Source organism: Megalobrama amblycephala, linkage group LG17, assembly GCF_018812025.1.
Source record: "Megalobrama amblycephala isolate DHTTF-2021 linkage group LG17, ASM1881202v1, whole genome shotgun sequence".
Lineage (NCBI taxonomy): Eukaryota > Metazoa > Chordata > Actinopteri > Cypriniformes > Xenocyprididae > Megalobrama > Megalobrama amblycephala.
Window position 1 is genome coordinate 46,272,781 of NC_063060.1, and position 144,179 is coordinate 46,416,959.

Sequence of the window (144,179 nt, forward strand, 5' to 3'; positions counted from 1 at the left end):
AAACATTTAATATTTGTCGACTGTTTTATGATTGAAATTTTCAGCAACCGACAGCAATTTCAAGTGATGCAAACTACTCAACATTTTTATGAAATTTCACCGTTTTGAATTGGAAACATGCTATTATTTGATTTATATGATATGATTAATGTAATTTATATCTGAATGTGATGAGACAAGAAACGTTTTGCGTTTTTGACATATCAGACATACAAATGATGCATATATATATTTTAATTTTTTTATTTGTAAATAGCTTAAATTGATTACTTAATAATTACAAAAGACCTGGAACTTTTATCGTTCTTATTTCTTTTTTCGTTATTCCCTTAAATGTCATTTATTTAATTACTTTTAATAAAAAACACCCCCCCACCCCGAAAAAAAACATGGTTCCCCCCATACTATAGTAAACTATAGTAAATTTTAGTATACTGTATATATTATAGTATGTACAACACTATAATATGAATATCAAGAAATGAGTGAAAAATTACATTAAAAATTACAGTATTGTAAATATCACACCGAGTTACTTATGATTGGCATCTGTCAAGGTCATTTGGATTTGTAGTCCATGACTGAAGATATGTCAAGCCATCAACTAAAAATACACATTGATAAGGACTTAAATGTAATATTATTAAATGTAAAAGGTTTTATGACAATCTAAAAATGATGTATTGGGCTCCGGCCATATGAGACTTTGAACAGGACTGATGCATGTTTTCTCTGGTGGTTTTCCCACATCAGGACACTGAGAAACCAGCAAACCAGTCATTGAAAGCAAAGCATCCTAGCGCCTCCTATGTGTGAAAGTGAAGATTAACACATTACTGGACACTACACCTTTAGCACAGGTAAACTGATGCATTTTATACTTTGTGTTGCATCTTTCACATTGACTGCAGGCACCTTCCTCTGCTTCGACCAGTCAGTATAATCACATGTCGAGCGATGCGGTCTCAAGTACCTTACACACTGAAGGCAGCTGCGTGTCACTCCAGATCACTCAGGCAGTGTGTGTGTGTGTACTGGAGAGTGTGTCATACTTTGCCATGTGAGTCATCAGATATATTGTTAGGCTCAGGGAAGAGACAGCTCCGGCTCATCATCCAATCAGAGTCCAGGAGGAGCCAAAACAAGGCCTTGGGTCCGTACTCACACTCTGATGTGTCTCTCAGCATGTGTTTGTGTGTGACAGATCCACTGCCCGCTGATCACACGTCTCACGGCGAGGATCTCGCCCAAGGACTGGAATCAGCCAGTGTTGACATGGCACCTCATGATTTGATACGGATAAAGCCAGGAACCTGCGGAAAAGAAGTGGAGCCCCTGTGTTTGTGGATTAAACAGTTATGAGTAGGTAAACAAACCATCGAGTCTCACCGTGGAAATATAACGAGACTCTCTGTGTAAACTATAACATGGAGACAGTGAGTATTAAAGGTAGGGTAGGCAATTTTTGTAATACTGGTTGAAACTTTCTTTACATCCTGATAGCAATCAATAATAGAAGTGGTCTAGATATTAAAAAATATATATATCTAAACATATATCATATAATCATAAATCTTCTGTGGAAGTCTTAGGACTAAAAAATGTTTGTCCAATCAGTCAACGTGTATTTCCATACATCCGCGCACCCTGCGCACGCGGACATCACACGTCCCCAGCACGTTTCCCGTAAGTCTTTCTATGTCAACGCTGTCAAAAGCGAAATTAATCTGCAGCAGTCAGGTAAGTTGTTTACGTTCATCGTGTTAATGTTATGTGTTTTGAGACATGAGGCAATTTAACGCCGTTTCTTCCTGGATCTCTGGCTGTGCACGACCTGCGCGGTCATGTGTTTTGAAGGAGGCGTGGCTTTGGAGAGCGCTCTGAAGGGAGGGTGGGATCTCATGCCTTCAAAGCTAGCTTGCTCCGAAATTACTTACAAAATGCTTGCTTTAACACAACAACAAACCTACATCTTGACCGATTCATAACAATGTTCACAGTTTCTTATTTTCTTTGAATGGGGAAATTCTGAAATCTCATAAACTGCTTGGCGAACTCACAATTAAAAAAACTATTTCAAAACAGCAATAAAAACTGTCCCATAAATGTTGTTTCTTATGCTCAAATAGCGTAAAAAAGCAGATTTTCAGGCTAGCTGAGCCAATGCGCATGTGCAGTCCTGAGCGCGAGTCTCAACTAAGAGGAGTGAACCGTCTTTATATATCTATAATCTTTGACTGAAGCATATGGAAGCTTGTTTCCGCCATGAAATAAAAAAATAAAAAGGTAATTGCGACTTTTTATCTCACAATTTTGACTTTTTTTCTCAGAATTAGTTATAAAGTCAGAATTGTGTGATATAAAGACAGAATTGAGTTACAAAGTCAGAATTGTGTGATATAAACTCCAGTTGTGAGGAGAAAAAGTCAGAGTTGCATGATTTAAAAACTCACAATTGCAAGAAAAAAAGTAAATTGCGACTTTACATCTCACAATTCTAACTTTATAACTCACTTTATAACAATTATTTTTTCTCAAAATTACGAATTTATATCTCGCAATTCTGACTATATAAGATGCGATTGAGTTTATATCTCGCAATTCTGAGAAAAAAGTCAGAATTGTGAGTTATAAAGTTAGAATTGTGAGATGTAAAGTCGCAATTTACTTTTTTCTTGCGATTGTGAGTTTTTAAATCACGCAATTCTGACTTTATAACTCACAAAGGCCAGTTTCTATAAAGAAGCCTATGACACATGATGGATGATTGTGACATAACAAAAGTAATTGTCTTTATTAGTGAAAAAAAAAGCACACAAACTGCCTTGCAGAAAATAACTATCCAAAATGTGAAATTTCTTTAATTAATCTGTGAAAGATTTAGTCAACTTAAATGTGTTTTTTGAATTATTAATTTGCTTATATCAATGAATAGTTTGTAATTTTAATAAAGTAACTTTGAAAAAGTTGATATTGGACGCTTGCACAGTAATGCCAAGCTCAGTGCCCTTATTGAACACTAAATCCACACATTTCTATTAGTCTGCTGCTTCAGATCCCATCATTCATCATCTTCATGTTTAAATCACCACATTTCCAAAACATTCCAATGCAAGTTAATTAGATGTTACATATAATTTGGCAGTAAAATGTGTTGCACATTTTATTGGTGCAAAGATGAGTATGTGTGTATTATATAAAATGTTTGCAACTGCTTTTCACCACTTAATTAGAAGCACCACCTTGTTGTGGTGTCGTGTTATATAATTTATTTTAAAGTGCAAAGTGATGAAAGTCAAAATGTGTAAATAAAGCTCTTGCACCGTGATGTAAGTGTGTCCCATTGGGTGATCAGAAGTTCTTACACACACTAGTGGTCTTCACACCCACTTAAACACCAGGCTAAATACAGGAGATACATCATGTCCGCTGACGAGTGGTCATGCACCAGTATTGAGACAGGCTCTAAGTGTGTCTGGAAGTAGAAGTCCTCCACCTAGTGGTAAAAAGCAAACACGACACATTTTATGAAGCCTGTTGCCTATAAAGAAGATATTTCTAATGCATTATAGAAACCACAAATAGAAACCGTTTCTAAAATAGTATCATCGCGTGTCGCCATCACGGCTAGTTAATGGACTCCTGGAAAAGATTCCTTTTATCGCATCAGTTTAGGACGGTGTTTCCCAACCCTGTTCCAGGCACACCAACAGTACGTCTCCCTTATCTGAACCATATATTTCTGGTCTTGGAGTTTCTACTAACGAACTGATGAGTTGAATCAGGTGTGTTTGATTAGGAAGATTTGGAAAATGTGTACTGTTAGTGTGCCTCCAGGAACAGGGTTGGGAAACACTGGTTTAGGACGGTGCATTATAAGACATTATTTTAAGAACTGTAAGAATATCCTTTTAATGCATTATATATATCCTGGCTTCAAAGAAAGTGTTACTGCACCAGACAAACAGTCGTGAGAAAATCAAAGCAAACATTGATCAGATTTCAGTGTTTTATCAGGTATTTACAGACATGAGAAGCAAGCTCACAAAATTACATGTTCAGCAGTTCGACAAAAAGATTGTGCGTGTCTCAGATATTCATTCAGTCCTGATACAGTGACCGGAGGTTCATTAGTCCAGTGGTTAGCTCTCTAAATCACACACACACTTTGTAGTGGATTTATCAAATTATACTTAATTAACCTAAATTACATAGGAATGTCCTTATTGGCATCACATGCAGGAAGATGTTCGAAGGAATGTGCGGTCTTCAACATGGCACATGTTCAAAGTTCACAGGTCAAACTTCCACATTACATCTCTTCCTCCTCCTCATCCTCTTCCTCCGGCAGGATTCCAGGACACGGTTCCATGGTTACGGCGACACCCATTCCACTGCGCCCGACAGGCATATCCGTTAAATACGTCCATACATCACTGCCCGGACAGTAGTACTCCACACTGGACAAGAAACCGCCTTGATTGAATCCACCTGACATGGAATAATATTACAGATTATTTACATTTATGCATTAAATCCAAAGCAACTTCCACTGTGTTCAAGGTATACATTTGATCAATGCATGCATTCCCTTCCACCCGTCCAGCTCACCTAACACATAGATCTTGCACTGGTAGACTGTGACTCCGTGTGCGCTGCGGCAGTGGTTCATAGAGGCCATGGGCTCCCACACGTCTCGAGACACGTTATATCTCTCCATCGTTTTGAGTTGGGTTTGACCATCGTAGCCGCCAACTGCATAGAGGTAGTTATCCATACACACCACCCCTACAGACAGAGCAATAAGAGTTCACTTCATTATTTGAAGTATGACGCTTACAGCCATACAATGAAAGGCAAAGCAAAACTTGAAATAGATGTATGCATTACTTTTATGACGCTTTTTGAAGCTTGGCAGTTCCCGGTCCCTATCTGCATTCATTCTTTATGTCGACCGCACCGGTATTTCTTCAACTCTTCTGATATGAATTATTGATGACTATGCCACAGCTTTATCAGTTACAGTACATGCTGTATTGTTGCGTAAGGCTGCAGGGTCAAGCAACTCTGGGAAGTGTGAATTCCTAGAAGTCTAGTCACCTTCAAGGACTTTTTAAAAATAGGTTTATCTTTTTTTTATTTATTAACTTGTGAACGAAACCATAGTGTATTAATTATTTACTTCGAAAGCTTTATGTTATTTAGTAGAGGTAGATCAATCAGGTCGATTACCGATAGTTTTTCCTGTCATTACACTGTACGAGAGCGACCTCTAGAGGTGAAATAAAAACTATAATTGACACCTCGTGGAGTTTGTTTTGACACGTGAGACCGAGCGCTGCATTGAGCCGGACACTTCAGATGCAGATTTAAAACAGACGGTATGTAACAGTACATGTTTTATATCATTATTAAGTCATAATTTGTTGACTGGATGCTGCATTAGTGGAAAACAGAAGTTTGTTTGCCGTGAGGCTGAGAGGACGCTAACATTAGCAATACCTCAAGTGGGTAAAACAATGTGACAAAAAAATGCATCACAATTATTATCATGTATTTGCATTCGTTTAAATCCAGCTGCTCAGTTAAATGCATTCGATATGCAGCGAAGTTTGTGACGTTAGAAAGCAAATTGATGCGGTTAATGCAGCTGACAAAAACATATAAATGCATTCGATTTCAGTTCTTTTTTTATCGTGATTGTAATACATTTCGTTTTTTATTAGATAATCACATACTCTTCTAAAATAGAAGCTAATAAAGCATGAGAGTATACATACAATATACATAGATGTGTAATTTCAATGCTATGTTTAAAGATGGACATTTTTAGGTCTGTTTGGCTTTAAAAGAAATGTAACTTTAACTCTTTACAGTAAGAGCCCATCCTTAACATTAACTAAGGTTAAACAAAGGATTGTTAATTTTTAACTTGAACATTTAGTCATTTTTTCTTCTCATATCTCTTAACATTAGTTAATGTACTATGAACTAATATGAATGATCAAGGTATAGGTACGGAAGAGGATTAGGGCCAAGCAATAATAAAAAAATAAAACCATCTCGAGATGGTTAAATTACGAATTTTATTCTCATAATTTAACAACTTTTTTCTCGTAATTTAATGACTTTATTCTCATAATTTAATGTTTATTCTCAACATTTTATCTTGACTTTTTTCTCGTAATTTAATGACTTTTTTCTCATAATTTAATGACTTCATTCTCAACATTTTATTTGTACTTTTTTCTCAAAATTTTACGAGTTTTTTCTCGTAATTTAATGAGTTTATTCTCAACATTTTACTTCTTTTTTCTCATAATTTAACGAGTTTATTCTCAACATTTTATTTCTATTTTTTTTCTCGAAATTTAACGAGTTTTTTCTTGTAATTTAATGAGTTTATTCTCAACATTTTATCTCAACTTTTTTCTCATAATTTAACAAGTTTTTCTCGTGATTTAACGAGTTTATTCTCAACATTTTATTTTTTACTTTTTTCTCGAAATTTAACGAGTTTATTCTCAACATTTTATTTCGACTTTTTTCTCGAAATTTAACAAGTTTTTTCTCGAAATTGAATGTTTATTCTCAACATTTTACTTCTACTTTTTTCTCGTAATTTAACGAGTTTATTCTCAACATTTTATTTCTATTTTTTTCTCGTAATTTAATGACTTTATTCTCAACATTTTATCTTGACTTTTTTCTCGAAATTTAACGACATTTTTCTCATAATTTAACAAATTTGTTCTCGTAATTTAACGACTTTTTTCTCGTAATTTAATGACTTCATTCTCAACATTTTATCTTGACTTTTTTCTCGAAATTTAACGACATTTTTCTCATAATTTAACAAATTTGTTCTCGTAATTTAACGACTTTTTTCTCGTAATTTAATGACTTCATTCTCAACATTTTATTTCTACTTTTTTCTCGAAATTTAACGAGTTTTTTCTTGAAATTTAATAAGTTTATTCTCAACATTTTAATGAGTTTATTCTCAAATAAACTCATCTACTTTTTTCTCGAAATTTAATGACTTTATTCTCAAGTCGACCTCTATTATCTAGTTTATGTTTGATCCAGGTTTATTATTACATTTATTCATTTAGCAGATCTTACAAAAAGCGATTCATCTTAAGGAGGAAATAACATGACAAGAGCTAATAATACAAAGTTTCAAACACTGAATAGTACAGAATTATGTTTTCTTATGTGGTTTTGATTAGATTTGATGTAGTCGTTTGTTCTCTTCTGTTCATATTGTTGCCTTTAATCACTTTTATATAATGGCAGGATTCATGCACTACATCACATGACTGTGGTTAACATGTCAAGTAAAAGAAAGCAGTTCCAATTCATTAATTTGATAAATGGTGCAGAATATTTACCGAGGCCGCTCCGAACTGTGTTCATAGGTGCCACGTGCTGCCAGGTGTTGGTGTCAGGTTGAAAGCGCTCGACTGTGTTCCACCGGTTGTCCCCGTCGAACCCCCCCACCACATACAGACTCCCCCCACACATGACCACGCCGGCCCCCAGTCGCGCCACTGACATCGGGGCCACAAACGTCCAGCGGTTTGTCTCTGGATCATACCTGTGAAAACAAAAAAGCCAGAAATCCTTACAAAACCAATTTAGATAATGTAATGAATATGATTTCCTTACACATAGTTGAAGAAGTCAATGCAAATATCTCAGGCTCATCACAGTGATATCCAGAGCCAAATACCAATCATAACTGCAAGCAATTCGCATGAGCTGTTATATCACCTTCAGCAAGAAGAGGTTGTATTTAACCTGCCAACAATGCAGCGTCTCCATTTAACAGCTACTGTTACGGACCCAGGAGTTTCTGTCTCCCAGCACATACTGAGTCTTGAATTTCACACATCTTTGAAACTGTAGATGATCTATCGACATTCATTGTTTGAATTTGTGTCTAGCTGTAATTCCTGAATAGAATACACGCACATTCTCTCCCTGCATTCCTGGACAGATTAACTTTGTGCTCAGATTTAAATGATCCTCAATAGGACTCACATGCCACGGTTATGAATCTGTACTTGAGCTTTTTGAAAATTAAATAACAAATCCACAGTAAAAGGCGAAGTTAATGAGGTTTATGCCACTTACATATTCTGTTTGACTTTGTGGCATAATTTTTATTAACTGTACACACACTACCATCTAAAAGATTTTTTTTTAAAAGAAATGAATACTTCTATTCAGCAAGGATGCATCAAATTGATCAGAAAGTGTAGAGTGTATAATATTACCAAAAAAATGTAATCAGTTTCAAATGGATGCTTCAGGATTCATCAATGAATCCTGAAAAAGAAAATGTATCAGTTTGCACAAGAATATGAAGCAGCACAACCGTTTTCAACATTGATAATAATAATGAATATTTCTATGCAGCAAATCAGCATATTAGAATGATTTCTGAAGGATCATGTGACACTGAAGACTGGAGTAACAATTATAGTAATATTTCACATTATTACTGTTTTACTGTGCTTTTTATTAAATATATGCCGCCTTGGTGAGCATAAACGACTTTTTAAATTATTTTTGTACAAAACTTGCAAATAAACTATAATCGCCACATTGTTTTGTAACTGCTTGTTTCTAGTCAAAATATCTAAAAATTCTTAAATCAAAAAGCATTTACTAGACAATTTTAAAATTTCTTGTTTTGTGAAAAAAGTTAAAATTAACTTTTGCTTAAAGTGGACCTATAATGCATGACAACAACACTCTACTACAACAACTCTTCCTCTTCTCTAAAGCAGCCCGACATGGCCCCGCCCCCTTTGTTGTGTGTTCTCGGGGGCGGGGTTTATGTAAATTTTGGGGTTTGTGATGTCACTAACTGGGAAGGAGCTCGTTGTAGTCCCTACCAGCCGTTTGTTGTAGTCTTTAAAAAACGATTTCTGTAAAAGAAAATATCTCCCTTTGCATTGAACTTTGAGCGTCGTAACTTTACAGATGTTGTTTATGATCAAACAGCAACATTACACACTAATAAAAGTTAAAAAAGTCAAATCATAATCAACCACCCCTTTAAAACAAGCAAAATATTCTGATAATGGGATAAGCAAAGAAATCTTGTTTTCGGTTTTATTTAAAATTATTTTGCTTACCCCACTGGCAAATTATTTAGCTTGTTTCAAGCAAAAACTCACTTAATTTTAACTTATTTTTTCACAAAACAATACAATAATTTTTAATTTGTCTAGTAAATGTTGTTTGATTTAAGAATTTTTAGATATCTGAACTAGAAATAAGACAAAAATACTAAGTAAGAAAAGCATTTTTATAGAAAAGCTGCTCTTATTTAGACCGCTCACTCCCTTACAAACAAGACTAATTAAAGATAATTAATTCTAATTCATGCATTCATCATTAAAATGTAGTCAGTTCGAAGTACACACTTCCTACAAATGTTTTGACAGTCCCAATAACCAAAGTAATATAGCTACCACCTCAGTTCTCCTCAGTCCTTCCTTTCAGGTTTAGGGTTTATAAGTTCATGCAAGGTCTTCTCACCTGATCTGTCACCATTGGCTAATAAATATAATATATCATTACACATATTGTGGAGATGCGTTTCTCCTGAAAGACCTGACCTGACTCTGTGCCGTGGAATGTACGTTATGAAACAGATTTGCCTGAAGCTTGTTAGTCAAGAGTGACTGCTCTGAAAAGAACAGAGCAAACCGATGGAAGTTAAAACACTTTCTGCATGACAAGCGTAGCGTGTGTATCGTGCCCTGTCTGCTAATATTTCATCTGTGTGAATGTTCTTCCGTCGGACAGGTGCGCGACTCAGTCTTTGGTGTAATACGAGCTCCGTCAACCTATCTGTCACTCTGCACTGTGCTAATGTTTTGATTCCGCCAGCGTACGTATAATAGGAAGGAAATATAACATAAAGGGGAAAAACCCCACAGCATAAAACACAAAACCTTTTTGAATGGTTTTCTTCCTGTCCCAGCCTCACCTCTCGACACTGTTGTGATGTGTAGAGGCATGTGAACCCCCTACGGCGTAAATGCTTCCGTCAATGACCCCGACACCCACCCGGTTTCTGGGCGTGTTGAGCGGAGCCAGCTGGGTCCACTGGTTAGTCATGGGGTTGTAGCAGGACAAAGATCCAGACTCCGTGTTGTTCTGCAGAGAGAGATTGCGTCCCCCCACCGTATAAAGCAGCCCGAACAACACGCAAGCCCCCAGCCCGCTACACGGAGATCCCATGTCAGCCAGCTTCAGCCAGACGTTCTTCCTCGGGTCGAAGGCTTCCAGAGAGTCCAGAGAGTGTTGCTTGTACCCTCCTGCTATGTAGATGAGCTGCGTCCCACGATGAGGAGGGGGAGGCAAGGGTTTTCGAAGAGCCATGTCCTGAAAGATCTTGGACAGGAAGTCCTTGCAGGAGTTGGCCTTGCTGAGGATGGGGCAGGACTGCAGCTGCCTTTGGAGGAACGTCGGCGGCAGCGCGTAGATGTGGACCGCGTTGAGGAGGGCGTGGAAGTACTGTGCGCGGCCCTCCGAGTCCCAGCGCACCCAGTCGATACAGGCCTTGTAGACCTCGCTTTCGCAGAGCACCTTTAGACTGTCCTGACTGATCAGCTCCAGAAGCTGGCAATGGGACAAGCTGAAGAACTCCTCCTCTTTGGTCACCTATGACACAGGCATGGAGGATAGTTAGATCAGAAGAGTATACTGACTCTTTGTAAATAGGCATTTGCATTTGAGTATGTCAATTACATGTGAGGAATAATAAATTAAAATATAGCTGCGAGCAGCAATTATCGGTGTTCAAGCGCTTTTAAGGCCTTTAATGCGTAATAATATTTTTGGTTTTATTTAGCAAGCCTCTAACTTTTTTGATCATACATGGAAAAGACCATTTACAGACAATACAGGCAATTTACCTTAAGAAAAATATGTTTTTTTAAAGCTTTTTAACAGTTATCGAGGTTAAGCCAAAAACCTAGGACTAGTTTGCCAAAGTTGGCAAAGTTGGTTCTCCAATATCTCCAATATTTAATGAACGATTCGATAGAGGCAAAGCTGCTCAGAATGAGGAGTTCTACCATGTGCGAAAAATCACGCGATACGCGATCCATTATGCACTTGAAAAACGTGAAGGCGCCCCCCGGTGTCCAATTTTTTGCGAATTTCTCACAGGCCTCTAGGGCTGTGAGTCAAACAGGCCTAGAAAGTTTTGTTCCAATCGGCCTCCGTTAACCTTGTCTGATAGCTGCTCAAATTTCATTGGCCGATGGCAGACATGTTTATCAAGATACATCAATGTCCTCATAGGCAGTCGTGGCCACTTGGACGAAGACACTGCATGCCAATTTTCAAGTCGATGGAACTAACGGTGAAGTAGTTATAGCAGTTTTCCTATTTTTTTCCTGTTATAACGCCACCATGTGGCCAGTTTCCACGTTCTTTTTCTTACGACCACAGAATGAGCTCTTACACAGGTGTGCCAAGTTTGGTGAAAATATCTCATTCCGTTCATGAGTTATAGCCATTTTAGTAAAAGTGGCTCCGCCCACTTTGAAAGTTTTGGCGGCCCTTTAGGGATTAGGAATTGGAATTTCTGAACTTTTTTTTATTATTGACTATTGACAATGAGACTCCAGAGAATCTGGCTGCACTGGGACCTAGGACTAGTTCACAAAAGTAGGTTTTTCAAAAAAATTCAAATTCCTAAAAAATTGGGTCATGGCTTAATGGAGAACCAGTAGAGAACCACTGATATAGAGTCATGTGGACAACTTTTCTGGTACTTTTGTTATGGTAATTACATTTTTAAGTTTTAAGTTTAAGTTTTTTGAGTATAAATCACCATCCACTTTCAGCTCACACATTGTGCCTAACATCTCTTTTTGAGCTGAAGAAGGAAGAAATAAGGGTGAGTAAATTGGGTTTTGGGTTAACTATTGCTTTAATGCATGATTCTTCTGACGGCTGGATAATTTATACGAATCAATATCCATCTGTAAGACAGACCAGAGTTCCATCGACAGATCAATTAGCCGCACAGCGCCGTTCTCCACAGCCTTCATTCATTCACAGACTGTTAGAGGTCAATGGCTCAGTACAGTTACTTAAGAGAGCGCAGCGGGTAGCAACTATCGACCGCCGCTGACGGAGTCACGCACCTCATTGAAGTGAGTGTTGATGTACTCTCTCGTGCGCAGGTGCAGCTCGGTGCAGCCGATCTCCTCTGCGAATCTCGAGATACCTATGACATTAGACGGCTCTAGGTTCTTCGTCAGGAAATCGCAGCACGCCTTGGCCACTTCTTCCATCTGATAGCGCATCGCTGTCAAGAGGACGTGAAGAACGCACTTCTCGCCCACCGTGATGCGGGAGGTGTAGGCGAAGTCGATGAGGCGGCTGATGACCGCCGGACACACGTCCCGCAGCGTGACCTCCGAGGCGTGGCATTCCTTGAAGTTGCTGGTGAACATGGCTTTGAAGTAAGGACTGCAGGCAGCCAGCACCAGTTTATGCACCTGGAGAATGTAGAAAAAGCTGTCAGGACACATCTGAAACTAAATCATGAGAGCTGTACAGTATCTGCCATGTACTTGTAATTACAATTAAATGCCTTAACATGTACTGACATAATTCTTCGCTTGTAATGAGAACGATTTATCTTTGTACGCTGTAATTTGCAGTGCCAGGGCAATTTTGTACTCGCATTGCTCAAAATTTTAATATCGAATGGGAAAAGTCCTGTGATTTTGACATATAGCCCCAAATAAAATCCCCAAATACCCCAAACTACTGTATGCTAACATTGTTCTCCATCATGCAATTGTTAATTGTGAGAACTTCAACTCCATTAAAGCAAATAAATAAACAAAAACTCTGGTGAGAACAGACTGTGCTGGAACGGGAGATCTCACGACACTAAGTAGAATAAGGGTGCGTCTCAATCAGCTCGTCATTCAGTACATTGTGTACATGAATTCAGCACTGGTAAGGACAGTAATAGCTCACTGCACATTGAGACACTGATGACTATTCCTGTCGACATGACAACGACCTCATTGTACTGGTATTTATGAATAACAGCGGAGCTGATATCTTTATGACATTGTTTTAATGTTACTTAAAGTGCATTGTGATAAACACTTTGCTTGCTACATATACGTGCAGCATTTCAGCTGTGAATAAAGGATAAATGTTAGTTCATTAACTGTCTAGCGATAAAGCTGACATAATTAAATAATGGTTTGTATTCTAAAAAACATCTATCGTGTGTCATTATGTGTAGTGAGTTTCGCGCTTCAGAACTTCTGTTACGGGAGTATCGATGCTCCCTGGTTTTCACGGTGGACTTTTTAGGGAGCAAACGTTTGAATGCACTGCAATTGAGATAGCCCTTAAAGGATTAGTTCACTTCAGGATTACAATTTCCTGATAATTTACTCACACCATGTCATCCAAGATGTTTATGTCTTTCTTTCTTTCTTCAGTGAAAACAGAAATGAAGGTTTTTGAGGAAAATATTCCAGGATTTTTCTCCATATAGTGGACTTCACTGGGGTTCAACGGGTTGAAGGTCCAAATGTCAGTTTCAGTGCAGCTTCAAAGAGCTCTACATGATCTACATGAGCTCTACATGATTTATCCACTGAAGAAAGAAAGACATGAACATCTTGGATGACATGGGGGTGAGTAAATTATCAGGAAACTTTAATTCTGAAGTGAACTAATCCCCTCTGGGGGAAATTTTACGTTTAGAATTTTTTTAATGTTTTGCTTCATCAGAATGGGATGATACTTGGTGACTTTTGTCGAATTATCTATGTGAACACACACAAAGCTACCAAGTGTGCCCCAAAAATGAAGGGGATGGCCAACTCCCTGACCAGTGCCCTGACTATTGAACTGGAACACTGATTGAGATGCCCCCTAAGACAGCTTTTTCACCTGGTACACCTTGAAGGACTCTCACCTTAAAATCTACTATCTTATCCTTGTACATCACATGTAGAACCAGATCACAGAGCAGCTCGTGATGGCGGAACTCATCCATGACCTGCATGGCTCTAGAGGGATGACTCTCGACCGTGTAATCCAAGTAACCGTGACCCCTCATGGAGGGCACCACGATGGCGGAGAAATCCTCATCTTTAATGGGCCTCTTCTTTCTTGGACATATCATTCTCTGAGACCTAGAATGTCACTGATATACGTAGGAAATGGATGGCGACTGCAGCGAGAGAATGTCTAAATCCATCCGCGTGTCATGAAGAAATACAGGCACAACTGATGATCACTTAGGGATAGAGAGCCATGTTTCTTCTGCCGGGTTAGAAGTCCGCCATACCAAGATCCTGTATCAAGCCAAGTTGGCATTGTTGAAATATCCACAGTATATAACAAATAGATATTATAGCATTAAATCAGACAAATGCTGCTGTTTATCTTGTACAGAGGAGGTAAAAAGTCATTTTTATTAAAAATTATTTTAAGCAATATTCTTTTCTTCCAAATGGTTGTTGTCCTCTGAGATGGATTGTGCCCTTTTCACCCTGCAAAGAAAACAGATAAAACACTGAGAAATGTTTAGTTAATGCTTTCATTGTTTATCAAATGCATAATTGAATATAGCCACAGATGATTGAGGAAGATATCTTAGATGTAAAACTAAACAAACACTACAATATAAAAGGAATACAATGGAAGCATTACGTAAATCCTTCTAAAGAAACTGTCTTTAATTACAGACTATGTTGCACGGACTCGGCTGAATCAAGTTTCACTTCCCTATTCCTTGACAGATGTCAAGTACACTACCAAAAAATAAAAAAAATAAATAAACAGCAAAGCCACACCCTTGTTCACAGACGAAACATGTGATTTCCTGCATAATACAGATAATACTTCCAAAACCATGCTTGAAATAGTTGAGTATCAAAAGACCTTTGTGCACACTAACATGCTTTTCGAGTGAAGGCCAAAGTCTCTGTTGTTGTTGTTCATTAGTGATTCATTTTTTTTCATGGCTTATGCAACGTCGCACACTTGCATGTCATCTCTGCTGCTGTTATTGCACAATCCAGAGTCTCTTATTTGTCTTAAAGCACAGTTTATCACAAGACTTCTCTTCAGCCGTGGCCTCCATCCCTCATAAAGGCTCATTGTGTCATGCTCCCACATGCCATATTGCAAAGCTGGACTTTAACATGCTGTGCTGTGCATTCTGGTGGGATTAACCATTAACTCGCTGCTATTATAGAACAGAAAGTGAAAAGCACTGGAACTTTTTTGGTTGGTGCTGCCAAGTGAACTTTTGTCCTGGTTAACTACCACGATGTTGATTCAATTAAAGGAATAGTCATTATTTGCCTACCCTTGTGTCATTCGAAACCCATATGCTGTGTCTGTGGAATATTTATGAAGAGCCTTTACGCAGCACTTTCCATACAATGGCTAGGTTTACATGTGCACCAACTGTCAGAGTGAGGAATTACTCGGATTAGGATAAGTTTGCATGACATGGGCAAGCCTTTTCAGTCCTACTTTTATTACTCTCTAAGAAATGTTCTTTTATCTGCCACTTTGTACCTCAAGCTACAACACGAAATATTAAATTAAAATTCATTACGCCTGTTTGATGCTTCTTTTTAGTTTTGTCAAAAGTGTCAAATGTGATGCTTTGAGCGCTGATTGGCCATTGAGTTCACATGCTCAACAGATATGTCTCTGATTGGCCATTGAGGTCACACGCTCAACAGATATGTCTCTGATTGGCCATTGAGTTCACATGCTCAACAGATATGTCTCTGATTGGCCATTGAGGTCACACGCTCAACAGATATGTCTCTGATTGGCCATTGAGTTCACATGCTCAACAGATATGTCTCTGATTGGCCATTGAGGTCACACGCTCAACAGATATGTCTCTGATTGGCCATTGAGTTCACATGCTCAACAGATATGTCTCTGATTGGCCATTGAGTTCACACGCTCAACAGATATGTCTCTGATTGGCCATTGAGTTCACACGCTCAACAGATATGTCTCTGATTGGCCATTGAGTTCACACGCTCAACAGATATGTTTCTGATTGGCCACTGAGGTCACACGCTCAACAGATATGTTTCTGATTGGCCATTGAGGTCACACGCTCAACAGATATGTCTCTGATTGGCCATTGAGTTCACACGCTCAACAGATATGTTTCTGATTGGCCACTGAGGTCACACGCTCAACAGATATGTTTCTGATTGGCCATTGAGGTCACACGCTCAACAGATATGTCTCTGATTGGCCATTGAGTTCACATGCTCAACAGATATGTCTCTGATTGGCCATTGAGGTCACACGCTCAACAGATATGTTTCTGATTGGCCACTGAGGTCACACGCTCAACAGATATGTCTGTGATTGGCTACAATGATCAATCCTTCAAAAACATGTTGTAAATAGACATCTTTGACGCACTTCACCGAGCACCTAGATATACATGAACTTATTCCAACTTATTCACAATACTGCTCTAATTGTATTATAAGAATATGCTTTTCCATTGTTTTTCAATGTAAACTAGATATATTTCTGTGTAAAACAAAGAAAAGCCAGACTTTTGGAATGAGGGCAAGTAAATTCAGTTCAGTGTTGTCAATTTGGTTCAATAAAGTTCATCAGTTATGGAGGTAAGTGTAAATATAATGACAGAATTTTCTATTTGGGGTGAACTATCCCTTTAAAAGGTCATGAAACCCTTTCTATGGCTATTTTATTCTAAATAAAAAAAGCACCAAAAAAACAAACAAACAACAACAAAAAAAAAACTTTAAACCAGTGTCATGAAAAATGATAACAATACAATGAACGATAACTGTTTCAGCTTAAGTATTAAATGCGGTTAAATGTCAATATAATACACTTACTGTATTGTATTAAGTTTAGTTGTGTGGGGTGGGGGTAAATTAAGCGTGATCTGCTGTGACATCACAATCATGGTGCATTGTGGTCTATAGATCTGCCTGAAGTGTACAAGTTTGAGTAGACTCGTAAACTTGAACGCACATCAAAATGGCGGTGGGGATTCCCCCAAGGGGAAGTTTGAGTGGACACGCCCCCTACTGCTGATTGGCTACAAGTGTGTTGTGGTGCTCGGTCCGATCCACTTTCAACAGCATTTCTCAGAAATCACTTACTGCACCTTTAATATGTAACAACACATGTAGTGTGCATGAGAGCTGCTTCTGCACAGAGTTTAACAACATAAAGTGCTCAAAGAGAGAGAGAGAGAGAGAGAGAGAGAGAGAGAGAGAGAGAGAGAGAGGGAGAGCAAAGTTCCACCGTGTCACAGTTATATATCCGAGGTTATTGAGAGTACAAACACCTCATTGATAACTGCACCATGACACATCTCCTTTGCCCTGATAAAGAGCCAGTCAGTCTATGAGCAGTCTGGAACGTGTTCATGACCATGAGGAGAACTGTGCATCATAAAGTCATGGCAGGGTGGTGATCACTGACCTGGAATCAGGCTGATGGGAAAGCCTTTGTTCAGATAAAGTTTCTAAGTACACTGAACCTTTTGCATAATAATCTGTTTAACTTGGAAGAGTCAGACGTGCTCACACACTGTAGGAATGCACTGCAGTGTGATTCATCGAGATGACTAATAATGATAGTTTGATTAGCTCAGGGCTCCACAATTAGGATGGCCTGATGGCTCTGGGCCAGTGTGAGAGAGTTTCGGGATAGTCTTATGAGGTCCTGATCGCCCTGTCAGAGGTTTATTTCGCAATAATGACCAGTTAACTGTACTTTATCCCTTATCTTCTTTCAGACGAAAGTATCCTGGCTCTTCCAAACCTTATAATGGTTGTGAATGGGGGGGGCGTTTTGAAGCCAAAAGTAATGCATCCATCTATCATAAAAGTAATCAATACAACTCCAGGGGGTTAATAAAGGTCTTCTGAAGTGAAGCAAGGCGTTTTTTAAAGAAAAATATCCATATTTAAAACTTTATAAATTCAAATAACTAGCTTCCGGTGGATAACCGTATGCAGAATGAGTAAATGAGTAATCCTCTGACGCGATGTATAACGCAGGATCTTAAGCTTAGACGCCTCTCGCAGTTCAAACAAATAGGGCTGTGCAACAAATTCAAGCTCCTCTTCTCTTATATCGAAATCCTCCGTCATTTCTCTTTAATAATTATCGTTTTAGACTTGTAATCCGTGACCAGTGATTTGTTTTGCTGTATCCTCTGCGCCTCCGCATTTGTCAGGTCAAAGGATACTCTTCTGACGCAAATCGACTTGCGCATTCTCCATATGGTCGTCCCCCGGAAGCTAGTAATTTCAATTTATAAAGTTTTAAATATGGATATTTTTCTTGCAAAAATTGTATCACTTTGCTTCAGAAGGCCTTTATTAACCCTCTGGAGTCATATGGATTATTTTCATTTTTATGGATGGATGCATTATTTTTGGCTTCAAAACACGGCCCCCCCCCCCATTCACAACCATTATAATCCTTGGAGGACTATGGATATATATTTTTTTAATATATCTCTGATTGTGTTCATCTGAAAGAAAATAGTCATATACACCTAGGATTAAGTAAATCATGGGATCAATTCATTTTTGGGTGAACTATCCCTTTAAGAATTACCATAAAAAAAGTTTTATCAATGCTTTTAGCCAGATCCTGTTCACGTGGTTTCAGCTCCAGGTACACTGCTTCAATACTGTTGTTGTTTGTTTTGACACAATCATCGGAGTTTCGATGACACCACTACAGAGTTGTTGGATTTTACATAAAGAAAGGAGTGTTTTATAAGCATTTTTCGCTTGCTTCTGGAACGGGTTTCTCGTGCAAGGCGCATGAAATAGAAAACCCGGAGTGGACTCCAAACCCAGGGATCACAGAACGCTTTGGGCGTGGGAGGGGTCGATCCAGTCCGGCTTTTAGCATGTTCGTTGCTTGGTGAGACTCGAAGCTTGACGCTTCAGCTTGTTTCGGAACTAATCTCTTAGGCTGAGAAGAAATGTACGAAATAACTCACCAAACTTTGCGTGCAACGTAAGTTACTCGATATATTTAATATTGCACTAGCAATCATGCTGCTGTAGTTGTAAATATCAGTAACGCTGATGTTTACCTGCAATCTCGTGCCAAAAACAGCCGCCTCAGTACAATATTAAGAGCTCAACTACTCTGTCAGCACTTTTCTTTGGTGAAAAAAAGCAGTCATATAAGATTTTAACAATTGTGACACAATTTTGCACCCCTGATAAAATCATACCGATTCGCGTTTGAGAGGCAAAAATCACTTTTAGTTAGTTAGTTAGTTAGCACCGCGTCAAGCGCGCGCAGGTCTCCATCGACACCAGCGTAACGCAATCCTCCTTCTACACCCTCTAAAAACACTCACCTTGTATCAGGAACCGGCGACAGTTCTCCACTTACTTCCACTTGCCTACTGTCAGCACAGATGCTTTATCTAAAGAATGATGCTGATAAAATTATTAAATGAAGAAGGGAATGCTCTCCGCGCGCATTCACGAACAGAACCTTCCCGTAGTTGGCGCGTAAAAACGTCAAAGCAAAGCACACACACACACAAAAAAATCGAAAGTTTCTTGTGTCGTGAAGCTCCACCGCCTTCCAGCTGTCAACTGGCTCTGTGAGGGAAAACGCGCGTGCACTCTGTCTGTCACTCACGCGCGCAGCAGCCTTCCAAACATGAGCGATAAAGGAGGCTCGTGCACACACTCTCTCCAGCGCGCTCCCGCTGGCAGCGCTCCAAACACACAGAGTGCCATTGACATCAGCATGACTGTGCAACTCCTCTGTTTAGCTGAACCGAAAGCAAAGATACATCGAGGACTGTCAGTTGATCTCATTTGTCTTTTAAATGCATCCATCTCTGTCTGCTTCACAGTTCTTTGCCAAAAATTCTCAAGGTTGTTATGTAAAAAGCAAACAGACACCCACTGGGAAACCCTCTTCCTAATCCTAAATGAAGTTGTGTTTGCAGTGTATTTGTTTGGGCTTGTCGGGATTTTAATTTTTCCTGAGGCTTCAGTGAGTCAGAATATATGGAAACTGAGTGTCATTCCACAATAATGAACAAGCTAATCCACATTTTAACCTGGGAACTTCAGCCTCACGTCGCCCCCTCAAAAGTAGTGATTAACAATGCTGACAGGGAAACACCACTATTAAAACTGGTAAATGTTTAACAGAAATGACTGTTAATTAAACGTTTGCTTATAGATGCACAGTGACTTTATTATATTAGCTATGGATACTAATGGGAGATTGTATGTAGAATGTGATATTTTTTACATCCCTAAGAGTCCAGTCTCTGATGTATATATATACATACATACATATATAATACATATATAGGCCTATATCAGATTTTATGGATCTCTGACAGATAGCAGATTGTTTTACAGTAAGTAATTCCTCAAGGTTTCCTGAAGATCATATTCCTTGTTGGGTTACACCCAGGCCTTTGACCTCAGCAGAATTTGTGAGGTTTGTTTTACTGATTCTTGTCTTGTCATGGCCTTAAGGAAGTCATTGACGCATGAACGTTGTTTTCCATGCAAATTCCTCCAAGAGCAGGAGGTGCAAGAGCAAATACTGTTCCAACAAAACACAGCAAAGTTTACTGTTAGAAAGATCAGGTACGTATGCAAAGCGTTTTATTATGGCAGCGTTAGCATCGAATTCTTCTTCATCAGTTCCATCAAAGTATTTTTAAACATTTAGGATTTATTTACTATGATAATTATAATAAATAATAAACTCATCTTTAATATGCCACCTTTTAATGCTTGTCATGCAAGCTTTGGAAACACTGTCTAGAATCACAGTAAAAACATGCTGGGTTAAAAACAACCCAAGTTGGGTTGAAAATGGACAAACCAAGTGAATGGGTTGTTTTAAGCAAATGGCTTGTTTTAACCCAGAGATTGGGTTATTTTAAACCATGAGTTGTTTTAACCCAGCGATTGGGATATTTTAACCCATGAGGTGTTTTAACCCAGTGATTGGGTTATTTTAAACCATGAGTTGTTTTAACCCAGTGATTGGGTTATTTTAAACCATGAGTTGTTTTAACCCAGTGATTGGGATGTTTTAACCCATGAGTTGTTTTAACCCAGCGATTGGGTTATTTTAACCCATGAGTTGTTTTAAAACAGTGATTGGGTTATTTTAAACCATGAGTTGTTTTAACCCAGCGATTGGGATGTTTAAACCCATGGGTTGTTTTAACCTAGCGAATGGGTTGTTTTAACGCAGCGATTGGGTTATTTTTAACCCATGAGTTGTTTTAAAACAGTGATTGGGTTATTTTAAACCATGAGTTTTTTTAACCCAGCGATTGGGTTATTTTAACCCATGGGTTTTTTTTTAACCCAGCGATTGGGATGTTTTAACCCATGAGTTGTTTTAACCCAGCGATTGGGTTATTTTAACCCATGAGTTGTTTTAACCCAGCGATTGGGTTATTTTAACCCATGAGTTGTTTTAACCCAGCGATTGGGATGTTTAAACCCATGGGTTGTTTTAACCCAGCGATTGGGTTATTTTAACCCATGAGTTGTTTTAAAACAGTGATTGGGTTATTTTAAACCATGAGTTGTTTTAACCCAGCGATTGGGTTATTTTAACCCATGAGTTGTTTTAACCCAGCGATTGGGATGTTTTAACCCATGAGTTGTTTTAACCCAGCGATTGGGTTATTTTAACCCATGAGTTGTTTTAACCCAGCGATTGGGATGTTTTAACCCATGAGTTGTTTTAACCCAGCAATTGGGTTGTTTTAACCCAGCGATTGGATTATTTTAACCCATGAGTAGTTTTAACCCAGTGATTGGGTTATTTTAAATCATGAGTTGTTTTAACCCAGCGATTGGGATGTTTTAACCCATGAGTTGTTTTAACCCAGTGATTGGGTTATTTTAACCCATGAGCTGTTTTTGTCACGGTTCATGAATCCGCTGTCTCATTCTGGTGTCTGTGTGTTCTGTAGTGTGTCACCTGATTGTTTGTGTGGGCGTCGCCACTGATTATCTGATCAGCGGCAGCTGTTTGCAATTACACCTGCCTATATAACGCCTTGTCTTTCGTCTCATGTTTGTCAGATTGTTGTTTGGAGTCCTGGTGTTGTTGTCTCGTGTTTGCTCGTGTTGTTTGTTCCTTGGACTGGATTTCTCGTCATTGTTTCCTGTTTCCTGTTTCCTCGTTTGGATTGTTCTCTGGATTTCACCCACGGATTACACGGCACTGTTTCATGGACGCACTTCACCAGTCACCATTCATCTGGACTCTCATTGCCCATCGAGGTCCCTGCGTCACCACTCTCCTGCTGTGTTCGTTGTGTTATCTGTGACTGACCATCTGTGTGTGTGAAGCTCTTAATAAAAGAGATTAACTTGCTATTGCATCCGTCATTATTTACGTGACAGAACGATCTGACCAACTATGGATGCAGCAAGCTCAGCAGCTTTGACGGAGTTTATCAATCACAGCATTTCCCGCATGGACCAACAGCAGGAGAGTATCTCTTCCACCGGACGCGCTGTTCAAGCGCTGGTGACGCAGGTGTCTGAGCTCTCCCAGCAACTTCAACAGCTTCGAGCTCCCACTGCGCCACCCCCACCGCCGATTCCCCCCACGCCACTGGAGCGGTGGGATCAGCCAGAACCACGCCTTCCTGTTCCTCAGACTTATGCCGGTGAGCCGAACTTTTGTAGAGCGTTCTTGAACAAGTGTTCCTTGCATTTCTCGTTGCAGCCACGCACCTTCGAGAGGGAGGAATCCAAGTTGGCTTTTGTGATCACGCTCCTGACAGAGAAGGCAGCATTGTGGGGAACGGCGGTGTGGAAGAACCAGGATCCATGCTGCGCCTCGTTCCAGGCACTCGCCGCCGAGATGAGGAGAGTGTTCGACCGTGCGGTGGCTGGCAAGGACGCTGCCCGACAACTCACCGAACTTAAGCAGGGTAACCGCACGGTCGCAGAATATTCCATCGAGTTTCGCACTCTCGCGGCGGAGTGCCGCTGGAACGAGGAGGCGCAGTGGGATGTGTTCCTGCATGGGTTGGCCGACCGTGTCCATCGAGAAATCTATGTCTTGGATCTTCCTCAGACACTCAACGGACTCATCGATCTCGCGCTGCGAGTGGATGCTCGACTTCAGAGGCTGGAACGTCTAGAATCTGCTAACGCTAAGCCTCATGGAGCGGAGGGCCGGTTGGCCAATACAGCGGACACGGTCGGCTCCTCTTTAGATTCCGAACCCATGCAGGTAGGGAGAGCTCGGCTTTCCCGGGAGGAGAGAGAAAGGCGGAGATCCCAAGGCTTATGCCTCTACTGCGGAGCATCAGGTCACTTCCTCAGGTCTTGCCCAGTAAAAGATCAAGCCCGGTAGTAAATCTGAGGCTACTATCGGGTGGGATCTCCGCCGAGAAGTCCTCACCATCCACCCTCCTCCCGGTAAGACTGAGATGGGCGACTCACAACATCACCTGCCAGGCACTCATCGACTCCGGGGCTGAGGGGAACTTCATGGACACCAACTTTGCACAACTTAACAGTTTACCCATCATCCCACTCACCCGCCTGATCACTGTCGACGCACTCAATGGACAACGACTTCCCAGCATCTCTCACTCTACGGACTACGTTACTCTCATCTCCTCTGGCAATCACAATGAAGACATTCAGTTCCTCCTCATGGACTCACCTCAGGCACCTGTCGTTCTCGGACACCCCTGGCTCACCAAACACAACCCTCGGATTGACTGGCAGCAGCACACCGAGTGGAGCACTCTTTGTCACAGGTCTTGTCTGTTGTCTGCTTGTCCCACTGTGTCTGTTTCTGTGTTACAGGAGGAGGCGGTGGATTTGTCTAACGTGCCCGCAGAGTATCAAGACCTGAGGGAAGTGTTCAGTAAGTCCCGGGCTGCTTCTCTCCCTCTGCATCGTCCCTATGACTGTGCCATAGATTTAGTACCCGGTAAGTCTCCGCCTAAAGGCAAACTATACTCTATGTCTGCTCCCGAGAGGGAGGCCATGGAGAAATATATTTCTGATTCTCTGGCAGCGAAATTCATCCGCCCTTCCTCTTCTCCAGCGGGGGCGGGGTTCTTTTTTGTGGGGAAGAAGGATGGGTCTCTGCGACCTTGCATTGATTACCGAGGGCTGAACAACATCACGGTAAAGAATACTTATCCTTTGCCGTTGATGTCTTCAGCCTTTGAGAGGTTGCAGGGAGCATCCGTTTTCAATTAATTGGACTTAAGGAACGCTTATCATTTGGTTCGCATCAGGAAGGTGGATGAATGGAAGACCGCGTTTAACACCCCTAGAGGACACTTTGAATACTTGATCATGCCCTTCGGGCTGTCCAACAGTCCAGCGGTCTTCCAGGCACTCGTCAATGACATGTTGAGAGACATGGTCGATCAGTTCATTTATGTCTACCTGGATGACATATTGATATTTTCCTCGTCTCTCCAGGAACATGTTCAACACGTCAGACGAGTGCTTCAGCGTCTGTTAGAGAATGGGCTTTTTGTCAAGGCGGAGAAATGCGAGTTTCATGCACAGTCTGTTTCTTTTCTAGGGTACATCGTCTCGTCTGAGGGAGTTCGCATGGATCCTGACAAGGTTAAGGCTGTGGTGGATTGGCCAAGTCCAGATTCCCCTAAGGCCCTACAGAGGTTTCTGGGATTCGCCAATTTTTACCGGCGTTTTATTCGCAATTTCAGCCAACTAGCCGCACCTCTGACCGCCTTGACCTCCCCCAGAACGACCTTCAGGTGGTCAGATGCAGCGGAAGCTGCATTTGCCAAACTGAAGAGTCACTTCGTTTCGGCTCCCATTCTCATTGGCCCTGATCCTTTGCGTCAGTTCGTGGTGGAGGTCGACGCGTCAGAGGTGGGGGTAGGCACAGTACTATCCCAGCGTTCTCCCACGGACGATAAGATGCATCCTTGCGCGTATTTTTCCCATCGTTTATCTCCAGCCGAACGCAACTATGACATTGGTAATAGAGAGTTGTTGGCAGTCAAATTAGCGTTGGAAGAGTGGCGTCATTGGTTGGAGGGTTCGGGGGTACCCTTTATCGTATGGACAGATCATAAGAACCTTGAGTATATTCGATCGGCTAAAAGACTTAACTCCAGGCAGGCTCGGTGGGCACTTTTTTTCGGACTTTTTGATTTTTCTCTATCGTACCGCCCGGGCTCCAAAAACATCAAGCCCGATTCTTTATCTCGCATTTTTGATCCTTCCGAACGCCCGTCTACTCCCGAGTGTATTCTTCCCGAGACATTAGTGGTCTCCACTCTTACATGGGAGGTCGAATCGAAGGTCCTGTCGGCCTTAGAAGGGGTAACGCCTCCGCCCGGATGCCCACCGAACCGTTTGTTTGTGCCGGAGAAGTTAAGGTCCTGCGTTATCAAATGGGGTCATTGTTCCAACGTGGCTTGTCATCCAGGGGTTAATCGGACCAGGTTTTTGGTTAAGCAACGATTCTGGTGGCCAGCTATGGCTCGTGACATTCGCAGTTTTGTTTTAGCTTGCTCGGTTTGCGCCACTGGTAAGACTTCCAATCGACCTCCAGATGGGTTACTCCAACCGCTGTCTGTCCCTTCGAGACCTTGGTCCCACATTGCGCTAGATTTCGTTACCGCCCTCCCACCCTCCCAGGGGTACACGGTCGTTTTGACCGTGGTGGACCGGTTCTCGAAGGCGACTCATTTTGTTCCCTTAACCAAATTACCCTCTGCTAAGGAGACAGCGGTTACCGTCGTAGACCACATTTTTCGGTTACATGGCCTCCCGATAGATGTGGTGTCCGACAGGGGTCCCCAATTTGTGTCCAAATTTTGGCAAGAGTTTTGTAGACTGCTGGGGGCAACTGTCAGTCTTTCCTCTGGGTTCCATCCCCAGACCAATGGGCAGACCGAGAGAGCCAACCAGGATTTGGAGCGAATGTTGCGATGTTTGGCATCCAAGAATCCTTCCTCCTGGAGCCAACAACTCTCTATGATTGAGTACGCACATAATTCATTACCAGTGTCTTCTACGGGCCTCTCTCCGTTTGAATGTAGTATAGGTTACCAGCCACCTGTGTTTCCCAGTCTGGAATCTGAAGTCGCGGTCCCCTCCGCTCACGCCTTTGTCCAGAGGTGCCACCGCACTTGGAGCAGAGCCCGTGAGACTCTGCTGCAGGTGAGGGCGCGCACCAAGGCTAAGACTGATCGCCACCGGTCGAAGCCTCCCATATACGTCGTTGGTCAAAAAGTGTGGCTTTCTACTAAGAACATTCCGCTCCGCTCCGCTCCGTTGCGTTGCCAATAAATTAGCTCCTCGGCCCGTTCATCGGCCCGTTCCCTGTCACCAAAATCATTAGTCCGGTGGCAGTCTGACTCAAATTACCTCCAGCGTACAGGAGGATTCATCCCGCCTTTCATGTTTCCAAAATTAAACCCGTTTTTCACTCTCATCTTAATCCGCCTACTCCGGTTCCTCCACCGCCGCGACTCGTAGATGGGGAACCTACTTATTCGGTCAATCGCATTCTGGACTCTAGGCGGAGGGGACGCGGATTCCAGTACTTGGTGGACTGGGAAGGTTACGGTCCGGAGGAGAGAAGTTGGGTTCCTGCCAGGGACATCCTGGATCACTCCCTCATCGATGATTACAATCGACAGGTAAGGAGCTCTGGGAACGCCGTGAGGCGTTCCTAGGAGGGAGGGTACTGTCACGGTTCATGAATCCGCTGTCTCATTCTGGTGTCTGTGTGTTCTGTAGTGTGTCACCTGATTGTTCGTGTGGGCGTCGCCGCTGATTATCTGATCAGCGGCAGCTGTTTGCAATTACACCTGCCTATATAACGCCTTGTCTTTCGTCTCATGTTTGTCAGATCGTTGTTTGGAGTCCTGGTGTTGTTGTCTCGTGTTTGCTCGTGTTGTTTGTTCCTTGGACTGGATTTCTCGTCGTTGTTTCCTGTTTCCTGTTTCCTCGTTTGGATTGTTCTCTGGATTTCACCCACGGATTACACGGCACTGTTTCACGGACGCACTTCACCAGTCACCATTCATCTGGACTCTCATCGCCCATCGAGGTCCCTGCGTCACCACTCTCCTGCTGTGTTCGTTGTGTTATCTGTGACTGACCATCTGTGTGTGAAGCTCTTAATAAAAGAGATTAACTTGCTATTGCATCTGTCATTATTTACGTGACAGTTTTAACCCAGCAATTGGGATGTTTTAACCCATAAATTGGGTTGTTTTAACCCAGCGATTGGAATGTTTTAACCCATCAATTGGGTTGTTTTAACCCATCAATTGGGTTGTTTTAACCCAGCAATTGGGATGTTGTAATCCAGCAGTTGGGTTGTTTTAATCCAGCGATTGGGATGTTGTAATCCAGCAGTTGGGTTGTTTTAATCCAGCGATTGGGATGTTTTAACCCAGCGATTGGGATGTTTTAATCCAGCGATTGGGATGTTTTAAACCAGCGATTGGGATGTTTTAATCCAGCGAATGGGTTGTTTTAACCCAGCCTGCTGGGTAGTTTTTATTTAACCCAAGTATTGTTTAAAAATGACTGTATTTCTTAATTGACTGTATTTCTGTATTGCTTAAAATGAACCTAAAGTATGTTGGAAAGTAACATTTATTAATAAGTTTAATGAATAATAATTAAACAATAAACATGTATTAAATTGCTCATTAATAAATGTTCACCTTTTGATTATTATTGCTGCCTCTAGTAATTATGTGTCTGATGTTTAATTTCCAACCTATTTTGGGTTCAAGCCAGCCATATAGTAATTTTTAAACAATAGTTGGGTTAAATAAAACTGCCCAGCACGTTGGCCAAACGTTTAACCCGACCGCTGTGTTAAAACAACCCAGATGCTGCATGGGTTTGTCCATTTTTAACCCAACTTGGGTTGTTTTTAACCCAGCATTTTGAAAGATCAACATTTGGCATTGAGGACAGGTGCAGTTATTTTGTCTTCTTTTTTATTGCACACAAAGATAAAGGTCTTTGGCCAGTATAAAATGTAAACCACTTTCACACACTGCGTGCGAGACCTCAGGTGTGCTCTTTCACTGCTGAGAGAATAAAGGAAATGCCAAACAGCAGAATGACACAGCAGTTCAGAAGAACATGAGATTGACTGATGACCCTGCATGCACACCGCTTTCCACACAGCTTTATGCTATTATGTAACCCTCTGCACTTGTTTCTGACATTTATCGTTTATTATTATATCATTATATTAACCATATAAAACCCATTCCACTGTTTTCACAGACAAGGTCAAGTCTAGTCCCTGACTAAATGTTTCTTAAAATATGTCATTGCCATTGTTTTGTCTCAAGATGCACACCAGTTATGTGTTTTTCTAAGGCATGTTTATAAAAGATACTTAACTATCTGAATTAAACTAAGGCCTAATCCTGGCTTAATCTAAACCCAGTCTGTGAAACCAGGCCATTGTGTTTGATTGCTTCAGATTCATTGGTAATGTGTATTAAAGCAATTTGTAGATTGAATGGTCAACACAAAAAAACAATGAACTGAAAAGAAATGGATTTACATTTACATGTATATATTTTTGCAATTACAAATGAGCTAAATTACCCTTTTTTTTACGTGTTTTATGTGCTAGTTAAGATGATTTACATAGCCTTACAACTTAATTGCATTATTAATTTTGTATAATTCTCACTTTTATAATCCTCAATCCTGGATACAGTTATCAAAGTGAGTTAAATACACTGTGTTTGTGCTCCCTCTAATGGCTGCCTCTGAATGACACGCAGCTCTGCTTTATTTATGGAGTGTGACTTGTATGTTGTTATACTTCCAAATAACTCACCATAATCTTTAAGAAAATACAAAACAAAAGCATTGAGCAAAATATATTTGAACAGCATTTTTTGGCAGAACAATTCGAGCATGTAAATGATCACATAATGTGTTGACTTTAAAGCTCTACTTTCTTAATCATATGATCAGCCCTTAGGGCTTGAGTCATGTATTTGAAATGAACAACAATACATTCCCCAAATATTTTTCCTTTCACTAAGAGTACAGCAGCACAAATATATGGCAGAAATGCAGGAAATACTACAGGATTTGCATAACCCGTTTGAATAAGAGGATACGTGTGGAGTAAGTATGGTGGAATGAATAAAGAATTGGCAAAAGAAGAGAATGAAGGGTGAAATATACTATACATTCTCCACTCATTTCTTTTTTGATTGTCGATGCATTTCACCCAGCACATTGAATCCAGATGGAACAAGGAGAAAGAGCAACTTAACAACTCCGTGTCCCGTGGGATTTTTGGCTACACATTTGCTCAATCTTGCCATCACCGAGCGTATGGTTGATATACATCTGTCATGCATTATTCGAGGGGCTGCCAAAGGTGCTTCTCCGGCTTTAGAAACTATGTCAGGGGTATCTGTCAGAAATGATGATCTGATTTGTGTTTCTTTGTCTGTTCATTCCATGTTAATTCACATTTATCTGTTCTAAAAAGAAGTAATAATACATTATAACATGCATTACAATATAAACAAAGCTTAGCCGAGTCTGGGAAGGCTTTGACCCTACTTCAAACAAACGTTTTCTCCCAATCAGCCAGGATTGTACCGCTGGGGTCAGTGACTGTCTCTGTGTATTAAGAGGAAATTGCTTGATTTACAGTGATTTCAGCACATGTTTCGCAGAGCTGGAGCCTCTCCCCGCTTTCCAGACATTTTTAAGAGGGTTTCTGCGATTGGACATAAAGCGCTGAGGTGTGTTGGACTACGGTTTACCCCCTCTTGGGTAATCATCATTATATTGCCGCATGTCCAATTTGGGTTCCTCGGAGTGCTTCGAAACAAAGCGGCCAATGCTTTCACACTCGGCTTGAAGAGTCCAAGCCTCTGTCCCGAAGAGAATTCCCCCTGAAATCTTTATGGTGGGATAATTTGTTCCACATGCCAGAGCTCACCCACTAAATCACAGGGTCCCGCTAATCAATGCTTCCCTGTCTCATTATGGTGTGTTGTGCTGTCTCGGAGCAGGCTTCTGGAGGATGAATGTCCTCTTGGATACAGACAATTCCTTGAAGTCTAAGTCATGTTCTGGATAGGCATCACCTAGCTGGGTGTGTGTCCGATCGGAATTGGCCGAGAGATTTATGTTGTAACTCATTTGCTTGGAGGAAGTTCTTGTTTGCTTTTCTGTTTCTAACTATCTCTGTTGTTCTGTATCCAAAGCAGAACTCTTTTAACACATCAGTCAGATACTCTACTATTGGAGAAAATCTGCATAGCTAACGTTTTGGATTATTTTCCCATCTTTTACAATTTAGTGAAAAGTATAATCACTCTCGCCCTTCAAGTTGATCCAAAAGTCGTTTAATGGACTGGATTATATTCCTAAAGACTCAAAGATCTGGGACAGATGGTCGTAAGACACTTTCCTCTGAAATCTGGAGCCTATTTCTGGGTAAAATCACCACGTGCATGTCGAGTATTTCCCAGCTACAGCTACTTCATTATACCTTGTTAATCTGTTTAATTTATCTCAAACCTGCTGAGGTTGTTGTGATTACATCATCATGCTTTATTACATCACTGTGCTTGGTTAAATGCTGGGTTAAAAACAAAGTTGGGTTGAAAATGGACAAACCCAGCAATTAGGTTGTTTTAAAGGGGTCATGAACTGCATTGTTTTATTGTTTTATAATGTTTCCTGGGGTGCACTTATAATGTAATATGCTTTTTTACATCCAAAATTGTCATAATTTATAAATAAAAGGCATTTTTCCTACCCTGATTTTATCTCTCTAGTTTGAACGCTCTGTTTTAAGGGGCGTGTCTGCTGTGAGACTTCAGTGTAAACGCCCACTGCTGTGATTGGCTAACATCTTTGCATATGAAATATCCAAGTATTACTCTCTCTTTTAGCATGTTTTTACTAGTACAGCTCTCAAGGTTAACTAATCATGAAAAGTGTTGCATTATATTTAGATCGTGGCAGACAGTGATGAACACTGTAGTCGATCACAGACATGTTGTTGAGCGCATGAAAGCAGTGATCTCATCATTGTAACTCAATTTCTGTACACTAATGAATGCTTTCATCATAACTAAAAGTGCAAACACGATATAACTAAAAGATTCGTTGAATAAAACGGGAGTTTTGCGCGGCAGTCACTGATAAACTCGCGCTGTTTGATTGACAGCTTCAGCGCGCACTGCTCCAACGATTGCAAAGGGAGCTTTCTTTGATCGCTTTCTTTCATTTAATCACCGTTAAATAACAGATTATTTTCATCCTACTAAGAGAAACAAGGTGAAGTTGAGCGTTTAGTCACTGGTTTGATTTACTGACACACAGACAAAGATCATCTGACTGTACATGAATCATTTATATCAGATCAGGCATTAGAATCAACACAGTTACTGACATGTTGTTGCATTACTGTCGAGTTCAGGCACTGCACAATATTTTGTAATCCTCAACGGATTATTGCTTGGTAGCTCGATCTGGTTTAGCACCACATAGTCCTATGTTACTTAGGCTACCTATTCTATTGCATGTCATGCGCGAATCAGTGGGCGGGGCTAAACAGGCAGTGATGAAGTAGTTGTTGATCTTCCTCTGCAGAGGCGGTGCTTGCTGCCCTTTGACGTCATAGATCCTCATTTGGAAAATCCTGTTGTTCGCTGGTGTCAAATAAAGCTTTTATTGGACTAACAAGGAAGTGTTCAGCTCTAAAAACGTACAGGATATTCTTATAATATGATGACCTCTTATATGTCAAAAGCTCAAGGAAAATTTGATTTCTCAATTCATCACCCCTTTAACCCAACAATTAACCTAGCAACTGGATTGTTTTAACCCAGCGATTGGATTGTTTTAACCCAGCAAATGGGTTATTTTAACCCAGCGATTGGATTGTTTTAATCCAGCAAATGGGTTGTTTTAACTCAGCAATTAACCTAACAATTGGATTGTTTTAACCCAGCGATTGGATTGTTTTAACCCAGTGATTGGATTGTTTTAACCCAGCGATTGGATTGTTTTAACCCAGCAATTGGGTTGTTTTAACCCAGCAATTGGGTTGTTTTAACCCAGCAATTAACCTAGCAATTGGATTGTTTTAACCCAGCAAATGGATTGTTTTAACCCAGCAATTAACCCAGCGATTGGATTGTTTTAACCCAGCGATTGGATTGTTTTAACCCAGCGATTGGGTTGTTTTAACCCAGCAATTAACCTAGCAATTGGATTGTTTTAACCCACTAATTGGATTGTTTTAACCCAGCAAATGGATTGTTTTAACCCAGCAATTAACCCAGCGATTGGATTGTTTTAACCCAGCGATTGGATTGTTTTAACCCAGCGATTGGGTTGTTTTAACCCAGCAATTAACCTAGCAATTGGATTGTTTTAACCCACTAATTGGATTGTTTTAACCCAGCAAATGGGTTGTTTTAACCCAGCAATTAACCTAGCAATTGGATTGTTTTAACCCACTAATTGGATTGTTTTAACCCAGCAAATGGATTGTTTTAACCCAGCAATTAACCCAGCGATTGGATTGTTTTAACCCAGCAATTGGGTTGTTTTAACCCAGCGATTGGGTTAAATGTTTGCCCAACCTGCTGGGTAGTTTTATTTAACTCAACTATTGTTTAAATATTACTGTATTGCTTGCATAAAATGAACCCAAAGAATGTTGGAAATTATCATTTATTAATATGTTTAATGAATAATAATTAAACAATAAACATGTATTAAATTGCTTATTAATAAATGTTCACCTTTTGATTATTATTGTTGCCTCTAGTAATTATGTGTCTGATTTTTAATTTCCAACCTATTTTGGGTTAATTTTAAGCCAGACATACAGTCATTTTTAATCAATAGTTAAGTTAAATAAAACTGCCCCTCAGGTTGGGCAAACATTTAACCCAACCACTGGGTTAAAACAACCCAATCGCTGGGTTTGTCCATTTTCAACCCAACTTGGGTTGTTTTTAACCCAGCATTTTTTAGAGTGTGAGGTGACATAACAATCTTAAGCATGCACCGACTCTTGTGCGTTACTCATGAGTAAACTGTTTGGAAGTGTAGCTTATATTTAGGAACATGATGTTTAGAAGTGCAGATCTTTCAAATAACTGTTTAGAAGGCACATGCATGGAGTTACAGGATAAGTGCAGAATGAATGAATGTGGTGGGAGCTCTCCAGATGAATGGCCTTTGTCCCCATTTACAGACGTTGGATGACATCCCTCTTGTTAAAGCATTGTATGGTGATAACCGGAAAGGAAGTCCATTCACTCATTTACGAGACAGAACCGGCGTGGGACTAACGGTAAACCCGGCGCTTTTTCTACAGTAGAATAAAGCACCACTTTGTGGCTTGCTGACCCACGGGCGAACTTACTGTCATGGTTATTGTTTCAAAATATACATTGTCACCGAATGAGTGACTCAATGACTAGGACCAGATCTCCAGCCTCTCATAACCACCATTAGTCAAACATTAGTCATGACAACTCTGAGGCGTTGGTATTGAATTGACATGCATTTTCCATTGATTTAAACTTTGTACAGACAAAGAGAGAGGGAGAAATTCACTGTTTTATCACATTTTTTATTTTTTTGGAAACTTGTAATTCAGTTTATTACACATTTTCATAGCAGAACGATTGTCCAGATATTAATGAAATATTGCTTATTTTCTTTCAACGTACTGTTGTTATAATTCTTTCTCTATATAAATATGTTTAATTATAATTACATATATATACTGTATATAATTATATTTACAGATTTCTTTTTTTTTTTTGGCAGAACTGTATCAAATGTATTCAAGAACTGTTTTTCTTTTTATATTCCGTAGAACATTTGAGCATATAAAAGAATATTAGGCCTATGTCATTTTTTGGGTCATACACTAAAAAATGCTGGGTTAAAAATAACCCAAGTTGGGTTAAAAATGGTGAACATTTATTAATAAGCAGTTTAATAAATGTTTATTATTTATTAACTTACTCATTTATTAAACATATTAATAAATGTTAATTCCCAACCTATTCTGGGTTCATTTTAAGCTAGCCATATAGTCATTTTTAAACAATAGTTGAGTTAAATAAAACTGCCCAGCACATTGGGTAAACATTTAACCCAACTGCTGGGTTAAAGCGACCCAATCGCTGGGTTAAAATGCCTCAATTGCTCAATTGCTAAAACAACCCATTTGCTTGGTTAAAAATAACCCAATAGCTGGGTTATAACGACCCATTTGCTGGGTTAAAGCGACCCATTCCCTGGGTTAAAGCGACCCAATCTCTGGGTTAAGACAACCCATTCGCTCTGTTAAAATGACCCATTCCCTGGGTTAAAACGTCTCAATCGCTGGGTTAAAACTGCCCGTTCCCTGGGTTAAAACAACCCAATCACTGGGTTAAAAAATGACCCAATTGCTGGGTTAAAATGCCTCAATTGCTGGGTTAAAACAAACCATTCGCTGGGTTAAAAATGGCCCAATTGCTGGGTTAAAACTAACCATTCGCTGGGTTAAAAATGACCCAACCTCTGGGTTAAAACAACCCATTCACTGGGTTTGTCCATTTTCAACCCAGCTTGGGTTGTTTTTAACCCAGCATTTTTTAGAGTGTGTTATCAACCTTCATTTAGATTTTGTTAAAATTAAAATATAATATTCAAATTACAGATGTCAGACAGATATGTATGGTTTGAGACATGGGCTGAAGATGGCAAGTTCTTCCAGACCCAGTCAGTAAACACAGAATGTAATGATTCAGGTTTAAGTGACTATGCATAAAAAGGCTTAAGTCGAAAGACTTGTTCTGACCCACAGGTAGCTGAAGCTTCAGGAAACAAGAACTGCTGTAGATATTCAAGACCTGCTCGAGACAAGAGGAGGGCACAGACAGGAGGAAGGGAGGAATAAAACGAAAGAGGCAAAAATGACTTGGAACTGTGTGGGAAGACATGGGAGGAGCTTGCAAAGTATAAACTTGGATGTGTCCTAGCAGTGCCTCAGCACGATGCTAAAAGTAAAAGAAGAGGACGAATGCACCGTCGCATTAACAGAGCATTTGAAGGATATTCTTTAAAGTTCAGTCTTCTGGAACATCCGCGTGACCGACGCGAGCAGCGCCGCGCCTGACGCGGATCATCGGCTGCACTGGAGCTGGAGTCGCGGTGGCATGCGTGGATCAGATATTCCCGCACACTCCAACAACACTCTCGTGTCCTGAAAGAAAGAAAGCGAACTTTTCTCCTAAGATGATCTGGTTGTTGTTTTTGCTCCTCTGTGCTGCCGGCGTGTTGTCGACTTCCACCCGTGAGTCCATTAATGTGTGTGTGTGTGTGTGTGTGTGTGTGTGTGTGTGTGTGTGTGTGTGTGTGTGTGTTCTTACGTGCCTTCTTCATCAAATGGGATTAGTTTCGGAAACTGGCGCGTTCAGTATTAGTAAATATAAAAGTTTGGATAGAATAGTAACTTTAAAGTTACTTAAAATGATCATTAAAAAATAGCTATCCAGCATCTGTTAAGCATGATATAGATCAATAACAAATGAAACTGTGTATAGATCAATAACAAATTAAGATGTACCAGGTACTTTTTATTGTATTAATACATAAAAAAAACAAAAACAAAACAAAACAATAGTTCTTGTTCTACCTCAACAAATCATGGTTATCTTGTCACATCACAACAATATTGGCTTTTTAAATATTTGTTACGCCAATCTTGTGGGCATTTTTTCCCAGAAATGTTTTTGTATAGTCAACTTTAAGACATGAAGCACTACACTCTAAAAATGCTGGGTTAAAACAACCCAAGTTGGGTTGAAAATGGACAAACCCAGCGATTGGGTTGTTTTAACCCAGCAACTGGGGCATTTTTAACCCAGCGAATGGGTTGTTTTAAATGTTTGCCCAACCTGCTGGGTAGTTTTATTTAACTCAACTATTGACTAAAAATGACTGTATGTCTGGCTTAAAATGAACCCAAAATATGTTGAGGCAACATATAATTACTAGAGGCAACAATAATCAAAAGAACGAACATTTATTAATAAGCAATTTAATGTTTATTGTTTAATTATTATTCATTAAACATTAATAAATGTTAATTTCCAACATACTTTGGGTTCATTTTAAGCAAGCAATTAAAGTCATTTTTAAACAATAGTTGAGTTAAATAAAACTACCCAGCAGGTTGGGCAAACATTTAACCCAACCGCTGGGTTAAAACATTTCAATCGCTGGGTTTGTTCATTTTCAACCCAACTTTGGTTGTTTTGACTAATTTTGACATTTTTGTTCACTCTAAAAAATGCATTTTAGAGTGAACAAAAATGTCAAAATTAGTCATTTTTAACTCTGAAATTGGAAACACGTTTATTGTAGAAGAGGTGTAGTATTGCATTTTTTAAAAATATATATTTTTAATGTAAATCTTTTTGTAGAACAGCATTAAATTTTGTATTTACGTGTTTTAAAGTGCCTGGTTTATCAAATTGGTTTACTGTGCAAAATATTGCACTACATTATAAAAGTGTGCCAGGGGTTAAAATCTCAGAAGGTCAGAGCATGATTAACCCACAATAATACTCTGACATCATGTTTCTTACGCTTGTTTTTATAATGCATATGTGGCCGCAGGATAAAGTTCAGCTCAAATCAACACGAGATGATGGGCTCTGTTTCAGTATTGGTGAAATATAGGTGCTTGTGAAAGTTTAATTTGCTTTTAATGAACTGCAGAGAACAGTGTATCAGGATCAAAGGGCATAATTGTGTTGTAAATAACAAAGGGCTAAATTATTAATAGCTGTTGTGAAATACATTAACAATGTGAGCGATTAGCACATTCCCCTTACGTGATATTTGCAGGTGTTGTTGGAGGGGAAGATTAAGACTAATTACATCTAATGAAGTATTGCCTCATTCACACCTTCAGTGCCAGGCAGGGAATCGAGAAGTGAAGTGCATTACACTTCCCTCTCCTCTAGTTAACATTAACCGCACAAACGTCAGGCTGACTTTTTCTGGGCCTCAGTGAAATATAAACACAGTTAAAAGGAAGAAAGTGTGTAGACAGAAGTAACCTTTTAAGAGATCATTGCGGTTTGACAGCACGGTCAGGCAGGAATGTCCAAAGGCTGGTCCCGCTGTTCACCGTCTCTGCCGTAAGATGTGCATCCAAGAGTTTCCCTCGCTTACCTCATGAGACCTTGTGATCCGAGACCCAACTCATTTAGTATTCCGACACCTGTGATAAATACTTGTAATTGCTGCTGTCATTAAACGGTTTGAAATGTTTTCGAGGCTAGTCGAGAGTTCATTATACCATGATTTGTATCTTTCCCCTTTGATGCAGAGAGAAGATTTCACTCTCTTTCCTCTGAATATGTAATCTCTCTTTTAAGGTTATTCTATCTATCCATCTTGATGTAATTACATGTAATCTGTTCCCTCGTCACCTCCATTACCCAATTGTGCTGAATTAAGACTTGAGGGATTCCTCAGTGTCACATTACACGGGTGATAATGAACTCCAAACGGGTTTATGAAATTATAATTATGTGTGAGTTCCTGTTTGGGATCTTTCAGCGCAGTGAAAGTTATTGGTCAATCGCAGCTTTCTACACTCTGGGTTAAAAACAACCCAAGTTGGGTTGAAAATGGACAAACCCAGTGACTGGGTTGTTTTAACCCAGCAGTTGGGTTAAATGTTTGCCCAACCTGCTGGGCAGTTTTATTAAACTCAACTATTGTTTAAAAATGACTGTATGTCTGGCTTAATATGAACCCAAAATAGGTTGGAAATTAAAAATCAGACACATAATTACTAGAGGCAACAATAATAATCAAAAGGTGAACATTTATTAATAAGCAATTTAATGTTTATTGTTTAATTATTATTCATTAAACATATTAATACATGTTCATACTTTGGGTTCATTTTAAGCGAGCAATACAGTATTTTTTAAACAACAGTTGAGTTAAATAAAACTACCCAGCAGATGGGGTCAAACATTTAACCCAACCGCTGGGTTAAAACAACCCATTCACTGGGTTTGTCCATTTTCAACCCAACTTGGGTTGTTTTTAACCCAGCATTTTTTAGAGTGAAGGGTTTGGTTTAGGGTTAGTTACTTGTAATTATGCATACTGTTGTAGTAACGTGTAACTGCATCACCTTAAAATAAAGTGTTACGTAACCCAGTTATTGTAAGTGCTGTAATAATTGCTATAATAACAGTATGTACATGTGGAACAGGACCGTAAAATAAAGTGCTAATAAAGTGGGTTGAAAATGGACAAACCCAGCGATTGGGTTGTTTTTAACCTAGCATTTTTTAGAGTGAAGGGTTTGGTTTAGGGTTAGTTACTTGTAATTATGCATAATTTACTGTTAATACTATAGTAAGTACATGTAGTAATGTGTAACTACATCACCTTAAAATAAAGTGTTACCTAACCCAGTTATTGTAAGTGCTATAATAACAGTATGTACATGTGGAACAGGACCGTAAAATAAAGTGCTACCGAAAACAAGCACAGTGTAAAAAATACTGCTTGCAAGATTCAATGTTTAATATACAGTTTATAGATCATTAAAACATAATTTGACCATACAGTCTAGAAAAATGCTGGGTTAAGTTGGCTTTAAAATGGACAAACCCAGCGAATGGGTTGTTTTAACCCAACGGTTGGGTTAAACGTCTGCTGGGTAGTTTTAACTCAACTATTGTTTAAAAATGACTGTATGTCCGGCTTAAAATGAACCCAAAATAGGTTGGAAATTAAAAATCAGACACATAATTACTAGAGGCAACAATAATAATCAAAAAGTGAACATTTATTAATAAGCAATTATTATTCATTACACATTAATAAATGTTCATTTATTAAACAGGTTACAAATTAACATTTATTAATATATTTTGGGTTCATTTTAAGCAAGAAATACAGTCATTTTTAAACAATAGTTGGGTTAAATAAAACTACTCAGCAGGTTGGGCAAACATTTTACCCAACCACTGGGTTAAAACAACCCAATCGCTGGGTTTGTCCATTTTCAACCCACTTTATTAGCACTTTATTTTACGGTCCTGTTCCACATGTACATACTGTTATTATAGCACTTACAATAACTGGGTTAGGTAACACTTTATTTTAAGGTGATGTAGTTACACGTTACTACAACAGTAAATTATGCATAATTACAAGTAACTAACCCTAAACCAAACCCTTCACTCTAAAAAATGCTGGGTTAAAAACAACCCAAGTTGGGTTGAAAATGGACAAACCCAGTGAATGGGTTTTATTTAAATTACTGTATTGCTCACTTAAATGTTGGAAATGAACATTTATTAATAAGTGTAATGAATAATAATAAACAGTAAACAATTCTTAAATTGCTTATTAATAAATGTTCATATTTTGATTATTATTGTTTCCTCTAGTAATTATGTGTCTGATTTTTAATTTCCAACCTATTTTGGGTTCATTTTAAGCCAGACATATAGTCATTTTTAAATAATAGTTGAGTTTAATAAAACTACCCAGCACGTTGTGCAAACATTTAACCCAATCGCTGGGTTAAAACAACCCAATCTTTTGGGTTTGTCCATTTTCAACCCAACTAGGGTTGTTTTTAACCCAGCATTTTTTAGTGTATTATGGGTTAAAAAAAAACTTTGAGAAATAAAAGAAGTCATGAAAAGGTTTATATTCTTTTTATACTTATTTCACTCCACAAATAAGCAAAGACACGTTAAATTGATCAAAAGTGGCAGTAAATACTTTTACACGCTAAAAAAATGCTGGGTTAAAACCAACCCAAGTTGGGTTAAAAATGGACAAACCCAACGATTGGGTTGTTTTAACCCAGTGATTGGAAACATTTAACCCAACTGCTGTGTTAAAACAACCCAATCACTGGGTTTGTCCATTTTCAACCCAACTTGGGTTGTTTTTAACCCAGCATGTTTTAGCTGGGATAATGTACAGTCAGATATATGTTCCCTTTCATAGTAAATGGATATTATCTTCTTCTCTGATCTTCCAGCGTATCCCACATTGCTCTGATTTAGGCTGTCACTGTTTGATGTGTTAGTCATGAGGTCGGTCTGTCTCCTCCTGTAACATCATATAACATGAGCTCAGCCCATAATAACCTGCTCTATCTCGTCCTCCTCAGAGGTGGCCACCATCTTCCCTCAAGACCCTGCTCTTCCCATCGGCTCCAGCCTGACAGCCACATGCTCCGTCAACCCAGACCACGGCGTCCACGCGGGCTCGCTCTATTGGACGCTCAACGGGAAGCGTCTTCCCAGCAGCACCTACAGCGTCCTGAGCCCCAGCGTTCTCAGCGTCACCCTCCCGCGCCTCTCCGGCTCCCGCCAGCGCTCCGGAGACAACCTCGTGTGCCATAACAGTGGGGGTCATGTGCTGGCCGGCTCCTGCATCTATGTTGGCAGTGAGTCTCGTCTAACATATTGTTCGTATTTACTGCCGAGTGTGTTTAATTGGCGATTGTGAACGCCGTCCAACTTAAATGCAATGAAATGAGTTTTGTGGGTAAGCTCGGGGAATTCGGATCAGACCTGGAAGTATTAGACGGTCTTTATGATCTGACCCCTGCCACTGGGCCACAGTTGTTGCAGTATTTAATGTTTTCTGCCTGTCCACCAATGAACTGCAAAGTTGTTTAAGCCCCTTAAGATATTATCTGTTCCACTGTTATGCTTTTAGCACCTGTGTGGTCCATTATCGGCGCTTTCCTCGACTGACGCGTATGACAGAACAAATGTACCGCATTTGTCAAGTTACATGGAATGGTGGCAGTATGGAAAATTACACACACACAGAAAGGCGGAAATTGAGAGAGCGAGACAAAGTCGAGGAAGCGAGTGTCTGGTCATTTGGAAAAAAGATTGAAGAAATGTAGAGCCATGGTTAGGATAAGTGTGTGTGTGTGTGTGTGTGTTGACTCAAGCTCTCTGCGTCTCTGAGGTCTCCTCTCTAAGGTTCGGCTCATATAATCACAGTCTTACACTTAGACGCAGTGTCTTTTGTTCTCAGCTGAATGGAATCTTGGCCCCGTTCCTGAACTTAAATGAGGATGACAGCTGAAGACACTCATCCATTACTGAAAATATTTAAAGTCAACACAAAGTCAAAATTGACCCTGTTTACTTCTATAATGCACGTTTCTCGTCTTATTGTGAATGATTCATCTGTGAACGTTATTCCAAAAAAAAGGTAGAAAAACGTTTCTTTTCTTTTAAAACGACTTTTATTTTTTTAAGAGACATTTTAAATCTCTTCTGCTTACCAAGGCTGTGTTTATTTGATTAAAGGTGCCCTAGATTCAAAAATTTAATTTACCTTGGCATAGTTAAATAACAAGAGTTCAGTACATGGAAATGACATACAGTGAGTTTCAAACTCCATTGTTTCCTCCTCCTTATATAAATCTCATTTGTTTAAAAGACCTCAGAAGAACAGGCGAATCTCAACATAACACTGACTGTTACGTAACAGTCGGGATCATTAATATGTACGCCCCCAATATTTGCATATGCCAGCCCATGTTCAAGGCATTAGACAAGCCAGTATTAACGTCTGGATCTGTGCACAGCTGAATCATCAGACTAGATAAGCAAGCAAGAACAATAGCGAAAAATGGCAGATGGAGCAATAATAACTGACATGATCCATGATTACATGATATTTTTAGTGATATTTGTGAATTGTCTTTCTAAATGTTTTGTTAGCATGTTGCTAATGTACTGTTAAATGTGGTTAAAGTTACCATAGTTTCTTACTGTATTCACGGAGACAAGAGCCGTTGCTATTTTTATTTTTAAACACTTGCAGTCTGTATAATTCATAAACACAACTTCATTCTTTATAAATCTCTCCAACAGTGTAGCATTAGCCGTTAGTCACGGAGCACAGCCTCAACTCATTCAGAATCAATGTGAACATCCAAATAAACACTGTACTTACGCGATTAGACATGCTGCATGACGAACACTTTGTAAAGATCCATTTTGAGGGTTATATTAGCTGTGTGAACTTTGTTTATGTTGTTCAAGGCAAGCGCGAGCTCTTGGGGTGTGGAGCACGAGAATTAAAGGGCCACACACCCTGAATCGGCTCATTTCTAATGATGCCCCAAAATAGGCAGTTAAAAAAATGAATAAAAAAAATCTATGGGGTATTTTGAGCTGAAACTTCACAGACACATTCAGGGGACACCTTAGACTTATATTACATCTTTTTTAAAAAAAAGTTCTAGGGCACCTTTAAAAAAAACAATATTTTGAAACAAAATGTATTACAATTTACAATATTTGAATATATTTTTGAATGTAATTTATGCAAAGCAGAATTTTCAGCATCTTTAGTGTCACATGATCCTTCAGAAATCATTCTAATATGCTGATTTGCTGCTCCAGAAACATGTATTGCTTTCACAGTTGAAACCGGTTGTGCTGCTTCATATATTTGTAAAAAATGTGATCTAAAATGTCTGTATGTTATTTTAGACATACAGTACTGGTCAAAACATTACTATTTTTAATGTTTTTGAAAGAAGTCTCATCAAGCCTGCATTTATTTGATCAAAAATACAGAAAAATCAGTAATATTGTGAAATATTATTACAATTTAAAATAATGGTTTTCTGTTTTTAATATATTTTATAAAGTAATTTATTCCTGTGATCAAAGCTGAATTTTCAGCATCATTACTCCAGTCTTCAGTGTCACATGATCCTTCAGAAATCATTCTGATATGATGATTTGATGCTCAAGAAACATTTATGATTATTATTATCAATGTTGAAAGTCAGGATTATTTAATGAATATAAAGTTCAAAAAAAGCATTTATCTGAAATATAAAGTTTTGCAACATTATTAATGTCTTTACTGTCACTTTTGACCAATTTAATGCATCCTTGCTAAATAAAAGTATTAATTTCTTTAATTTCTTTCCAAAACTTACTGACCCCAAACTTTTGAACTGTAGTGATAATGTTACAAAATCTTTCTATTTCCATTTGTATTTCACTCAGAAATAATATATACAGAAGTAAAATGGGTTGCAAACACTGTTCATGTTGACTTTAAACCACAAAACCGACTATTTTCTGAAAGTCTGAACATCAAGCTTTCAGTGATTTTCCATTCTAGAAAATTGTGTGCTGTAAGTAGAGGAAATCATCAAGTTTTATAGCTTTAATGAGGTGTTATTAGAGGCATGCTGCTCAAGAAACATTTATTATTATTATCAATGCTGAAAACAGTTTTTTTTTCAGGATTATATGATGAATATAAAGTTCGAAAAAAGCATTTATCTGAAATATAAAGTTTTGCAACATGACAAATGTCTTTACTGTTACTTTTGATCAATTTAATGCATCTTTGCTAAATAAAAGTATTAATTTCTTTAATTTCTTTCCAAAACTTACTGACGCCCTAACTTTTGAACAGTAGTGATAATGTTACGAAATCTTTCTATTTCCATTTTTATTTCACTCAGAAATAATATTACAGAAGTAAAATGGGTTGCAAACACTGTTCATGTTGACTTTAAACCACCAAGCTTTAAGTGATTTTCCATACTAAAGAATTGTGTGTTGTAAGTAGTGGAAATCATCAAGTTTTATAGCTTTAATGAGGTGTTATGAGAGGCATGAGTCACTTTCCACTAACTCACTTTGACAGCTCAGTGAAATCTCATCATCCTCGTGTGTTTTCAGTGCCTCCTGAGAAGCCTGTGAACCTCACCTGCTGGTCCAGGAACACTAAAGACCTCACCTGTCGATGGGCCCCCGGGGGCCAGGGAGAGACCTTCATCAAGACCAAATACACACTCAAATATAAGCTCAGGTCAGTGCCACAGGTCATTCACACTCGTGTTAATGCCTCTTCCCAAATTCACGCCTTATCTTGTTTGTATAGTTCATGTTCCCACATGCCTGTTCACTGGAGGACAGTGGAAGGATGTTCAAGGATGTGCTAATCCCTCCTGATGGGCACATGCCTTATATTTATATATATTTTGTAATTAACATTGGCTTTCATGCCCAGTGAGCAGATGAAATGCAGATTCCAGACACAACAATTTTCATATCCTCATTCTAAGCCATAATTAAAGAACCATTCCCACATTGGCTCTTTCCATTAAAAAGTCTTCATATACGAATACATTGTGTCCAGACAGTTTCATTTCAGAGAACTAAACTTGTGTGCGCACCTGTAGGTGGTACGGACGAGAGAAGGAGTGTGAGGACTACAACGCGGGAGAGCCGTACACATGCTACATCCCCCGTGACCTCGCCCTCTTCACGCCCTACGAGATATGGGTGGAGGCCTCTAACCAACTCGGAACCGCAACATCTGACGTCATCTACTTGGATATCTTAGACGTGGGTGAGTGTGCGTGACCTTTGACCCCGTATCAGACACGAGCCCCAGGTGTTCTCCTCATGGGCAATATGAGAGGACCACTTGCAACGTGAGAGCGCCACTCCTTGTAAAACCAGGAGGAGGCATGACGAATTGCAGCGGTCCATCGCAGCGTCATTCAGGATCTGCCCACCTACTCGCAGCCCCCTCCTTTACAGACAGCGAATGGAATTTTTACGAAGTTTTTCGCTAATCCCAGTACCCGGCCCGGCCTGGGGCTACTGTTTAGCAATGTGACTTGTCTGTTTTGTTGAATCCTTTGAGTGGAGGCCAAGCTTGCACATAATCTCTTCAAACAGACATTTTAAACTACAAACATGTTAATAAAAATGGAATTAGTGTGGTTAGGACTTGAGTCGAGGGGCATTGCGTCTTGGCAAGACATTAGAAAGTATTTGAAATTAAATTGAAATAGCCTTAACACTGAGCTAAAGCCCCCACCCCCACGTGTCCTTAAGAAGGAGATGAGAAATCTTTGACATCCTGTGTGTGTAAATCAGTGTAACTGCACCTGAAGGGGGAGGCAGGGCCATTCTGAATGGAAAGTGCAGTAAAGGAAGGTGGGTGCTCCTCGAAACATGCCATAGTTATGACACAGCCACCACGCCTAGTGCCTCCACCGCCTTAGCAACAGAGACAATGCTCATCTGACTAATTAAACAACAGCTCTGAGATCCAGGAACACTACAATTACTTGGAATGTGAAGCATTTTCTGTGCTATGTGATTTTATAGCAGCTTCACCAAAATGCAAAGCGGAAAAATATAATATAATATAATATAATATAATATAATATAATATAATATAATATAATATAATATAATATAATATTTGATTGGTGATTGGCTTGCACGTTTTTGTTGTTATTGTTGTTGTTTTAAGATACCAATGCAATGAGCTCCATTTTTAGGACAAAGTAATCACAAGGCTTTTGTTTTTTGAGGCAGACTAGAGTTCTGGGAGAGCAGGATATCTACTATACTAAATACTGAAATAATCAGTAGTTGTGGACGGACTGAAATTGTGTGTTTCTGTTTTCTGTACATTTTAGACTGCCATGACACTAATTGAATCCAATTTTCTTTGCCAGTCTATTAGTGTGTTATTTATTTCATGCAGAGTTCATAATCAGGATGCAGAATTTAAATTTGAAGTAGGATTAAACTGAATTACAATACAAAGGATAGATAGACAAATAGATGGATGGATAGAGGATGGATGGGCAGATAGATGGATGGATGGATGGATGGATGGATGGACAGATAGTTGGATGGATGGATGGATGGATGGATGGATGGATGGATGGATGGGTAAATGGATGGATAGACAGGATGGATGGATGGATGGATGGATGATGGATGGATGGATAGATGGATGGATGGATGGATGGATGGATGGATGGATGGATGGACAATTAGAAGGATGGATAGTGGATGGATGGGTAAATGTATGGATAGACAGAAGATGGATGGTTAGATGGATGGATGGATGGATGGATGGATGGATGGACAAATAGATGGATGGATAGTGGATGGATGGGTAAATGTATGGATAGACAGAGGATGGATGGTTAGATAGATGGATGGATGGATGGATGGACAGATAGTTGGATGGATGGATGGATGGATGGGTAAATGGATGGATAGACAGTGGGTGGATTGATGGATGAAAGGATGGATGGATGGATGGATGGATGGATGGATGGGTAAATGGATGGATAGAGGATGGATGGGCAGATAGATGGATGGATGGATGGATGGATGGATGGATGGATGGATGGATGGATGGACAATTAGATGGATGGATAGTGGATGGATGGGTAAATGTATGGATAGACAGAGGATGGATGGTTAGATAGATGGATGGATGGATGGATAGAGGATGGATGGGCAGATAGATGGATGGATGGATGGATGGACAAATAGATGGATGGATAGTGGGTGGATGGATGGGTAAATGGATGGATAGACAGGATGGATGGTTAGATGGATGGATGGATGAATGGACAGATAGATGGATGGATAGTGGATGGATGGGTAAATGTATGGATAGACAGAGGATGGATGGTTAGATAGATGGATGGATGAATAGACAGATGGATGGATGGATAGAGGTTGGATGGATGGGCAGATGGATGGATGGATGGATGAATAGAGGTTGGATAGATGGATGGATGGATGGATGGATGGATGGATAGTGGATGGATGGGTGGATGGATGGGTAAATGGATGGATAGACAGAGGATGGCTGGTTGGATGGGCAGATAGTTGGATGGATGGATAGACAGAGGATGAATGGATGGATGGATGGATGGATGAAAGGATGAATGGATGGATGGATGGATGGGCAAAATCTTCTTCCTGTCATTCCATTCAAATTCCAGTTCAAGAACTCAAGAATAAGGTGTTTTTGTCGCAGTGTCTCAGTCTTATTCTGTTGTTTGTTTGTTTTCCTCTCCAGTGACGACAGATCCACCGACGGACGTGACGGTGAGTCGAGTGGGAGACCTGGAGGACCAGCTGACTGTGCGCTGGGGGACGCCGCCTGCTCTGAAAGACTTCCTCTTTCAGGCCAAATATCAGATCAGATACAGACTGGAGGAGAGCAGCGACTGGAAGGTACAGAATCTCTCCATCATACAATACCATCATCCTCATTACTGGCACCATCTTCCCACCGCCACACACTCTTGTTTTTGTAGTGCAGATTGTGAGCCAATGTCAGTATCTGAATTCGAAAGCATTTGCAGAGCGGAGCAATGATTAATTAGAGCGGTTCGAAAGATAACAGCCATGTTTCAGTAGAATTTGTGCTGTTTGTATTACTTGTCTGAAACGTCATTTCCAGCTGTAGCAGAACAGCACATGGTTTCCAGTCCTCCGGCCACGGAAGAGTCCGGCTAAACTTTAGGGCTTCAAATAAACTTAAGCTTTCTCTGTCCCCATTCCGCTCATATGGATCCAATCAGTTGGCAGGTTTCCTGAGGCTGGGCAGAGTTGGGTTACATAATCCCCCCCTTTACCCATCAGAGCAAAATCAAAACATGACAGTGACCATCAAAAGCACATCACAGCAACGATCCGTTGTTTTCAAAGTGCGTTAGAAAGCCGTATTATCACCCGGGCCGTTCTCAACTGCTTACATAGTCTGTACGACGGGAAATAATTACCCAGCGTGCCTGTTACACGCCAACCTGATGATGTTAACATTCTGCCACTCATCACGTTCCAATAGTAATGACGCTGCTCGGATTACGGAGCCGTGCATATTAACCATGTTTGTAGCTTTTGAAATGTGAGTCTGGAAATGGAGCGACTGATTCAGGGGAACCGGGATTGTAAATAATTACAGGGGCCCAGGCCGTTCCCACATTCCTGAATCCCGACTCTACCTCTGCTTTAGGAAGCAGGAGGAATCGAGCCTGGCATGGCCCCGTTGATGCTGTCTGCACCCGTGCAATTACTCAATCTGTAATAAGTAACAGATAACAGATTTCCTCTCGGGGTAGTGTTGATGCTCGTGTGTGTATGTAGAGCCAGAAGGCAGGACAATTATTGATGTGTGTGTCCCTGTCTTTGTCTCTGATATATGTTGGTGTATCCCGCAGGAGCACAAAAGGGGGGAAATTTCTTTGTTGTTCTTCTTTGTAGATGAGCTTGTGTGAACTTGCTTAAGGATTTTGAAAGTGAATGGCTTTTTTTCTTCTTATAGAGAACATTAAATATGCCCGTTAGGGTAACGGTGTGTGTGTTTGTGTGTGTGTGGCCGCTGTAGGTGTTTGATGTAACAGACTGTTTTGGGTGTCTTTCTCTGCAGGTGGTTGATGATGTTGGGAACCAGACTTCCTGCAGGCTGGCGGGGTTGCGGCCGGGCACAGTGTATTTTGTGCAGGTGCGCTGTAATCCAGTAGGGATTCTGGGATCTAGGAAAGCAGGGATTTGGAGTGACTGGAGTCACCCTACTGCAGCCTCAACACCACACAGCGGTGAGAGAAATATAATTTACGCTATCCTTGCAAACTTCTTTGGAAGTTTACCATGCTATTTCTTAAAAGTACCAGGTAAATATCAAAGTACAGTGGTTTCGCTTTGCTTTTTTTTGTTGCAGGGGACCTATAATGCCCCTTTCACAAGATGTAATATAAGTCTCTGGTGTCTCCAGAAAGTGTCTGTGAAGTTTCAGCTCAAAATACCCCACAGATCATTTATTATAGCTTGTCAAATTTGCCCCTATTTGGGTGTGAGCAAAAACACGCCGTTTTTGTGTGTCCCTTCAAATGCAAATGAGCTGCTGCTCCCGCCCCCTTTCCAGAATAGGGCGGAGCTTTAACAGCTCAACAACAACAAAGCTGGAGAATCTCCCACAGCAAAAATGAGGATTGTCAATAGCAATTATTGTGTTTGAATATCCATTCATGCAGATTATGAAATTATAATTGTTTTAATCTTGGACTGGCCTAGCAGTCTTGCAGTGCAATGGGAAAAATATGAGTTTGATTCAAGCTCGCCTTATTTATCAAATATTTCCTGCCTTATTTAACAGTTTTTGTTATCAAAAATAGCAGAAATCCCAAAACCAACATAGAAAAGAAATACATCTATCCAGGGTCTCTAGTTAAATGGTAGCAGCGAGAGTTGGATTGAGATGTTGCCTTCGCTGACCTTCATCGTATTTTCACATTTTGGAAGTGTCGTGCCGTCCATACGATAATCAGATACATATTTCGGAGACGATGCTCGGTCCAGCAGACACCAACTAGCACATGCAACGCATTACTTCAGTCATACATCTCCCCATTTTGTGGCTTGCCAGAGAGCAACGGGGGAGTGTTGGATGTATTTTTTCAGAGGATTGTTTCTGGAGATTAACAGATTAACTCCTCTGCACATTAACTCTTCTGGGGCGGCCCACATCTGGAGCTCAGAAACATGCTGTTTATTTAAAATGGAAAAGGATTTATTTTTATCCCAACTTGTGTTTGGTTGGCTGTGTAAACTGTGGCCTGTATCTGTGATAAGCTTGATGCACGATTGTCTCCCTGGACGGACGCGTGTTGATTTCTGTCTTTCGCCCTGCAGAGCGACTCCTGACGGGGTCATGTGACTCGAAGGCAGGGCAGCAGAACTCCACGCTGCGGCGGGACTTGAAGCAGTTCTTCGGCTGGGTGCGCAAACACGCCTACGGTTGCAGCGGTATGAGCATCAAACTTTATGATCAGTGGCGGGTCTGGCTGCAGAAATCCCACAAAACACGCAACCAGGTAGGTAAGGAGATTTTCCTTCACATTCTACATTTTTTTAACTCACACCCCATTAATCACGGTTTAAGAGTCTGGTTTTCTTCAGCTTTCGTTTCTTTGACCGTGTTATGCCAGGAATATTTGCTCTCATAACACTGTGAGACTGGATCCATTGCCCTGAGTTATTGGAGTTACCCGAGTTAATTGAATTAAAGTGCTTCTTGTGTTATTGTACTGAGTTTCCTGTGTTTTGCTCGGTAACCACAGAAGTAAATAACACCAGGCGACTCATATGATTTCAGGTAACTTTTCATAAACCATTGAAGTAAACTGGACTGTTTAAATAAACTTCAGTAATGACATTTCATTCAACATGTATTTTGTTCAGAGCTCACATCTGTCAGATTCCACAGTAATCTTGTTTTGGAAATGACAGGGATTGTCGTTCACTCCAAAATATTCCCAGCAGAGACCATTTGCGTGTGTTGTGATCTGTGTTATACAAAAAACTAGGGCTGTCAACGTTAACACATTAAAGGGATAGTCCATCCATCATAAAAGTAATCCATACGACTCCAGGAGGTTAATAAAGGCCTTCTGAATCAAAGCAATGGGTTTTTGTAAGAAAAATATCCATAACTATAACTTTGTAAACTGTAATCACTAGCTGTAATCACAATCGTTTTTCTATGGAAACACGTGGTAGACGGGCATGTATGACCGTTATTTATTCCTGTGTGTTTCGCTTTAAAACACAAGCTCTGTCATATTCTATGATTGTTTCTGAAGAGTGCGAGCCCTCATGCATCACGCTGAGTATAGCCAAACTATGCAAACTACGTTTCTCGGCTGGATAAAGCAAACCAGCGTCTCGCTAGTAAAGTTTTGATGGATGCGGATTGTAATCAATTGCAACTTGTCTAAAATGCAAACAAGATCTTTGCTGTTGCACTGTACACATACTGTACACCGTGAATTCTGAAAGTTTCTGTAATATTTGGTGCTTTGATATGCATACATTTATGAATTATGTGGACTCCTTATATCATTTGGTTATTTGGTGTACTTTTTGAATCTTCAAGTGTCCTTTTTGGGAAAGACACCTAAATGTACCTTGAAAAAAGCTTGCAGAAAATGCTTTTGTGTGAATCAGACTTCTTTGGTTTACTTTGCTGGTTATAGCAAATGTTGACAAAATGAACGTGTTAAACAAGACAAATGGTGTATGCTTAATTTGATCAAAAACTAGAGTCTGCATCATATCAGATGATCTGCCGCCACGTCGTGACATTACCAATAAGAGATAAGCCTGTGTAGAATATCTACACCACAAATATGGCTTTTTTAACTATCATTTTTTGCCATCGCAATCCGTGCAGGAACCCTGATCTCAGATTGTTTTTGAATGGCTATTTGAAGCCTTTCGTGTTCTGGGGCGTTTATCTGATTACTGTAATATTGTCTGCTTTCAGGTTCTTCAAGGAGATAAATCATAGCACGTCGCTCCTGGCAGGCAGAACATTTAACAACAACAGCACACTGTGGAAGAATTCATTTTCCAGACCGCTGCTTGGCTCAGTGCAAGAAAGTCAAAGTACAGCTGGACTCAAATGGGATGTTCAAACGACAAAAGGTGACGGGCATTTGGTCCCTGGGACACAGATTGAATTGTGCAGTTCTCTATAGTGCCTTATTATACAGGAAAACAAACTGAATCATGTCAAGTGGACTATATCCGTGGAGACAAGTTCTTGATCATGTCGGGGAGCGATTAATTACAGGTCATAATTTGCACATTTACTTAGATGACGGCTATGCACGAGCCAGACGTGACACATGGTCTGTACGTGGACCTGTAACGTTTTCAGATCTTGCTAACTTCAGCCAACCTGTATGTTAAAAAGGTTCCTCATGGACAAATGGAAAATGCCTGGATGTTTTTCAGCCAACGGTTTGTGTAACTTCAAGACTGGAAATGAATAGTCAGACCATCCAGTTTCACCAAAGGTACCTTTCATGAATGTTGGAGTGTGTCAGTTGTGACTATACTAAAGAATCTGACAGGTATACCTCACAGAACAACTTGCCACTTTTAGTCTCCTATTTCTAACCGGTCGTTGTTGCAATGCAATGCTGAACATATCAATACATAGAAACAGACCTATGAAACTGACATTCACTATATTCAGGATCTACATCACGACAAAGTTAACATGTTGGAAACATAGAGTGGACTCATAAAATGGCCATTTAATGAATGGAGAGGAAAGTTTTGGCCGACCGATGTTGCGGTTACAGAACTGTAACTGTGTTTGTAGCATTGAACTGTTTGAAAATAATTTTATGTATTGAGACATTTTACTGCTTTTATTTTTGTACTGAATTGTATCCGCATATTTAAATTTAAAGTTATGTTTTGTCTCTTTAAGTTAATTGTAGGTAGATTATATTATTATTGACTGAATTGTTAAACCCTAATATTGTTTATAAAATCCTTCTTTGAGATGAAACTTATGAACTTCTGAACTTTTTGACAGAAAATTAAGTCAGTATTTTTGTCTTATAAACATATCTAGGAATCATACAAAGCAGGATAATTCCACTTGTTGTCAAAAATACAGACTTCAATACCAAGTACTGAAATGTAAATATGTGACGCTTTGAGCGCTGTTGAGCAGATTCATAAACACCTCTGATTGGCCATTGTGTTCATCAGATATGTCTGTGATTGGGTACAATGATCAATGAATGGGAGCGTTTGAAAGCCCACGGGAATGTTTGAATTTGAAAGCGTTTTGAAAGTGGGAGTGTTTGAAAGCAGGCGTCTTTCAGTGGATATATTAGGGATATCAAACACTCCTGTGTGTAAGCACTCCATTAAGAGCAAAGATGCCTATTTACAACATGCTTTGAAGCGTTAATCATTGTAGGCAATCACAGATGTATCTGTTGAGCGTGTGAACCCAATAGCCAATCACAGACATATCTGTTGAGCGTGTGAACTCAATGGCCAATCAGAGACGTATCTGTTGAGCGTGTGAACCCAATGGTCAATCAGAGACTTATCTGTTAAGCGTGTGAACTCAATGGCCAATCAGAGACGTATCTGTTGAATACGTGAACTCAATGACCAATCAGAGACATATTTTATGCCGAAGTCGGTACTTTTGACAACACTTCTTCAGAATTATTTTTAAGATAGTAAGACTTGTTTTCAGAGACCACATGTTTATATTTCTTGTTTTAGGCTTTAAGATCAACTCATTTTGTTAGATGTATGCTTAAACAAGTAAAAGACAATTAGGGTAAAAAGAATTAGTTTTACATCTTTACTTTTTACAACTTACTCTGAAAACAAGGCTATTTTTCAAGTCAATTTTTTTCCTCTCAAGGTTATTTATGTTTATGAATGTTTAGATATTTTTACTTAGAAATCAAGACAACAATACTGGTTTTGAAACAAGTTTTTCACAACTGCACAAAGCAGAAGTGTTTTGCCAGAGTGTGATTCTCTACAGGGAAGAAGATGAATGTGTGTAGAGCAGTTGTCTGGTTAAATTAGCGCTCTTACACTGGCCTCTTCCACGGTCAGTATTTCACTTTTCCCTAAGTGACACCCACAAAGAACAAAAAATAAAACGCTTTAGGCCATTGGGTTTAGAGTCCTTAACATTTTAGCCGTGTGATTTCTTGACATTCAAATAAATACGGTTCATAAAATAAAATACAGTCTACGCTCTTCTAACTGTAACCATAATCCCGAGTATTATTTCACATATAAGTGTTTGTAAAGTGAGTCCTCAAGCACTTTCATGGTACAGAGATCAATAATATGCTCAGTATCAAGTTTCAGAATGACATTCCCTGCTTTTTATTTAAAACTTGTGAGGTATCAAACTCTTGGAGTGTATGTTGATGATGAGCAGCTATATGCAAACCAGGTGACGGATCTGTTTAGATGCTTAATTTTCTCAACTCAAAAGTAACTTGACCTACGGCTCTTTAGTCCTCTCCGGCTGCATGCCAGAGGTCAGCTGTAGTGTTACCCGCTTCTACATGAGTCTGAAGATACAGCAGGTTAATGTTTAATGTCCGCTCACTGGTCAGGGATGATGTCTCTGCTTTCACCAGACACACTTTCTTACATTTTACACAGTATTTCATCAGTTTAGAGCTGTTTTAAAGCAATGCATCACTAGTTTGAAGCAGCTTCCCACTGTTAAATCAGAGTAACGTGATACGGGACGTCCTACTGTAAAACTATGCCACAGAAACGAGAGCAGGTTCCAGACGTTTCATTTGTTTTGAATACTGGTTGAAAGGTGTCCATGGGAACAGCGAGTTTGACGGATTCTATCGATGTAATGTATCCATTTTATGCTTTCTTCATCAGGGTTCACCAACTAACCTTTTGAACTGCCATTCATTTTCAATAAACAATGGGTCACACTTTATTTAAGTGGTCCACATTATACTAACTATAAGTAACTTTGCAACTACATGACAACTAGCAGTCATTAGAGTATTAATAGACTGTCTGCTTAATATCTGCTAAGACTTTATTTTGATGCTCCCTAACAGACATTCTACTGACTATAACTATTACATGTAGTTGATTCTACTGACAACTACATGTAAACTTATTCTATTAACCCGAACCCTAACCTAACACTCTACTAATACTATAATGAGAGTTAGTTTACATGTAGGTGCAAAGTTACTTATAGTTAGTAGAATGTCTAAAGTGGACCCTAAAATAATATGGAAGCTTGTTTCTGCCACTAAATAAAAAAATAAAAAAGGTAATTGCGAATTTTTATCTTGCAACTCTGACTTTATATCTCATAATTCTGACTTTATAACTTGCAATTCTGACTTTATATCTCGCAATTCTGACTTTATATCTCATAATTCTGACTTTATATCTCATAATTCTGACTTTATATCTCATAATTCTGACTTTATAACTTGCAATTCTGACTTTATATCACGCAATTCTGACTTTATAACTCACAATTCTGACTTTAACTCTCAATTCTGACTTTATATCTCTCAATTCTGACTTTAACTCTCAATTCTGACTTTATAACTCACAATTCTGACTTTAACTCTCAATTCTGACTTTATATCTCACAATTCGGACTTTATATCTCACAATTCGGACTTTATAACCCACAATTCTGACTTTATATCTCGCGATTTTGACTTAATATCTCAAAATTCTGACTTTAACTCTCAATTCTGACTTTATATCTCATAATTCTGACTTTAACTCTCAATTCTGACTTTATATCTCACAATTCGGACTTTATATCTCACAATTCGGACTTTATAACCCACAATTCTGACTTTATATCTCGCGATTTTGACTTAATATCTCATAATTCTAACTTTAACTCTCAATTCTGACTTTATATCTCATAATTCTGACTTTAACTCTCAATTCTGACTTCATATCTCACAATTCTGACTTTATAACTCACAATTCTGACTTTATATCATGCAATTTTGAGCGGAAAACAAGCGTCCATAAAATAAAGTGTAAAAAAATGTCATTTTGATTGGCCTGGAAATCACACTTTTGAAAGTCCCTGATATTTCCTTTAAATTATGAATGTGGTGAAAATATTTCAGTAACACTTTACAATAAGATTTTATTAGTTAACTACATTAGTTTAACATGAACTAACAACAAACAATACCTTTACTTCATTTATTAATCTTAACTAATGTTAATCTCAACATTTACTAATACGGTTACATTTATTCATTTGGCAGACGTTTTTTATCCAAAGCGAAATTTAAAATCAAGCAAAAGTTGCATCTGTTAATAATGCACTCTGAACTCACATTTTTATTATCTAACATTAGTAAATGTTGTATTTCTAATTGTTAGTTAATGCTTTAACTAATGTTAACTAATCAGACCTTAATGTAAAGTGTTACCAATATTTTTATTTCACAAGTTGATGGAATAAAGTACATTCGAGGCAGATTTTAAAGAATAAAGTGGTTCTATTAGTAATTTCACACAGTTGTTGACTGTCTCACATTGTGTAATTAGTTCATTAGCTGTCGATTACACAGAAGTTGCCAAGGTGTAAGTGCAGGTGTTCTTTTGTACTCAGTGATGGATGTTTGGAAATCTGTTATGCGTAAAGATATTGAGATGGAAGTTCTTGTAGCCTGGACAAGGATAAGGTTTCTTGTGCTTGTACGATTCATTTATAATTCAGGCCGCAGTTGTATCTCTCCAGTGTGTCTAAACTGAAACTTCAACCTTTACTGGACCTCCTTGAACACTCTTGCTGCTGATTTTGCTGTGGGTTCTTTAAGCTAGCCAGAAAATATAATCGGCATGGGGGAAGTGGTGAGACGGCGGCCCATCATCGCCGGCAGGGAACGAGGTGAGTTTGTGACTGCTCATTTCAGGATATTCATTTGTGGAAACGATTGTGTCGAAAGAATTATTCAGCAAAGCGAGGAGATCTGACGATTTATTTTAGCGCAGGGCTTTGTAAGTAGTTCAGACATGCACCGCATGCTCCTCTTTGGCTCCTGAGAGTGGATTGGCAGTTTGATGAAAGAAACTGTCAGTTCGGTCTTTTATTGCAACACCTGCTTGTATCATTCTGAGAATAGAACTTCTTTTGTCTGTTTCAAAGCTTTGAAAAGGTGTGACATTTAACTGTGTAACAAAATTCAAACGATTTCAAATGAAAGTTTACAGCCAGGGTTCTCCTGGACTTTAGAAATGTGCGCAGCATGTGTGACCTTTTATGTCTCGCATGAATCACATTCCATAGTTTTATTTTAGATTTAATAAAAAAGGAAATGACTCTGAGGAATGTAGATAGCAGATGTATAACTCATATTGTCTGACAAAATTAATCAGCCATGTATATGTAATCAGTCATTACTGTACAATCATTTAAAAACAATGTTATTCTAGTATTATTTATATACTATTATAGTTTTTTTTTATTAAAATTTTGAATTAGTTTTCATTTTTATATTTTCGGTTTTCATTTTTAGTCATTTTATTATGTAATATAATATTATTTAGGCTTAATTTATTTTTATTTCAGTTTTTGTTTTTCCAGTTAGTAATTTTTTGTGCTTCAACTTAAACTTAATTCAGTTTTGATTTTTTTTTTCATTCAAGTTTTTCCATCTTTATTTCATTTAATAAAAATAATAGTTAATAGTTCTAGTCTAGTGATAATAACCCTGCTTATACAACCATAATTTATTTATTATTTACCTTTATTTTACCCATAAGTCCCATTGGTAATACAACAAGTTTTCTTTTCATTTTTTACCCCATGTAATGATTGATAACCAATACAGTATTTACTAATTGTTTTGCATGAATTACCCAACACAGTTCAGGTAATAAATGCTAAAAGGGGTAACACTTTATTTTAAGGTGACGTAGTTACACATTACTTGTCAATAGATTAAAAAAAATAACTAACTAAATCACTTTTTTTCTGTGATTAATCGCGATTAATCACATCTAACATTAAAGTTTTTAATTTATTTTTATATTGTAATAATTTCACGTTTAATCTCCAAATTAGTTAAAAACAACATAAAGACAGTATATTTTAAATATTTGATCTAACAGGTAGGAAATTGAATAAAGCTATCAAAAACTTAACAGTATTCACTGCATAAATTATAAATTAAATATCGAATAATCCTTATTAAATCTATCAAAGTTATTCAGTCGAGAGCAGAGAGTGATTTCTCTTTGTCTTTTGTTCTTTGATTATCATTAATGACACAGACAGCAGCAGGTTTATTAGGCTGCTGTCACTTTAAGAGCTGCCGCACATGTATTCCATTTCCTCACTTTTTACGTTAATTTAAGACTTTATTTAACTCATTTGAGACTGTGCTTACAAGGATACTCCACAAAACCAGCATTTTGGAATAATTTTGTGTGTTTTTGGCCATTCAAGCGTAAAAGAGAACATGCTGTTTTCATGCATGTATCTTTAAATGCAAATGAGCTGCTGCTCCCCGCCCTGCTTTCCAGAAGAGTAATAACAGTAAATTATGCATAACTAACTTAGTAACTTACACTAAGCATAACTCTATAGTAAGAACATGTAGTTAATTAATATTACTCAGTACTTATGTGAGTAACTGCATCACCTTAAAATAAAGTGTAACCCTAAAAGGCTCTGCACAGCTTGTTTTTGTGTGTTCCCGCAGGACCCGGTCCCGGGCGCTACGCTCTTCCGCCCACTATTGGTTACATAAACCACGACTACACCAAACCCAGCAGTCCAGCCTATTCCTTCCACAGCCGCATGAGCAGCAACAGTGAGTGACACGACATGAAATCAGACACTTCTCACGCTGACAGATGACATGATCCACTCAACTAATGCTAGGTTTAATCACTCGAGAATGCTTTTAACATGCTTGTTCATGCAGAAAGTACATATATATCAACACGACACTTGTATGGACTGATAATTTTATAGATTAATTAGTGTCTCCAGCGCCGTACTGAAATAGTAGGTGGATTTACACTCAGGCACACACTTACACGCCTAATTAGTGACATGTAACACTTGTTTGGAAGGAACTGGAGCGGGTTGAGAACACCCAGTTTGATCAAAGTATTAATACACATCTGGACTTTATATCACAAACAACGGCATGCAATAAAATGATAAATGTGATTTCTCTGGCGTATTAAGATAATAAAATCCATATGCTTGATTTAGATCCATTTTAATTAATGTTAAAAAGCATTTCGAACAGTAGAGCGCTGCAAGGAACGCTTGAGCCTAATTAAATTTATGTTGCTTTGCATGTCTACCAAATGTAAATGAGTAAATTCTGCTTGTTTTCCCATAATGCTGTTTTTGAATAGTGGTGTCAGTGGATTCCAGTCCAGGACCGCAGTACCATGTAGATGCCAAAATTACACGCTTTGGCAAAGACGGTACGCCATCGTACTCCATGCTGGGAAGAAAGAAGAAGACAGGTGGGTTTTCATCTGATCTGATCTTTTTTATTAAACATACCTGTCTATTACTGTATCAAGAACATTTTCATAACTCATAAAGTCCAGGTTGTTAATTTATGGTATATATGCTTTTTTTTTTTTTTTTTATATCCACCAGCCCACTTTAATTCAGCTTACTTTTTAAATAATCACTTTTAACAGCAGGTTACCCAGTGATTCTGCAAGGAAATTTCCACTAATCAGAATCGAAACTAGCAAATCATGCCAAATAAATTCTTTATCACCCTCTCACTGTGGTGTGAATGACGTAATAAACCACTTACTGTAAATATTGTATTATAATATATGTTGTTTCTATATACACTCTAAAAAATGCTGGGTTAAAATCAACCCAAGTTGGGTTGAAAAATGGACAAACCCAGTGGTTGGATTAAATGTTTGCCCATCCTGCTGGGTAATTTTATTAAACTCAACTATTGTTAAAAATGACTATATGTCTGGCTTAAAATGAACCCAAAACAGGTTGGAAATTAAAAATCAGACACATAATTACTAGAGGAAACAATAATAATCAAAAGGTGAACATTTATTAATAAGCAAATTAAAAATATTTATTGTTTAATTATTATTCATTAAACTTATTAATAAATGTGCATTTCCAACATCCATTAGGTTCATTTTAAGCGAGCAATACAGTTTTTTTTAAACAATAGTTGAGTTAAATAAAACTACCCAGCAGGTTGGGCAAACATTTAACCCAATCGCTGGGTTAAAACAATTTTTAATCCAACTTGTTTTGTTTTCAACCAAACATTTTTTAGTGTACATAATCAATATTTTTAAATCAATAGCTTTAAATGTATCTATTGATTTAAATTAGTTTATGTCATTCACATTTTTTATGGTTTTTGTATGATTTTATTATCTTACCTGAGAATTCAATTCATGAATATTTTCATAATAACATGAGCCGACTGGAATGAAGAAGAGTGTTTGTTTAAGGTTTGTATATCAGTTTGCAGTCCAAGTTTCAGTTTCCCAATTTGATTGACGAAAATAGACTATTCCCTAGTGAAAAAATATACTAAAATTTATTTGAAATACATTTATTTTGAGCTAAGTATACTACAAATACATTTATATATTTATGTGCTAAATAAAAATACCCTGCAATTGTACTTTTGGTATTCTAAACTGGTATACTTAAAGTCTGCTAAATTAAACTAATTTTGTACTTAATGCACTTTACTTATGTGGAAGTAGTGCTGAGGTCTAATTGAAGATATACTGAAGTATATAAAGTGGTGTGTTGAAGCGCAGTTTTTTGTGTCCCGGGCTTAAACATGCACTGATGAATCTTGGTAATGTGTATTTAGAAAGTACTGCTAAATAGCATAATTTTTCTGTCATCATATTAAGCTGTTGATTCTCTGTTCCTGACCAGCTGGATCATTCCAGACTCCTGGACCGGGAGCCTACAGTCCTGAGAAAGCTCCACCTTTGAACTTTCACCACAGACCTCCGTCTTACACCATGGCCTTCCGGACGCGTTACCGCAGTGTGGATCCCGTACCCGCGCCCAACCGCTACACCTTACCCAACCTCTTCGGCTCCCACGTCCCAAACAAATCCTCCAGCGCCAGCTTCAGCATGTCAGCGCGCAGGACAGCCGGCGGTCCGGCGGAGGACCTGTCCATGACCCCGGGGCCCGGCCGCTACAACAGCACCGACCCCAGTGTTTACTTGAACAGACAGCCTTCTTTCTCCATGCAAAGCCGTCACAATATTCCCATCGATGCCATGCGGAAGCCTGGCCCAGGCACGCACAGCCCGGAGAAGGTGACGGCGCACCTGCCTCGCGCTCCGTCATTCTCCCTGGGTGTCCGTCATTCCGAGTTTGTGACGCCACTGATTGTTGACGTATTAGACTGAATTCATGCGATGCTAAAAACAGGATTTGGCTGTTTAGATGTTGAGGAAGAAAATTAAGTCGAGTATCAGGAACAGTCACAGTTGGCGATAAAACGGTGTCGTATTAATCAACGGTATCGATAGCGATAGAAAAAATGTTCGATATAGACCTTCTGTAGCTCCGCCCCTGTTCAGCGCTGCGTTTATTGTGTGAAGATAAGATATGATTATGAATGAGCCGCTCATTTGAAAAGACATCTGCTTCAAACATTACAATGCTATTCATCAAGTTGCTGCTGTGAGGTTCGGTTGCGCCGTCGCCTTGTGACATCAGAACACACACACACGTGAAAATGAGGCGATGAGGGGATTATGTATATTTAAGGACATGGTTTAATCTAACAGCCAATCACACAGCAGAAATAAACTCAACAACAGCCAGTCATGTTCTGTGTCTCAGTGTGATTGAGTGCCGTAGTTTCATCTGCTACACAAACTCAAACAAGCGTGACGCTCACTGTGTTTCTCTGTATATGAAGAAATGAGCCGCTTTGATTTCACAAGCTTTTTACCATTTCATTTGAGAAAAACTGCCATCAAATACATGCTGAAAAAACTGAGACTAAAAGATCTTCACGACAAACCGTCAAAATAAAAGTTCGGTTTAACTTGAAGAAATAACGACAGAAATATATTACAATTGTGTACTAAAATGTAATTCTTAAAGTTATGGTAATAATATTAGTATTTTTTTTAAAAATACTTACAGTTGTGCAGTATCTTATCTGATCAAAAATAAAAATGCAATGTTTTGTTGTAAATTAATTGTTATATTTTCATTTGATTACATTTTAAAAGATTGATTGAACTGTTATCGTTTTATTAATTTATTTAATTAGACACCATTTTTGATGATAAATTGTAATAAATCATAAAACTTTATGTAATTCAGAAAAAAAAAAAAATGGGAAATAGAATTTAGGGAAAATAAAATGGATTTCATGGGGCCCTAAATTAAACTGTAGCTACTCTGTGGAGTTTAATTGTAAACAAACAAGTTATGTTTCATTCATTCTCTAGCTCTAACAAATGGAAGCTTGTTTCTGCCATGAAATAAAAAATTAAAAAGGTAATTGCTACTTTTTTTCACAATTGCAAGTTATAAAGCCAGAATTGCATGATAAAAACACGCAATTGCAAGAAAAATGTTTGAATGACTCGACTTTATAACTTGCAATTACGAGTTTAAATCTCGCAGTAATCTCGCAGTTTGAGAAATATAAGATAAAAAGTCAAAATTACCTTTTTTATTTCTTTATTTAGTGGCAGAAACATGCTTCCATACTATCAAATATGTGGAAAACATTTCCTTCCTAATTAATGCTAAATGAATATTGCAGTAAATATCGATACGGACTGATATGGGAAAAAAAAAAAAATTGTTATAATATTTTTGGCCATATCACCCAGCCCTGATTTTATACAAAGAGATTTATTTTATTTAAAGGTCTAGCCACAAAAAATGTCACATCCTTCACTCACTCTCATTCAAAACCTTCTTTCTCTCTAACATGAAAAGTTTTGAACTGATCAAACCAGTCGTTTTTCCCCATGCAATTTCAATTCATGTGGATTGTTTAATTTTTGTGTGAACTATTCTTTTAATTATTTTCTGAATGGGCTCATAATAATTGTTATTGTTAACGAAAACTAAAACAATTAAAAATGTATTTTTAAATTGAAATAAAGCTGAAATAAATAACAATCTAATAAATAAAATATAAATATTAGATGAAACACCATAACCTTAACAGACTTAAATGAAAATAGAAAATGTTGCCTTTGCAACTAACTGAAATAAGTTTAAGTCAAAGTGCTAAAATGACTAAAGCTAAAACTTGAATAAAAAATTAAAGCTAAATATAAATATAAAAAAAAAAAAAATGACAAGTACATAGCAAACTTAGACCAACAAAAATCTAAGCTTAAATGAAAATATAAAAATTAAACCTAATTGAAAATATTACTAAATACTATAATAGTGTATAAATAATACAACAAAACACCACTTATAATAGAAGATTTGATTAGTAAAACACCAATACGCTTAAATTCTTTTAAAAGCATTATTTTATTAAAAACAATCAAGTGATTTTCAAATGAAACTTTTTCTAAATCAGAACTGTCATTCATTTTTGTCTTTCTTTTGCTGCTTGATAAAGTGTGATTTTATTGTTTCACAAACCAGTAATAAAGTTTAGATAAGAACTCTTGAAATGCTTTCAAGCTTTGTGATTATTTGCAGGTGGAGCTTCTGTATTTTTCAGATTAATAACATTCTGCACATTGAGCTCGCATGTTGGTTATCATTGCCGTTATAAACGGTTACCCTTCTGGTACCAATAATAAACATCTAAACACAACCGATGAAGTGATTGATGTAGTGATTTGTGGTGTCAGTTGATGGGTATAGTGGCTCGTATCGGTGCACTCCAGTCACTGCTCCGCCCGTCATCCAGGAAGTCCTTCGCAGATATTTGGATGTAATAAGTCCTTCCCGCCACCAGTCCACTCAGAACCATTTTGTTAGACTCATATGGGCCAAGCTAGAAAACAGAGAATGAAAGATGTATAAATACTGCTTTGATGGTGCTCCACAGCTATGATTGCAGACTGTCTACAGGAGTCTCACAGTTCTGGCCATCTCAGGTTTGCCCCAGTGGAATCTGACTGTGTATTTCAGGAGAAAGTTGACGGGGTCCGGCCAGGTGGGTGGAGGAGCCCACTGAACTGACAGCTTCCTGCCCGGCATTACCATTACGCTCACATTCACCGGAGGATCGGGTTTCACTACAACACAACCACAGACGAGAATTAAAACACTCATTCATGGCAGAGGCATCCAGATGTGAACACTGATAAGCAGCAAAAGTATTTTCTGTAGTGACATAGATTAAAGTACAGTAGCTTGTGAAAGTGTTCAAACCCCTTCATTTTTTCACATTTTGTTGTTTCTGCCTTACGTTAAACTACTTTAAATGATTTTTTCACATCAATCTACACTTCATACACCATAATGACAACAAGAAACAGATCTGTGATGACTTTGCAAATTTATTACAAAATGTGAAAAAAAAAAAAAATACATTTGAAAACTTTCACAAGCCACTGTAAATATTTATGTGCATGAATATTTTTTCAGATTTTCCCCCCATATTGATTATGTGATTGATTAGCCTATATAATATTTAAAAATAAAAATACAGACTGTTTGCAAACCAGTGGAATAAAGGGAACGGTACAATGAAAATCTCACCTATCTGCTCAAAAATAAATGGCCACATGTATGTTGTGCTTCCCAGAGCATTAACAGCTGTGATGTTGAGAAGAGACGGTTCTCTGGCGAAGATCTCCAGTTCCTCCAGCACACACTGCCTGTCTCCTTCTGCCCGTTTCTGACACTGACGGGCACTTGAGAGTGGCTCTGAGAAGCTCCTAAATTTAAATTCAGAAGCAAATATTCTGAAATACACAGTGAAATCTCCAGAGTTAAATCTACTCTGCTTAGAGTACATATGGTCCATCTCTAAACAGTGTTAAAGTAACACTTAAGCAGAGTTAAAGTTAAGGAGATAATTAAACAATTAAGTAATGATTGCGTATTAGTGATGAACACCTGCTGCTAACAAGCAGAATCACTGAAGAAAAGAGAAACACAAGAACTACAGCTGACTTCAGTCACAGCCTTATTAATTGCTTAATTATCTCATTAACTTTAACTCTTCTTCAGTGTTACTTTAACACTATTTAGAGAGGGACCATATGTACTCTGAGCAGAGCTGATTTAACTCTGGGGATTTCACTGTGTATTATACTACATTTTAAATTCATCAAATATATATATATATATATATATATATATATATATATATATATACACACACACAATTCAAACTTTGTATTGTACCAATGCATTTTAATATACAGATACCTGTATGTAGTAATATAATGTGTTGGAAGTATGGGATCTGGAGTCAGTGTCCAGGAACAGATTGCTCTTTTAGGGTAACTTGGAGACCAACAATTCACATTCGGAGGAGAAGGCGGATCTAAATAGAGCAAACAGAATGAAATTTCAATGTAATTTCAGTTTAAGCTCTCTGACATTTTTAGCAGACTTCCTTTAAATAAGCATCAACCTACATCCCACATTTAGAGATACTGTTTGTATGAGGTTTCCATTTGGTTGGTGGCAGGTGTAGAAGCCTCGATCCTTCAGACTCGTGTTCTGTATGGAGAGAACAGGGCTTGAGACGAGCACTGAGCTGTTGAATCTCCACTCCACCCCTTTTCCCTCTCCGTCAGCGCACGGGATCTTCACAGATGAACCCACGGCTACAAACACTTCTATTGAGGGAGGAAAAGAGACAGGCTTGGACAGATCCAACAGGCTCGTGTCTGCAGGAGAGAGAACGAGTGTGTTTCTGAACAAATAAAGCTTACCTCGAACCTCTGGCAGTACGGTTGTTGCGTCTTCTTGGCTAAAAACTCCACTTGTTATAGCCAGTGCTCCAAAAATATATATCAAGTACATTTTTTTGGTGTTTATACTCACAAAACATAAAGGTTGTGCTTTAATAAAAGAGGAAACTATGTATGTGTGTAGACACGCTCAGTTCAAGTGTTCAATGTGGAATTTTGTTAATCATTAGTTGATAAATATGTTTGCGAAAGAAGGTTGGCGCTACTGTTGGGCTGCAGTGTGAAATAAATCCATGTAATCTCAAAGTTGATGTATTTGTTCATTTGGATCATTAGGAACAACAAAGACTTTTTTAGTGTTTAACAATTTTGTGCAAAATACAGTAATATTTGTATTCATGTTGGTTTCAAATGTTTTTGATAAACATTTATACCATTTCCAACAAAAGTTTTGATTTAATGACTTTAATAATGTTGTGTATCCACACTCTAAATTTTAGGTTAAAAACAACCCAAGTTGGGTTGAAAATTAACAAACCCATGCAGCAAATGGGTTGTTTTAACCCATCGAATGGGATATTTTAACCCAGCAAATGGGATATTTTATCCCTATGATTGGGTTGTTTTAACCCAGCGATTGGGTTGTTTTAACCCAACAAATGGGATATTTTAACCCAGCAATTGGGTTGTTTTAACCCAGCAAATGGGATATTTTATCCCAGAGATTGGGTTGTTTTAACCCAGCAAATGGGCTGTTTTAACCCACCAAATGGGATATTTTAACCCAGCGATTGGGTTGTTTTAACCCACCAAATGGGATATTTTAACCCAGCGATTGCGTTGTTTTAACCCAGCAAATGGGATATTTTATCCCAGTGATTGGGTTGTTTTAACCCACCAAATGGGATATTTAAACCCAGCAATTGGCTTGTTTTAACCCACCAAATGGTATATTTTAACCCAGCGATTGGGTTGTTTTAACTCACCAAATGGGATATTTAAACCCAGCAATTGGGTTGTTTTAACCCACCAAATAGGATATTTTAACCCAGCGGCTTGTTTTAACCCACCAAATGGTATATTTTAACCCAGCGATTGGGTTGTTTTAACTCACCAAATGGGATATTTAAACCCAGCAATTGGGTTGTTTTAACTCACCAAATGGGCAATTGGCTTGTTTTAACCCACCAAATGGTATATTTTAACCCAGCGATTGGGTTGTTTTAACTCACCAAATGGGATATTTAAACCCAGCAATTGGCTTGTTTTAACCCACCAAATGGTATATTTTAACCCAGCGATTGGGTTGTTTTAACTCACCAAATGGGATATTTAAACCCAGCAATTGGCTTGTTTTAACTCACCAAATGGGATATTTAAACCCAGCAATTGGCTTGTTTTAACTCACCAAATGGGATATTTAAACCCAGCAATTGGGTTGTTTTAACTCACCAAATGGGATATTTAAACCCAGCAATTGGCTTGTTTTAACTCACCAAATGGGATATTTAAACCCAGCAATTGGCTTGTTTTAACCCACCAAATGGTATATTTTAACCCAGCGATTGAGTTGTTTTAACTCACCAAATGGGATATTTAAACCCAGCAATTGGGTTGTTTTAACCCACCAAATAGGATATTTTAACCCAGCGATTGGGTTGTTTTAACCCACCAAATGGGATATTGTAACCCAGCGATTGGGTTATTTTAACCCAGCAAATGGGATATTTTAACCCAGCGATTGGGTTGTTTTAACCCAGCAAATGGGATATTTTAACCCAGCTATTGGGTTGTTTTAACCCAGTGAATGAATTGTTTTAATCCAGCGATTGGGTTGTTTAAATGCTAATTTACAACATTCATTTGGGTTCATTTTAAGCAATACAGTCATTTTTAAACAATAGTTGAGTTAAATAAAACTACCCAGCAGGTTGGGCAAACATTTAACCCAACCGCTGGGTTAAAAAACATCCAATTTGCTGGGTTTGTCTATTTTCAATACAACCTGAATTGTTTTTAATGCAGCATTTGCATGAGTGCATATGGAAATAAAAAGTAATAATATATTTACCTGAATACATGCTGTTGTACACATTCTAATCATTAGTTTCATAAATGTTTTCATGAGTATGAATTTTGATTTTAAAAAAAAATACATTCTGTATATATTTACAGGTATCGACATAAAAAATTAGTAGGTTCAAAAATGAATTAGGCATGTTTTCAACAACCCTCTGTATTCTACATGATGAACTGATAAAATTATGTTTACTACTGCTGGGCCGGTGCAAATAACCACTGATCATTAAAGGATTAGGAAATATTACAATCACAATTTCCTCAAACAGACACTATGTACAATTAATGTGTCAACAGGTTATTAGTTGTATGCTTGCACAACAGAAACAGGACACGCTTGTGGTTAATAAAATAGATACAATCTAAGAAAATATTGTGACATCAATCCAGAATCCCAAGCACATGGTCGATGACATCAACACTCAGCCGTCCAATCACTGAATTCACACCTCCAGGTGCACCTTTATATAGTGTCTTAAAGTCTATATATTTTATCTATCCCATCAATTATAATTTAAACTCACAGTTTACATACGGCAGGATTCAGTGAGCGTTTACAGCTACCATGTGGACTGTGATATAATGAGGTCAGAATCCTTCTGTAAACAGCACAATGTTCTTGTTTATCGAGTGTGTGGGAATGTTCGCATTCTTCCATGGATTTTCACAATCCTGAGTAAAGACTTAATTCACATAAGCCTCGGAAATGCAACAACTTTAAATAAAAACATGTTCTGCGTTCGAGCTCTTTGACTGAGACTGGTGAGGACTCGATGAGGACAGATGTGATTAAGGCCATCATTTAATGTTTGAAGGATTTCTGATGTGTTTTAATATTGTTTGAGATGTATGTATAGTCATGTTCTTATGCATTTTATGACTAAATGGTGGAAACTTGTGTTTGCGAAATTATAAAGTCTAGTTCCTGCTGCCACAACAGACACCAAAATCGAAATTATTTGTTTTCCGGGAATAATTTAATGAGAAGTGTTCTGAGATCAAACTGGTTGAGCTTTAAATCAGTGGGAATTTTTAATATCTTCTAAAGGCTTTATGCTTCTTGCTGTGTCTTTCTTGTGTCCGAAGCTGAGATGAGGTAAGAAGTATCGACTGCCAGCAAACAAACAATTTCATTTTGATTGTTATTGTTGTAAAGTATAAGATGTTATCTATGAGCCTTGTGACATCACGACAGAGCTTTTAAATGATTAAAAACAGAAGCTTCTGGCTCTTCTGAGGAGGAGCGTTTGTTGCATGAACTCCTGATGATCATGTTCTCCAGCAGGATCTGAGTATGGTTTAAATTACATTTTCAATCCCAGATTTTCAAAGTCAACTGAGACCTTTGAACCTACATTTGAGGAAAGAAAGAACGAACAAATGAACTGGGGTCATTAGGCGCCATCTAGTGGTAACTGGGCGTTATTGCATTTTGTTGGGAAATTTTTCAATAATTTCAGGATGTTTCCTATAATTTTAAATGATCAGAATACATCTATGAGGAAGGTTTCTAAAAGTATAGCTTCTTATAAAAATGTTTTCCTCTGGCTCAATTTACCCCAGGTTAGGGGTAAGTTGAGCCGAGTCAGTAGGTGAGTGTAAACTGACCATCTAACTGAATCTGAATCAAATCTATGTGAAATTTTAAAGGTAATGAACCTATTTTAAAAACTAATAATCAAATTTTATTTTACAAATATTCTTTGTAAAAATATTTTATTTTATCAAATATTTCTTTTTTTAAAGCTAAATTAAACAACACAAAACCAACCAAATGAAGTTGAAATTTCAGTATGTTTAATTGTTTGCATTTCTGAAACAATATGTTGAACATCAACCCATAAACAGACTAAACAGAGAGTTTGTTGAGTAAAATTAACTAAATAAGAATGAATAAATGTCACTGAAATTAATAAACATTTTAGTCAAAAGGTTCTTGACATGGAAGTTTTTCTGCAATGTCGACCATGTTCGGCCATTAGAGACTACAGGTGGAAAGATATATATGATTAAACATCCTCTGGTTCGTATCAGAGAAGGATTTGGTGTGCTTGTACACTGTTCCTATCAAATAAACTCTAAAATAAAGATAAATTAAACCAGTTATTACATTGAAATGACACTAGTTTATACTTCAGATTTAACTTAACTTCAGTGCCTTATGGTGGGGTAAGTTAAAACGCTGGCTCAATTTACCCCACCACATTTGGCTCACTTTGCCCCATAGCTGCCATTTTAGGAAAAATAATCTATCTTACCAATTCAGAATAATTTTAGCTAAATGACTTGCATGGTTTTATACGTTGCTAAATCACCAATATGCATCACAAATATGTTTAGAACTGAACAAATTTGCTTTGATGAAACAGCCATTACATCTGTTCTGTTAAAATCTTACTTTGACAAGCCAAAAACAGTTTTTAAAGTAAATAAGTGACTTCCACTCCTCTTCTCCTTTTCAGTCTGGCAGAAATGATGGTTCTAAAATATATGGTCACATGACAATAAAATGGTATGGCTGCCAAGAATCAGGGAGTTGGTCAACTTACCCACTGGCTCATCTTACCCCACTCTCCCTTACAGTAAAAGCTTTGTATGAGAAACACTCTGAAATTTAAGTCAAGTCAAGTCAAGTCAAATTTATTTATATAGCGCTTTTACAATTGGTAATTGTTTCAAAGCAGCTTTACATATTAGAAGCACAGAAAAAAGGGAAGTGGTTAAAAATAAGCTGTACAAACAAGCGTGGTAATATGTAACATATACAAGATGGTGCTACATTAAGCCAATGTCGGCTGACTCCCAGGGGTGGAAAAAAACCCCTAGGAGAAAAACCCAGCGTGCTAACACTGGGAAAAAAGTCCTAGGAGGGAAAAAACCCCTTGGAAGATATATATAATATAAGATATAATATAATTTAAGTCATTATTTACTCAAATATCATTCACGGTCGTGTCTGTGACGTGACGCAAAGTGTTTGGCGCCAATGCGTCGTCCAGCGGCGCCATTTTTAATTGAACGTGACGAGGATGGCATTTGTGAATAACTTCAGAGAGAGGGAAAGACCTTTAGTAAATGAGTTAAATTTAATTGTGTTCCTCAGAATCTTCACACAAAGCTATGTGTGTCCTCAGAAGACTACTTTTTGATGTTTTGGTCTTTTTTTTGAGCTTGACATTTAAAGTTATCTTCTTTAATTATATTGAAATCTGCCTGAGGACATTCTGCCTAAGATCTTGTGTTGCACAGAAGAAAGACAATACAGACGGGGTAAGTAATTTTAATTTCACCGTGAACCCTCCATTAAGTTGTTCCTTTAATGACTGACAGGAGTTCCAGTTCCAGAATGCTCAGCGGCTGCCGGGGATGCCAACAAATCTAGCAATGTCCAATCTAAAATAGCCCAAAAATAGCCCAATGACCCAAATATCAAAACTCAAAATATGCCATTTGCTTACATAAAATACATATTTTTGTCACTGTGGTGTAAATTGAAAACCACTATATCGTAGTGATCACAAAACATAACATTTAGTACAGTTTTATCATTGGTATAAAATATTTCAATACAAGCATTTCACACAAATATAATAAAGATCCTACGGAGCCCTGCATATGACATGCAAGAAAAAAAATTAAATTGTGCGCACGATTTACTAAAACATGCACACAATTTACTATTTCGTTCCCTTGATTTATAAATTGAGCGAACGAAATAGTAAATCAAGTGCACGATTTAGCCTACAATTTTTTTCCTGTATGTCATGTCCGGGGCTCCGTAAGATCCCGTTCACACGGATCCGTGAAAATGACTAAAATCGCTGTATTCTGCTGCCAGGCCAGTAGATGGCGATGTCACTGTGTAAAGAAACACTACTGAAACAATAGACTGAACACTTAATACACATGTGCGTCATTTTTGTAGTTTACACAGAGACAATAACGGTATCATTTTCAAAACTTGCACTTTGAAACCTGTTTGCGTTTTCAGGCCCTCAAAATGAACAAACAAAAACATAAAAAGTTTTCATAAGTCCAGATGTTATGTTTGCTTAAGTTGAAGCATAATTTAAAAAAATGGCTCTTGACACTGTAAGTGAAACACCTTGAAGTGTTGATATGTTAGATGCATATTTCTTTGATAAATAAATCTTTAAAAAAGAATAAAATTGACGTAAAAAAACAAAACAAAAAACACTTCACACTCCAGCTCAGCAGGCGGCGGTAGCGCATCATCATAAACATCCGGAGAAGAAATAGTCCAGCAGGGGGCGGTGTACACATTCGGTGACTGAAATCAACAGCAGAAGAAGAACTGTGAAGAATCTACGCGTGTTTTTACCGAATGAATGCTGGTCAATGGCGGGACTGGAGCTGCTGTCAGATCAGGGATACCGACTCGATGGACGGAAAGCCCCCGAGCTGCGGAAGGTGCAGGCCCGCATGAGTGTGTTCGCGCAGGCCGACGGGTCCGCGTACCTGGAGCAGGGCAACACCAAAGCTCTGGCGGTGGTGTACGGGCCACACGAGGTGAGTGGACACTGTGTGTGTGTGTGTGTGTGTGTGTGTGTGTGTGTGTGTGTGTGTGTGTGTGTGTGTGTGTTTTCATGTAGAGCCTGTGGGGTTTATCGTGATGTTTCTGGTCTCAAATCGCCCTTGCAGAAACCAGAAAGTCTTAAATTTAATAATTCATCATGATATTAAATGTTACATGCACTGCAAATAAATATGTTCCTCAGTATTTTTGTCCTGTTTTCCAATGGAACTATCTAAACATCTTTAAATCAAGATTTGCTTTGGTCGCACATGTAAAGTAGGCAAAATTGAACAAAACTAAGTGAGAACAAATGAGTTATAAAAACTTCCCTTTTGAATTGTTGAACTTCTGAGCCCATTGGCAAATTATTTTTATTTTTTGTTTATTTTAATCATGAACATTTTGATTCATTTTACAGAAAACAAGACTTGATATTTTATGTCATTTTGCTTCTCCAGTAAATGTATCTTGATTTAAAAATCATTAGATATTTGCACCTTAAAACAAGCCAAGAATACTGAGGAAGAACCTCAGTTTTTTTGCAGTGCAATCAGAAGGTCCATTTCTATATTAAGTACTATTTCAAGATACTTTTTTAATAAAATGAATTAAAAAGTATCTGTTGGAAACTGTGTTTTTAATCTCTGAAGTTTTACTAATATAACTCATTGTGTTTCTCTCTAGACATTTACATTTAGAGAACATATTGACGTATCTTTTAAATGAATTAATTTTGCAAAATGTTTCTATTCTCGCATCCTACATGTTCCTTACATTCTTTCTGTGAGGTCAGAAAACCCCGCCTCCTTTGATTTGATTGGCCATCTCAGTCATTTTGACATTGACGAGCGCTGTTAAAATCTGAAGCAAATATAACTTTGTCCAGAAACACCATTAAGAAACCTGCTGTTATGTGTCATCATGCGTACTATCCTCCGTCTTTATTAGGGCTGGGTAAAAAATATCGATTTCTCGATTGTAATCGATTCTCATTTTTACAAACCGATATCGATTCTTAAATCCCAAGAATCGATTAGTCTAGTCTGTTTTCAGTTGATGAATGAGCAGAATATGTAGCTCCTCCCATCCAATAAATCGCAATAATCTTTGTTACTTTTCATATGAAGCAAAGTCTCAGATTTCAAATGACGTCCATCTTATTATGAGATTCAAAAAATAAATACCGTTTTGGTGCTGTTTAATGTGGCGTGACGGATCGCTTTAGCGCCTCAGTTAAAGAGAAGCATGTGATCATCCTCTCCTCCGCTTTAATACCAGTTACAGCGAAATAAACATGAACATCTGAAGGTATGTTAAAATATACAGTACAGCTTACTGAAATCCGTATCATGTCTCGTGTAATCGCTCAATCAGTGCTTCAACCTCGGAAAGACTCAATAAAACAGCTTCAGTGTCACGTGACGTCACATTTACCTCAGAAAAACACATTCAGTGACCATAAACTCATTAGTCACATAGAAAAGTGAACTCTAGAAAGATAAATATAGCTATGCACCGTTACATATTCATTATAATTTTTAATGTTCTTCAGTATTTAATGCATGTTTGAATAAATCAGTTATGACAGCTGCGATTTAAATGTTTATATTTAAAAAAAAAACTAATTGGAGTAGAAATATGATTATGTAATTCTTAACTTTATTTATAATAAAAACATCATTGAGTGTAATTTAAGTGTTTGTATATAAATAAGTTAATTTAACCTTCAGTATTATTACAGTAGTACCAACTGACTTACAAATGTAATTTACAGCATTAGTTGAGAGATTTTATTCCTCTAGAAAATTTGCCATGTGCTGAAACTGAAATACGACATCCAAAATAATCGATATCGAATCGAATCAAAAGCATGTGAATCGTAATCGAATCGAATTGTGAAAATTCGATTGTGTCAATACCCAGCCCTAATCATTATCCTAGATAAACTTTATAATAATGAGCTGTCACACCTCCCTGTAGACCCGAGGCTCTCGCAGTAAGTCGTTGCACGATCGTGCGGTCATTAACTGTCAGTACAGCATGGCCACGTTCAGCACCGCCGAGAGGAAGAGACGTCCACACGGCGACCGTAAGTCCAGCGAGATGAGCCTTCATCTGAAGCAGACCTTTGAAGCGGCAGTGCTGACGGAGCTCTACCCGCGCTCACAGATCGACATCTACGTCAAGGTGAGAGCGTCTGTCGATGCTGTTTGTGTTGCACTTTCATAATAAGAAATGTGCACTAGTCTGAACTGAAGAGTGTTTATAATCGAATTGAGCATTAGAAATGCGTATTAATATCATCACAGTTAAAAACCCCACAATCTCGATCTCATCCTGTGCTGTAGATTCTGCAGGCGGACGGTGGGAACTACAGCGCGTGTGTCAATGCTGCGACTCTGGCTCTGGTGGACGCTGGGATCCCCATGCGGGATTATGTGTGCGCCTGCACCGCTGGCTTTGTGGAGGACACAGCGCTGGCTGATCTGTGTCACGCGGAGGAGAGCGGAGGCGGCACGTCGCTGGCGCTGGCACTGTTGCCCCGCAGCGGGAACATCGCCCTGCTGCAGATGGACGCCCGGCTCCACCAGGACCACCTGAGCACGTTAATGGAGGCGGCCATGACGGCGTGTAAAGGTCTGAGTAAAGTGCTGGACTGTGTTGTGCGTCAGCACCTGGAGGAGGTTTCAGTTCTTACCAGCGAATGAAAACTTCATCCTGGGCTCGCTGGAAATGGCATAAAGACTCTACCACAGTGTTTTGTTAAAAAAAAAAATTCTCTGTTTTGGAATTGTAATTAAAAAGTTTTGCTATGTTTCTAAACAGTTAAATAAAATGTTCTCTGTTGTGTTGTTTTATCAAATTAAACATCATACTTTATTCAGAATTGGAATGTTTCTTAAAGAGTTAGTTCACTGATAATTTACTCTCCTCCATGTCATCCAAGATGTTCATGTCTGTCTTTCTTCAGTGAAATGAAATTAAACATTCCAGGATTTTTCTCCATATAGTGGACTTCACTGGGGTTCAACGGGTTGAAGGTCCAAATGTCAGTTTCAGTGCAGCTTCAAAGAGCTCTACATGATCCCAGACGAGGAATAAGAGTCTAATCTAGAGAAACCATCGCTCATTTTCTAAACAAAATAAACATTTATATACTTTTTAACCACAAATGCTCGTCTTGCACTGCTCTGTGATGCTCCACGCATGACGTAATCATGTTGCAAAGATCACGCGTGACGTAGGTGGAAGTACTGATCCAGTGTTTGCAAAGTGAACGCCAAAGACTAAGCCAAACGGCCTTTAGAAAAAAAAAAATGTGTTGGAATTTTGAACAACGATGTCAGATTTTTGCCCTACCGCAGTTTTCCACCTACGACGCGTGATCTTTCCACTGAACGTCACTGACGTCACAGAGCAGTGCAAGACGAGCATTTATGGAAAAAGTATAAAATGTTTTTTTTTTTTAGAAAATGAGCGATGGTTTCTTAGATAAGACTCTTACTCCTCGTCTGGGACATGTAGAGCCTTTGAAGCTGCACTGAACTGACATTTGGAGCTTCAACCCGTGAACCCCAGTGAAGTCCACTATATGGAGAAAAATCCTGGAATGATTTCCTCAAAAACCTTCATTTCTTTTTCGACTGTATGTTAAACAGTCTAACTTAATTGAAAAGGTCTGACATTGCTCTCTGATGGACTGAACAATCCTCACTGTAAACTGGAGAAACTGAGGTAAGATCATAAATTAATCTTAAAAGAGAAAAGAGTAATGTTACTTAAACCCTTTAATTCTTACTGTATCATATTTGATCTAAATTATCAACATGATCAAAAACCATTTTACACAATGTACTACATTCCGTCTATCAGGTGAATGATAATTTATAGTTTTTTTTTTTAGCAAGTAAAAGGCTATATATATATATATATATATATATATATATATATATATATATATATATATATATATACACACACACACACACACACACACACACACACACACAAAGCTTTACTATATACTATATGGGTACGGAAAGTATTCAGACCCCCTTAAATTTTTCACTCTTTGTTATATTGCAGCCATTTACTAAAATCATTTAAGTTCATTTTTGTCCTCATTAATGTACACACAGCACCCCATATTGACAGAAAAACACAGAATTGTTGACATTTTTGCAGAATTATTAAAAAAGAAAAACTGAAATATCACATGGTCCTAAGTATTCAGAGCCTTTGCTCAGTATTTAGTAGAAGCACCCTTTTGATCTAATACAGCCATGAGTCTTTTTGGGAAAGATGCAAGCAACACCTGGATTTGGGGATCCTCTGCCATTTCTCCTTGCAGATCCTCTCCAGTTCTGTCAGGTTGGATGGTAAACGTTGGTGGACAGCCATTTTTAGGTCTCTCCAGAGATGCTCAATTGGGTTTAAGTCAGGGCTCTGGCTGGGCCATTCAAGAACAGTCACAGAGTTGTGAAGCCACTCCTTCGTTATTTTAGCTGTGTGCTTAGGGTCATTGTCTTGTTGGAAGGTAAACCTTCGGCCCAGTCTGAGGTCCTGAGCACTCTGGAGAAGGTTTTCGTCTGGGATATTCCTGTACTTGGCCGCATTCATCTTTCCCTCGATTGCAACCAGTCGGCCTGTCCCTGCAGCTGAAAAACACCCCCACAGCATGATGCTGCCACCACCATGCTTCACTGTTGGGACTGTATTGGACAGGTGATGAGCAGTGCCTGGTTTTCTCCACACATACCGCTTAGAATTAAGGCCAAAAAGTTCTATCTTGGTCTCATCAGACCAGAGAATCTTATTTCTCACCATCTTGGCAAACTCCATGCGGGCTTTCATGTGTCTTGCACTGAGGAGAGGCTTCCGTCGGGCCACTCTGCCATAAAGCCCCGACTGGTGGAGGGCTGCAGTGATGGTTGACTTGCTACAACTTTCTCCCATCTCCCGACTGCATCTCTGGAGCTCAGCCACAGTGAACTTTGGGTTCTTCTTTACCTCTCTCACCAAGGCTCTTCTCCCCCGATAGCTCAGTTTGAGGCTCTAGGAAGGGTTCTGGTCGTCCCAAACGTCTTCCATTTAAGCATTATGGAGGCCACTGTGCTCTTAGGAACCTTAAGTGCAGCAGAAATTATGGTGCTGTGTGTACATTAATGAGGAAAAAAAATGAACTTAAATGATTTTAGCAAATGGCTGCAATATAACAAAGAGTGAAAAATTTAAGGGGGTCTGAATACTTTCCGTACCCACTGTATGTTTTAGGGCTGGACAATATGACGATATAACATTGACATAAGTGATTACTCAGATTTAAACCTATCTATATTGTAGTTATATAAAATATTCGCAGGCAGATGTTTTTATGTATTTCCCCGGCGTCGAAATCAGGCACATATAAATGTCAGGAAACACGACTCCTGGCTGCATGTCAATATCCATGGCTTAGGTTTATTTGACAAGTTGTAAGAAACACATTCAATTCCAACCTTTAGTGTAATCGTTTGTTTTACTCGTGTTTTCGCAGTTTCCTCTATTAAATCCAGTCATGCACCAGGTTCTTTTGCCACTCAGTCCAGCTGAGGGAGAGCGCTTTCGACGGGAAAGTGACGTCGATGCATACCCTCTATACTTCAATGAGTGCGAGACATCACTTCCGTCATCAGAATGCGATCAGACCTCACTAACCGGATGCTCAAGGCAGTTGGACATAGTGGTGTATTAGAGATAAAAAATTATATAAATACTGTTCTGTTTCTCACACAAACCGATTGTTTCGTGTCTTAGGACATCAATGTGTCATAATGAACTGCAGGATTTAATTTGAATTTGTCTATGCATGTTTTTTGACTCTTATAAATTGTGTTCCCATTGACACGCATTAAAAGACTGACAGACGGCAACGGTTGGAGTTAAAAATTATCATTTGTGTTCTACTGAAGAAACAAAGTCACCTACATCTTGGATGCCCTGGGGGTAAGCAGATAAACATCACATTTTCATTTTTGGGTTAACTATCCCTTTATTGGATGTTGTCTTCTTCAGCATCACTGAATGTTTGCAATAGATGTGTTTGAGTCCCTCAGTTGTCCTCAGTGTGAAAAGATGGATCTCAAAATCATCCAGTCACTGCAAGAAAGGGGTCAAATATGTAGAAGAAGCTGGAAAACCAAAGAATGTGCAGGAGTTGGAGGATTGTTCTGATGAACATTGGGCAGTTTAACTGCTCAGAACAAACAAGAGAAACTCATGAACAACCATCGCAAAAAAAACAAACAAACAAAAAATAGCCGTGGACCATCAAGGTAGCGGCACACTATATTAAAAATCAAGTGTATGTAATTTGTCTTGTGGACTAGGCTATCCATAATAAACATATGTTAAGTGAAATAGCTTAATTAGGGGAGTACAAATATAATAATAATAATAATAATATATATATATGAGCCTTCTTTAATATACACTCACCTAAAGGATTATTAGGAACACCATACTAATACTGTGTTTGACCCCCTTTTACCTTCAGAACTGCCTTAATTCTACGTGGCATTGATTCAACAAGGTGCTGAAAGCATTCTTTAGAAATGTTGGCCCATATTGATAGGATAGCATCTTGCAGTTGATGGAGATTTGTGGGATGCACATCCAGGGCACGAAGCTCCCGTTCCACCACATCCCAAAGCTGCTCTATTGGGTTGAGATCTGGTGACTGTGGGGGCCATTTTAGTACAGTGAACTCATTGTCATGTTCAAGAAACCAATTTGAAATGATTCGAGCTTTGTGACATGGTGCATTATCCTGCTGGAAGTAGCCATCAGAGGATGGGTACATGGTAGTCATAAAGGGATGGACATGGTCAGAAACAATGCTCAGGTTGGCCGTGGCATTTAAACGATGCCCAATTGGCACTAAGGGGCCTAAAGTGTGCCAAGAAAACATCCCCCACACCATTACACCACCACCAGCCTGCACAGTGGTAACAAGGCATGATGGATCCATGTTCTCATTCTGTTTACGCCAAATTCTGACTCTACCATCTGAATGTCTCAACAGAAATCGAGACTCATCAGACCAGGCAACATTTTTCCAGTCTTCAACTGTCCAATTTTGGTGAGCTGGTGCAAATTGTAGCCTCTTTTTCCTATTTGTAGTGGAGATGAGTGGTACCCGGTGGGGTCTTCTGCTGTTGTAGCCCATCCGCCTCAAGGTTGTGCGTGTTGTGGCTTCACAAATGCTTTGCTGCATACCTCGGTTGTAACGAGTGGTTATTTCAGTCAAAGTTGCTCTTCTATCAGCTTGAATCAGTCTGCCCATTCTCCTCTGACCTCTAGCATCAACAAGGCATTTTCGACCACAGGACTGCCACATACTGAGAGTTTTTCCCTTTTCACACCATTCTTTGAAAATCCCAGTAACTGAGCAGATTGTGAAATACTCAGACCGGCCCGTCTGGCACCAACAACCATGCCACGCTCAAAATTGCTTAAATCACCTTTCTTTCCCATTCTGACATCCAGTTTGGAGTTCAGGAGATTGTCTTGACCAGGACCACACCCCTAAATGCACTGAAGCAACTGCCATGTGATTGGTTGATTAGATAATTGCATTAATGAGAAATTGAACAGATGTTCCTAATAATCCTTTAGGTGAGTGTATATATAAAGAGGTTCTGCAAGGTGTATGTACAATGTTGCTATGGTTACTATGTCGGTTTGTCAATTTCTTGACTCACACAGAACAAAAATAAGTTTGAATGTGAGTGACCACTGCAACATGATAAACAATTATTCTTATTGTCAATAGTATTCCCTTTAAGCCACGTTCTGCACTCTCACGAAAACATGTGTCATAAACAATGAAGTAGTCTACACTGCACAGTGAATCTCTTTTTTACATCGTGTCTAGAGTAGACTTTGCCGGTTATGAGGGGATTTGCGAAAGTATAAATCTTGTGCTGATTCTGAACACATTTTGAGCGTATCATTGCGTTCACGCGCTCAATGTAAGTAGTTTAGTTTAGTTTTTTAATAATATATTGTGCCCTTCAGTGCCCAGACTCGGCTTACTCAGGAAATTTTCAGAGTCCAAAATGTCCAAGTCCGTGTCAAGTCCGAGTACAAATTCACCCGAGTGCGTGACAAGTACGATCGAGTTCACTGAAAATTGGACTCGAGTCCGATTAAGTACCCCATCTCTAGAAAGCACATTCAATGCAAGTAAAACATCTACTTTTAAGGATAATATGCAAAATGTGGGTGAAATAATGTTCCATTCAGGGATGGGCAGTATTTATGATACATGTATTTCAAATATGTATTTCAAATACAAAATAGTATTTTGTAATTTGTATTTGATAGGGTTGATGAAAATGGCTTTGTATTTTGTATCAAATTACTTGTATTTTTAAAATACTGTAAAATACTTTGTAAGAAGTCTACATGATGACATCATAAAATTGCGGCCTCTGATTGGTGCCTACTCAGTATCAGAACAGAAAATTGGTCCATATGGAAGAAGGTGGTCAAGGTAAGACATTTGCAGGCTGCCAGCTTTCCATCAATTTTTAGCATGAATTGCTATAATTTTTAACAGTTCATGTTAAGTTTTGGTGTTCATTTTGGTAGCCTAGGCTAAATAGTTTACCAATTTACATAATGTTCTTGAAAACATTACTGAGCAGCAACCCCCTATGTTTATGATTAACAATCAAATGATTAATTGGTTAAAAACTAGTTGCTATGAATACAGGTGCCATCAGTTGTCTTCTTATAAATGACTTGTTTGTCATTGAGTCAGTGTTGCTGATGCAAAGTAGGCCCTTCATTACCAAACACCAAGTAACTAAATTAGGATACAATTATGAGTCATTTGCAAACATTATACTGTTGGTTACTTTAAAACTAACCTTCATCTGGGAGATCACAGGGATAGTAAAATAATCTTATATCAAACCAAAAATAAGATATATATTCTTGTTTTGAGTTTGGATTAAGATTATTTTGCTTACCCCACTGGCAGATTATTTTGCTTGTTTTAAGGAAAAACTCACTTAATTTTGACTCATTTTTCCTAAAAACAAGAAAATAATTTTTACTTGTCAAGAAAATGCTTCTTGATCTAAGAATTTTTAGATATTTGGACTGGAAACAAGACAAAAATTCTAAGTAAGAACAGCATTTTTTGCAGTGTTGCCACTCCCATCAACACATTGTGGAATTGTGGTCTCACGGTAATTTGCCCCGTTTAGTAAATCTGGCCCTTAATGTGTTAAGCGATATAACACGATGAGTTTTCTGTCGATGAATGTATCCAAACAGTTGCTTCCCTGTCTATTAAAACTCATAATATACAGTACTAAAGTGTCTTTGATTTTTCCATGGTTTTTCAACAAAATAAAACGGGAAATCGAGGGTAATGATGTCATTGATAGGCGACACACGGACACGGTGTGTGTCCTGGTTAAAATTGCTTATTTCTCTGGATTTAGAATATAATGTAAGTACACAAATCAACAAAAAATATAACATTGTTTTAGTGGTTTTTGAATATTTTAATCTAAAAATCCTACATATTTGTGCCTTTAATTGGATTCATATGTCAGATTTATTGCATGACTCGGGCAAAGAAAAGCTGTTGCTATCAAACATTGTTTACTTAATCAAGTCAGTGTAATGGTGAAGGGATGGATCAAACAGGCCAACTGATGGAAGGTTTGCAAAGAAATTTAATGCTCCCTTGTAAAATTATTTTGTAGTATTTTCAAAATACAAAAATACAGTAGTTTATTTTGATACATGGTTTGGCTGCTGTATTTTGTAGTTTATTTTGATACATTTAAGATTAAGGTATTTTGTATTTGTATTTTGTATTTTAAAATACATTTTGATGTATTTTTGCCCATCCCTGGTTCCATTGTCATTTTGTGTAACACTTATATTTAGGCTACAAATTTACTTATTCTGACCTGTATGTATTAAAATATATAAAAGAATAAATGAGCATACTAAATTTTATTTAATTTTAAATGAGTTAAAATTCTTGCTTGACAAATGGGCAAAACCTAGAATAGGCTAGTGGCAAAGTTTAAAAATATAAAATTACAAATAGCATTTGGGGTAAAAGTAGTCTTTAATAGGGCATAAATAGATTTGTGTTGTAAATATCCCTGGCAAGATTGTTGCACTTTAGTGTGTGTCTTCAGTAAATCATGATAAAAATAAAAAAAGATTTTTAATTTTTGCTCAGAAAAAATCATTCAGTCAGGGAAGACCTGCAAACTAATAAAACATTTTAAACTGTTAAGAAACTATAAACAGTTGTAGTTTAGACATAAGTTCACGCTGCAACTATGTACCTTTTTTTAAATAATCCATTAAACCTCCTGAGAAATCAGTTCCACACGCATGTGCGTCAAACTCATGAATATTAATGTAACTCCGCCCACTGAAACCGAAAATCTCTCAACACCTGCTCTGGGGAAAAGATGCGCCTGCCTCTCTTCTGTTCACCTGAGGTGGTTAAGTTCAGTCCATCGGCCTATGCTGGCATTTTATGAAAACAGAAAACAACTTGACACTATTATCAAAGTGTTGAGTGTCTTTCATTTAGATTTTAGATTGATGGAACATCATGAAGGTCAGCATTATGAAGACATCTCCACGGACACTTTTCCACACAGGTGAGTAACAAATATAGTTAAGGAATAGATTATATTTTAATTTTGTGTTGTTGTTTTTTTATCTGCCGCTATCTATAGGACCACTGTGTTTTGTGAACTTTAATTTATAGTCTGCATAATTTTATGTTTTAAAGTAGACATATTCCCTGCCAGCACGTTTCATTTGATATAGATTCAACCCAAAAAACAGCTGAAATGTGGCTCAGATCAGAACGTGTTTAACTGGTTTGTGAAGTTGTGACTTTATGCTAGATGCGCATTTCATGTTTCGATTTCAAACAAACTTTCACAGGCCTACATAAACAAATGCCCTTTGCATTGCGCACGGCATATTCAGAAAAATATACATTTCATAGCACAATACTATTTTATGCTAACTTTTTTAACTTTAAATGTATATAATACTAAATCCATTAAATTCAGGAACACTGAATCATCGAAAAACTGGGTGATTTATGAAGTAGGCTTTTAGGGCGTGTAATATTTATGGGAGAAGCATGCGTTTTGATAAGAAAATGTCATTGAAGTGTCGTACAGTGTATGTGACTATATATCTGTTAGTGAGCGTGAGGCAAAGGTTAAAGGGATAGTTCACCCAAAAATGAAAATTATGGTTTTTATCCACAGGAGGCTAGTTATTTCAGTTTATAAAGTTGTAAATATGGGTATTTTTCTTACAAAAATGCATCACTTCGCTTTAAAAGGGCTTTTTTTTTTAAATCCCACTGGAGTTGGATGGATGCATTTTTTCTTTTTTTTTTTTTTTCTTTTTTTTGGGGGGCTGCCATTCACTCCCATTAAAAAGCTTGGAGGATTAAGGATATTTTTAAATATATCTCAGATTGTGTTCATCTGAAAGAAGATAGTCATATACACCTAGAATGGGTTGAGGGTTAGTAAATTATGGGATAATTTTCATTTTGGGGTGAACTAATCATTTAACATGACCCCAGCCCTTCCCATAATAATAATAATAATAATAATAAAACTTTAATAGCTCATCACAATAAAACAATTTAACGTTAAGTTGACTGCTTTTTTGACACAGTTCGAGTCTCATAACAAGTAAGCTATAGTTTTTTGGTGTTTTTGTTAAACAAACTTTTACCATTATAAGTAATGAAATCCCTTATTTTTTAATCTTTACAATAATACCAGCATCATGTAAAGTTAAAGTGTGGTTTTCAGGCACAAATGGCACCATTACCTGGTTGTTGGTAAATATTTAATTTAGCATAAATATTCAGTTAAAGGTGCTAAAGAGGATGTTTTGTTTTATACATTTTTGCAATATTACTTGAAACTGTCTTTACTAACTGATAAAAGACTATTTATTAGGTGCACTGAAAGGAATAATATTAATATACATCATCTGTGCACGAGGTAGGGCCTTAAAAACATCAGCCAATCGTTTACGTGATCATCGCGTAAACGATTGGCCCTCTGGCTTGTCAATCACTGCCGTGACGTTCCTTGTGAGAGACGAGCGCGGCTGCGCGCTCCAGTAACTTTCCACACTCCACAGGCGCCGCATGCAATGTTTTTGTCCGGAGACAGGAGTAACAACTGCAGATTATGAGTTACCTGCGGTGAGTCCGACATAATGAATCCACTAACACAACACAGCGAATGCTGTGTTCCAATACGAGTGTTTACGAGTTTTGGGAGGCGTTCCTTCGAAGGAGGGGGGTTGTTCTTACGCATGCGCTCATTTCAAAACTCAGTAACAGTCTTTGGTTTCTCAGTCGACGAAAAGATCCTCTTTAGTACCTTTAATCAACAATCAATCATTATAACAGTGTTTCATTCTAGTTTCCCTTCATATTTTGTTTCAGTTCAGTCCAAATGCAAAGACCAAAGTCATCAGAATCCAGCTGTGTGTCCATCAAGAGTGACTGCTCAATGGATCCTCCACCTAATCATAGTGGACACACTGATCCTGGGTTTAGGTAAACACTTAAAACTGTCCTCCAAAAAAAAGGTTGTTTTTCAAGCACCTTATTACGACCTCTATTTACATTTTGAAGTCATGCGCCCTCTAGCTGGCGTAAAAATAATGATAGTGTCGTGTTACATCTGTTGTCATGAAATGACGAATGACTGTCATTACCAATCAAAATGCTTGTTCATTTAAATGCAGTGTGTGGACTTTTTACACCATTTGTCCTATTTCCATTTAGCAAAACGTTTTTTTTTTTTTTTTTTTTTATTAATGACTACACCCACCCCACCCCTAAACCTACCCTTAGTGATTTATAGTGCATTTACATTTTATGAGCACTTGCGTTGCCTGGGATCAGTTATCACATGATTGCATATTGTTATATTGCAATGCTTTGCCAATTGAGCTAAGTGAAACCTGAAATATGACACAGATAAAAGTGAACAATGCATTAAAATGAAAGTGTCCTGTTGTCAATAGGAGCGCAACTTTAGTAAACGCTCCTATGGGTCGTATTTCAGGAAAGTGACAAACGACTTAAATGGGTGTATTGGTTGGAGAACATGTTTGTATATATTCTGTGCTGAAATTAAAGAATGTTTCACTGCCTGTAACTAATGATTTTCAGAAGATAAAATTACTTGCTATCATGTATTCAACAATATATCACATTATAATTGGAATAATTCAGTTACATGGGTCGACGCACTTTGGGGCTAATACGATCTTTCTTTCTTTCTTTCTTCAAATTGTTCAAGACGATCTGAACCCACTATCCATTGCTCATGAATGCAGACTACTGGTAAAACCCCCAAACATGTACAATAGTGATGTGGGGATAACAAACAGTTATATCTGTGGACACTGAAGATAATTCACTGATGGGTGGGCCATTATATACAGTACAGTCCAAAAGTTTGGAACCACTAAGATTTTTAATGTTTTTAAAAGAAGTTTCGTCTGCTCACCAAGGCTACATTTATTTAATTAAAAATACAGTAAAAACAGTAATATTGTGAAATATTATTACAATTTAAAATAACTGTGTACTATTTAAATATATTTGACAAAGTAATTTATTCCTGTGATGCAAAGCTGAATTTTCAGCATCGTTACTCCAGTCTTCAGTGTCAAATGATCCTTCAGAAATCATTCTAATATGCTGATCTGCTGCTCAATAAACATTTATGATTATTTTCAATGTTGAAAACAGTTGTGTACTTTTTTTTTCAGGATTCCTTGATGAATAGAAAGTTCAAAAGAACAGCATTTATCTGAAATACAAAGCTTCTGTAGCATTATACACTACCGTTCAAAAGTTTGGGGTCAGTAAGATTTTTTTATTTTTATTTTTTTGAAAAGAAATTAAAGAAATGAATACTTTTATTCAGCAAGGATGCATTAAATCAATCAAAAGTGGCAGTAAAGACATTTATGATGTTACAAAAGATTAGATTTCAGATAAACACTGTTCTTTTGAACTTTCTATTCATCAAATATTCCTGAAAAAAATATTGTACACAAATATTTTGTACAATTGTACACATTAAATGTTTCTTGAGCAACAGATCAGCATATTAGAATGATTTCTAATACTAGTTCCTCCTTCGCTACTGTTCGGACGCTCTTGCTTACAGCTCCACGCTTTGCTCTATTGCTTTTATATTTTATCTCCTAATTTTAACTACAGCAAATAGGCACAGTGCTCAAACGACAAATCTTGGCACCAACAATCTTTTTAACTGGAAGATTTGCTACAAAAAAGGGGAATTTTTATCCAACCAGCCTCCCACTGACGGGAACCATCAGCTTACATTCCGGAGAAGGGAAAACACAGCTGCTTACATCCAAAAGGATTAGAAATAATATGCCTCCTCTGGTTGAAGAATCTACCTGCTGCACAAACTGCCACAGACTTCTACAAAGGATTGCGGTTCTTGAAACAAAGTTACTTGCGGGACTACCAAACCAGAAGGAACACACAACAGAGCTTCGTCATGGACATCCTCAGCACACAGTCGGTGAGTCCCATGAATCTAATGCCCCTAAACAGACCGTACTGAGTGCCGAAATTGATCAACATATTAATCGATGGCACACACAGGGAGCGAGACCCAAAGGCACTCGAGACATCAGATTGTCACAAGTGCCACATATTAATGCAGTAGCATCCTCTACCCAAAACAATAGCTCCCTACCACCGCCAATACATCTGGAGAACAGATTTGAAGTGTTAATGAATGTGGGTGAGGAATCCCCAAACATGATCGGACACAGATCAAATCAGCCAGCAGCTAACACCGATGCTAACTGCCGCTCAAGGTTGAACAGTCAGCGGCACTCAGCTCAGAGAGCAGCCGAGCCCAGGACTCTGATAGTGGGTGCCCAGAGGAAAAACTATTTGCTCATTGGTTGCTTTTTCTAAGCTCAGGAGACATAGTTGTGATTCTCCTATGTTTCTTGATTAAGTGTCAGCTGTTTATCAGATGTTTCTCCTAAAATTCCTTAGGAGAAACAAATATAGACGCAAATGAGAGATGTCTAAGAGAGTCAAAACTGAGATTGTGGTGAGAGAAGCTTGAATTATCTCTTTATTGTCTAAATTAGGTGTCAGCTTTGTCTTCACATGTTTCTCCTAAAATCCATTAGGAGAAATAAGAGTAGATACAACTGAGACATGAGAAATATCTGAGACTTAATTGAGATTCTTATTTAGCTCTTGTTGTAGTATCAGCAGTGTCTCAGATGTTTTTCCTAAAACTCTCTTTATTGTCTTGCTGTAATCTCTTTCAAGACTAATTAGAGAAAGTGTTTTCACTCAGAGATTGCTCTTACTAAGCTCAGCATTTATGGTTGTGATTCTCATCTGTGTCCACTTTAGGTTTCAGATTTGACTTCACATTTTCCTCATAAAATTGCCCAGGGAACATACAAATCTCATGCGACACTTGTTTATAAGGGCTTTCTTCAGCTTTGACTTTTCAACTGGTTTCCATCCATGACATTTGCCGCAGCTCATGACATAAGCTACAATTGGGGAAAAAGGGAAAATGTTACATGAACTGGTCAAGGGAAATACTGTAACTATACTTTTAATCCCATTGTGCCTATAACATGACCAAACATTAGATTAAATGTATGGAACATGAAGTTGACACATTTGATAAAAAGGATTTAGGAACTTACTTAGTATTCCATTTACTTTACTTTTATCCAAAATTGTCTTGCCCTCTGGGACTTTGCCATGCTTTCCAAATGCTACCGAGTTTGAACATTCTTCATGAGTGAAGAACTGATCAAACAGTAGATGGAAAAGACGAAGACAGTCCTTCTTTGACTCTTGGTGAATAGCTGCTAGTTTGGTAGAGGACAAGAGCAGCCCACTGTCTGGGTAAAGTTCTTGTTGGCCAGGTCTGGTTTGAGGCATCAGCACCCCACTTTCACGTGATTTGTAGTCTTCCATCTTATCTATAAAGTCTCTGAGTGCCTGTAGGTATTCAAGATCTGAAACAGAAAAGGTAGGAGTAAAAGCTTTTACACGAATCGAATTATTAACTGACGAATTAATTGACGAATTATTAATGAATCAGAAATGTCCCTTTACATGCAATCATTTGACTTACTCATGCTGGAAAGCACATCTTTCATCATCTTATTCTCTTTAAGTAATGCCTGTACCTCCAGCTTGCATGTTTCACATGGCTCCCATTGTTCATTTTCATAGGAAGCATTCTGTGATCTGACTGTGGGATCTTCATACTCCTCCTCAGGCTCTAACCCAAGCTGGTCATCCTGAATTGTAACTTCAGCTGAGGGGTGAGGTATAGACGGGTTATACAGAAGCCCCAAAAATGTTTCTTTTGGGGTTGAATTATGTGTAATGGTTTGTCTTTGATGTTCATCTAAATCTAATAAACCTGGCTGGTCTTGATTACAATACTCAGATGGTGTCATGGTCTGTGGATTAAAAGGCTTAACAGAGCATGGTAATTGCACAGATTGATGTTGGGTTGGTGGCAATCCTGAAGACGGAGGCTGGGTTAGTGCAGAGGAAGGACCATGTTCAGCTGGTGCAGAAACGACCCGATTCTGGTTATAAAATGATTCAGCAGATGCATAATTTCTTTTTATGTCCTTCTTTGCACCCTTTCTCGGGTCCTGCTTTTGGTCACAGAACCCAATGTGATCTACAGTGGCATTATAAAATTTGTTGTCTGACCATCTTGCAAGAACTCGAGCTCCTGGAATGAGTCCCTCAAAGCTAGTAATTGGCGACTCCTTTTCTGTAAGTATGTCGCAGGTCTTACAAATTCTTGCAGTATATCCATCTTCAAATGTTAGAAAAACATAAAGTCCTGTAATTGTAAGAATAAATCCAAAGTCAATAAACAGTCACTAGGAATACAACATTGAAGCTTTTTGATTCATAATAAACCCCAATACATATTTTGCACATTACATTTAACATCCAACCACCACAAATTTCCCAAACACTGCAAGCAAGCATATAGCTTAATTGGCAGTGTCAGCAATTCAAAAAGTCATGGGTTCAAGGCAAGCCTAAGGGACACACAAAGGCTTATTGGTGTACAGACTTAATTTAAATGAAGCCTTTAATACAATTGACTGTCAAAACTATTAAACTTATTTACCTTCTCGTTCTTCATTTTGTAGGGCAGTGGCTGGCTCACTGACTTTTGTTTTTTTGATTAGGTTATGGATTCTTTTAGGTATCTCCATCACACTGATCTCTGTTCTGTGGATAAGACCAAATTATAATAAACAAATTCTCAGTACCATAAACTATGCCTAATAAAAAGATCTTTGTGGGCTACTTACCTTCTCTTTCTGCTTCCCTCACTGTTTAGTGCCATTACACTTGGTGGTAAAATGCCAGTTTTTACAATGGGCAATATAAATGTTGTGTTTATGGTTATTTGTATCTATGGTTTGAACCATCTCCTACTTGTTTAAGTGCACCATGACATTCATGGCAATCATTGCTCACAGGTGAACTGCACACCTGATGTAATCAGTGCAACACCTATACTGCCAAGTGAGGCAAAATACTTTAGCTAACAATGTCAGATGTGTTTGGCTAATTTATAAAAGAAGCAGTGCAAATAAACTTGCCACAGTATTGTTTGATTTAATTTTTTAAGCAAGTTATTTGGTTGAGTAGTACAGTATATACTCTTGAGTCACAAGAGAAAGGATGGCGCAAATAACCATTAATCAGTCTCGTTGGAGAAGGAAAATTAAGGACCAATCAACAAGTTTGCTGTTTGTTCTTTTCTTGCAGCAAAAAAACACTGCAACCTTAGGAGACATGTCAATCCGCAGAGCAGATGATTGCTCTACAGAAGTGCTTGGAGTGGACAATGGCATTTCTCAGACAGAGGGATCTTCTATGATGTACGGACCTGAACTTTGTAATGTTAATGAAGAGTTTTATACAAAACAACTACACTCCGTACACTACTGATTGTGATGTGGAACATTTTGATCCTATTCACTATGGTATTGATGATGATTGGAATGATGGCACTTTATTTGACAATGACCTTAATGATGATGCAGAAATTCAATTTAAGGAAAAGCCTGGTGATTGTTCACTTTACAAAAATGCTCCTGTATCTACTGCAGAAAGCGTTCTCATTATACTAGCTTTTGCTAATAGACACAAAATTACAGGGAAAGTCCTGAGTGACTTGGTCAAATTGATCTCCCTGCATTGTCCAGTAGAACATCAAACAGAGTGCCTGGGAAATCTAAAAAAAATCAAACAAATCTTTGATAATGCAGGTCCCTCATTTATTGTGCACAAATATTGCAACGGTTGTTACATGTCAGTAGAGAGCGATAACGGCCAGTGTCAGGTCTGTGAAGCAGAGGTATCAACTTCATATTTCATTGAAGTTCCAATTGAATCTCAAATTAAGGCATTGTTCGCAAAAAAAGGTTTTGAGGAAAAGTTAAAATTTAGATTCATTAGACAAAAAAAGGGCCAGTGCAATGTAGAGGATATATATGATGGACAAGCATATCAGAAGTTTTTGGCAGGTGGTGGGTTACTAAAGCCGAGTTCAGACTGCACGATGGATCGGCGACAGAAGGTTTCACACTGCACGACTTTACAATAGGAAGAATTGCCGACAACTCTGTCTGGCACACCAACTACGTTTCACAACCAAACACACGCGAGATGTGACAAGGAAACAACGTGATATCACGCAAGACCGGAGTTATTATTATTATTAAAAACGGTAGCCCGCAAGAAGCTTGCAATATGAATTGTCGGTGCACTGATTTGCAGCGAATACAAGAAAAAGAAAAGAAAAATATGGAGGAGGAAAGGGTTGGGGAGACTGTGGATTGTGTGTTCTGCAATGAGAGTTGGAGGTAAATACATAACTTTTCAATGTGCTGCTGTTGCGGATGGTCAAGCAAAGGTTTGTGCTTTGTTTCTGTTTGATAGAATTGTAATGTTTATCTGAAACGAAGCCATGCTTGCTGATATTTTGGTCTATAACTCCTCCCTGAACTCCCCGCTGCTCTGTATCTTGCTCTCTCATTGGCTGTCGGTCATCGCCGATGTAGTTTTCAGTCAGAACACTTTTCACACAGCAGGATTTTGAATCGCCGACAGGTCCAGATATTTAGCATGCCAAATATCTCACGGGTGTCGGCGACTCGTCGGCGATTCTCTCAGATTGCGTCTTTGCTCAATCACACTGGGTGACTGTCACTCGCGTGAACGAGCACCGATTTGCCTGTGATTTCGGGCATTTGTCGGCGATTTCTCAAAACCTGTCGGCGAGCCAAAATCGGGGCTAAAATCGTGCAGTCTGAACTCGGCTTTAGTGATTCCCACAATATTTCCTTACTCTGGAACACAGATGGCATTCCTGTTTTCAAGTTCTCTAAATTCTCAGTGTGGTCTTTTAATTGTATCATAAATGAACTAAATTTTTTTGAGCGTACAAACAGAGAAAACATGATTCTTGCAGGTCTTTGGTTTGGTGAGTCAAAACCATCTATGCTGACTTTCCTTAAACCGCTGTGTGACACTCTTAATAATATACAAAGAGATGGAGTCCTTGTTCAATTTTATGAATCAGATAGTCCCTTTATTTGCAGACTATTAACCATTGCAGATACTTGTGATTTACCCGCAAAAGCTTTAGTGTTAAATACTATTCAGTACAATGGACATTTTGGATGTTTAAAATGTGAACAGCCTGGCAAGACAATTAAAACAGGAGAAAGGGGACATGTGCATACTTTCCCCTTTCAAACTGAAGATCCAAAGGGTCCTGCACGTACTCATACGAGATTTGTGGAAGATGCCGAGTTGTCATTTGATTCAGAAACCATAGTGCATGGAGTTAAGGGTCCCACATACCTCAGCACAGTAAATAGCTTTGATTTGATCTTAGGCACAGGTGTTGATTACATGGATTCTGTGCTTCTTGGTGTAATGCGACTTTTGATGCATTTGTGGTTTTCCACAGAATTCTCACGCTGTTCTTTTAGCATGGTCAGATCAATTAGTGAAGTAGACAAACGCATGAGTGAAATTCAACCACCATTTAAAACACATTTCCCTCGCTCTGTTTCTGTCCACAGAATGTACTATACAGCTTCAGAGTACCGGTGTATGTTGTTGTTCTTTGGGCCAGTAGTTTTTCGAGGTATTCTTGCAAACCTGTACTACAATCACTTTCTGCTGCTAAGTGAAGCAATGTTCATTCTTCTTTTGGATTCCATAACCTTTGCACAAATAGATCACGCTGAGAAACTTCTGTGGAAGTTTTGTTCTCAGATGAATGACCTTTATGGTGACAGCCAATGTTCACTTATTAGTTCATTTAGCAGACAGTGTTAGAGCTCTTGGACCTTTGTGGACCCATTCTTGCTTTCACTTTGAGGACAAAAATGGACATTTGCTTCGTCTCATTCATGGAACTCAAAATATTCCTCTACAAATGGTAAATGCAGTGAAACTTATTCAGTGTCTCCCAAATATTGCTCAAACCACCAAAATTGGTAATACCACTGCTAATTTCATTGCCAAGATGACAAATGACACAAGTCATTTTTGTTTTTCAAACACAGGTGCCTTTAGAGTGAAAGAAATGGGTGTTCCCTTCAATCTTTTGCTGGATTGCGCAGACATGTCTACATTAGAAATGTTTTTAGGACATAGCTTACATAGTAATGTTGTGAAGGCATTTAGCAGAGTTCAGATAGGCCAAACTGTCTACTCCTCAAAGCAGTATGTCAGAGCCAAAAGAAGAAACAATTGCACCGTGACATTTCATGATGGAAATGAAGTATGTTATGGTCAAATTGACTTCTTTTTCTTTTATAAAGATGGAGACAATTTTTCAAATGAGAGACATCTTGCTTTTGTGAATGAATTGTCATGCACAGGACTAGATCTCCAAGCAGGACATTGTAACAGGAGCAACTTGTTTTCACATTGTAAGCTTACTTGAGAATCCTATAAAAAGAAAAGTTCTAGTTCTTGAAAATATTTTAAGCAAACTAATGTTTTTAAATTTGTCTTCAATGCCAGGCATTGCATATGCATCACATTTCCCAAACACATTGGAAAGGGATTGATTGATTGAATGAATGCATAACCACAACAAGAATTTGTTGTAATTGTAGATGAATAATGATATGGTATACAATTGTATACAATTTCTTTATGGTTGCTACATAACATTTTTCTTTGTTTAATATATCTGTAGTAAAATCAATGGATTTTATTATCATGTATGTATGTGTCACAGACACGTCAGGTTCCACCTCACTCCCTTACCCACGCAGTCAATCACCAGCCTACTGATCACCGCCACCTGTTACTCATCAGCACTGCAATCAACTCCACTATAAAACCACCACACTCACACACACTCACTGTCCGGTCTCGTTTGCACTACAACATATGTATGCTTACCTTAAGGACTCCAAACGCCATACTTACCTGCTCCAGTCGTCTCCTCCATCTCCTTCGTCTCCTGTTCTCCTTGTGTGCCTACCTGCCTGTGTGTGTGAGTGTCTCCGCGAACTACTTCTATCACATCTCTTCATCCGCATCTGCAAGACAAAATCAGGACAGTATTATATTCTTGTAGTAATGTTCAAAGTTCGTGGGGAAGGAAGAGGACAAAGGGTCGGCTTTTGACTGCTGACTGAGCTTTATTTAGTAAAATGAAAAATGTCCAACAAAAGTCTGTGCACCGCACAACAACGAAAATAAACAATCCACAACAGGGCTTCACTCCAGAACGGTATAAACAATCCACAATAGGGCTTCTCTCCAGTGCTGTTGTCGTGCTCAGTGTCTCAGTCAGCAGTCCCTCTCTCTCTCGCACACTCCTGCTTCTCTTGCCGTTTTATCCTGTCTCCGCGCCAATTACTGGAATGAGAAACAGGTGTTTGTAATTTACATTTAACCCACTCACTTACCACGCGTCTCCCGACACTCTCTCCAGTTGCAGACCTCGCTGAACCACGCCCCCTCGCCACATACCCCCACCGCCCGACTCAGGCCGGGGAGCCATCCGGCCTGCAGCCCCCCCCCCCATTCACCTCCATTTCTGGAGAGGAAATCGGCCACAGCCATCTGAACACCCGGCCTGTGGACCACCTTGAACTTAAAGGGCTGTAAAGCTAGATACCAACGGGTGATCCGCGCGTTGGTATCCTTCATGCGGTGGAGCCACTGCAGAGGAGCGTGGTCCGAACAGAGGGTGAATTCCCGTCCCAGGAGATAATAACGGAGGGTGAGGACGGCCCACCTAATGGCAAGACATTCTTTTTCTACGGTGCTGTACTTAGCTTCTCTCTTGGAGAGCTTACGGCTAATGTACAGCACCGGCCGTTCCTCCCCCTCTATCTCCTGGGACAGGACAGCACCCAGCCCCTGTCCGACGCGTCAGTCTGCAACAAAAAGGGGAGAGAAAAGTCAGGAGAATGAAGCAGTGGCCCGCCACATAAAGCAGCCTTCACTTGGGTAAAGGCCTGCTGGCACAGCTCCGTCCACTGGACCGTATCTGGCGCATCCTTTTTAGTTAGATCAGTCAACGAGCTGGTGAGGTCCGAATAATTAGGCACAAACCTTCTATAATATCCCGCCAGCCCGAGGAACTGTCTAACCTCCTTTTTGGTCTTGGGGCGCGGACAAGTCGCAATTGCTGCGGTCTTATCAATTTGGGGACGCACCTGTCCATGCCCCAAGTGGAAGCCCAGATACCTTACTTCCACGCGCCCAATTGCACACTTCTTCGGGTTGGCCGTGAGCCCAGCCCCCTCAGCGATCTCAGGACGGCCCTCAAATGCTGCATATGCCGCTGCCAGTCATTACTGAAGATAATAATATCATCCAGATAGGCAGCAGCATATGCACCATGGGGCCGCAAAATTTTATCCATGAGCCGCTGAAAGGTAGCCGGTGCCCCGAACAGCCCGAACGGAAGTGTAACAAATTGGTGCAATCCAAACGGCGTCGTGAAAGCTGTCTTTTCTTTGGATAATGGCGACAAGGGGATCTGCCAATATCCCTTTGTTAAGTCCAGTGTCGAATAAAATCGAGCCGTACCGAGCCGGTCAAGCAGTTCGTCCACCCGTGGCATTGGATACGCGTCGAATTTCGACACTGCATTCACCTTGCGATAGTCCACACAGAACCGAACTGAGCCGTCCGTTTTGGGAACCAAAACTATCGGGCTCGCCCAGTTACTGCTGGACTCTTCTATTACTCCCATTTCAAGCATTGCCCCTAATTCTGCCTGAACTACCTTTTTTTTGTGTTCAGGCAACCTATACGGCCGGCTGCGAACCACCACGCCCGGCTCTGTCTCGATGTGGTGCTGAATGAGGTCAGTACGGCCCGGTAGGGGAGAAAACACGTCAGCAAACTCTGCTTGTAACTTAGATAAATCAGTGAGCTGGGAGGGCGAGAGGTGATCTCCCCCTGGAGCCAGAGCGAGGGATTGTTTTTTGACATTCGCCTCTGGCCCGAGATCATCCTCCCCGCTAATCACCGTCGCCAGCATCACGGATTCCGCCTCATTCCATTTTTTAAGGAGGTTGAGGTGGTAAATTTGACGTGCTCCTCTCCTATCCGACCGTATTACCTCATAATCGAGATCCCCAATTTGCCGTGTAACCTCAAACGGTCCTTGCCACTTTGCCAATAATTTTGAGCTTGAAGTAGGGAGCAATACAAGCACTTTATCTCCCGGTGAAAATTTGCGTAAGTTAGTTCCCCTGTCATACAGTTGGCTTTGTTTGTGTTGGGCTTGTAACAAATTCTCCATGGATAGCCGCCCCAGAGTGTGGAGTTTTGCTCTCAAGTCCATCACATACTGAATTTCGTTTTTAGCCTGAGAGGGTCCGTCCTCCCAAGTCTCTCTTAGGACATCCAGCACCCCGCGGGGCTGGCGTCCAAAGAGAAGCTCGAAGGGGGAAAACCCCGTGGAGGCTTGCGGGACTTCTCGTACTGCAAATAACAGGGGTTCTAGCCACTTATCCCAATTTTTGGCGTCTTCCCTAACGAACTTACGAACCATGGATTTAAGCGTGCGGTTAAAACGTTCGACCAGCCCGTCCGTTTGTGGGTGAAAGACGCTGGTACGAATCGATTTAACGCCCAACAATTCGTAAAGTTCGCGTAACGTACGTGACATAAACGCCGTGCCCTGATCAGTGAGGCTTTCTTTCGGAATCCCCACTCGGGAGATTAAACTAAACAGTGCGTCCGCAACACTCTTAGCGGAAATGTTGCGGAGAGCCACTGCTTCAGGGTATCGCGTTGCATAATCCACAATGACTAATGCAAAGCGATGCCCCCTTGCTGATCGCTCTAATGGCCCGATGAGGTCCATACCAATTCTTTCGAAGGGGACCTGCATTAATGGGAGGGGGCGCAAAGGCGCTTTTGGAGCGGCCGGTGGATTCACCAACTGACATTCACGACAAGACGCACACCACCTGCGCACGTTCTCGTGAATGCCCGGCCAAAAGAATCGGGTCATGAGGCGATTTAATGTTGCCGTTTGTCCTAAGTGACCAGCCATTGGATTAGAATGAGCCGCATGGAAAAGCATTTCCCTGCGTCTCTTTGGAACTAATAACTGAGTTGTATCCTCCTTTGTCTGAGTGTCTTGGGTCACTCGATACAACCTATCCTTTATGATCGCAAAATACGGATAATTCAGTGGGCGTCCAGGCTCGAGAGGCTGACCATCGATAGTGCTGACCTTTTCAAAAGCGTGTTTTAACGTCTCATCCTGAGACTGCTCCAGGGGGAAGTCATCGCGATCCGAAAGAATTAGTCTCCCGATTTCGCTCTGTTCCCCTGAGGCAGTACTCATTGGTCCCTGGTCAGTCTCCCCCACCTGCACGCGCACATCCTTACCCGGCGAATTTTTATTCCAAGAGGCATCCGAGCACAAACAACCCAATAATTTATTAAACGCAGGCCAATTCGTCCCCAAAATTATCGGATGCCGGAGGTGCGGGTTAACTGCCACCTCAACATTATGCTTTTGTCCCCTAAATTGGATAATGACTGGCACTATAGGATATTTCACCACATCCCCGTGCACACACCGAACCCTAACCATGCGGCTTGTATCCAATGCCCCGGATGAAATCAGGCTTTGATGCACCGAGGTTTGGTTACATCCTGAGTCCACCAAGCCTGATAGGTACCCCCCTTGATACTCACAGGAATTTGGTACCCGCCAGCTTGACCAGGGGCGGCCTGTGGAACGTCCGGGACCTGGATCAACGTCCCAACCTCCATAATCGGACACCTGTCCACGAAATGCTCCGGGTCCCCGCAACGCCAACAGGCCGGCCCAGACCTGCCCGCCGCTCTCGTGGCAGGGAGAGGGTTAAATGGTTGGCGCGGAGAGAGGGGAGAAGCAGGAGTGGGGTCCAGCCCGGCAGCAGATGGTCCCGCCCCCTGGGCGGGACCCGAGGTCTGGAAAAGAATCCCTGTTCAGTCCCGCCCCGCCCCCGGGGCGGGACACGAGGAGGGCCGGGCGGACGAGACCTGGGGAGAGGGACAGGCTTAGAGAGAGAGGAGGATGGAAGAGAAGGAGAGAGAGAGGCAGATGGAAGGGGTTCGCCGACCCCTGGGCACGCCACCATGTGGTCCTCCGCGAGGTGGATGGCCGAGTCCAGCGACGTGGGACGGTGGCACTGGACCCACTCGGCTGTTCTTTTGGGCAGCCGAGTTATGAACTGCTCCAGCACCACCAGATCGATGACTTGCTCCACGTCGCCTCCCTCGGCCAGGAGCCATTTGCGGCAGGAGTCCCGGAGCTGTTGGGCCATCACGAAGGGCCGACCGGACTCGCCTAACTCCAGTGAGCGGAACCGTTGGCGATGCTGTTCTGGGGTCCGGCCGACCCGCTGAAGTATGGCCCTCTTCAGGTCGTCGAAGACCAGGAGGTTCTGTACAGGCAGCTGCTGCGCTGCCACCTGCGACTCACCGAGAGCAGTGGGATGAGTCGCATGGGCCACTGATCCCGGGGCCAACCTGAAACCTCCGCGGACTTCTCGAAAAGGTCCAGGAAGGCCTCCGGGTCATCCAGCGGGCCCATTTTGTTGAGGGGAAGATGGGTGGGCGCAGCCAGCTGTCCGGTGGTCTCCGTACGAACCTCCCGGTCGATCCAGCTCCGGAACCTCTCGCGGTCTTCCTGCTGGACCTGAAGGATGGCTTGGAAACGCCGCTCCTGATCCGAGCGGAGGTCCAGCAGGGCTTGATGTTGGTCTTGGTGTAAGACCGCGAGGGATGTGATGATGTCCGCAAACGGCACGGCGGAGGGCGTTTGCATGGCGGCTCCCTTCTTCCTTCCCGGGTTTCGGCACCAGTGTAGTAATGTTCAAAGTTCGTGGGGAAGGAAGAGGACAAAGGGTCGGCTTTTGACTGCTGACTGAGCTTTATTTAGTAAAATGAAAAATGTCCAACAAAAGTCTGTGCACCGCACAACAACGAAAATAAACAATCCACAACAGGGCTTCACTCCAGAACGGTATAAACAATCCACAATAGGGCTTCTCTCCAGTGCTGTTGTCGTGCTCAGTGTCTCAGTCAGCAGTCCCTCTCTCTCTCGCACACTCCTGCTTCTCCTGGCGTTTTATCCTGTCTCCGCGCCAATTACTGGAATGAGAAACAGGTGTTTGTAATTTACATTTAACCCACTCACTTACCACGCGTCTCCCGACACTCTCTCCAGTTGCAGACCTCGCTGAACCACGCCCCCCCTCGCCACAATTCTCTTCATTTCTCAAGAACCCATTATCTGCTTGCCATCACCCTGTGCTCTGCTTAATGTGAATAAAACTTACCTGGATTGTTTATACCTCTGCCTCCGTGTCTCTGTTGTAACAGAAGACCGGACCTTAACAACTTCACAGCATGAGCACCAACGACCCGTTTCAAGAGCTCCTGGACGCACTGCGCCGAGCACTCACACCACAGCCATCCTCACCATCACCCTCCACCGCTGCAGCTTCCACACCCTCCGTCACCACTTCTTCGCCAGTATTCACCGCCAGTCCCATGGCCAAACCGGCGCCCTACTCTGGATCGGCGGAGGAATGCAGCGGATTCCTTCTCCAATGCGAACTGGTCCTGGAGATGCAGCCGCACCTCTACACCACCGACACGGCTAAAATAGCGTTCATCATTTCGCAACTGCAAGGTAAGTCCCTGCAATGGGCAGACTCCCTGTGGACTCAAAAAGGCCCTGTTGTCCAGTCATATTCGGCGTTCGTCTCTCACTTCCGTGAGGTCTTCGGGAAACCTCTGACGGATTCTTATACTGGTGAGAAACTCTATAATCTGAAACAAAGAAATCTCTCTGTTAACGAATATGCCTTGCAGTTCCGAACGCTAGCCGCCACCAGCGGATGGAATGAACAACCCCTCATCACCACTTTCCGTCAGGGGTTGGAACCCAATGTGCGGCTGCATCTCGCTGCATACGAGGACTCGATGGGACTCGAACGCTTCATCCAACTCGCCATCCGCGTGGGTTCTCGTATGCAGTCGTGTCTCCTTGAGCACCAGGGCCAGTCATCTACCACCAACCTCCTCCGCCGGTCCGAACCCGTCAGCTCCCCAGAACCAGCCACCGAACCGATGCAAATAGATCATTCACGTCTCACCTCTAATGAAAGACAAAGAAGGCTGACCCTGAACTTGTGCTTATATTGTGGATCTCCGGGGCATGTCATCTCCACATGCCCAACCCGTCCTCCTCGGCCCGTGGTGAGTGCAATTTTTCCCTCCATTCAGAAAATGAAACCACTCACTACTATTGTAATCCTTACTGCTGCAAATACCTCTGTTCCAGTGGTTGCGCTCCTCGACTCAGGGTCAGCAGGAAATTTCATCTCAGGCGCCCTCTGTCGACAACTCAAGCTCAAGATCTCCCCGTCTCCGGTTAACTATCAAATCCACTCCATCACGGGCAAACCCCTGAGCCGTAAGAACATCCGTCATTGTGTGGGACCACTTCAACTCTGTGTGGGTATCCTGCATTCGGAAAAGATACATCTGCTGGTTCTGGAGGAGTCCACCGCTGACGTGGTTCTAGGGCGCCCATGGCTTGAACAACATAATCCCACCATCTCCTGGCGCACGGGCGAAGTCCTGAAGTGGGGCGACCACTGCTTTCCAGATTGCTTCCCAGCGCTTCCTGTTCCGAAGTCTCCACTCTCCAAGTCTCTCTCCATCAACGCCACCTCTATCGAAAGCCCTGTAGAGAAGCGCTCCGTGGATGTTCCCCCGGACTATGCCCCCTTCAGTGACGTTTTCTGCCCGCAACGCGCCTCCAAGCTTCCTCCACACCGGCCATGGGACTGTGCCATCAATCTGCTACCGGGTGAACCAGTGCCCAGGGGACGTATATACCCCCTGTCAATCCCGGAGGAGAAGGCCATGGAGGAATACATCAAAGAGGCCCTCGAACAAGGTTACATCCGCCCGTCTACTTCCCCTGCTGCTTCAAGCTTCTTTTTTGTGGCAAAGAAGGACGGAGGCTTGAGGCCCTGCATCGATTACCGTGCCCTCAACAAAATAACTGTCAAGTTCCGCTACCCACTTCCCTCGTCCCAGCGGCCCTGGAACATCTCCGCGGTGCCACTGTGTTCACTAAGCTGGACCTCCGCAGCGCGTACAACCTCATCCGGATACGTGAGGGGGACGAGTGGAAGACCGCCTTTGTCACGCCCACCGGACACTACGAGTATCTCGTCATGCCGTATGGCCTGGTCAACGCCCCCTCCGTATTCCAGGATTTCATACATGAGGTGCTCCGGGAGTTTCTCCACAAGTTCGTTCTGGTGTATATTGACGACATCCTCATCTACTCCCGGAGCTTGGCCGAACATCGCCACCACGTTGCGGAGGTCCTCCAACGCTTACGGCAATTCCATCTCTTCCTCAAAGCTGAAAAGTGCTCCTTTCACCAGCCCTCTGTCCAGTTCCTGGGTACATAATAGATCACAGTGGCATCCGGATGGACGAGGGGAAGGTCTCCGCTATCCAGTCATGGCCCACTCCATCTACAATCAAAGGACTCCAACGCTTCCTAGGTTTCTCCAACTTCAACCGCCGTTTTATCAAGAATTACAGTACCATCGTCAGTCCACTCACCAACTTACTCCGTAACCAGCCCAAGTCTCTGTCCTGGTCCCAACAAGCCACCAACGCCTTCGAGACCCTTAAAAGAGCCTTCACCACCGCTCCCCTCCTCGTCCACCCTAATCCAGATCTCCCATTCATCGTGGAAGTGGACGCCTCCACCACCGGAGTGGGAGCGGTCCTCTCGCAGCAGCAGGGGACACCAAGTAGACTCCATCCATGTGCCTTCTTCTCCCGCAAGCTCAACCCGGCGGAGGTCAATTACGACATCGGTGACCGCGAACTCCTGGCCGTCAAGCTTGCCCTCGAGGAGTGGAGGCATTGGTTGGAGGGGGCTACTCATCCATTCCAAGTTCTCACTGATCATAAAAACCTAGAATATCTGAAGGCTGCCAAAAGACTCAACCCTCGCCAAGCTCGCTGGGCCATGTTTTTCTCAAGGTTCAATTTCTCTATCTCTTACCGTCCTGGTTCAAAGAACACCAAAGCTGACGCCCTTTCTCGCCTCCATTCCCCTGAGGAAAAGCCAGAAGATCCTGAAACTATCCTGCCGGAGTCCATTTTCGTGAGCCCCATCCAGTGGTCCGAAGAAACCATTCCCTCCTCCAATGCCTCCACACGCACTCCGCCGGGTTGCCCCCAAGGCTTGCAATCACACGGGTACGTCGCACTCCACTTCTGCACAATACCCACTCTTCACTTGGCACTGGTCACCCGGGGGTCAATGAGACCCTCTCGTTGCTCAAACAACGCTTCTGGTGGCCCAACATGGCCAACGATGTCAGAAGGTACGTGCAGGGCTGCAGGGAGTGCGCCATCTCCAAGAGCCCACGCCATCTTCCCACCGGCAAGCTCCTACCTCTGCCCGTTCCTGAGAGACCCTGGTCACACCTGGGAGTGGACTTCGTCACCGATCTCACTGAATCTGACGGTCACACGTGCATCCTGGTGGTGGTAGACCGCTTCTCAAAGTCCTGCCGCCTGATACCCCTGGAGGGTCTACCTACCGCTATGGCCACTGCTGAGTTAATGTTTAATCATGTCTTTCGTCATTATGGAATACCTGAAGATATAGTCTCCGACAGAGGACCCCAATTCGTCTCCCACGTCTGGAAGGCCTTCTTCTCCCTCCTGGGTGTGACCGTCAGCCTGTCATCTGGATACCATCCTCAGTCGAACGGGCAGACGGAACGCAAGATCCAGGAGATAGGCCGCTTCCTGCGTACCTTCTGTCACGGCCACCAGAACTCCTGGAACCAGTACCTGGGTTGGGCCGAGTACGCACAGAACTCCCTCCGCCAAGCCACAACTGGACTGACACCCTTCCAGTGCGTACTCGGCTACCAACCCCCACTGTTTCCCTGGGATGGGGAACCTTCCAACGTTCCTGCAGTCGACTACTGGTTCCGGGAGAGCGAGAGGGTTTGGGACTCAGCTCATCACCAACTGCAGAGAGCCCTGCGCAGACGCAAGACGACAGCCGACCTTCGGCGCTCCGAAGCTCCAGTCTATCAACCGGGGCAGAAGGTCTGGCTGTCCACCAGGGACATCAGGATGCGTCTGCCCTGCAAGAAGCTGAGTCCCCGCTTCATTGGCCCGTTCACCATCATCCGGCAGATCAACCCCGTCACCTACCGTCTCCAACTCCCAGCACAGTACAGTAGAATCCATCCTACTTTCAACGTATCACTGTTAAAGCCTCACCACCCTTCTGTTGTTCCCTCCACAGAACCTGACGTGGCAGCCGCCGAGCCCCCCCTTCCACTCATCCTGGAGGACGGCACAGCTTACGTGGTTCACGAAATCCTGGATTCCCGGCGCCGTGGTGGTCAACTCGAATACCTCGTCGACTGGGAAGGCTATGGCCCCGAAGAACGCTCATGGGTTCCCAAGAATGATATCCTTGATCCTATCCTGTTACAGACCTTCCACGCCAACCACCCAGACAGACCTGCCCCACGCCCTAGAGGACGACCACTACGACGTCGGGGTCCGCGGCCCTCAGGAGCGGGCCGTGGGAGGGGGGGTACTGTCACAGACACGTCAGGTTCCACCTCACTCCCTTACCCACGCACTCAATCACCAGCCTATTGATCACCGCCACCTGTTACTCATCAGCACTGCAATCAACTCCACTATAAAACCACCACACTCACACACACTCACTGTCCGGTCTCGTTTGCACTACAACATATGTATGCTTACCTTAAGGACTCCAAACGCCATACTTACCTGCTCCAGTCGTCTCCTCCATCTCCTTCGTCTCCTGTTCTCCTTGTGTGCCTACCTGCCTGTGTGTGTGAGTGTCTCCGCGAACTACTTCCATCACATCTCTTCATCCGCATCTGCAAGACAAAATCAGGACAGTATTATATTCTCTTCATTTCTCAAGAACCCATTATCTGCTTGCCATCACCCTGTGCTCTGCTTAATGTGAATGAAACTTACCTGGATTGTTTATACCTCTGCCTCCGTGTCTCTGTTGTAACAGTATGTAATTTGATTGTGAGTTTAAAATAAAATTGAAAAATTAACTCTTTAGCTAAGAATAATAGCCACCTTTACGGAAAGAAAATATATTTCCTAATATATGAAGAATAAATATATTTAAATTAAATAATTGTAAATTAAAAATACAGAATAACATAGAGGACCAGGCCTGGATTTTACGTTGTGTTTTGTTTATCTTTTATTATGTGTGCGCGTGGCAGTGGTCCATGAGGGGCTTACCGCATTACTTTCAGTTTGTTCATTTATTTGGATTAAAGTCTTTAAATCTTCGCCGGTTCCTGCCTTCTTCTTCCCAACTCTACGAACTGTTGCATACATGTTTTATATTTTCGAACATATATAGTTTAAAATAGCACACCTGCTTATACTAAAGCACTTAGGGAATCACTGTAAGAAGTGCCCAGGCATTATTTTTTAAACATATATCTTACAAGTGTTTGTCCAATCGTTATTCTATATACAGGCTCTACTCTTCAGCACCACGGTAACTCCATGAATATACACACACCACAAACCCTTCTAAAATTCAAAGTAATACAACAATAAATACTAGCAGATCTCCCCCTATATTTATATTCATGCAAATCATGCAAGGAACCAGAAATCTGCTTTGACTCATTCCATGAATAAGTCTATATATACGTATGTGTATAAATTAATTCACATTTATGTGGAAACCTCTATATGCAATTTACCCAATAAAAGATAAAATCTGAGATTTATTTTAGTCTTTGATTCTAAATATATTTATATGTTCAATACATACTATATTGTCAATGCATATATTGATGTATAGTGAAAATATTAGCACCGGTTATAATAATTGGAAATGTATTATGTAATATGTCACATTATTGTAAGGACTTAGCCTATTTATTAGCTCAATTTAATTGTTACAGGGAATAAGAATTGAATCAACTGTAAATGATTCACTGTAAATGATTCAGAATTAATATTTAACACTTCATCAATTATTCGTCCAGCGAAAATTGAGGTTAGAGTATTTTACCAATTCTGGATAAAATATTATTCTGCGGCCAACAGTAACAATATTTTATTATGATTATTATTATTATTATTATAATTATTATATTATTATAAGCAAGAGGTAACTTGATCTTTTACGTTTAAGGCAGTAATTTGACACACAGCACAAGAAACTCGTATATGTGAAAATCAAAACAAGCTTTATTGACTACTTCTAATGATTACAAGAAACTAAAGGGGTCGCACACCGGACGCGAAGCTCGGCGCCGCGCAGCGTCGCGTCTCTGACAACTCACAGGTATCGCACACCGGCCGCGCACATTATATACGTGCGAGCTCAATTTTGAATCGACTCCTGATAGAAGAGCTGCACAATGGGAGTGTTTTACGTCAACAGGGAAACGTTACATGCCTATGCTTTAATATTTCGCACTGAGGTTAGTGTACATGGAAAAATGGCACAACAAAGCAAAAGGAAAGAAAATGCTACGTTTATTATACATTTTTAGACTTTATTCAAGCTGTTAAACTAAGAATGTGAAACTGATGTATCTTGCAGCACAGGGTGAAGTCAGTATGTACATTAACGACGATTTGAGAGAAATATAATATACATTTAATGTAAAACAATGTACATGGCGCTCTGTGGCGCGGCAGGATTTTAAACAACTTCCTGAGTCGTTGCTGGGCGCCGCGGACAGGCGCCGAATGTCGCTGCCGGTGTGCGTACTCTCATAGAAAACAATGCGTTCGAATTTTAAAGACGTGGCGTGGCGCTGCGCGGCGCTGAGCTTCGCGTCCGGTGTGCGACCCCCTTAAGGCTAAACACACATACATACATACGCACACACACACACATTCACGGAGTTGATATGAGTTATGAAGAAAGTCCCAAATACTAACTAAACATCGCAACCTGAGGAAAATCACAAAAGCAGAGCTTTGGCTTGATTCTTTAGGTTTAAATGAGTTTCACCAGTTTCCAGCAAGAGAGAGAAGTTTGCTTGTACCTGCGTTTGCTCTGACAGCTGAGGTAATCGGGTTGTTCTGTGACTCGTGTGCAGCGGAATCCTGTTTTGGATTGGCTGTCTTTCAGGTGACGTCTTCTCGGGAAAGCCCTTCGTGGGTTGCGCGGAAGCTTTAAAGTTGTTGCCGGCTGGTGAAACATGCTGTTCTGAGCAGTTTTCTTCTTTGGAGACTTTGGTCAGATATTTCATGGAGTGTTTTGGAGTCTGGATGTGACGGCTGTTGAATGGTCAGCGGCGCGGCTCGTGGATGAAGTCGGCGACTGTTAGATGGAAAATCAGCCCCGGTAAAGGATCAGTTCTCAACTTCTTCTTTTCAGCATGACCCAAGCAACTTTTCAGCCGTGGTCAAAGTAGCGGTGCTTCGGCTACTGTGCTTCAACTTCAACTTCAACCGACCGACTTCGACTTTGAGCTCGAGCTTGTTCGGACAGCATAGTTTTAAAGGGGCAAGTTGGCTCCATCCTTCAGATGCGATCCTCCAATGAGATGTTGCTACGGAGATTAGACACGCCTCGTCTATTGTCTATTGTCTATTGATCACATCGTGTGATATCTGTGGAACATTCTCCTGTTTTATTAACAACTTTATAACGTTTCTTAATATTTTCCTGATACTGAATTTCAATGTTTCATTCACACAGAATTACAGAGAATTATAAATTCTGCATTTAGAACTCAAACATGACACACTTCTTACACACATATTACTAGACTGACCTAATTAAAACAATGATTACAAGAGAAAGAAAATGCATACGGGAATACAAACATATGATGCACTGAATCCAACATGTTAGTAATCACATCATAGCAAGTGTTATTCTGGATATAGTTAATACTTTAAATAATCGACAATTGTCCCTTTTGAGATTCAAGATTGAGTCCTTAAGCAGAGTTTAAACTTTGACCGGAGTCACGAGTGACCGGGTCAAAAAGGGATTCCTAATCAGGGTAGGTCTGTGAGGATCCGTTGTGCATTTAGGTCCGTTAATTAATGTTTCCTGTTCCGTTCGTTTGATACAAAAGGGTTTTGTGAGCGTCTATAAATTTAATGTAATCAGGAAGGCCTCAGAACAGATATTCTCTGTTCTTAAGTCCTGTTACCACTTCTCTTAATGCTGACTAGCTGGAATTACGAGCTATCCAGTGCCCCCAGGGATTTTGGTGTCAGCAAATGAATCCTTTGTCAAATGAAGCTTTGTTCGATCACGTTGTTCATTGATAAAGTCATTGGTAAGTTCTGTCGAGCGATGCCCTACATTATATATTTTTCAATATATTCCCATATATTATTGTTTCATAAGGGCTGAGCACGGTGCAAGATGTTACCAAGATCTCTTATGAAGCTTTAGAGGAGATAAATGTGAGAATGTGAGTGTCTCTGGTTAAGGAGAATAATCTGAGCACAGTGAGTGATGTTACCGAGATCTCTTATGAAGCTTTAGAGGAGATAAATGTGAGAATGTGAGTGTCTCTATCTAAGGAGACTAATCTGAGCACAGTGAGTGATGTAGCTGAGATCTCTTATGAAGCTTTAGAGGAGATAAATGTGAGAATGTGAGTGCCTCTATCTAAGGAGAATAATCTGAGCACAGTGAGTGATGTAGCTGAGATCACTTATGAAGCTTTAGAGGAGTTAAATGTGAGAGTGTGAGTGTCTCTATCTAAGGAGAATAATCTGAGCACAGTGAGTGATGTTACCGAGATCTCTTATGAAGCTTTAGAGCACTCAAAAAAATAACTTGTTGGTCTAACTTAATTCAATTATGACACCTATTTCCACACAGCTGAACTGATTTATTTGAACTTAAGCTAGGTTAATTGTACTGATGAGTAAAATTCATCCTAACTGAACGAGATCACACCAGTTTCATTTGACGTATTCTGTGAATGTTTCCTGAACATAATTCACTCTTGTTGATCCAACCAGTGCTATTGCAATTCAGACTGGTGCCCTTGTGCAGAGTTGCTTAAGTTTTCTGCAAAACATCTGTAGCATGCATGTAATGATCAGGTAAAGAACTTGTCATCACTGCTTCGCATCACTGCTTCATCATTGCTTTAGCACGGTTAAAGCTTGTTGAGAACAACATAGATTTATTTCATGTAGCCACCCATAGCCTAACCACAAGGTCTACACTTCAGCATAATGGTAACCTCATAAAAATCGACATAACAGAAACTCTTTTAAATGTCAAATATAACTGAACATCAAACTTTAAAAGGTATTTCCCTTTCCTAAAAAACACATTAAACAGCACTTAATTTCAACATTTACTGTCCCAATCTATCCCTACGCAAAGCATGCTGGGAACTAGAAATCCACTGCCCAGTTTCAATCAATGCAACATAAATGATTTGTGTAGTCTCAACACAAATGGTTTAGGTTAACCTAACATTTTGCAAATTTAATTTCATTTAACATAATACAATTGAGTGCAAATGCCAATTAAGTAAAAAACTAAAGATTTGTGTTGGTTCAGCTTATTTTATTTAAATAAACTGAGCAAGCAGCTAGAATCATTTTTTTGAGTGAGGAGATAAATGTGAGAATGTGAGTGTCTCTATCTAAGGAGAATAATCTGAGCACAGTGAGTGATGTTACCGAGATCTCTTATGAAGCTTTAGATGAGATAAATGTGAGAGTGTGAGTGTCTTTATCTAAGGAGAATAATCTGAGCACAGTGAGTGATGTTACCGAGATCTCTTATGAAGCTTTAGAGGAGATAAATGTGAGAATGTGAGTGTCTCTATCTAAGGAGAATAATCTGAGCACAGTGAGTGATGTTACCGAGATCTCTTATGAAGCTTTAGATGAGATAAATGTGAGAGTGTGAGTGTCTCTATCTAAGGAGAATAATCTGAGCACAGTGAGTGATGTAGCTGAGATCTCTTATGAAGCTTTAGAGGAGATAAATGTGAGAATGTGAGTGTATCTAAGGAGAATAATCTGAGCACAGTGAGTGATGTAGCTGAGATCTCTTATGAAGCTTTAGAGGAGATAAATGTGAGAATGTGAGTGTCTCTGGTTAAGGAGAATAATCTGAGCACAGTGAGTGATGTTACCGAGATCTCTTATGAAGCTTTAGAGGAGATAAATGTGAGAGTGTGAGTGTCTCTATCTAAGGAGAATAATCTGAGCACAGTGAGTGATGTAGCTGAGATCTCTTATGAAGCTTTAGAGGAGATAAATGTGAGAATGTGAGTGTCTCTGGTTAAGGAGAATAATCTGAGCACAGTGAGTGATGTTACCGAGATCTCTTATGAAGCTTTAGAGAAGATAAATGTGAGAATGTGAGTGTCTCTGGTTAAGGAGAATAATCTGAGCACAGTGAGTGATGTTACCGAGATCTCTTATGAAGCTTTAGAGGAGATAAATGTGAGAATGTGAGTGTCTCTGGTTAAGGAGAATAATCTGAGCACAGTGAGTGATGTTACCGAGATCTCTTATGAAGCTTTAGAGGAGATAAATGTGAGAATGTGAGTGTCTCTATCTAAGGAGAATAATCTGAGCACAGTGAGTGATGTAGCTGAGATCTCTTATGAAGCTTTAGAGGAGATAAATGTGAGAATGTGAGTGTCTCTATCTAAGGAGAATAATCTGAGCACAGTGAGTGATGTAGCTGAGATCTCTTATGAAGCTTTAGAGGAGATAAATGTGAGAGTGTGAGTGTCTCTATCTAAGGAGAATAATCTGAGCACAGTGAGTGATGTAGCTGAGATCTCTTATGAAGCTTTAGAGGAGATAAATGTGAGAATGTGAGTGTCTCTATCTAAGGAGAATAATCTGAGCACAGTGAGTGATGTAGTTGAGATCTCTTATGAAGCTTTAGAGGAGATAAATGTGAGAGTGTGAGTGTCTCTATCTAAGGAGAATAATCTGAGCACAGTGAGTGATGTAGCTGAGATCTCTTATGAAGCTTTAGAGGAGATAAATGTGAGAATGTGAGTGTCTCTATCTAAGGAGAATAATCTGAGCACAGTGAGTGATGTAGCTGAGATCTCTTATGAAGCTTTAGAGGAAATAAATGTGAGAATGTGAGTGTCTCTATCTAAGGAGAATAATCTGAGCACAGTGAGTGATGTAGCTGAGATCTCTTATGAAGCTTTAGAGGAGATAAATGTGAGAATGTGAGTGTCTCTATCTAAGGAGAATAATCTGAGCACAGTGAGTGATGTAGCTGAGATCTCTTATGAAGCTTTAGAGGAGATAAATGTGAGAGTGTGAGTGTCTCTATCTAAGGAGAATAATCTGAGCACAGTGAGTGATGTAGCTGAGATCTCTTATGAAGCTTTAGAGGAGATAAATGTGAGAATGTGAGTGTCTCCGGTTAAGGAGAATAATCTGAGCACAGTGAGTGATGTTACCGAGATCTCTTATGAAGCTTTGGAGGAGATAAATGTGAGAATGTGAGTGTCTCTATCTAAGGAGAATAATCTGAGCACAGTGAGTGATGTAGCTGAGATCTCTTATGAAGCTTTAGAGGAGATAAATGTGAGAATGTGAGTGTCTCTGGTTAAGGAGAATAATCTGAGCACAGTGAGTGATGTTACCGAGATCTCTTATGAAGCTTTAGAGGAGATAAATGTGAGAATGTGAGTGTCTCTATCTAAGGAGAATAATCTGAGCACAGTGAGTGATGTTACCGAGATCTCTTATGAAGCTTTAGAGGAGTGTGGTAGATTTTCCCTACGCACCTGACTTAGTTAAACCTGGGTGTCCCTGACACCATAAACAAATAAACCTGGGTGTCCCTGACACCATAAAACCAATAAATTTATACTCTACTGAGCGTACTTCAGTACCTGTTCGAGTCGGCCGACGTCTCGGCCTGTTTTGGGGGCCTATCACCTGATACTAAGCTCTTTAGTGCTCCCCACCGGCACTATCACCTGATACTAAGCTCTTTAGTGCTCCTCACCACTAAACACTATCACTATAGTATGGAAAGAGTTCTCTAGTGCTTAGTTGTTTGCTGCAGCCTAAAAACCAAGCAGACTCCAGTCTATGCCTCAGAATATGCTTTAATCACGGCCGGGAGAGTTCTCATCATTCCAGAGAATCTCTCTGCGAACAAAGGAATACAACAGGTTTTATAGGATTTCAGGTCTATTACTCATTATCATCAGTCTCAATATGATTGGTTTAGATTTAAGAAAAACATCTCAGTTCCTCTGTCCCGCTTACTGCTGGAGTAAATTTAGATTAGAACAACTGAATCACAAGATCATCAAAAAATATCTCAGGGTTAATAGTTCAGATTACTCAATAGGTTAAAACAACCTCTCAAAGACTATTTTTTATCCCCAGAAGGATGCTGTCTAGCCAGCACAGCAGAATTTTTCTGAATCACAACACTCAGTCCTAGTGACTGTTTCTCTATTTCTAAGTTAGATTATTAGTATTAGCATGTAGAAGAAAAGAAATGTTAGTTCATTATTAATTAGTTCAAAAATTCCATCACATTCCCCTCTCTTGATCAATTTTTACTTCAATCAAAAATGATCAAACTTGATTAAAATCGATGCACATTATTATCCTGCAGATTTTGGTAATCATTCCTGACAGTCGGCAACAATTCCACATACTCTCTTTCTTCCCTTGCTTCCACAATGCTTTGGACAAGTCTTCCCAATACAACTCGAATGCACTTCATCAAACACCCAATTATCATCATTGCAACAAGCAAGGTTGCGAATATCATTGCCAAAAACGTTAGTATAGGTCCGAAGATATTGCCAAAAGCATTGCGGAAGGCATCAGAGATCCAATCTAAACTCCATCCTATCCCCTTATTCTTGGCCTGTTCATCTTGCCACAAATCATCCCGAACCTTTGTCATGTCAGTCAGCACCTTTGAAATGCTACCGTCATCAGCATCATAAGCTGGAACAAAAGTACAACATTCCTTACCAATTTTCACACAAACTCCCCCCTCCTCTGCCAGGATCGCATCCAGAGCCATCCTATTTTCTAGATTCATTTGTCTCAGAGCTCCTACTTCAGTTTACGAATCATAATACACCTTAATTCATGATCTTCTACCGGCTCTGGAGACAATGGATATGGGTATGCGGCAGAGAAGGAGGCCTGTGCACAAACATAGCAATTTTTGTTAGGTGCATGCTGTTTGGCTGTGTAATTAGCATATTTCCAAAACATATTCAACCCAACATGGTGCTGGTTCACATTGGATGAGTGGTCATGATGAACAGGAACTGACATCACCTCCCTTTTCTTTCTACCTGCGACATTCCCTGCAGAAAATTCAAATAGAAGCAAAAGCACAACCAAAATCACAACACTTATGAATGCAATAACACATATGCTACACTTGAACATTTTGTCGGCCCAGAGCCGCTCCCAGGTGCGCTGATCATCTCGTTGGCCCCACAGACGCCTGAAGCGTTCCATCTTCACCTTGATGACTCTTTGCGAGCCGTAGCAAGGTCTTTCCTTCGTTGGCAGAGGAGGGATCGTCACTAGTACGCCCTGATTTCCTCTACTTTTGGCTTGAATCTGCGTGTTGGTGGGGCTTACAATGTGACACGTGAACCCAGGTGTCACGTTCAGCGACCTTGATTGCGGTGTTTGTTGTTAGAATGATCTCGTATGGCCCTAGCCACCTTGGGTTGTTCCACGCCTTTCGCCTGAGATCTTTGATCCAGACCCACTGTCCTGGCTCGTAAGAGTGCTGGGGTCCAACACCTGGAAGTGGCAGAGAAGCTTTAACCTGCGAATGGATTGTTTTGATAGTTTTGGTTAAGGATAACATATATTTTCTCATTTGCTCATCCACCCCCGCCAAACCCTCCTGGGGAGGAGGTTCAATTCCTACTCGCATGGGACGACCTGTAAGAATTTCATGTGGGCTGAGGGCTGTTCTTGCCCCTTTTCGGGCTCTCATGGCCATCAAAACAATGGGTAAGGCTTGGACCCATGTCATTCCAGTTTCTGCCATAACTTTACACAATTTATTCTTTATCGTTTGGTTAGACCTCTCAACAGCACCTGCGCTTTCCGGCCTGTAGGAGCAATGTTTTCTCAAATTTATTCTTAATCCTCTTGCCAATTCAGTTATAACTTTATTTACAAAATGTGTTCCATTGTCACTAGACAATTTTCCAGGCACTCCCCATCTAGGAACTACCTCTCGTATTAGAGCTTTTGCTACAGCCGCAGCATCAGCTTTTCTGCTTGGGAAACACTCAACCCACTTTGAAAACATATCAACAATTACAAGACAATACTTATACCCTTGACATGGTGTCAATTCAATGAAATCCATCATGACATGTTCGAAGAGAAATTCTGGTACAGGGTGAGCAGAGGGAACAATCCGTTTACTCTGCTTTCCCACATTATTCGCTGCGCAGATGTGGCATTTCTGGCAAAACTTCTCTGCCACTGCTGTAAATCCTGGAGCCACCCAGGAAGTACTGATCAAATCATTCATAGCCAATTTTGAGGCATGATCTACCCCATGAGCCCAATTTGCAAAGTTTGGATATAGCTGTTTAGGCAGAAATGGCTTACCTGTTTCGGTATCTCTCCAGACACCTTCATCATCTTTTACACCCCTCTCTGACCAAATTTTCAACTCACAGTCAGTACCCAGTTTCTGAACCTCGCTTAATGATGGTGGTAGCTGGGTGCTATCGGTAGCGAGGGATGTAAAACCTATAAATTCAGTTGGTGCGCATCCTGTCAGTGCCGTGTTTCTTGCTATGGAATCGGCAAAATTATTACCTTTCGATATTTCGTCAGAACTTTTCATATGAGCCGCGCATTTACAAATAGCGATTTCTTTTGGCAACAATAAATTCTCCAATAACTTATCAATCAATTTTGAATGTGCCACGGGTTTTCCATTAGCAGTAAGGAAACCTCGGTTCTTCCATAGTGCTCCATGGTCATGGCAGACACCAAAAGCATAACGTGAGTCAGTATATATTGTGACAGAACGGCCTTTAGCTAATTCACATGCACGCGAGAGTGCAACAAGTTCTGCTGCTTGCGCTGAATGATGTTGTGGTAAACACTGGGTTTCAACTATCTCAAATTTAGTACAAATGGCATATGCAGTTGAAAGCAATCCCGTATGTGGATTCCGGAGACACGACCCATCCACATAATAAATCAATTCAGGATTGGATAAAGGTGTATCTTGTAAATCAAGTCATGGTTTCGTCATTATCTCTACTACCTGTGTACAGTCGTGGGGTTCCCCATCTTCCTCTGTGGGAAGTAGTGTCGACGGGTTTAACATGGTGCATCTTTTCAATGTGACATTTGACATTGTGAGCAGGACGTTTTGCCAGTGCAGTGAACGTGCAGCTGTGAGATGAGCTGTCCTTGACTGCAATAACAAAGCGTGTACTGCATGAGGAACATGAACAGTTAATTGATGGAAAGCCACCAAATCCGAACATGCTAATACAGCTTCGACCGTGGCGGCTACAGAACGTAGGCACTGTGGCATTCCTCTTGCGACAGTGTCTAATCGTTTGGAATAATATGCAATCGGGCGTCGACAGTCACCATGGGACTGAGTTAAAACAGCAGACATGAACCCTTTTTTCTCAGAGACAAATAATTCAAAAACCTTTGTATAATCAGCCAGCCCTAAGCTGGGTGCAGTGGTCAATGATAATTTTAATTTCTCAAATGCAATTTGGCGTTCGTCTGTCCAAGTGATCAGATCTGTCATTTTTTTGACCTCATGAGCTGCCATGAGAAGGGGATTTGAGATCTCAGCATAATCTTGGATCCATGGTCTACAGTATCCTGTCATCCCTAGAAATGTCATCATCTGCAATTTTGTAACTGGTTTCGGAATTTTTCGGATCGCTTCAATTCGATCTAGGCCTAAAGCTCGGCCATTTGCTGAGATAAGATGGCCAAGATACCTTACTTCCTGTTTTACTAACTGCAACTTATTTTTGGACACCTTATGTCCATTTTCTGCTAAGAAATTCAACAATGCACGTGTGTCGGTTTCACAGGAGGGTTTGTCTGGGGAGCAAATCAACAAATCATCCACATACTGAATTAATGTACTTCCTTTAGGTGGGATGAAACTTTCTAAATTTCGGGAAAGTTCTTCGGTAAACACAGTGGGAGATTCTGTATATCCCTGCGGCATTACAGTCCAAGTCCAGCGCTTATTCTGGAATTGGAATGAGAACCAGAATCTACTCTCTGGGTGGACTGGGATCGAGAAAAATGCATTTGCCAAATCAACTACTGAGAAGTAAGTGGCATTATTTGGAATCTCGGATAGAATTATAGAAGGATTAGGTACGATTGGAGAACGAGGCTGAACAGCTGCATTCACCAACCGCAAATCCTGCACAAAACGCCATTCACCTGATGCCTTTCTTACAGGGAGTATCGGTGAATTGATGGGTGAATCTGGACAAGGCACAATAGCCCCCTTTTCGACGAGCGCTGCATGAACTTTAGAAATTCCTTCTACAGCTTCTTTGCTGAGAGGATATTGAGGCCTATATGGCCTGTGCTGAGTTTTAGGCGTGATTACAAGAGGCGTTGCATTCTTTATCCGACCAATATCAAATTTATCTTTTGCCCAAAGAGTCTCTGGAACCCCTGATGAATCAAAATCATTTTCAATTGGAGTACTAGAAATATTATTTCTCTCTTCACTGCACAACCTGTGAACCGTCACTGTCTGCATTGCTGGATATGCTCTTACCCCTGCTTCATTTGTATAATACCCATCATCATGCCAAGTCCAGCCCCCCTCTCCACTTGCTCCATGAGCCACACTCCTACTTCCGCCCAGGAGCTTCCTCTTTTCCCCACTGAGACATGAGGCTGGACTTGCATCTGTTGGAAAAGAGTAGATTGAGATGGTGTTAGTTTTACAGTGAATGCTGAGAAATGCTGCGATATTAATAGATACTCAAGATTTAATGTCTCACCCAGAGATCCATCGAACCAACTTTCTTCATACTCGCTATTTCTTTCATGACCCACAAACCATGAATTGCAATGGAAATGAGATGGTTTTTCATAATCAGCAGGTATAAAACTATATTCTGAATACGGATCAAATGAAGGAGTTATAGCCCAATTATAATACCAGTTTGGTAATATCTGAGCAAAATTAGCACTCATAGTTGTCACTTCAACTCCCCTCAAGGAAACATCGATTGTTAATCCTAATTTAGAAATTAGATCCCTGCCCATCAAATTTAAAGGACATGTTTGAGAAATCAGAAATGAATGTGTATACTTTTTCTCCCCATTAACTACTGCTAATGGCATTGACACTTTATCAGTTTGTGCTAACCCTGATATACCATAAGTAGTACAAGTTTGGTTAGAAAGTGGCAATTTATCAAATTTAGATGCAGTCTCTACCGTAAGTGTTGACCTTGTGGCCCCAGTGTCCAATAACATGGAGATTGGAAGTCCTTGTACAAGTATCGTCATCATTGGATTTGAGCTTGGGTCTTTAGTCAGTTGAATAAGCTGAGTTGTTCGGGTTTGAGTGTCTCCCACCTCATCCTATGCTGTGGAGCTTGCCGTCGGCGGAGGGGGAGGAAAAGAAGAAGTGCTCTCTGTATTTCTGCCTCTGCTGTGGATAGCTCTGCTGTGGCTGCTGTCGGAAGTTATTTTGGTACTGCTGCTGTTGGGGGAAGTTGTTCGGATTTTCTGGACACTCCCTGGCCCAATGACCTCTCTGGCTGCAGATTCTACACCTGTCCCTGTCCCCAATCCTGCCATTCTGAGCATTCCACCTGCCACAACCTCTGCCTCTTCCTCTTCTTGCCTCTTGATAGTTGTCATCTCTTGGCATTTGGTTTCTGGACTGGGACTGGGACTGGGACTGGTAAAACATGTACTGAGCATTCTCCAACTTCTGCTGTTTCTCTGTGTTCCTCTTTTTGTCATTCTGCTCAGCATGCTTGGCATGTTGCATCACCACTTCCAGATTCTGAGCTTCCCATCCAATGCAGGTCAATTTGACAGCTTTCTGTATGTTTGGAAGCAGGCCATTTACCAAATGGTGTTTCAGAACTCCTGTGTTGTCGGTTCCTTCTGGAAGACCTGCACATTCATCAACAACAGTCTTTAGTCTCGCAAGATAAGCAGTGACAGTCTCACCTTTCAACTATTTTGTGTTGGCAATCGCTGCCCAGTCTGGCCGCAGTGGGTAAGCCAGTCTCAGTCTCTCAAGCACTGCTGTCCATTGAACTCTCCACTCCTGAGTTTCAGTTCCTCCTTCATCCAGACGCTGCAGGGCGGGGTTGAAAGCACCTTCACCTGCTCCACGCACTTCTGTCCACTTCAATCCCAGTCTTGCACTGAATATTGCTGACCAGTCTCGACCTGTGGGTTTATAAGTTACATCAACATTTGTAACTGCACTTATGAACCGTTCTACCCCTTTTTCTGGATCTGGGAGTGCAGCTGCCACATTCCGAAGCTCTTCCAAATCCCAAGGTCTCTCCACCCACACTGGCCCTTCAGCACCTGGAAACTGAAGCATAGGCAAATTACAAGTTTTCTCAGTCTTTTTCCCAATCACAGAGACCGACCGAGTTTTCATTGGGTGTGTGAGAGGTGGTTTTCCAGCTTTTCTTTTCACCCCCTTGAATACGCGGCTTAGGGGCTCACGCAATTCAGGTGTCATCGCCTCGTTCAGGAGTCTTCGAACTTCCTGATAAACCCCTGCATCCCTCTCATCCTCATCATCATCTGAGCTCTCACCCTCTGTCTTCACTTCCCCTTTCCTGGAGCATGGCTCTGCAGAGCTCCCAGCCACTGGCACTTGTCCAACTTCCTCTTCTCCCGCAGCATTGTATGGCGGGGGCCGCCTGCACCCACTCACTGCCTGCATATCATCGAGCTCTTGCTTCTGCTTCTTGGTCTGCAAGGCAATAAGAGCAACCTTTTCCTCCTCACCTTTTCTTTGCCTCTCGTATCAAGCCTCCGCTTCCTGCTCCCATCTGTTGAACAGCGTCCAGTCAATCCGTCTCCGCTTCTTTGGGGATAGATTCTCCAAGATACGCCTTGATTCTCCTAAAACTGACACACTCAAAGTACCACAGTTTTTCTCAAATTGTCCTTTTGTGAACTTTGACCACAACTGGATTTGAGCAATTTGCTCTTCTCGCAAATTCCACTTTCTAACCAATTCTCGGAAAGGACCCCGGATCTCAGTTTTTTTCAGTTTTTATTTTACCGCAGCAATTCCCCATTGTTAATTAAGCAAGCAAGTACTTCTTTGCAGAAACAATAGCAAAAGCAAGATATTCTTCCTATATATTTTCTTCTCTTATTTCAATGAGAATAATAGCAACAGCAAAAAGAGGGCAGACAGAATAAGCAAATTCTTCGTTGCTAGAAGGAGAGAAAGAGGAAAAAACAATCTTATAAATTCAGTTTACTGGATAAATATCTGAGCTATATCTCCAAGCCCAAATCATGGGATATCCTGGAATAGGAGGAACAGGATTCAATCCCAATTCTCCTGTGCTTCTATCTATGTATGGTCTTAAATTAGGCCTAGTCAACAGGTACAAGGATGTTTGACCTAACATTAAATATGGGTCTAGATTGTAATCATAATACCATGCTTTAGTGCAACCAATCCCCAAAACTGCAAAATCTTGCTCAAATATTTGTTCAACGTGGCCACTCAATCTCAATCCTACACGACGTCTTACATAAGTATATCTTGTTAAATTGAAAGGATACCGCTGTGGCGAATTCAGTCGAATTTCATCATCCCTATAGGCTAACGGGATACACCTCTTAAAACTGGGACTAGCCAGTGTCTCTCTTACTTATTCACAGCTCAACACAACACAACACAACACAATACTCAAACAAAGAACATAAACAAACCAACAGACAGAATTTCGAATTGCAAAACTGCATCTTGTTTGTCCCAATAAAAAGCAAATCAAAAGGAAAAGAACTGGAGTCTGTGTATGTCCTACCTCAAACCTTAAGTCCTTTCAGCCCGTCTCGGATGGATCCCTCCGTCGACCGGAGTTATAATAATACTCAAATTTAAAACTATCCGGCCCCCACCGACGGACGGAGGGAGGATCCCTTGGGCTCCTGGCTGGCTCGCCAAAACTGTGGTAGATTTTCCCTACGCACCTGACTTAGTTAAACCTGGGTGTCCCTGACACCATAAACAAATAAACCTGGGTGTCCCTGACACCATAAAACCAATAAATTTATACTCTACTGAGCGTACTTCAGTACCTGTTCGAGTCGGCCGACGTCTCGGCCTGTTTTGGGGGCCTATCACCTGATACTAAGCTCTTTAGTGCTCCCCACCGGCACTATCACCTGATACTAAGCTCTTTAGTGCTCCTCACCACTAAACACTATCACTATAGTATGGAAAGAGTTCTCTAGTGCTTAGTTGTTTGCTGCAGCCTAAAAACCAAACAGACTCCAGTCTATGCCTCAGAATATGCTTTAATCACGGCCGGGAGAGTTCTCATCATTCCAGAGAATCTCTCTCCGAACAAAGGAATACAACAAGTTTTATAGGATTTCAGGTCTATTACTCATTATCATCAGTCTCAATATGATTGGTTTAGATTTAAGAAAAACATCTCAGTTCCTCTGTCCCGCTTACTGCTGGAGTAAATTTAGATTAGAACAACTGAATCACAAGATCATCAAAAAATATCTCAGGGTTAATAGTTCAGATTACTCAATAGGTTAAAACAACCTCTCAAAGACTATTTTTTATCCCCAGAAGGATGCTGTCTAGCCAGCACAGCAGAATTTTTCTGAATCACAACACTCAGTCCTAGTGACTGTTTCTCTATTTCTAAGTTAGATTATTATTATTAGGCCTGTAGAAGAAAAGAAATGTTAGTTCATTATTAATTAGATCAAAAATTCCATCACAGGAGATAAATGTGAGAATGTGAGTGTCTCTATCTAAGGAGAATAATCTGAGCACAGTGAGTGATGTAGCTGAGATCTCTTATGAAGCTTTAGAGGAGTTAAATGTGAGAATGTGAGTGTCTCTGGTTAAGGAGAATAATCTGAGCACAGTGAGTGATGTAGCTGAGATCTCTTATGAAGCTTTAGAGGAGATAAATGTGAGAGTGTGAGTGTCTTTATCTAAGGAGAATAATCTGAGCACAGTGAGTGATGTAGCTGAGATCTCTTATGAAGCTTTAGAGGAGATAAATGTGAGAGTGTGAGTGTCTTTATCTAAGGAGAATAATCTGAGCACAGTGAGTGATGTAGCTGAGATCTCTTATGAAGCTTTAGAGGAGATAAATGTGAGAGTGTGAGTGTCTCTATCTAAGGAGAATAATCTGAGCACAGTGAGTGATGTAGCTGAGATCTCTTATGAAGCTTTAGAGGAGATAAATGTGAGAATGTGAGTGCCTCTATCTAAGGAGAATAATCTGTGCACAGTGAGTGATGTTACCGAGATCTCTTATGAAGCTTTAGAGGAGATAAATGTGAGAATGTGAGTGTCTCTGGTTAAGGAGAATAATCTGAGCACAGTGAGTGATGTAGCTGAGATCTCTTATGAAGCTTTAGAGGAGATAAATGTGAGAATGTGAGTGTCTCTATCTAAGGAGAATAATCTGAGCACAGTGAGTGATGTAGCTGAGATCTCTTATGAAGCTTTAGAGGAGATAAATGTGAGAATGTGAGTGTCTCTATCTAAGGAGAATAATCTGAGCACAGTGAGTGATGTAGCTGAGATCTCTTATGAAACTTTAGAGGAGATAAATGTGAGAATGTGAGTGTCTTTATCTAAGGAGAATAATCTGAGCACAGTGAGTGATGTTACAGAGATCTCTTATGAAGCTTTAGAGGAGATAAATGTGAGAATGTGAGTGTCTCTATCTAAGGAGAATAATCTGAGCACAGTGAGTGATGTAGCTGAGATCTCTTATGAAACTTTAGAGGAGATAAATGTGAGAATGTGAGTGTCTTTATCTAAGGAGAATAATCTGAGCACAGTGAGTGATGTTACAGAGATCTCTTATGAAGCTTTAGAGGAGATAAATGTGAGAATGTGAGTGTCTTTATCTAAGGAGAATAATCTGAGCACAGTGAGTGATGTTACAGAGATCTCTTATGAAGCTTTAGAGGAGATAAATGTGAGAATGTGAGTGTCTCTATCTAAGGAGAATAATCTGAGCACAGTGAGTGATGTAGCTGAGATCTCTTATGAAGCTTTAGAGGAGATAAATGTGAGAATGTGAGTGTCTCTGGTTAAGGAGAATAATCTGAGCACAGTGAGTGATGTTACCAAGATCTCTTATGAAGCTTTAGAGGAGTTAAATGTGAGAATGTGAGTGTATCTGGTTAAGGAGAATAATCTGAGCACAGTGAGTGATGTAGCTGAGATCTCTTATGAAGCTTTAGAGGAGTTAAATGTGAGAATGTGAGTGTCTCTGGTTAAGGAGAATAATCTGAGCACAGTGAGTGATGTTACCGAGATCTCTTATGAAGCTTTAGAGAAGATAAATGTGAGAATGTGAGTGTCTCTATCTAAGGAGAATAATCTGAGCACAGTGAGTGATGTAGCTGAGATCTCTTATGAAGCTTTAGAGGAGATAAATGTGAGAGTGTGAGTGTCTTTATCTAAGGAGAATAATCTGAGCACAGTGAGTGATGTTACCGAGATCTCTTATGAAGCTTTAGAGGAGACAAACATGAAAGAATGTCATTTTTTATCTCAGGAGAAACATGTGAGAAGCAGGAGACTTAGCCTTATGTCTCAGTTTGATGTTCACTTGATCTCATTTCTGTCTAGGAGAAAGATGTGAGTTGAGAAGGAGATCTCATGTTTGATTTTCCTTTCCTCTGGGTGACTCTATTATCAGAAACATTAGCAGCAGGGATACAACTACATGCTGCCTTCCACAAGCAACAGTTTCTGATGTAAACAGGGAACTTAAGAGCATTCTGATGAAATATAAAACTGCAAATCGACTAATCATTCATGTGGGGAAGAATGATATTCGGAAGGAGCAGTCAGAACTCCTTAAGAGGGATTTCAATGAACTTTTTGAAATGCTTAAAAGACTAAAAGTTCAGTCGTTCATCAGTGGACCACTCCCAGCAAGAGGAACAAATAGATTTACACGGTTGCTTGGTCTTAACACATGGCTGCAAAAAACCTGCAACTTAAAAGGACTGAATTTCATCGACAACTTCAATCTGTTCTGGAGTCAGAGACAACTGTTCACTTATGATGGCCTGCACCCAAACAAACTGGGCTCAAGAGTGCTAAACATGTTATCCCTCTCTCCAGCATCCCCTCTTTTGTGCTTCTCAGAGAAAATGGAGGAACTGGTGTATGCTGGAACCAAACTCTCCCACTCTTTTGCTGCGAGCCCCCAGATATCAACAAAAAAGCGTCAAGCCCCGAAACCACCAAAGCCTGTGGGCCCAGCTCGCCCTCCTCCTCCTCCTGCGAGAGCTCTTCGGCCCCTGCCACAACGCCAGGCCCCTCAACCTCCTCCATCTGTTCTAGGTGAACCAAAAACAACCGATAACGGCTCTCAGTGATGTGTGTCGGGTCCCCGCTATGATAACAGTGACTTTATCAAATGTTTACAGAACAAGTGGGAACCCAGTGTGCCTGTAGCTTTCTCTATTTCTGTTTTATTACGTTATAGAAAGCCTAAGGCCTTCTCAAACCGTTTGGCAAACCCATTTAATCTGCTACCTATTACACGTCAAACTAAGATTACTGTAGAGACAGAAAGTAAGACTGTTAAGTTAGTACTTTTGAACATCCGCTAGATTTTATTCTTCTAAATGAAACATGGCTTGAAGACAGCTGCAGTGCAACAATCCTGAATGAAACAGCCCCTTCTAACTTTACTTTAATGAATGTCTGCAGAGCTGTTAGGAGAGGTGGAGGTGTAGCTGCTCCATTTAAAGATGTCTATCAATGCAAGCTAGTGTCATTTGGTGATTACTTGTCTTTCGAATACTTGGGTATTGTGTTAAAAGGTGCTCCTCGCATTCTACTTATAGTTATTTACAGGCTTCCAAAATACTCTCCAGCCTTTGTGGAGGACTTTACAGAACTGTTATCAGCAATTTCCTCTGAGTTTGACTGTTTTGCTATTACTGGGGACTTTAACATCCACATAGAAAATGCAGAATCCATAATGGCAAAAGAAATCATAACTGTTTTGAATACTTTTGATCTGACTCAACATGTACATGGACCCACACACAATCGTGGACACACTCTAGATTTAATTATTAGTAAGGGTCTAAACATTTCATCCATTATCATTAAGGATGTAGCGCTATCTGATCATTTCTGTATTTTCTTTGATTTATTGATCTCTCCAACTGTTGAAGCTAGATCTATCTCGGTCAAAAAGCGATGCTTAAATGAGAATACTAGTGCACTGTTTATGAAGGCTATATCTTTAACACCAAGCATATCTGCAGACTCTGTTGATTTTCTCCTTGATTCTTTTAACTCAAAAGTACAGAATGTCATTGATAACATTGCTCCTGTGAAAGTCAGGAAGAAAAGTGGCAGACAAAAAGCACCATGGAGAAACTCAACAGCAGTGCAAAATATGAAAAGACAATGCTGAAAAGCTGAGCGCATGTGGCGAAAGACAAAACTTGAAATCCATTATAACATCTATAAAGATATTCTTCATGCTTTCAATGTGGAATTAGGCAAAGCTAGACAGACCTTCTTCTCAAATATTATAAACAAAAACTTAAACAACACCCGCACTCTTTCTGCTACTGTAGAGAGACTAACAACCCCCCCAAGTCAGATTCCCAGTGAAATGCTCTCAGACAGCAAATGCTGTGAGTTTGCTTCCTTCTTCTCTGAGAAAATTAATAATATCAGAAAGGCGATCAGCACATCCTTGAGCTGCACTGGGGTAAAACAGATCAGATCACAACATCAGAAAGCAGCTATTATGTCTGTTTTCGAAGCAACTGATGGTAAAATTTTTGAAGAAACAGTACAGCACCTTAAAACATCAACCTGCGCCCTTGACACACTTCCCACATCTTTTTTCAAAAGTGTGCTTAACTGTTTAGAAGCAGAACTCCTAGAAGTGGTAAATGCCTCACTTCTCTCTGGGACTTTTCCAAAATCCCTGAAAACTGCAGTTGTCAAGCCCCTCCTGAAAAAGAACAATCTGGATAACACCATATTGAGCAACTACAGGCCAATCTCAAATCTTCCTTTCATAGGCAAGATCATTGAAAAAGTTGTTTTCAATCAGCTGAACAAGTTCTTAAGCTTGAATGGATACTTTGACAACTTTCAATCTGGTTTCCGACCACATCACAGCACAGAGACAGCACTCATAAAGATAATAAATGATATTCGCCTTAACACAGATTCAGGTAAATTATCAGTGCTGGTTCTACTCGATCTCAGTGCTGCATTTGACACTGTCGATCACAACATTCTTCTTGACAGGCTGGGTTGGGCTTTCTGGGATGGTCCTTAAATGGTTTAGGTCAAACTTAGAAGGGAGAGGTTATTATGTGAGTATCGGTGACCATAAGTCTGAGTGGACATCCATGACATGCGGAGTCCCTCAAGGTTCAATTCTTGCACCCCTCCTGTTCAACCTATATGCTGCCATTGAGCGAAATAATGAGAAAGAACCAAATTGCATATCACAGCTATGCAGATGACACCCAGATTTACCTAGCCCTATCACCTAACGACTACAGCCCCATTGACTCCCTGTGCCAGTGCATTGATGAAATTAAAAATTGGATGTGTCTAAACTTCCTTCAGTTAAACAAAGACAAAACTGAAATCATTGCGTTTGGAAACAAAGATGAAGTTCTCAAAGTGAACATGTACCTTCACTCTAGGGGTCAAACAACTAAAAATCAAGTCAGGAATCTTGGTGTGATTTTGGAGTCAGACCTGAGTTTCAGTAGCCATGTAAAGACAATAACTAAATCAGCATATTATCATCTCAAAAATATTGCAAGAATTAGATGCTTTGTCTCCAGTCAAGACTTAGAGAAACTTGTTCATGCTTTCATCACCAGCCGGGTGGATTATTGTAATGGGCTCCTCACTGGTCTTCCCAAAAAGACCATAAGACAGCTGCAGCTCGTACAGAATGCTGCTGCCAGGATTCTGAGCAGAACCCGAAAACATGAACACATCACACCAGTCCTCAGGTCCTTGCACTGGCTTCCAGTTGCATTTAGAATTGATTTTAAGGACTGTTACTTGTTTATAAATCACTCAATGGTCTAGAACCTCAATACATTGCAGATATGCTCATAGAATATAAACCTAACAGATCACTCAGATCATCAAGATCAAGTCATTTAGAAATACCAAGGGTTCACTCAAAGCAAGGAGAGTCTGCTTTTAGCTGTTACGCCAGCCGCAGCTGGAACCAGCTTCCAGAAGATATCAGATGTGCTCCAACAGTAGCCACATTCAAATCCAGACTCAAAACACATCTTTTTATCTATGCATTTGCTGATTGAGCACTGTGCTATGTCCAAACTGTTTGCACTTTATTTTATACGTATTATCTTTTTATTCTTTTAATTCCTTTTCCTGTTTTTATTTCATTTTTAATGTATTTTATATCTTTTATGTAAAGGTTTTTTAGGTTAAAATTTGGTAAATTTGGATAAGGGGACAAACCATGGGGAAATTTAAGCTGTAGTGCATGGTTAAGATATCTCTGGATTACAGTCAGGACACTTTCCAAAGGGGAAATTTGAACTGCGTTGCATAGGTAAGATATCTCCGAAAGGGGGATTAGGGCTGTGTGGTGCAGTTTGAGGTGTCTTGGCAAAAGGGGAGATTGAAACTGTGTTTATCAGTTTGAAGTGCCTTAACAGGTAGCAGTCCTGTCGTGTGAGGAAGATCCATTCTGATCCGCTCTGATGGATAGATCCGTTTAGATCCACTCTGGTGGACGACAACAACAACAACAACAACAACAAACTCCCTGAGACTTCCTAGCTCTTCCATCCAGATAGCAAAATTCTCTGTTTTTACTGTTATTTCTATTCCTTATGTTCTATTTTTATTATTCTTTTCTATGTAAAGCACTTTGAATTACCATTGTGTATGAAATGTGCTATACAAATAAAATTGCCTTGCCTTGCCTTGATTTCTGAAGGATCATGTGACACTGAAGACTGGAGTAATGATGCTGAAAATTCAGCTTTGCATCACAGGAATAAATTACTTTGTGAAATATATTCAAATAGAAAACAGTTATTTTAAATTGTAATAATATTTCACAATATTACTGTTTTTACTGTATTTTTAATTAAATAAATGTAGCCTTGGTGAGCAGACAAAACTTCTTTTAAAAACATTAAAAATGTTAGTGGTTCCAAACTTTTGGACTGTACTGTACATTCCAATTAATTGCGGGTGGATGAGAGGTAAATCATTAAAGCATTAGTTCACTGTCAAATGAAAATTAGCCCAAGCTTTACTAACCCTCAAGCCATCCATCGGATGATGAACACAATCAGAGTTATATTAATAAATATCCTCATGCATTCCGAGCTTTATAATGGCAGTGAACGAGATCAATGAGTATGAGCTGAAGAAGTGTCTCCATCCACATCCATCCATCATAAACGTACTCCACACGGCTCCAGGGGATAATAAAGGCCTTCTGAAGTAAAGCATTAGTGTGAGAAAAATATCCATATTTAAGTCATTTAGTTAAATATTTAGCTTCCGCCATACTGCTTTCCATGTTGAACTTACAAAGAAAGATCGAATAGAGTAAAAAATAAGGGTTAGTAAGGGATAGAGGACTTAGGGATAGAGCTTGGAATTATATATTATATACACACACACACACCTCCTCTTGAGCTGATTAGATAGACTGTTTGAACGTGCTCCTCCCAAACTTAGTTTATTACACATAATTTTTCACTTGAATTTTAAAATCTCTCGATACGCAGACATGTAAGAGGCTGACAATTAACTGAACATATACTAGTTTAATTAGTGACATTTAGCCTACATTTTTTAACCTTTATTTGAATATGGCAACATGATACCTCATTCTACAATATTTCTATGATTAAATCGGTGACAGAGACTCCTCCCCCCATCAGCCAATCACTGTGGGCATAGTTAGTAAGTGTATTGACATCATCCATAGCAATGAGGTCAACCCCACCCTTACTCTTAGCTTAAAGGCCCTTTCACACCGGAAAAGCGAAACGAGGGGACACCCAAAAGAAATTGTTCAAAGCTGTATGAATATGGCACCTGAAAGAGGTTATGATACAGCTAAAGCTATGTTTAAACAGCAGTTTGGAGAAGATTTTGTTTCTGCTGCATATATGGAGAGAAGGTGCTTGGATGGCCTATGATCAGGTATGAAGATATCACAGCTCTTCAAGATTATGCAAGTCAAGTCACCTTTATTTATATAATGCTTTTTACAATGCAGATTGTGTCAAAGAAGCTTTACAGTGATAACTGGTGTAATGACTGAGGCAAATCAGACACAATTATTGGTACATGTATGTACATGTTTGTGTTTTTGAAGGAATAACATTTATGCGTGGTTATTGAAAAAACAAAAAACTTAAGTCACTGAAATAAGGCCAAAAAACGTATAATAAATCTGTGTTTACAATACTTTAGGGTATTGGAGGTTGTAAACTAGAGTTTTTGCTTAAAAATTATGTAAAAATTATGCTGCCTACTCCTTCATATAAAACAATATATTGATTTAGTTTTTGTAAGACACTTTTTGCCAAGAAACACAGTATGCATGGAGGCGTGAATCACCACTGAATAATGGGCCATTCTCACCTGAGAAGACAAAAGAATTGGATAGTAATGAGCTGAAATGACTTGCATATTAATGAGGCATTTCAGTCAGGTAGGCTGTGAAAAAAACCTTCTGTGATGTCTCAAGGTCATCATGATATATGAAACATACAGAAAAATATTATTACAATATAAAGTAATGTTTTTATATTATACTTTAAAATATAATGTATTTCTGTGATGCAAAGAGTCTGAATATAGGCTTTTAGTTTAAAAGCATGCACATTTGGAGAAATATTGGATTCTCATATGCTTATGTCAATTTTCTATACAGAGGAGTTATATTTATTTAATATTCATTGTCATTACTATGAGCGCTGGTGTTTTCAATTCATCCTTGAAGTCGGAGGGCGCTCTCTGTGCATTTTTAGTCCACAAATTCATCTAAAAGAAGAAGAGGCTATTCCATGAATGGAGTTTCCAATTCATACTGCAGCCGGAGGGCGCTAAAGAAACAAAAACTCATCTAAAATTCATCTATAGAAGAAAAGAAAACAGGAACTAACTGCATGTCTTCTAGAGCTCGCTAACCATGACTTTTACATCGAGATAAACACTTTTCAAGACAATAAATACACGATTGAGACGATGAATGCATGTATTGCCTCTGAATTTGCGTCTGAATAGCGCTGGCTCCGTGGGCGTGGCCGCATTAGCGGATAATGAGCTGAATCACGGACTTCTGACATGGCTCTCTTTTCATACAGATTACATAAACACAGAAGGTTTGTTTTCGATTTGACTTACATGATTTAAAACCTGACATCTTAAAGTTTTTTTAGACATAAGTTTAATTTTTCTGTGATTAGTATTCACTAAGTTACAGTTCATTTTCTGAGAACTATCAGATTGGACTTCGTTCAGAGGGAGAGGAGAAATCACGCATCATGTTAGTTTTCTTTATTTTACAAAAGGCACAACATTGTGTTTTTACTCTGAGTGTATACAAATAAAAGAAGATATTCTATAGTTTCAATTGATATATTACTTATGTCTCTATGACAAAAAATGACGGAGTATTTTAAGTCTGTTTTGCTGCAATGTGAAAAAAAACCTGCAAAACGCGCCGGCGCGTTTTCAGACCTCAGAGTGTTAACCAATAGTTTTAAGCTCACTCTGGAGTCTGTCCCCATCCCCCGGGAAGCTCTCAGTTACAAGTTTATTGCGCCGAGGAATGTGGCTGCCGCATGGAGAGCAGAGAAGAGACACAGAAAATTTGCATCTTCCTGCATTTTCCACACAGAACACAGACTCTGTGGCATTAATGTATAGACAGACTGTGCTATAAATGATTCCTTCCCAGGAAATGGTATCCATTATTACCGTTGCTGTATTACAATCATTGTATTCACGTATTTATGTGTATGTTTTATGATGCATTTAAGGTAACTTCAATCATGTCATGTTTAGTGTCTATGCGTTCGTTCGTATCGGGATGATTTAAATGCTTGTGTATGCGGTATGTCCATACCTGTGCAACACAGGAGTATTAGAAGACTCTTTAATAGTTCTGATTCAAAGACTCAGCTTCTTAATCTACTTGGTCATAAAAGCCCTGTCAAGGGGGGGGTGTTGTCACCCGGAAATACAACATCTTCATTGGCCCCCATCATTCCTAAGAGGTTGGACTTTGACCAGAGGTTAAAACCCAGCGAACTGTGCCACTCCCTCTCTTCTTCCTTGCTTCTGGACAACCGAACAGGTCTCCTTGCGGCCGGCCTCTCTAGGCCCGGCCCGCAAGGCCTGTAGGCCTCGGCCTACAAACGAGCCATGTGCTCCTCATCCAACATGGAAAAGACTGGCAATAACTTCGGACTGAATCATCCAAGATCTCTCCTCAGATGGCAGAGCCGATGCTCCTCAGCCTAAGGGCATCTTGCAAGTATCGTACATTTTAACACTAAACAGCGAGTTAGTATTAATTTGTAAGACTTACCTTTGCTATTGCTGAAGAAACTGATGATTCCTTTCCAGATTGCCTTTGACATTTCATGTAGCTCTAGTAACAGCATCTCTTCCGGTTCAACTCTATCATTACTCATTCTGACTTGCGTATGTGTGTGTGACCCTTTGTGTATGTTGTGTTACGTGTTTGTTAGTTTAGTTATGTGTTTGTGAGTTAGTTAATAAAGATTGTGCCCAAGACATGTTTGGTTCTGACTCCGTCTGCTAATGAATTGCCTCTTAAGTGATAGATCCGGACTACGTGCTCTGAGTAGTACAGTACAATAAGAAATATTATTTTTCCATAACTTGGAAATTAACATTTCTTAGAATTAATAAACAATCAACACTAAGTGTTCCCTGGACAACAGGTTAATTGACTGTAATATTAAGATTAATGTAGCTATATCCAGTAAATCTGATTAACCGATTTACATATTCATAATTAATCATAATTAATAAATCATATTGAGTATTGAAATGAATATTTCCCCTTTGAGTTAATTCGCTACACTGGTATATAATTTTGGCTGCACAGCAGCTCTTAAAAAAAAACGTGTCAATGCAGGCAGATCAAAGCACTGTTGAATAAATGTCAAGAATACTGTTGAATATCAAATGTCAAGTGTCCCCAACTAAGCAAGCCAAAGGCGACGGCGGCAAGGAACTCCAACAGGTGACATCAGGTGGCAAACAGGTGTTAAAATGGAGAAAAAAACCTTGGGAGAAATCAGGCTTAGTCAGGGGGCCAGTTCTCCTCTGTGCTTTGTTACGATTCAGGTTGCTATCATAAGTCCGATGGGATCGCAACAATCAAAGTATTTATTCCAGTTTAATCTAATTGAGGATCGTGTTCATCACGCCGGTATGTTTCTAGCATCTGTAATCTCTAATGAGAGCAGTCTCAGTACTATGATACGGTCTAAATCCTGACTGGAAATCCTCACAGATACTATTTCTTTCTAAAAAGGAACATAGTTGGGATGAAACTGCCTTTTCTAGTATTTTTGACAAAAAAGTGAGATTGGCCTGTAATTGACAAATTCTCTAGGATCAAGTTGTGTTTTTAAATTAGGTTTAATAATGGCCATCTTAAAACTTTTTGGTACATATCCTAGTGATAAAGATGAATTAATGATATTAAGAAGAGGATCTATGACATCTGTAAGCATCTCTTTCAATAGCTTAGTCGGTATAAGGCATGGGTCTCCAAACTTGGTCCTGGAGGGCCACTGTCCTACAGAGTTTATCTCCAACTTCCTCTGCCTCAACACACCTGCCTGAAAGTTTCTAGTATGCCTAATTAGACACTGATTAGCTGGTTCAGGTGTGTTTAATTGGGGTTAGAGCTAAACTCTGCAGGAAAACAAAACTCCTGCACTCCATTTTTCTAGCTGCTGTTTTTAGGGCCCAAGTGTGCTCGTTGTACCACGGAATTGGATTAATTTCCTTAATCTCTTTTAAACGCAAAGGAGCAACTGAATCTAATGTGCTGGAAAAGACAGAGGCAATAGTTTCTGTTGCAACATCGAGGTCTTCTAAGCTGTCTGGTATGCTAAGGCGATGAAACTGATGAGGAAGATTATTTATAAAGCGATCTTTAGTGGTAGAAGTGATGGTTCTACCATTTTTATGGCACGGAGGCAGTTTTCCAGCCTTGACTAAATGTAGTAGACACGAGACTAGATAATGATCTGAGATGTCGTCACTCTGCTGCAGAATTTCAACAGCATCAATATCGATTCCATGTGACAATATTAGATCTAAACTATGATTATGACAGTGAGTGGGTCCTGACACATGTTGTCTAACACCAATAGAGTTTAGAATGTCTGTAAATGCCAATCCTAATGAGTCTTTTTTATTATCTACATGGATATTAAAATCACCAACAACAAGGACTTTATCTGCAGCTAGTACTAATTCTGATAGAAAATCAGCAAATACTTTGATAAAGTCTGTATGGTGTCCTAGTGGCCTGTATACAGTAGCCAGCACAAATGTCAACTTACATAATGTTATGTAAAGCACCATCACTTCGAAGGAATTATATTTGAAAGACTTCTGACTAATACTGTAAATATTACTATAAATTACAACAACACCTCCTCCTGTGCCTTTCTTACGAGGATTGTGTCGATAATCATAACCTTGAGGGCTAGACTCATTTAAAGTAATGTAATCTTCCGGTTTTAGCCTGGTTTCTGTCAAACATAGCACATCTAGATTATTGTCTGTGATAATATTATTTACAAAAAGTGCTTTTGAAGAAAGGGATCTAATATTTAACAACCCAAGCTTTATCATTGGTTTCAGTATTATATTTATTTTTTTTATTTGTTGAACATCAATTACATTTTTACCCTTAAACGGGTTTGGAAGTTTTGTTTTTACTAATTCGGGGTACAGACACAGTCTCTATGTGATAATATCTAGGTGTAAGAGTTTCTATGTGTTGGGAATTATCTGACTTCTGTAACGTGAGGCAGCTAGCAGACGGTCGGTTTAGCCAGTCTGTCTGCTTCCTGACCTGGGCCCCAGTTTGTCATGTTTCAGCTCTAAGACTATGTGCCATATTACTAGAGAGAAGAGCAGCACCATCCCGGGAGGGATGAATACCATCTCTTTTCAACAGGTCAGGTCTGCCCCAAAAGCTTTTCCAATTGTCTATGAAACCTATATTATTCTGCAGACACCACTTAGACAGCCAGCCATTGAGTGATGATAATCTGCTAACTATCTCATCACTCCGACGAGCAGGAAGAGGGCCAGAGCAGATTAATTTTTCTGACATTTTACTTGCGAGTTCACACACCTCTTTAATGTTAATTTTAGTGATCTCTGACTGGCGAAGTCGAACATCATTAGTGCCAACATGAATAATAATCTTAGAGTATTTACGATTAGCATTAGCCAGCACTTTTAAAATTGCTTGGATGTCAGGTGCTCTGGCTCCTGGCAAACATGTGACTATGGTTTGTTTATTGTTTGTTTATTATTTAGATCCCCATTAGCTACTTCATTAAGCAGTAGCTATTCTTCCTGGGGTCTTAACAATTTTTACCAAAATATTAACATCAATCGCCTCAGTGCACTCTTTTTACGTGGGTGTTGCAATGTGATAGCAGATCTACAGCACATGCAAGAATATGAGAGCAGTATTTTTAAAGCTTCCATTTAAACTCAGAGAAAAATGAAGAACTGCATGTGATATCATGGAAAGACAGAAACGAATAGCCAAACTTAGCCAATTTTTTTTTACTTAATTTAATACAAAGTTAAAATAATTTCAGATCCAATATTTGGGTCCATTCAAAATGTAGAGATGAGAACAATTGATAAACCAAAAGATGTCTACAAATGGAAATCACAATCCCAGTCTAAGTTGAAAGGGGATAGTTTTGCTACCAGTATCACCAACGTTGACAAACCCCTTGTTGAAGTCCAAAAATCAGCCGATTCAAGAGTAACTTCACCACCTGTTTGTTCTGTTCACAAAGTCTTTCTTTGGAGCAATGAAAAGAGTTTGAAAAGAAACCGAGAAAAGGTCCGCTTTATAAAGGAAAAGGCTATCTGTTTTGGTTGCTTACATGTGGGACACAAGAGCAAAGAACGTAAAAGGTGCTTGACTTGCAAAGTGTGCAACCAAAAACATCCTAGTGTTCTTCACATTCATTAAATTTCAAAGAACTCAAAGTTGATAAAGCTGTCAACACAATGATCAGTATGTAGGACCAGCTATCAACAACACACTTGTATCTGCTCAAACATGTGGTCATATATGGGCCGGGGGTAGCAGTGGTATATTACCTATCCTTCCAGTCCAAGTAAAGTCTGCAATGGGCAACAAAATTGTTCTGACCTATGCATTTTTGGACACAGGCAGTACCTCTACTTTCTGTTCTGAAAGTTTGATAAGGAAGCTTCACCTGAATGGATGAAAGAAAATTTGTTTGCTTACAATGAGTCCCAAAACAACAGTCTCAAGCTGTGTGCTAAACAACTTGGAGATTTCAAGTCTTTCTGGCAAGGATTTTTATGGACTACCGTTACCAGAAGTTTACACACAGAAGCAAATGCCTGTAAACAAAGCTAACATGGTCAATCAGGAAGACCTAGCTAAATGGCCATATCTCAATGGTAGTGACATTCCATGCATTCAAGCTGAAGTAGAGTTGTTGATAGGTACCAATTAGGGCTGGGCGATATATCGCATGCGATTGTCACGCGCATTTCGTCAGTAAAGCCGGTTCCCTGATTACCGCTAAATCGCCATCACCTGCTTTCAAATGGAGCGACATTTAATAGACAGAGCCGTAGATCACTGACAAGCTATGTAATATCGCGTTCATTATCGAAGGTGATTCATCTGCGATAATGAACGCGATATTGCGTAGCTTGTCAGTGATCTACGGCTCTGTCTATTAAATGCCGCTCCAGGGAAATGTCGTGGTAATCAGGGAACCGGCTTTACTGACGAAATGCGCGTGACAATCGCATGCGATATATTGCCCAGCCCTAGTACCAATGCCTCCAAATTACTTGAACTGTGGGAAGTAGTAAATAGGCAAGGCAAGGCAATTTTATTTGTATAGCACATTTCATACACAATGGTAATTCAAAGTGCTTTACTTAAAGAATAATAATAAAAATAGAACATAAGGAATAGAAATAACAGTAAAAACAGAGAAATTTGCTATCTGGATGGAAGAGCTAGAAAGTTTCAGGGAGTTTTTTGTTGTTGTTGTCCATTAGAGTGGATCTAAATGGATCTATCCATAAGAACGGATCTTAATGGATCTTCCTCACACGACAGGACCGCTGTCTAGCTCTACCTGTTAAGGCACTTCAAACTGATAAACAAAGTTTCAATCTCCCCTTTTGCCAAGACACCTCAAACTGCACCACACAGCCCTAATCCCCCTTCCGGAGATATCTTATCTATGCAACGCAGTTCAAATTTCCCCTTTGGAAATTTCCCTCTTTGGAAAGTGTCCTGAGTGTAATCCAGAAATATCTTAACCATGCACCACAGCTCAAATTTCCCATATGGTTGTCCCCTTATCCAAATTTACCAAATTTTAACCTAATCACAAATGCTTTCTTCCTAATTCTCCCAGCTCTTTCAACCAGACAGCAATATTTAAAATGCATTAAAAGTCAGAAATAACAAGATGATACATAAAAGATATGAAATGCATTAAAAATTAAATAAAAACAGGAAAAGGAATTAAAAGAAAAAGATAATACGTATAAAATAAAATGCAAACAGTTCGGACATAGCACAGTGCTCAATCTGCAAATGCATAAAAAGATAAAAAGATATGTTTTGAGTCTGGACTTGAATGTGGCTACCGTTGGAGCACACCTGATCTCTTCTGGAAGCTGGTTCCAGCTGCAGCTGGCGTAACAGCTAAAAGCAGACTCTCCTTGCTTTGAGTGAACCCTTGGTATTTCTAAATGACTTGATCCTGATGATCTGAGTGATCTGAGCATATCTGCTATGTATTGAGGTCCTAGGCCATTGAGTGATTTATAAACAAGTAACAGTACTTTAAAATCAATTCTAAATGCAACTGGAAGCCAGTGCAAGGACCTGAGGAGTATCCTGCTCAGTATCCTGGCAACAGCGTTCTGTACGAGCTGCAGCTGTCTTATGGTCTTTTTGGGAAGACCAGTGAGGAGCCCATTACAATAATCCACCCTGCTGGTGATGAAAGCATGAACAAGTTTCTCTAAGTCTTGACTGGAGACAAAGCATCTAATTCTTTCAATATTTTTGAGATGATAATATGCTGATTTAGTTATTGTCTTTACATGGCTACTGAAACTCAGGTCTGACTCCAAAATCACACCAAGATTCCTGACTTGATTTTTAGTTGTTTGACCCCTAGAGTGAAGGTACATGTTCACTTTGAGAACTTCATCTTTGTTTCCAAACGCAATGATTTCAGTTTTGTCTTTGTTTAACTGAAGGAAGTTTAGGTTTTTCTGGTTTGTTAGTCTCTCTACAGTGGCAAAAAGAGTGCGGGTGTTGTTTAAGTTTCTGTTTATAATATTTGAGAAGGTCTGTCTTGCTTTGCCTAGTTCCACATTGAAAGCATGAAGAATATCTTTATAGATGTTATAATGGATTTCAAGTTTTCTCTTTCGCCACATGCGCTCAGCTTTTCTGCATTGTCTTTTCATTTTTTGCACTGCTGTTGAGTTTCTCCACAGTGCTTTTTGTCTGCCACTTTTCTTCCTGACTTTCACAGGAGCAATGTTATCAATAACATTCTGTACTTTTGAGTTAAAAGAATCAAGGAGAAAATCAACAGAGTCTGCAGATATGCTTGATGTTAAAGATATAGCCTTCATAAACAGTGCACTATTATTCTCATTTAAGCATCGCTTTTTGACCAAGATAGATCTAGCTTCAACAGTCAGAGAGATAAATATATCAAAGAAAATACAGAAATGATCAGATAGCACTACATCCTTAATGACAATGGATGAAATGTTTAGACCCTTACTAATAATTAAATCTAGAGTGTGTCCACGATTGTGTGTAGGTCCATGTACATGTTGGGTCAGATCAAAAGTATTCAAAACTGTTAGGATTTCTTTTGCCATATTGGATTCTGCATTTTCTATGTGGATGTTAAAGTCCCCAGTAATAGCAAAACAGTGAAACTCAGAGGAAATTGCTGATAACAGTTCTGTAAAGTCCTCCAAAAAGGCTGGAGAGTATTTTGGAAGCCTGTAAATAACTATAAGTAGAATGCGAGGAGCACCTTTTAACACAATACCCAAGTATTCGAAAGACAAGTAATCACCAAATGACACTTGCTTGCATTGATAGACATCTTTAAATGGAGCAGCTACACCTCCACCTCTCCTAACAGCTCTGCAGACATTCATTAAAGTAAAGTTAAGAGGGGCTGTTTCATTCAGGATTGTTGCACTGCAGCTGTCTTCAAGCCATGTTTCATTTAGAAGCATAAAATCTAGGTTGTTTGTGGTTAAGTCATTGACTAGAAGTGATTTATTTTTAAGTGAACGGATGTTTAAAAGTGCTAACTTAACAGTCTTACTTTCTGTCTCTACAGTAATCTTAGTTTGACATGTAATAGGCAGCAGATTAAATGGGTTTGCCAAACAGTTTGAGAAGGCCTTAGGCTTTCTATCACGTAATAAAACAGAAATAGAGAAAGCTACAGGCACACTGGGTTCCCGCTTGTTCTGTAAACATTTGATAAAGTCACTGTTATCATAGCGGGGACCCGACACACATCACTGAGAGCTGTTATCGGTTGTTTTTGGTTCACCTTGAACAGATGGAAGAGGATGTGGGCACTGGCGTTGTGACAGGGGCCGAAGAGCTCTCGCAGGAGGAGGGGGAGGCCGAGCTGGGCCCACAGGCTTTGGTGGTTTCGGGGCTCCCTTTTTTTGTTGATATCTGGGGGCTCGCAGCAAAAGAGTGGGAGAGTTTGGTTCCAGCATACACCAGTTCCTCCATATACTCTGAGAAGCACAGAAGGGGGGATGCTGGAGAGAGGGATAACGTGTCCGGTGAGAGGGGCTGTTGCTCTGGTGTTACCGGAGGCTGTAATATGTTGTCCTGGCTTCCCTGGCTGTTTTCCCGAAAGTCGTCCTTGGGTGCTGAATCTTGGAGCAGTTCTAACACGTCACAGTCTCTCGGTGAGCTCTGTGGGCAGGGCTCAGTCAGGATTGTGTGCGTGAGCAGTGGTTGTTGTGGCTGCGTGGTGTTATCATTGACCTTGTGGGATGTGTCAACCGCATTTCCATTCAGGTGCTGAAATGAAGTCCTGTGGTCAGTTGTACTCTGTCCAGGTGTGTTTGTGCCATTCAGGTTGAGTGGATTTGCACACACTGCTGAAGGATGATAGAGGCAGAAGTAGATATTGTCCTTTAGCACTCTTGAGCCCAGTTTGTTTGGGTGCAGGCCATCATGAGTGAACAGTTGTCTCTGACTCCAGAACAGATTGAAGTTGTCTATGAAATTCAGTCCTTTTATGTTGCAGGTTTTTTGCAGCCATGTGTTAAGCCCAAGCAACCATGTAAATCTATTTGTTCCTCTTGCTGGGAGTGGTCCACTGATGAACGACTGAACTTTTAGTCTTTTAATGAGCTCAACTTGGATCGAGACCAACTACCAGTGGAAAGGGCCTTAGGACTTTAATGGTGCGTACAGACTGACACTTTCAATTTCAAAACTGTTTACAAAGAAAGAATGCCAACTAGACGTTGCATATTGTCAGTGATTAGCTCAGTGTATAAGCCTTTAAGATATCTTGCACCACTGACACTTCCAGTCAAACTTATCCTCCAGGAGTTGTGCAAAACAAACCATAATTGGGATGATGAGATTCCTGAAGTTCTTGAACAAAGGTGGGTTAAATGGATTACTGACTTGGATCAGTTAAGCACTTTCAATGTTGACATGTCTGAAACCATGTGATTTTGGACAAACAGTGCCCAACTACACAATTTTTCAGATGCCAGTGGAAGTGGATATGGATCTGTGACCTACTCGAGGCTACAGAATTGTAACAATGCTGTTCACATTTCCTTTCTGCTTGGCAAAACCAGAGTAGCACCCCTAAAACCAGTTACCATTCCTCAGTTGGAGTTGACTGCTGCAGTCTTAGCCATTCACATTGACAAAATGCTCAGAGAACATCTTGTTTTTGGACTCATAGCACATCTGTCATGAAGTACATTAGGAATGAAAACAAGATTCCATACCTTCGTGGCAAATAGGATTGCTGCGATCAGAGAAGCTTCAGATGTGACACAGTGGAGGTCTATTCATACTTCACAAATCACTGCAAATTATGCATCCAGGGGAATGACTGTACAGCAGCTCATAACCAACAAAAGATTGTTAAATGGACCAGATTTTGAACCAGTTTTAAAGACATTGAGTCAAACATTGCTGATGATGATCCAGAACTCAAGAAAGCGCTCTCAACAAATGTTCTAAGTGTTGAGGACACTAATAATGCAACCCATAAGCTGATCAATTACTTTACTGATTGGCAAAGACTGAAGACAGCAGTTGCATGGATCTTGAAAGTAAGTTCTACTTGAAGTAAGTCGCCAAAGAAAACAATTGATCACTTTAAATGATTCTAATGACTTGGAACAGAGGTTGCAACAAAGTGCAGATGACCTTTCCGAGGCGGAAAACGCAATTATCCAGTTCTGTCAATGGGAAAAGTTCAGCATGGAAAAATCATCTCTGAAATCTGGAAGATCTGCAATAAAAAAATTAAAATAAAATAAATAAAAAAAGACAGTTCTATTCACAAGTTAAGTCCCATTCTACAAGATGGATTACTCTGAATCAGTGGGAGGTTATGCAAAGCTGCTATGCCTGAAGAAAGGTGGCCATAGTGGAAGAAACCACATGCTCTCTAAATTAAGAGAAGAATATTGAATTACCCATGCCAATGCAACAGCCAGAAAAATTCTTTCAAGCTGTACCTTCTGCAAACGACACAAAAGGTAAGCTAGGCGAGCAAAAATGGCCGACTTGTCTGCAGAAAGAATAACTGCAGATCTACCTCCATTTTCTAATGTAGGCGTAGATTACTTTGGCCCAATTAATGTAAAAAGAGGTTGCACTTGTGTAAAACGCTATGGCGTAATCTTTACTTGCATGGCCAGTAGGGCAGTTCATTTGGAGGTGGCATACTCATTGGACACTGATTCTTGCATAAATGCTTTGCGACGATTTATATGCAGAAGAGGACAAGTATGCCATTTAAGGTCCGACAATGGAACAAATTTTACTAGCACAGAAGAAGAACTGAAAAGAGCACTTGTAGAGTTGAATCAGAATAAAATCACAAAGGTTTTAGCACACAAAGGAAATAGACTTTTAATCCACCTGCAGCTGTAAGAGTAATTGTTAGTGTTCTAACGCCTAACTTTTTGATGCTACCTAAAGAAGTTTTGAGGGACCACACAGACTGCTACATTTCAATGACCCATGTGTATTAAGTGCATATTGTGAGCCACACATCAACATCAAGTCTATACCAGCACAACAATCTTTGAACAATCAGTTGGAAAGTCCATCAGTTCATAGATACAACAATAAGTAGCATCCGGCCACAGAAAGATCAGTCTTCAAAGTATAATGTGTGAGGCAAAAGTCCTTAAGTGAAGTGATAAAGAATCCATATCGGCAAACAATTCATCAGTCATTGACCATAGTTAAAGAGATGGTTAGTAGATGGTTGTTAGATGAACAAAGCCAATTAGTCCCTTTGGTCTAGGTCCTGTTTGAAATTGTGCCAATCCTCTCACACAAGGAACCCTCTGCATATAAACAAACAAAAAACATACATGTGTCTGATGCTAAGCCCCAACAATATCATATTTACAAACCCTACATACATACAAAGATAGATGCTTGCTTACATTTGAGAATAGGAACAAGTTGTTCCTCAAATCAGGGCAACAGTTAGGAGACGGTATGTTTAAATATTTAAAGTTAAATTTATAGTATGGACAATAACGTCATTTATTCAAGGCAAAGCACGGATCAGAAACAGACTTCTAAACCTCATCTAAGTCCCTACAGGTGCCATGCAAGGAAGATGAAGGATGAGAAGAGACCGGGATGCTTGCAGCAATATTTATTCAAATAAACTAGATAATCTGACGGGCAAAGAAGCACACAAACATAGACACGATAATAAGACTGTGTGAATTACATTCACTTGTGTTCATTTCAATGCACAGCCTGGACCCTCCAGAATCCAGCTGTGTGTCCATGAAGAGTGACTGCTCAATGGATCCTCCACCTAAGCTTAGTGGACACACTGATCATGGGTTTAGGTAAACACTGTACTAAAGTATGTTTATCTTATTATATCTATTTTAAAACCAAGAAAGAACTGTTCAAATGTAATGCTGTAAAGTATCTTCAATAACTCTATGCAATGCATTTTAGAATGAAGATCATAATTAACAGCTCCAATATGTGGACTATAACAATTAATAGTTCTGGTTGTAGTACATTTTCTGTGGATAGTACATATTATGAGTAAAATATTTTAATTACCTAAAACAATCAATCATTACAAGAGTGATTAATATAAGAGTGTGTGAATTACATTCACTTGTATTCATCTCAATGCACAGACTGGACCCTCCTGAATCCAGCTGTGAGTCCATGAAGAGTGACTGCTCAATGGATCCTCAACGTAACTTTAGTGGACACACTGATCCTGGGTTTAGGTAAATGCTGTACTAATTTGTTTGATTGTAAATGTTTACATTTCTGTTTATGCATTTGACAGACTTTTATACAGACAGACTAATGTTGTTTCAAGATCCTGACACTCATATCTTGTTTTTATTTGTATTGTAAGGATGCATGTTTATTTTTCCTGTTTTCTGGGTTTATTTTTCTGCATTTTGGTTATTTTTGTCTTTTGTGGGTGTTATATGTATAGCATAGGGTCAGGATCTGGTCACTTCTGTCTAGTCTGTTTTTTCCAGCATTGGAATGCTGTAGGCATTAATATTGTGGCCCGCGTCATGCTAAATATGAGTATTTTTATTATAATTTGCGTTTGAAAGTAGCATAAATATTAGGCAGTGTGATTTTATGTTTGCCTGCTTAAATGCAGTTAACACTCCTGACACTCTGTAGCGGAGCCCTGCACATTGGTGAACCACTAATATTGAGATGATATTGGAGATTTTTGTGGCAGCTCCAGGGCATACTTTGGGGGAACTTTGGCTAGGTCTGCCTGAACCTCCCTGGTTTGTTCCATTGGCTCCCTCTCAGACTTTATTTTGGTTCTAGTTTGAGTTGGATACAATTTTTCTCCATTTGATTTGTTGATGTTCTGTTAGTCAAGTTGGGATGCTTCCATGTAAGAGGTAGTGTCAGGGTCCCGACATTCATGTCTGCTCTGCAGTTGGGTTCTGTGGTAACACCTGACACTTTGCATTCATGTTTATATATTTCTATATCTGAGAGTCCTTACATTCCCTTGGAATCAAACTCATGACATTGCCGTTGTTAGCGCAATGCTCTTCTGAGCTTTAGGAATACTACTTTCAGAGTAGGTTTAGAGTTGACAAATCCATATAAATCCAACCTGGTTTAGATCAGGCTCAACGGGCTCACAATGCTTGGTATAAACGTTCTCTGTCAACTCAGGTTTAATCCAGAGTTTGCGATTAACTCTGAAGTGCGTGCACCTGAAAGTGTGACACGTGCAGCAAACAGCCAATCACACGGAACGTGGAGAGCATCCATTTGATTCACTTCTTGTGAGAGAGCCGCACAATTCACTTCTCTTCTGAAGATTAAGATATCTTTATGAAAAATATCATGAAATTAATGCATTTACAAGGCAGGAATAAACACTGCTGCTGCAGTGAAAGTTTGAGAAGGCAGATGAAAGAAAATATCTGACTATATTATGCATGTGAATCAAAGAAATAGGCCTTAGTTCATAGTTTCACAAAGACCTCAAAAGAATACATGTAAGCTTAACCTGTTTTAAAGCTTTATATATTAATGCATGTATTATATTTATTTAATTTAAAAAAGCAAACTTTAATATTGTCAATTAATATAATTATATGAATATATTATATGAATTATACATAATAAAGAATTAGCAGCAATAGATGAGCAATTTTGTCTCTAAAATGTTTTCACTATAAATGATTTATTTTGGAGCGAGAGCTACAGGGGGAGTGGCTTTATTTCATCAGATACAGGTCACTTAACTCATAGCTGATTGGTCCAGTCTGGGTTTGCAAACTCTCACCCAGAATTTAACCTGCTCTGTAGCAAGTTATCCGTGTAAGTTACCATGGTGATGAAACCAGTTAAAACCAATCCACCTTCATGAGCTGGAAAAACCAGAGTTTACTCAAACTAATCATAAGTTTACCTGGGTAGAAACTGAAACAGGCCACTGATGGTTCTTTGTCTCTCTAATATTTTGTCAAACTAGGGATGTTAACGATTAATCGATGATCAATTAATTGTCAATAATACATTTAATCGATAAAACTTATAAATTGTAGATTAAGCAGGTTAATGTACGTGTGTGCTGCTCAACCACGAAACTGGTTGGTCATGCACCAGAATTATGTTTGGGACCATTTTACAGAGTTACTCCATCATGACTACAAGTTGTGCATTCGCAGTCTTTTGTTTTGTGCAAATGTAAGTTGTAATATTGTTTGTTTTGTGTAGGCCTATGTCACGTTTCCACCCACTGCTGCTTCCTTCAACTCCCCACCAGAGGTCTCCGGTTCACCATTAAGACTGTTTCATTGCACACACGCAGTCACTTCATTCTGGACTACATTTCCCACAATCCCTCAGCTAGGCACTGATCAGGGGCCGTATTCACAAAACATCTTAAGGCTAAAAGTAGCTCCTAAATTGCTGATTTAAGAGAAACTCTTAAAAATAATGGGTGTGTCAGTCCTAATTTTAGGAGTCCTACATTTTTATTCTAAGAGTATTTCACAAAGCATTTTAGCACTAAAACTAGCTCCTAAGTCTGTGAAACGTTAGGAGTAGTCAAGAGAACTCCTAAGTCACTAAGACCAAATCACAAACAGTCCTAATCCACCCAAAGACACTGAACACCATTGAGGCAATAGCGATAGAGCCTTGGGTGCTGAACCTTTTCTTCATAAATGTAATACATTTTGATTTATAGATTTGAATCTACGATGAGAAGCCAAAAAAAAAAATCTTTAACAAATAAATAAATATTGTCTGATTACCTGTGCCAGTGGTTTTCATGAGTTTACACTTATAAATGATTGAATAGAGTAAAAGAATAAATAAATAAATAAATAAATAAATAAAAAAAAATATATATATATATATATTCCTCCTCTCGAGCTGATTAGAAAGACCGTTTGAATGTGTTTCTCCCAAACTGTGTTTATAAAACATAATTTGTCGCTTGAATTCTGCATTCTCTTGAGATGAAGACGTCCAAGAGGTGGACAATTAACTGTATATACTAGTTTAATTAGTGACACTTAGCCTACATTTTAAAACATTTATGGCAGCATTTTATTTTGACTATGGCAACATTTTTATTAAAAAATATTTATTTGAGTAGGGCAACATTTGTATTTTAAAACCTTTATTTTAATATGGAAACATGATACCTCATTCTACAATATTTCTATGATTAAATCGCTGACTCCTCCCCCATCAGCCAATCACTGTGTGTATACTCCATAGCAACGAGGTCAACCCCGCCCTTACTCTTAGCTTAAGACTTCAGTCGATTCCTTAGTAAAAGTTTGTCTCAGCAGCTTTGTGAATAGGTTTTAAGAGAAAACTCTTAGCTAAGAAATTTAGAAATTTTCACTCCCCTCACCCACAATCCCTGCCAGACCTGAGACTCAAACCCATGACCTTTGGGTTACAAGTCCGACTCGTAACCCAAAGTCCGACTCTCTATCCATTAGGCCACGACTGCCCCCTCTTAGTGGTAAGATAAAATGTTTTGTGAATACGGCCCCAGACTCACACCTGTTTCCCATCAGGAACCCTTTATAAGCTGCACTCCCTCAGACACACATTGCTGAGTATTGTTTTGGCTTTCGTTTGTATCCCGTGTTTTTCCTCGTTGTTGGCTTATTTCCTAGTAGATGTCTTTCCGTGTTCTGCCTTGCCTATCTGTGTTTTTGACCCTGGACTCACTCCTTGTTTCTGCTT

General features: G+C 39.8%; 5 protein-coding genes across 7 annotated transcripts; 3 read left to right on the plus strand and 2 right to left on the minus strand.

Annotated features, from left to right (window-relative positions):
- Positions 1-3,995: 3,995 nt before the first annotated feature.
- Positions 3,996-19,824, minus strand: keap1a (kelch-like ECH-associated protein 1a). The gene is made up of 7 exons (XM_048162397.1): positions 19,439-19,824; positions 13,991-14,570; positions 12,183-12,539; positions 10,010-10,686; positions 7,395-7,600; positions 4,612-4,788; positions 3,996-4,491 (listed from the first exon to the last, which is right to left on the minus strand). The coding sequence occupies exons 2-7, from the start codon at positions 14,198-14,200 to the stop codon at positions 4,313-4,315; spliced, it is 1,806 nt and encodes a 601-aa protein (XP_048018354.1). The 5' UTR covers positions 14,201-14,570; positions 19,439-19,824; the 3' UTR covers positions 3,996-4,312.
- Positions 18,998-53,584, plus strand: crlf1a (cytokine receptor-like factor 1a). Of its 3 annotated transcripts, XM_048162400.1 has the most exons (9): positions 18,998-19,086; positions 34,951-35,439; positions 40,315-40,593; positions 43,886-44,015; positions 44,389-44,558; positions 47,055-47,212; positions 48,411-48,579; positions 49,673-49,854; positions 51,306-53,584. In XM_048162400.1, the coding sequence occupies exons 2-9, from the start codon at positions 35,382-35,384 to the stop codon at positions 51,327-51,329; spliced, it is 1,170 nt and encodes a 389-aa protein (XP_048018357.1). In that variant the 5' UTR covers positions 18,998-19,086; positions 34,951-35,381; the 3' UTR covers positions 51,330-53,584. The 3 variants fall into 3 exon arrangements, with proteins under 3 accessions (XP_048018357.1, XP_048018358.1, XP_048018355.1); XM_048162401.1 differs by lacking the exon at positions 18,998-19,086 and having other exon boundaries at positions 34,793-35,439; positions 49,673-49,858; XM_048162398.1 differs by lacking the exon at positions 18,998-19,086 and having other exon boundaries at positions 34,794-35,439.
- A 2,607-nt stretch (positions 53,585-56,191) lies between these two features.
- Positions 56,192-61,509, plus strand: odf3l2a (outer dense fiber of sperm tails 3-like 2a). Its single transcript, XM_048165023.1, has 4 exons — positions 56,192-56,240; positions 58,057-58,167; positions 58,727-58,840; positions 60,267-61,509. Exons 1-4 carry the CDS (start codon positions 56,192-56,194, stop codon positions 60,752-60,754), a joined length of 762 nt encoding a protein of 253 aa, XP_048020980.1. The 3' UTR covers positions 60,755-61,509.
- A 1,336-nt stretch (positions 61,510-62,845) lies between these two features.
- ebi3 (Epstein-Barr virus induced 3) lies at positions 62,846-65,428 on the minus strand. The gene is made up of 6 exons (XM_048164788.1): positions 65,237-65,428; positions 64,937-65,140; positions 64,725-64,842; positions 64,050-64,228; positions 63,426-63,583; positions 62,846-63,339 (listed from the first exon to the last, which is right to left on the minus strand). Exons 1-6 carry the CDS (start codon positions 65,325-65,327, stop codon positions 63,190-63,192), a joined length of 900 nt encoding a protein of 299 aa, XP_048020745.1. The 5' UTR covers positions 65,328-65,428; the 3' UTR covers positions 62,846-63,189.
- Positions 65,429-71,566: 6,138 nt separating this feature from the next.
- Positions 71,567-74,715, plus strand: LOC125251597 (exosome complex component RRP41-like). The gene is made up of 3 exons (XM_048164641.1): positions 71,567-71,824; positions 73,812-74,018; positions 74,180-74,715. Exons 1-3 carry the CDS (start codon positions 71,654-71,656, stop codon positions 74,537-74,539), a joined length of 738 nt encoding a protein of 245 aa, XP_048020598.1. The 5' UTR covers positions 71,567-71,653; the 3' UTR covers positions 74,540-74,715.
- Positions 74,716-144,179: the final 69,464 nt, after the last annotated feature.

What these genes read in the sequence shown, in the direction of transcription:
- keap1a (XM_048162397.1), bottom strand. Translation starts at nt 14,200, where the DNA reads ATGATATGTCCAAGAAAGAAGAGGCCCATTAAAGATGAGGATTTCTCC. An exon ending in ATAAGATAGTAGATTTTAAG is followed by an intron (nt 12,540 to 13,990) that starts GTGAGAGTCCTT and finishes TACATTCTCCAG; the next exon opens with GTGCATAAACTGGTGCTGGC. An exon ending in CATCACAACAGTGTCGAGAG is followed by an intron (nt 7,601 to 10,009) that starts GTGAGGCTGGGA and finishes TTGTTTTCACAG; the next exon opens with GTATGATCCAGAGACAAACC.
- crlf1a (XM_048162400.1), top strand. Translation starts at nt 35,382, where the DNA reads ATGATCTGGTTGTTGTTTTTGCTCCTCTGTGCTGCCGGCGTGTTGTCG. An exon ending in CTTGGATATCTTAGACGTGG is followed by an intron (nt 44,559 to 47,054) that starts GTGAGTGTGCGT and finishes TTTCCTCTCCAG; the next exon opens with TGACGACAGATCCACCGACG. An exon ending in CCCACAAAACACGCAACCAG is followed by an intron (nt 49,855 to 51,305) that starts GTAGGTAAGGAG and finishes GTCTGCTTTCAG; the next exon opens with GTTCTTCAAGGAGATAAATC.
- odf3l2a (XM_048165023.1), top strand. Translation starts at nt 56,192, where the DNA reads ATGGGGGAAGTGGTGAGACGGCGGCCCATCATCGCCGGCAGGGAACGA. An exon ending in CAGCCGCATGAGCAGCAACA is followed by an intron (nt 58,168 to 58,726) that starts GTGAGTGACACG and finishes GTTTTTGAATAG; the next exon opens with TGGTGTCAGTGGATTCCAGT. An exon ending in GGGAAGAAAGAAGAAGACAG is followed by an intron (nt 58,841 to 60,266) that starts GTGGGTTTTCAT and finishes GTTCCTGACCAG; the next exon opens with CTGGATCATTCCAGACTCCT.
- ebi3 (XM_048164788.1), bottom strand. Translation starts at nt 65,327, where the DNA reads ATGTACTTGATATATATTTTTGGAGCACTGGCTATAACAAGTGGAGTT. An exon ending in AGTATCTCTAAATGTGGGAT is followed by an intron (nt 64,843 to 64,936) that starts GTAGGTTGATGC and finishes TGCTCTATTTAG; the next exon opens with ATCCGCCTTCTCCTCCGAAT. An exon ending in ATTTATTTTTGAGCAGATAG is followed by an intron (nt 63,584 to 64,049) that starts GTGAGATTTTCA and finishes GTTGTGTTGTAG; the next exon opens with TGAAACCCGATCCTCCGGTG.
- LOC125251597 (XM_048164641.1), top strand. Translation starts at nt 71,654, where the DNA reads ATGGCGGGACTGGAGCTGCTGTCAGATCAGGGATACCGACTCGATGGA. An exon ending in TGGTGTACGGGCCACACGAG is followed by an intron (nt 71,825 to 73,811) that starts GTGAGTGGACAC and finishes ACCTCCCTGTAG; the next exon opens with ACCCGAGGCTCTCGCAGTAA. An exon ending in AGATCGACATCTACGTCAAG is followed by an intron (nt 74,019 to 74,179) that starts GTGAGAGCGTCT and finishes CCTGTGCTGTAG; the next exon opens with ATTCTGCAGGCGGACGGTGG.